We start from the raw sequence: 144,179 nt of genomic DNA, 5'->3' as shown, positions 1-144,179 counted from the left end.
TTTTATTGACCTCAATATAAGAAGTAGGAAGACATTAGATGTTGGCCAAAAGATAAGTTTCATATTGTAATATGAGTGAGCGTGACAACTAAGGGTCCCAAAACACAGTAAACCTCCAATTTGTAGGAATCTCAAATGCATCCAATGGAAAGACTTGTTATTTTTGTCTAGTTTCAATAGCTTCTCAACAGTGTTGTATGATAGACCACCCGTTACTAAGAGATATTGCAAGCGAGGGAGAAGGTCCAAAGGTGTGACTAAAGGCCATGAGAATTAGTTGGGATATAAGGTACACATGTCTTGGTTTGATAGGATAGTTTTAGGGGAATCAAGTGTGCATATAAAAAGGGGGGTTACGCTTGTGAAAGGGCAGATTGTATTTTTGAAAAGGAATCTTGTGGGAGATGGCTAGCTCCTCGAAATTGTTAGCAACTCTATTTCTTAATTCTGTTCTTCAATTCTTCATTATGTGTTTTTCATTTTTATTACCATAAATCAATACAGTTCTTAATTGATTGTTTCTTATTAGTTCTGTGTGTTGAGATTGCTGGTTTGTTTGAATTTGCGTTGCTCATTACGTGTTTTTCATTTTTATTACCATAAAACAATATAGTTCTTAATTGATTGTTTCTTATGTTGAGATTGCTGGTTTGTTTGAATTTGCGTTGCTGGAATTGCTACTTATGTTGAGGTCTGTGATGCGTTGATATTACAACATGCAGTGTGTAGCAATGTGTAGCAAGTGTATTAGTCGCAAAAAGTAATAAAGTGATAAGTAGAGTATCGTTCCCACGAGGATTGCTTGTTAAGCACTGATTTTCCTGATTGTTTATCAAGTTGAAGAAACTGAAAGATGTTTGGATTTCGGGAGAAAATCAAGCTAAAGTTAAAACAAAATTTACTACGCACTTTAAAATCTAAATAATGCAAACAATATTAATTCAAGAAAAATATCAATTAAGACAAAGCGGTTAGGGTTTTGATTTCACTAGGATTTTATGAATTAATCTACGAATTCTGTTACTTCTACACTCACATGCACGGATTATAAATCGGACACCCTAATGTGTAAAACATACCTTCTCAGGCTGTGTTTCCCTACTTATCTCTATTAAGCTTCCGCACCCAACAAATTGAAGGTTAATGGTTCCAAGTCTGTTAATCTAAATGAAATCCTAATTTGATTTCATTGATTCTCAAACCTATCTCTAGCATTCAATAAAACAATGACAATTACCCTAAGAAGCTAATACATGATTTACTTCTCAGTCTGATCATGCTCAACAAATAATTTCAATAAAAACAAGAGTAATTACACAATCCATGCAATAAAATGTAAAAGCAACATCAATCTATTGATTAAACATTAAAACCCCAATTACATCAAAACCCTAACCCAAAAGTGAGTTAATTTATAATAAAATTAAAACAAATCAAAATAAAAGTTGTAAGCAAGGGATTCAACATGTTGGAATAATGAAAAGAGAGTGAATCTTCCCTATTTGATGACCCCAAAGAGTTTCAATCTCCAATCTTCTCTTTTTCTCCTCAAAAACAAAGTCAAACCCTTTCTAAAATGACTAAATCCCCTTTATATAGTTGGTCCAAAAAAAACCTAAGACTCTCGCATAAAATTAAAACACATAGTTTTAATAACTGAAATTTGCAGACTTCGCCATGACATCGTGTTGGCTTATAATTCTTTATCTGACCCGAGCGTTTATCACCGCGGCGAAGAAAGAACTTTGCCGTGGCAAACTTTTCTAAACTATTCTAAATTTACAAAATTGCCCTCCGCTTGCTTCCTTGCTTGAATCTTCAATCTTTATTGATCTCCAATAGGAACGAGCTTCATAATGCTTCAAATCCGCTTCAGAACTTCCCTAAATCGTGAGATTCGCTTGCTTCTGGGTCCAGAAACTCAATTCCGCTCAGTATTTGCTCTAACTGCACATTTTTGCCTGAAACATAAAATATATGAAATTAAGTTGCAATTCAGGCACAAACGAAAGAAGAAGTATCCAAAATCCGGCAAAAAAGCCTAGATAAAACAGTTTAATCCTAGGATTATCAAATACCCCCAAACTTAAGACATACTCGTCCCCGAGCATCATGTACAAAATTCAACTAAAAGAGAACAACCAACAAGCAGAAAAAGACAACAAAATTGAAAATGAAATGAGATAAATTAAAATCAAAATCAAATACCAAGAACTACCTAGAATTTATACAAGTCTCAAAAATTGTTGAAACATTATTACTGGAAAGTGCTTAACACTCCAAGAAGTTATAAGTTGATTGACTATTTTTCTCTATCGGTCTCCTGAGTAGGTGATCCCTACTTCAGTCCACCTTCTGACTTCCCAGACTAGTTTATGCAGAAATGTAAAGTTTATCCAATGGTGGTAGACTCCATAAGCCTAAGTATCAAACTACTCTCCACTAATGCGGACTAGACATCACTAAGGATCAAAAGGTCTTTACAGGCTTGTAGCGCTAGGCCCAGTTAGTGGGCTTCAAAGAAAAGGATAAGATAAACAAAGTAAGAGAACTTGGTTTTCTTCGTGCAAACACTAAGAGCTACATCAATCTCCCCTTTCTTTCTCAACCACCAATCAAGGTGTCAACCCTTTTACAATCCTCAACAAGTGTAATTCTTATTTTTTATTCTGAAATGAAACTCTCAAATTTCTATTTCTTTTTATCTATATTTCCTTTTTTTTTTTTTTTTAAACAACATCAATTTATTGAGGTCAATTACCCCTTCTTCTTGCCTTTTTTTTTTTTGCGACCCCCAAACTTATTATTTTGGTTCGCCAAAATCTCACACAACTCTCCAAGCTCTTTTGTGTTTGCATTAGGTTCAGAATTCTCTTAAAGGTTGTGAAACGTGTTTAGGGTGAAATGTTTGGGCATTTTTGGTTGCACAGGAAGAATAGGACAGTGATAATCTCATAAGGCTCAAACAGGTGACTAGGGAAAAATTTATTCGTGGTCGGTTGGAAAGGCTCAACGTTCCGAAAAATTGCCTAAATCATTTCCTTAATAATGTCNATCCTAGGATTATCAAATACCCCAAACTTAAGACATGCTCGTCCCCGAGCATCAGGTACAAAATACGACTAAAAGAAAACAACTAACAAACAGAAAAAGACAACAAAATTGAAAATGAACTGAGATAAATTAGAATCAAAATCAAACACAAAGAACTACCTAGAATTTATACAAGTCTAAAAAAATGTTGAAAAATTATTACTGGAAAATGCTTAACACTCCAAGAAGTTATAAGTTGATTGACTATTTTTCTCTATCGGCCTCCTGAGTAGGTAATCCCTACTTCAGTCCACCTTTCGACTTCCAGGATTATTTTATGCAAAAATGTAAAGTTTATCAAATGGTGGTCGACTCCATAAGCCTAAGTATCGAACTACTCTCCACTAATGAGGACTAGCCATCACTAAGGATCAAAAGGTCTTTACAGGCTTGTAACATTAGGCTTGGTTAGTGGGCTCCAAAGAAAAGGATAAGATAGACAAAGTAAGAGAACTCGGTTTCCTTTAAGCAAACACTAAGAACTACATCAATCTCCGCTTTCTTTCTCAACCACCGATCAAGGTGTCAACCATTTTATAAACCTCAAACATGTGCAATTCTTATTTTTTATTCTGAGATGAAATTCTCAAATTTCTATTTTTTTATCCTTATTTCGTTGTTTTTTTTTTTTTTTCTTATCATCAATTTATTGAGGTTAATTACCCATTCTTCTTGCCTTTCTTGCGACCCCCAAACTTATTATTTTGGTTTGTCAAAATCTCACACAACTCTCCAAACTCTTTTGTGTCTGCATTAGGTTCGAATTCTCTTAAAGGTTGTGACACGTGTTTAGGGTGAAATGTTTGGGAATTTTTAGTTGCACAGGAAGAATAGAACAGTTATGATTTCATAAGATCAAGTGGGTGACTAGGGAAAAATTTTCATGGTTGGCTGGAAAGGCTCAAACGTTCCGAAAAACTGCCTAAATCACTTCCTCAATAATGTCTATTCCTAGAATTTCGCCTAAAGCACTTCTGAACTAGGTTCTAGAGTCCACCAACATTATCAAGATTTCACCTAACAACATAAAATGTTTCTAAGCATGCCGAAATAATGAAAATGGTGGTTGAACCACTCAACAAACTTCTAGAAAGGAAAAATTCATCAACCAACCTAAACTTGAAGCAATGCTTAACATTTTCCATATATAAAATCCCAACAATCCTATTCTCATGATAGACTTATGCAATTCATCATTGGCACAACAATACAAAACATAAAACAACTAAACACAAAACAAAATTTCAAATTTTCCTACCCCCAAACTAAAAATGACATTGTCCTCAATGTCACATCATGCATATTCCAAGAATAGAAAAACAGAGTTAAAAAGGCACGAGATAGTTCCCTGATTAATCTGTGAAGTCTAATTTTCTTTCAACAACATGGACACCCATTCCTTGGCTTCCTCATCATCATCATCATCTGTAAAACAAATGAAATTCTATTGTGTCCACTGTGTTAGAAAATTTCACTGAATAATATGAAAATATTACAACCTAATCTCGCCCTTACAAACTAAACTAGAAAATTCAAACAACAATTAACAATTTAAACAGAAAAGAAACTTAGTTCCAATGTACAAAACAGAAACAAGAAAAACTGAAAACAGAAAATACAAAAACAAATGTTTCATGCCTCATTCTTCGTCTTCCTCTTCTCCTTCGGTGTCATCATCTTCTTCCATAGGATCATCTTCTTCCTCTTCTTGCCAGTCTTGCATTGGAAGTTTGAAACATCAATGCCTAGATTGGTGCAGCAACTGTGTTGCATCACGTACAATGTTCGGGTCTGCCTTGCCATCCAATCTTGGCGTCGTTCCATCCTGTTCACCTTGTCCAAAATTTGCAGCAGCAGCTCCCTTGTCGAGGATGTTGAACTGGATGTTGTGGCAGCTGTTGTGGTTCTTTGTCATTTCGTTCCGGAGCTAGGTCCAGTAGCTTTTGATAATAATTTGTGTCGAGGGGTGGGGCAAGATGAATAAGTGGTTCATCATCTGCCTTCTTGACTCCTGCTCAAGTGCATAGCTCAGTGATGAGATGTGGGAAGGCGAAGCTCCCTTGATCTGGTTTGGCTGCATGTCATATACTCTCCACGATTATATTCCCCATATCCATTTTCTTTCCAGTGGCAATGGAATAAAGTAACACTGCTCGCTAAAAAACCACTGTACTATAGTGCGTCTTCGGGACCATCCTCGCACAAACAAAATACTGCCACAATCTAGCATAGGAATCAAATTCGTTCCTTTAATACTTCTTCTCCCCTTCTTCAAAATATCCCAAAAGGTACCCGGCTTTGCTATAACTTTAAGAATCTTTTCCTCCTTAATCTACTTCTTCTTAAATTCCTGGTTCTCATCATGGTCAATTGGATCAAGTTTGTAGAAATCATTGATAATCTTCTCATCGATTGGCACAGTTGATACCTCTCACATAAACATGCCCAGGATCACACTCAGGAAAGTTGGCATAAAATTCTCTTACTATTGGCTCTATGGCTAGTGCTCCGGTTCACTCATGAAGATATCCCATTCCTCACTCGATTCCAATCTTCTTTATGGACTGTTGATGCGTGTTTCCTATAACATCAATATGTAGCAAGTATACTAATCGTACAATAATAAAATGATGAGTAAGTATCGTTCCCACGAATTGTTAGCTAAGCACTAATCTACTAAGTATCAAGTTGAAGCAAACGACCTCTTTGGATTGAGGAGCTAATTGCAATTAACTTAACAAATTTTAAACTAAAATTTAACTAAGAGTGCAATATTAAACACGGATAATCAATTCAAGTAATAGGTAGGGTTTTGACTTCATTTGGATTTTATGGGTTAAACCTTAAAATTACACTACATCACATTCATCCCAATGGTTTAAATCGAACTCACTAAGATGTTAAACATACCCTCTCGGGCTATGTTTTCCTATTCATCCTTATTAACCTTCCACACCTAACAATTTGAAGATTAACAATTCCGAACTATTAAGCAAAGAATCCTACAATGATTTCATTAATTCTTGATCTATCTCTAGCATCCATATTATAATGGTGATTACCCAAGAAGCATAACATGACTCATTTCTCAATCTCATCATGTTCATCACAATATCCATTAAAACTCAGAGTAAACCACAACCAAAGCATACTCATATGAAAGTAAAACAATCAAACACTTAACCCATTAAAATCCAACTACAATCAAAACCCTAACCACAAAATGGTTAGTTCTAGCTAAATTAACAATACAAAAACGAAAAACAGAAACAATCACGTTCAACATAATGAAACTAAGATAAAAGAATAGAAAATCTCCCCAAAAATGAATCCCTTAGTTAGAATCGATCTTTACCCTTGTTATAATACAAATCGCATCAAAAACTCATCCAAAGAATATGTAAAGCTGTTAACAACCTAAAAACGAAGACCCTTGGACAAAAGGTTAGTTTTCCTTTTATACCTTGCCCAAAAACACCACAAAGTGAACTGTGCGTTTACAAAACTGCAAATAATGACCGTCGCCGTGGCGAAAAAAGAACACATCTGGAGGCACTGCGTACTTCGCCGCGGCGAAGGACAAATCTTCGCTGGGGCAAACCTATTTGACGAGTTCTAAAATTACATAATTGCCACTCTGCTTGCTTCTTCGATTCCTTCTTCGATTCTCGATGCTCTCCCTTTGGAACAAGCCTCATCATGCTTTATCCTGCTTCAGAACTCTCCTAACTTCTGAGATCTGCTAACTTTTGAGTCAAAAACTTCCAATTTTGTCCTTATTTGGTTAAATTGTCCATTTTAACCTGAAACACAAAATGTAAAGAATTAAACAACAATTCAGGTCAAAATGCACCACAAAGTACTTGAAATTCGAATAAAAAGACTAAAGAAAACTGTATAATCCACGGATTATCAACTGTGGTCAATCCTCTCTTAGCAATAGACCCTTTGTCTTTTTGTTTAATTACACCTTCATAACGCTGCCTAGCCTTTGCATTTACAAACATATTGTTGACTTGTTTTCCTTTACCCCTGGGAACCATTTTGAGCGGCATTTTAGTTTCAACAGTGATCACTCAAATCTACCCCCAAACTAAGTGATTCAACTCGACAATTCAACGCTAAAGTACCCTTTCTACAAACCATAATCAATCCTAATTTCACACCAAGGTTTCAAAAATTGTACTTACACTCCCAAATCACCACTCTTCCAAACTCAATCAAACCACTTCAAAATCGAAAACCCAACTTCCTCAACAACAAACAAATCAAATTCAACAGTTCTTAAGTCAAAATCAATCCACAAATTGCATCAAAATCCACAACTCAACAGATTCAATCAAATTCTCACACTCAAAGCATTAACAAGCGCAATTGATCAAATTTAAGGCTAGAGAACTTGAAATCCTACCACTCCCACGATGAATGCACCACCAATCTCATCGATTTCTGCCCAGATTGCAAGATCCCCAAAGTTTGGAAAACCTAGGGTTCCAAACCTTTCTTCAATATTTTGCAAAAATCCTTAACAAAGTGAGGTGATTTAGTGTTTATGAGGATTAAGGAGTGGAGTAGAAGGAAGAAAATTAACTGGAACTCTTTGGATTGAAGGTGGAAGTCTTTGGCTCTTAGAGGTTCTCGGAGGTTTTTCACGAAAACGAAAAGTCATTGCGACTTTTTATAGAAAACAGACTTTTCCGCGGCAAAGTTCTTAATCCAATTACGCAACACAGTCGATGCCGCGACAAAGAAAATTTCTCGCCGCAGCGAAAAATTCCGGTGAATACAACATCGCGGCGAAAAATTATCTTCGCCGCGGTGAAATCTGGAATTCCATTAATCCACTTTTGGGCAGTGTGTACAACGCCGTGGCGAAATCTGGAGAATTCCAAATTTTCCACTTTTCGATCATTCACCTGAAACACCAAAAACAAACGAAATTAAACAATTCCTAAGTCATAAAACAACTAGACAAATTCAAAGCAACAAACAAAAATTGAAAACACTTGGGTTGCCTCCCAAGAAGCATTTGTTTATAGTCAGAAGCTCAACTTTCTCAAGTCTTTCGTCAATCCGGACTATCCAGATACATCTCTTCCCGAACATTTTCCGTGTATTAAGGCTTCAATTGTTGCTGATTCTTGTCACATCGGGTCTTTGTTGAGAGGTTAACCACCCATTTCCATCCCTTGGTCATTCCTTTTAGGGTTTGAGCATTCTCACCGAAAACTTTCTGATTTTTTAACTTTCCATCAGTATTCTTGAACTGAGAAATTCGTCCCTTGTGAAGACAAGTGCTCGATTGTGGCCCATCTTAGGATGTTGTGTAAACTTCTGGTTTATGGTCTTCATCTTCGAATTGCCTTGACTTGATCATGCATCCCTTAATTGGCGATTTAGGATCATCAATCTTGGAAGCTTTAATTACTGACTGATCCACCAAGTCAATTTTGAAACATGAATCTCGCTTCGATGGAACTTTCAGAGTCTCAAGGACATTGAATGTCACTTCTTCCTCTTGCACCCTCATGATCAACTTCCCCTCTTGTACATCAATTAAGGCTCTTCCGGTAGCAAGAAATGGTCGTCCCAAGATGAGAGGAATCTCCTTGTCTTCTTCCATATCCAACACAAAAAAATTTGCCGGAAAAATAAACTAATCCACCTTAACCAGTACATCTTCAATAATTCCCCTCGGATGCTTAATGGATCTATCTGCAAGCTGTAAGGATGTGGTCGTCAGCTCCACTTCACCAATCCCTAGTTTCTTGAAAACAAAAAGAGGCATTAGATTTATACTTGCACCCAAATCACACAAAACTCTATCAAATGTAATATCTCCTATAACACAAGGGATAGTGAAACTCCCTGGATCCTTGAGTTTCGGTGGTAGCTTCTTCTGTAGAATGGCACTACATTCCTTCATAAGTATCACTGTTTCCTCCTCTTCCAACTTCCTTTTATTTGACAGAATTTCCTTGAGGAATTTTGCGTAGCTCGGCATCTGCAAAAGGAATGTTAATATGCAGTTTTTTAAATACATCAAGAAATTTCGTGAACTGCTTATCCTGATTTTCCTTTCTGAGCCTATGAGGAAAAGGCACCGGAGGGGTGTGATGTGCCAACTTCGGTGGTATCTCAAGGAATGGCAATTTTTCTTTCTTTTACCTTGGCCTCTCTTCCCTCTTCGGTTTTTCTTCTCTAGAACTTGTTGGCTTCTCTTCAACTATGATTTCTTCATTAGATTCTTCATTCGCTTTACTTGGTGGGTTCTCATCCTTCCCTTTTTTCTCAACCTTTTCCAAGACTATTCCACTTTTAAAGTTATTGCATTCACTTGTTCTCGTGGATTTGTCACTGTATTGCTTGGTAGGGAACCTTGTGGTCGCTCATTCAGTTTTTTTGCTATTTGCCCCTCCTGTACCTCCAAGTTTCGAATGGACGCCCCTTGGTTTCTAAAATTTACCCTCGTCTCACTCATGAAACCTGTAGTCTCTTGCATGAATTTCCCGAACATATCCTCCAATTTTGACAATCTTTGATCCCCTGGTTGATTATTCACCCCCATTTGATTGTTTGGCACTGTTCTTTGAGTCTATTGTTATTTTGCTGATTCTGATTGCCCCAAGACAAGTTTAGATGATTTCTCCAACCAGGATTGTACGTGTTGGAGAAATGGTTGTTTTGTTGTCTCTGATTCCCTGCCAAATGGTTGACTTGTTCCGATGATGATGAAGCTGAAGCTGAAGCTGAAGCAAAGGTGTTCCCTACTTGACATTCATTGCTCGCATGGTTGCCTGCATACCTCCTAATTGCTTCTGAAATGCTATAAGTTGGGTTGAAATGGCCGTGTAAGCATTAACTTCATGAATCCTCATAGACTTCTTCGACTGCATTCTCTCATTGGGTCTCTGATAGTTGTTACTTGCTAGGACTTCAAGCAACTCATAAGCTTCTTCAAGTGTCTTGTTTTGCAATGCTCCTTCAGATGCTGCATCCACCATCATTTGCACATTAACCATCAACCCATTATAGAACGTTTGGACTTGCATCCAAACTGGCAAACCATGGTGTGGACACTTTCTCAGCAGTTCCTTATAGCTTTCCCAAGCTTCATACAGTGATTCAGTCTCTTCCTATAGAAATGATGTGATATCATTTCTCATCTTTGCAGCTTTCGCTGGAGGGAAGTATTTAGTAAGGAATTTATGTGCCAATTCATTCCAGGTTGTGATTATTCCTGGTGGTAGTGCCATTAACCATCCCTTTGCTTTATCCCTTAATGAAAAAGGAAACAATCTTAATCTGATGGCATCATCTAACACTCCATTTGATTTGAAGGTATAGCAAATCTCCAAGAAGTTTACAATGTGTGAATTTGGATCTTCCTTCAGATCTCCCTTAAATTGTACCGACTGTTGGATCATCTGGATGATTGCTAGCTTTATTTCGAAGTTGTTGGCTTGCACTGGTGGCCTAGTTATACTTGGACCACTACCATCAACCGTAGGTACTGAAAATTCCCTCAATGTTCTGTTTTCCACCATCTCAATGACTATAGCCTCTCGTTCTCTTCTTTCTCTATTAAGTCTTCTTGCGGTTCTTTCAATCTCGGGATCAATAGGAACCACTGGATGATGTCTAGCTCTTCGCATAAACTACACAGAAAGAAAGAAAGTGTGAGATCACAAGCTAACAGAAAAGAACAACACAATTAAACTAAAAAAAATTAAAATTAAACTCCAATCTAGCTAACACAAAAATCAATCACCGACAACGGCACCAAAAACTTGATGCGTTGAAATTACAACATGCAATGTGTATAGCAAGTGCACTAGTCGCAAAAATTAATAAAGTGATAAGTAGAGTATCGTTCCCACGAGGATTGCTTGTTAAGCACTGATTTTCCTAGTTGCTTATCAAGTTGGAGAAAGTGAAAGATGTTGGATTTGCGGGAGAAATTTAAGCTAAAGTGAAAACTAAATTTACTACATACTTTAAAAACTAATTAATAACAGCAAGGTTAATTCAAGAGAAATATCAATTAAAACAAACGGTTAGGGTTTTGACTTCACTAGGATTTTATGAATTAATCTACGAATTATGCTACTTCTACACTCACATGCACGGATTATAAATCAGACTCCCTAATGTGTAAAACATACATTCTCAGGCTATGTTTTCCTACTTTTCCCTATTAAGCTTCCGCACCCAACAAATTGAAGGTTAATAGTTCCAAGTTCGTTAAGCTAAATGGAATCCTAAATTGATTTCATTGATTCTCAAACCTATCTCTAGCGTTCAATACAACAATGGCAATTACCCTAAGAAGCTAATACATGATTCACTTCTCAGTCTCATCATGTTCAACAAGTAATTTCAATAAAAACAAGAGCAATCACACAATCCATGCAATAGAATGTAAAAGCAACATCAATTTATTGATTAAACATAAAAATCTCAATTACATCAAAACCCTAACCAAAAAGTGAGTTAGTTCAAGCTAAAATTAACACAAATCGAAATAAAAACAGTAAACAATGCATTCAACATGTTGGAATAAAGAAAAGAGAACAAAATCTTCCTTATTTGATGAATCCAAAAAGTTCAATCTCCAATCTTCTCTTCTTCTCTCCCAAATGTCGAACTACCTAATAAAATGACTAAGTCTTCTTTATATAGTCAGTCCAAAACAAACCTAAAACTTTTGCCTAAATTAAAACGCACAGTTTTGAAAAACTGAAACTTGCAGACTTCGCCGCAGCGAAGAATAAACTTCGCTGTGGCAACGAGTTGGTTTAAAATTCTTAATCTGTCCCAAGAGTTTATCGCCGCGACGAAGAAAGAACTTCCCCACGGAAAAATTTTCTGAATAATTCTGAAATTACGGAACTGCTGTAAAACCCCTCCCTAGTCAGGTACCCTCTGAATATCCCTTAATGAGAATCCAGAGAACTCATGTTTGGGGAACGAGTTGTATTTAGAAAACCTATGCAAGGATAATGATAATGTCCAAAACATTACTATAAGATGTACCGCAGGATCAAAATTTGTACCTTCCAAAATAAAAATAAAACTTGAATTCATTTGGGCATCAATCAATCAAAACGTATTAATGTCATTTTCATTCATATGGTGGAAGCTTTAAAAAGGTGTTTCAAAAACACTTGTCATTTACATTATTTACATCAAGAGAATACGTCAGGATGTCAATAAATTATCTCCCCTCACACATAGCCTTGCTATCTCCAGCATCCTTCGCTTTTGGATTACCTGTAAAACATTCAACCATGAAAGGGTGAGCACTAATCGCTTAGTAAGGAATGATCCATTTAACACTAAGTATGTTATTTGACATTCATTCAAACACATTCATTCACATACCACACCTTTTTTGCATCTAAGTATGGTTCCTTTTCTTTACGAACTCATACACTTTTCATCATCTTCCCCGTGGTCATAAAAACATCAAGTGTACGCATACAAATAAGTATGTAAACATAGTGCACACACATCACATGTCATGACATAACATCTAAATATCACCTAACATGAGTACAAATCATCTCATGATGTAAATAACATCATAACTCATGTAATGCAACTAAATGCATATGAATCATTTAACGTCTAGCCAATCGGACTTTTCTTAGCCTCTTAAGCACTTCATATCATCTAGCCTCAAATTCATCTAGAGCTCATATCATCGGGAGGCATGCTTATGTGTTATTTAACATCTAAGGCATATATTTATCTTTTCTCTCATTTAGCCTCAAATTCATCTAGAGCTCATATCATCGGGAGGCATGCTTATGCGTTATTTAGCATTTAAAGCATATATTCATCTTTCCTTTCATCTAGAGCTTATATCATCGGGAGGTGTGCTTATGCGTTATTTAGCATCTAAAACATATATTCATCTTTCCTCAACCAGAATATGAGGATATGCTTACGCGTTAATTAGCATCTAAAACATGTATTCATCTTTCCTCTCATCTAGCCTCAAATTCATCTAGAGCTCATATCATTGAAAGGTGTGCTTATGTGTTATTTAGTATCTAAAGCATAGATTCATCTTTCCTTTCATCTAGCCTCAAATTCATCTAGAGCTCATATCATCAGGAGGCATGCTTACGTGTTATTTAGCATCTAAAGCATATATTCATCTTTCCTCAACCGGTATACGAGGATATGCTTATACGTTTTCCATCCTATCTATATGCATCTCTAACATTTTATGGCATGTAAATACATGTTTTAGTGAGCTTAATACTTTTGATTCATCTATGGATTATCAATCCATTTACATTACCTCTTGCTCACATTCATCATCATCTTGAAACATATATTACATTGCATCTTCATGCCATTTCATAACATTAATCATGCATTCTCATCCATGACCATGTATATCCTTCAAAGATCATCTAACTAATGGGTAAACAAACAATACATTAATTAATAATCAATTCATAATCATAAGAATTGATCATGTTAAATCTTAAACTTTAATAACCAGAAGTTTATACTTCAGGCCATTTTCCATCCATTTCTCAAACGAATTGGCTCTTGGCATAAACATAAAAGTTATAAGGCTATGTCTTAAATTTCTAATGCTTCAAGAATCATCTCATTTAGATTTTTATAAGTCAAGTTATGGTCGAAATACTGAAGCATGTTTAACATAACCCCTAAAATTGCCAAATTCGAATTTTTCATATTAGACCATGCCATAACAACTTCTATTGACAATTAACAAATATGTCAACTTATGGATCAATTGAACCTCCCCTTAATAGTTTTTAACATTTAAAGGAAGGGTAAAACCTCACTCCCATGATCATCCATCATTGCTATAACATTGTAAGTTAATGCAAACAACACATCAACACTTCTAATAGCAACCATTCAACACCATGTGGCCTCAAATACTACAAGTTTTGCCACAATCAACATCAATACTTTATTTCTTCAATTAAAACATAACAACTCATAAAACATAAATGGCAATAACTTCATGTATAATTAATTCAAGGCAATAACTAACATTAATGAGGTCAACTACACTTGCCATCAACTAATTCTATGCCTTAAAGCCTTAATTTAAGGTTTCACTAAAATCTACAAACCGTAGCATAATTCCTAAAGTCATGGGAGGTTCTTCCTTACCTTTTTAAGGAATTCCTCCAACAAATCATTTGCCTTTGTCTTCTTTTACACCTTAATCCTACATATATAACATTATACCTCAACATCTACTTCAAATCTTCAAATCACATCAAAACTAGGGTTTTTAATCCTTACCTTAAACCCTTCAACTTGAAGATCCAAGGCTCCTATGTTGTTCTCCTTGAAAAATTATGCAAAACTCCTTTAAAACTTAGAGAGAGAAAGCTTGTTTCATGGAAGACTTGAGAGAAAATGGAAGAAATGGTCTCTCCCTTGGCTTGAACGAATTTCCACTCATTTATAAGAAAATATTTCATTAATTTTCCAAAATTATGCTATTGGCCCAATTATTTTAATTGTATAACTCATAAGTCCTTAATTCTTCATATAAGGGCATTTTGGTCATTTCGCACTAAACATAATTATTACTTAATTAATGCCATTAAATGCAATTAAGCCTACTCATCCTTGACTCTTTCAATGCTTATCCATAGGCAAAATGACTATTTTGAGTTGGGAACATTCATTTGACATCTTGGGTATTACAACTGCCTTTTGATGCGTTGTTACTACAACATGCAATATAGCAAGTGCACTAGTCGCACAAAGTAATAAAGTGATGAGTGAGTATCATTCCCACGAGGATTGGTTGCTAAGCACTAAGTTTTCTACTGTTTTCAAGTTGGAGCAATCAAATTTGTTTGGATTAATGGGAGAAAATTAAACTCAAAACTAAAACAAAAATTGCTAAATGCTCAAAGCTAAATTATGAAAGCAAGTTTAAAAACAAGGTAATATCAATTTAAACAAACGGGTAGGGTTTTGACTTCATTCGGACTCTATGGATTAAATCTATAGATTATGCTATTTCCATATTCATATGCATTGATTGTAAATCGATTCTCTAAACTGTAAAGCATACCTTCTCAGGCTATGTTTTCCTACCTTTCCCTATTAAACTTCCGCACCAAACAATTTGAAGATTAATAGTTCTAAGCTCATTAAGCACATGGAATCCTAGATTGATTTCATTGATTCTTAAATCTATCTCTAGCATTTAATACTATAATGGTGATTACCCAAGAAGCTTAACATGACTCATTTCTCAATCTTATCATGTTCATCAATTAAAAGCAATAAATTCAGAATAACCACACAATCCATGCAATAGCATATGAAAATAATAAAAATCAATTGCTCAATCCATGAGAATCCAAACTACATCAAAAACCTAACCCAAAATGGGTTAGTTCATAGCTAAATCAATACAATAAGCAAGAAAATCAATAAACACAAAGTTCAACATATTAAAATGAGAGAAAAGATAAGAGATCTCCCCTAGTTGAAGAATCCACCAGATTCAATCCCAAATCTTCTCACTTTTCAACTCAAATTCGACAAATCTAATCTAAGGAAGATGAAAAAGCTGCTTTAGACTAAGAAGAACACGACCCTCCTCTAAAATGGCAAAGTTTTGCTTTTATACCTCGCCTAAAAACCTTAGATTTTGCCTCAAAATGACTTCGCCGCAACGACGAAGTAAAAGTAACTCTTGTGCATGACTTATTAGTAAACGATCCCATATACGTAGCGGAAACCAAACAAATATAATATAGAGATCGTTTACATGAGCCAAGATCAAGGGTATAATTTTACAATTCATATTAAATAAAATCTGCAAGAAAAATAAATATGAGTTTAAAGAAAACAAACGCACGTTGGAGGCTCCTCCAAATTTGTCGACGAATGTTTTGCTACCGATCCAAGTGTAGGATCGAACCTGCGTAGTTCACACGAAGACAATCTCAAAAGAACCAAAGAGGGATTTGCTAGATCCTCTTTGGCTTCAAGATTAAGAAGAAAGCAAATCAATTAAATTGATTTTAGGCCAAGAATGTTGCTGCAGTGGGAGTGTATTGGAGAGGCTGCTGTGTGTTTTAATTTCAAGAAGAAATCAATTAATTAATCAATTAACACACACACTTTTCTTTTTATAGTTAATCAATTTGCCCTAATCCCATACGGAATAGGCTTGGGCTCCAACCCAAACGCCCCATGTTGCCAAACACTCCCAATTTAATATTTTATATTTCCATCATTATCTCAATTAAAATCAATTAATATATATTTAAATATATATTAATATTTAACAATAATGATAATATATTTAAATATGTGCGAACACACATTTAAACGTAATTTCACTTATTTAATTTTTCTAACAAATTAAATAAAGGCTACGACCTCAGCAAATTTAATTGCACTGTGAAATTACCAAAATACCCTTTCGCCTTAAAAGACGAAAACGCCCTTCTTTCTTCTTGCATCTTAAATTGTCTTCTATGTGTGTGACCCTTAGGCTCCTCATCATATCGGCAGTGTATAGTATTGCGATTAACACCAATTAATCGTCTCACTAATACACAGACCAAGATTGGCCCCTAGCAAGGCATCATGGCCACCCGATAGATTCGGATTCAGCAAAGTAGCTACCTGTCAACGATATGGTTACCGTGCAATTCGATCCTTTCATCATACGTTATCTCGACGAGACGAAGGCATAGAAATAGTGTCAACCTTCGGTTACTCTCGATATTATTTATTCAGTTTCTGGACCAATGACCCGTATTATAAACTGGATAGAGCAACAACTCAATCCCACTGTGGCCACAGTTTTAGTGTCATTGCCATATACTGAATTGCGCCGTGAGATAACTTTCTCCCGTACCCGGGAGTGATGAATCCTCTGTCAATCCACCATAGTCTTGATACACTCCTTGATGCAGCCAATCACCACCGTATTGACAGCTCTGAAAAGAACTGCGTTAGGCTAGTGTCAAACTACACCAATCGGTGCACAAGGCGCTCCGGTGATCTCAAGTCTAAGGATCACATGCACCACCATTCGTTAGAGGATTTGTTCCATAGACACTGGGGTTACCATCCATATGGAATCCTCTGGTGGGTCAGTCCAGTGAACTTGCTGTGGTGTAATCGCCTACAACAAACACCCATGTGTTGCACCAGGTTGTCACCAAACAACCTTGACAAGTGAGATCAGTCACTGCCTTTCGACAGGGTCGTTCAACACTATGATAGCCTTACCGTATTATCTGTGCCCTTAGTTCAGAATAATACTGGGGCTACGGACGTTTCTAGAATGGCCACCATATGTGCTCATAGGGTTCTCACTATCAAGATTTGAAACACTTGATACCCTCGTCACGGTTCTACCATTCTAAGGACATATATCAATACATATTGCAATAATAATGATTTACGCGATATAGAATAAAATGCCTTTTATTGATTAATAAACATTATTACAAAGAGTCAATTCTACAATAATTGATTGGCTCTAGGGCATCTATTCTAACATGACTCATTTTGCCGTGTCGAAGGACAAACTTCACCGCGGCGAATCTTCATGAAGAATTATGAAATTACAGAATTGCCCTCCGCTTGCTTCTTTGCTTGAATCTTCAATCTTCGATGCTCTCCCATTGAAACAAGCTTCATAGTGCTTTACTCTGCTTCAGAACTTTCCTAACTTCTGAGATCCGCTTACTTCTGAGTCCAGAAACTCCAATTCGCTCATTATTTGCTAAAAAATGTCCATGTTGGCCTGAAACACAAAATGTAAAGAATTAAGTAGCAATTCAGGCATAAATGAACTAAGAACTATCTAAAATTCGGCCTAAAAGCCTAAATAAAATAGTATAATCCTCGGATTATCACCCTTCGCTTGCTTCCTTGCTTGAATCTTCAATCTTTGGTGCTCTCTAATAGGAACAAGTTTCATAGTGCCTCAAATCCGCTTAAGAACTTCCCCGAATCCTAAGATTCGCTTGATTCTGGGTCTAGAAACTCAATTCCGCTCATTATTTGCTCTAACTGCACGTTTTGGCCTGAAACATAAAATATATGCAATTAAGTTGTAATTCAGGCACAAACAAAATAAGAAGTATCTAAAATTCGACCAAAAAGCTTCGATAAACAGTATAATCCTAGGATTATCATAGCCCCAGTATTATTCTGACTAAGGACCCAGATAATACGGTATGGCTATCCTAGTGTTGAACTACCCTATCAAAAGGCAGTGACTGATCTCACTTATCAAGGTTGTTTGTTGACAACCTGGTGCAACACATGGATGCTTGTTGTAGGCATGTTCAATGGACTAACCTACTAGAGGATTCCAAATAGATGGTAACCCCAGTGTCTATGGAATAAATCCTTTAATGAATGGTGGTGCATCTGATCCTTAGACTTGAGATCATCGGAGCGCCTTGTGCACCGATTGGTGTAGTTTGACATTAGCCTAACATAGTTATATTCAGAGTTATCAATACGGTAATGATTGGTTGCATCGAGGAGTGTATCAAGACTATGGTGGATCGACAGAGGATTTGTCACTCTCGGTACAGGAAGAAGTTATCTCACGACGCGATTCAGTACATGGCAATGACACTAAAGCTGTGGCCATAGTGGGATTGAGTTGTTGCCCAATCCAATTTATTGTTCAGATCATTGGTCCAGCAACTGAATACAAAGGTATCGAGGATAATTGAGGTTGACACTATTTCTGTACCTCAATCTCGATGAGATAACAGATGATGAAAGGATTTGATTGCACGGTAGCCACATCATTGATTGGTAGTAGTTTCGCTGAATCTGAATCTATCGGGTGGCCATGATGCCTTGCTAGGGGCCAATCTTGGTCTGTGTGTAGTGACACGATTGATTGGTGTCAATCGCAATACTACTCACTGCCGATATGATGAGGAGCTTACGGGTCACACTCTTAGGAGATAGTTTAAGGATGGTAAATCTTGGAAAGGCATATTTTTCTTGTAGATAAAAGGGCATATTGGTAACTTTGCTGTGTAATTACATTTACTGAGGTTGTAGCTTGTGTCCAATTTTATTATTGGAGTAATTAAGAAAAAATATAAATTTAATTATTAGAGTTAATATTAATATTTAACTAAAAAATTAAATAGGGACCTACATACAATTCCACCTAAGTTGGGTTGTTGCTAAACTTTGGGGGTGGAATGGATATTTGCATCATTATTTAAATGAAGCAAAAGTTAGGTTTTTATTCACAATTTCATTTGTGTGGCCGTGGGTGAATTATGAGAGAAATATTTTCTGTCTTATTCTGTTCTCTACACCCATCCTTCCAAATACTTGATTCCTTAAAGCCAAGAATTGATTCTAGCAAAATCAATTCTTGGTCTCTGATGTACTGTCTCTGTGTGGATGACGTGAGTTCGATTCCATTCTCGAATTGGTAGCGAAATCGCGTTCAGAGGTAATGACGGAGCCTCCAAACACTGGTATAATCTAATCCTTGTATGGATCTTTACTGTTTCAATTTAAGTATGAAATATATATATATATATATATATATATATATCATACCCTGATCTTGACGAAATCAGAGTAATCGATGGGCAATAATTTTTGTTTATCCGCTGCCTTTGCTCTTCGATTTACTAACAATGGTATTAGAGCCTAGGGCCTTGATTGTATATATTTTAACTATATTTTTTATTGATTAACTGAATTAATTGCTGGAAATTGCATGTTTAGTTTTTTCATCTGTTGAAATTGCTTAAATTGATTAATATGTTGACTGGATTTGTTGAGGAATTCGGCTTGGATCATTTTTGTAATACACGCATGAATAGTATTCTAGAAACTGTGATTTGTAGCATAGAGTTTCGTAAGCCTAGAATACATAAGTGCACCCGGCGAAATAAAACTTCGCCACGACATAATTATGGGAAAACATTGAGCGACTGTGAATGCACATTTGGGCCACAGCGAAATAAAACTTCGCCTTGACGTGATTACATAACATGATTGCTTAATCGCACAATGTGAGCTGTGGTGAAATAAAACTTCACCATAGCGTGAAAGCATCGTAAAATGCACAACACGCATTTATGCCGCGGTGTAATAAAACTACGCTGTGGCGTGAAAATGAAGAAGTAGAGCGCCAAATTGTAAAATTGCGTGATTGCGCCGTGGTGTAATGAAACTATGCCACGGCGCGAATGCGTCGTCAGAGTGCAGGTTGTTGGTTTTGCGCCATGGCAAAAAAAAACTTTGCCTTTGCGCAAATTTGTTCCTACTATGCCAGCGGCATAATAAAACTATGTTGCGGCATGAATGTTGCTGTAGCATTTTTAATGCTGGATCAATGTATAATTCTACAATTTCAAGAGGGTAATTTTTATTAATCAACCCACCCAATTCAAAATTGATTGTTTTGAATGTATGCAATAATTCTTGTTGGAAAAATTGCATGGTGCCCAGTACATGAGCCTTAGGCCTATGGTGAATGTTTTTAAAGTATTTTTGGGTATGTATGATTGTAATTTTTAAATAGGGTAGGCGTGCCCTATCTTTCTCTTTCCTTCTTGATGTACATTCTCTTCTCATCTCATTCCCCTCGAATGTAACTCGATGTTTCTAAGTTTATTGATGTAAAATTAGTGTAAAGTTAATTTCACTCTAAATTCAGTATGATGTATTTTGTAATGTACTTAAAGATGGAGCAAGGACAAAGCGATCATACTTGAAGACTCCAGATATTTATTACAGGATCCCTAGGGGACCCACCGATTCCTCTAGGCTCGAGAAAACTGATTTTAGTTAGGGCCATGTACTAGCACGTTTATATTTTGGTTAGAATGGATGCTAAGGTTGAAGGTTTAATAACATGCCAAATGATGTCATTCTAACAAGATAATAAAACTGGTGAGACGTAAAATAAAACTCTCAAATAAGGTATATGAAGTCATGTGTAAGCCTTCCATCACCATGGGTTTAATCAAACCACTGGGAACCTTGTTCGCTGGCGTGCTGTCGTAGGCACCCAGAATTAAAACCTTCCGAACCTAACTACTGAACTGTAAATAGGGTAAGCAAGGGTCGATCCCACGAAGAGTGTCTAGCCGAATTTTCTTTGATGTGAAAAAGGCTGGGGGGTTTGTGTAAAAATAGAAAATAATCTCAGCAAAAACAAAAACAATTTAATTCGAATTCAATCAAAATGACGAACTTGGTCTCTGTCAACATCCACCATCGGAATCTTACAACTGATCATTGATGCAAAGATAATCAATTCACACACTGAATATTCACCGTTGGAACTAATTTCCTATCTCTCCTTAATTGTAATTAATCAGGAAACAAGCGATCCTAATTAATCTTACCCCTAAACAATCCTAGACAAGCGCTCAAGATTTAATCTAGTGGCAGCCTTAAGAATTAGAGAGATCGATGAAGCTAAACAACACAAACACAAGCGGTTGTATTTAATTTAGTTGAATGTTCTTCGTAAGGTTACTAATTCCTGACGCAGCAAATTACTAACCCTAATTGCTTCACAAGTTGGAGGGATCAAACAATTACGGATTTGATATCAAACTTAGCAGTAGATTTCAACAAATAATACACTAGTAGGCCTCCTAGTAATTAAATGCATCAATCATGAAAATATGCACAGAATAACATTCAATACTCAAACACGAAAATTGAACACTAAAATAACATAGATTAGATCTCACAGTTGGTTGATTCCGAGGTCTCCGTTTCCGACGACCAAGTTACAAAAGTTTTTAGCCGCTCATGGCCATCAACCAAAAACTCCAAAAAGAAAGAAAAATTCCAGAGAAGAGAAGAGAGAGGCGTGGTCCCCCCAAACCTAATCTGATCTCCCTTTTAAAATCCAATTTTAGAATTCGAATCCCACTCAATCTCCTAAAAGAAATATTCTCCTATCCTAAAATAACATTAATCCTAATTTAATTCTAATTGGAAATAAAATAAAATAGAGTCCTAATAAAATAGGAAAGTGGTGTTTCCAGCTGTAATTTTCGTGCAGCATGTATGTCTTCAAAACGTGCAATAATAGACTGACTTGCATAACAAGTCAGAACGCTCCAGGACGTCGGCAATGCAGGTGCGTCAACTTCAAGCTCGATTACAACCTTTATTCAGCCAGTATCTCTAAAAACTCAAAACATGAAAGTTGTAGATCTCTTTCTTAGCGTTCCACAGCATTTTGAATCATCTCAATCGGAGCTCGGATGAGAGAATTATGCCCAGAATACGAAGCAGTGGCGAAACTGTCCGAATTCCCCTAATTAATTCCGTTTTTCAATTAACACCTCCATTTGCTTCCTAAACCAAAATAAAGTAATAATGAGTACAATTAGGAAACAAATACGTATAAAAGACTAAACATTAAGGGGGTTAAATATGATATTTTGCATTCCCATCATTCGCCAAAGAGAAGGGTACACTTCTACCAATGGGAGGTTAAATTTCATTGGAGTTTTCCTTAATGGTGATGGGTCGATTTAAAATGACAAGTTTTACTTGTTCGCCAAAGCGAAGGTTGATAAGCTCGTCATAGGCATAGTAGAGAAGTACACTTGTTGTGTGTACATGGCGACATGTAGTGTCCACTCTACTGATACTGAGAATCACACTTGAGCATGATGGCTAGGCCATTGAATTATGTGATGGGCTTGTTGGCTTGTTTCACATTTGAGGTTGGTAATGGGAGCTATCAACTGGTGTGGATTAAGTTTATTGGCCTACCTAATCAACCAATTTTGGCTTGTTCGCCAAAGCGAAGGTTTGAAATGGGCTAGATGGGATCTCAGTCCACTGGGAAAGCCAATAGGTTTTCCTAAGTTAATAGTGAGGGCTATTGGCTTGAGGAAAATAGTGGGAGCATTATTTAATAAAAGGCCTCATTAAATAATAATAAACATTATAATAACGTTTACTTATTCTGAACTTGTAGATTCACTTAAAAATTGAGCAATGTGATCCTATCATCACTGCGACAAATCATCGAACTGGGAAACAAATGGAATGGTGAGAATTTCGTTCACTGGTATGGAAGTATAAAGATATACTTCAGTCAAGCGATAAATTATACACCATTGAGTAGGCCTTGTCACCAGAGCCTGCTGATAGTTCTATCCATGAGACTAGGTATGTATATATGAAGCATACATATGATGCAAAAGCAAAAATGACTAGATACATTATGCTTGCATCAATGACACCATTACTGCGACAACAGTGCCAGAGAATGGACTTGGCTTCTATTCTTCATTTTCTTTAAAGAAATGAGAAGCATACGGTGTCTCGGTTATTATTCAGATGTAGGATGCAAGAGGGTACCAAAATTGGTGATCATATACTCAAGCTGACCAAGTATATGAACTGGCTTGAGATTTTGGGATGCAGACCTAATGAAGGTTTAGCCATAGACCTAATATTATAGTCTTTGCCAGATTCTTACTCTCAATTTGTCTATGACTTCAATGAGGATGATAAGAAGAATACCTTTTCTGAGCTTTTGGATATGTTGAATGCTACTAAGCCAGGCATGAGAATGTTAGAACATTGATGTTGGTTGAAGCCAACTCAAGTGAGTAGGTAAGGGCTCAAAAGTCGTTGGAAGGAACTTCTATAGATAGAAAGGGCGTTTGTCCTCACTGTGGGAATCCCAGCCACTAGAGGAAACATTGCAAGGCATTTCTAGCAAAAAGAAAGATGAATGTTACTTCTTCGTCAAGTATGTTCTTGATTGAGATTAACTTCTCCCGTCAACATCTTGGGTCATTGACATAGGATGTGGTACTCACATTTGTTCTAATGTGTAGGGACTACGGCAAAGTAGATTGCTCGCCGAGGGAGAGGTGGACCTACCAGTTGGAGATGGAGCACATGATGCTACATTAGTTGTAGGATCTTATTGTCTGATTTTGCCTACGGGCTTGTTACTTGGAACTTGTGGATTGTTATGATATTCATTCAGTTTCTAGAAATAATTTTTCTGTGTCTACTTTGGACAAGTAAGAATGTTGCTTTACTAATGGATTGTTGTCTTTTAGTATAAATAATATTCTATGGAACTATTTCATAATAATATGTTTTCAAAATAGACAATATGAATATTCTCAAATTCACAACTATGCCGAATGTGGCAAGTTAAGTTAAGCATACCTGAAGGAATGTGGGATTAGGTCCATGATGAGTTTTTTTGTGATCTACCCACATAATTATGGGGTTATGCCCCAAAGACTACGACTCACGCACTAGACCGTGCACCGCCAAGGTCTGTAGATAAGACTCCATATGAACAATGTAGTGGGCGAAAGCCCAACTTTTCTTATCTAAGGATTTGGGGTTGCGTAGCTTATGTCAAGAAATTGACTTCAAACAAGCTGGGCTCAAAATCCTGTGTATTTGTTGGGTATCCTGAGGAGACCAAATGATACTATTTCTACCATCCAAAAGAGCACAAAACCTTTTGTTGCTCATACTGGTGTCTTCCTAGAAAAGTGTTGAAATGTAAAATAGGAAATAAAATTATTCTCTTTGTAATATAGGAAATAGAATTATTCTCTTTGTAATATAGGAAATAGAATTATTCTCTTTGTAATATAGGAAATAGAATTATTCTCATTGTAATATAGGAAATAGAATTATAATAGGAATAGGAAATAGAATTATAATAGGAATGTAACAATTTACTTCCTAGATTACTTCCTAGATTAGTTTTTTGTTTTTGCTATAAATTCATTGTACATCTCATTATGAAATACAAGAAAAATATTTCTCCACAAAAAAGAATTTTTTTTCTAAGAAGTACTAGTGGGAGAAAAGTACGTCATGAGCCCAAGAGATATGGTTTTCTCGTGACTCAACATGGTGATGTACTGGTCTACCAAGACAATGAACCCAAAACCTATGAAGACGGTATATCAGATCTAGATTTTGTTAAATGGAAGTCATGAAATTGGAGATGAACTCCATGTACCAAAACTGTAATGACTCTCTCTCTAGCTAGTATACTCGTAAAATAAACAGTAAAACTCACTAAATATAAATATTACGAAAATATACATGTAGATGAGTATAAAATAATGGGCCCATTTTTTCTATATATATACAAAACTATACATAGTGTAAATAAATTTCTCAAGAAGCTCGACAGTGTTGCCCAACCCTTCCGCATCTTGACATTCCAAGCGACCGCATCTCATCTACTACCTGCAAAAACATTGAAAACAACGGGGTGAGCAGTAATTGCTTAGCAAATAAACCTGCTATGCTACACTTCTATCTCTGTTGCTCATATTCTGAATTCTTTCCTTACATCACACTTCTCTCTTCTTCTCTGTTCTTTTCTATTCTTTCTCTCTGTTCTTTCTCTATTCTTTTTCTGTTCTTTCTCCATTCTTGTTTCTCACTTACTAACATGTAAGCACAATTGGAGAAACTAATTTTTAATAATATGAATGCCATGATGCATGTGTATAAATGCATAAAGAATGCAATTTCTTTTCTGTTTTCTGTTTCTCTTCCTTCTTTCTATTATGTTCTTTCTTTCTGTGTTCTATTCTTTCTTTCTTTCTTTTTGTTCTATTCTTTCTTTCTTTCTTTTTGTTCTGTTCTTTCTTTCTTTCTATTCTTTCTTTCTTTCTGTTCTGTTCTTTCTTTCTGTGTCCTATTCTTTCATTTTTTTCTGTTCTTTCTTTTTATTCTTTCTGTTCTTTCTGTTCTTTCTATTCTGTTCTTTCTTTCTGTGTTCTATTCTTTCTTTCTTTCTGTTCTTTCTTTTTATTATTTCTTTCTTTCTTTCTATTCTTTCTTTCTATGTCGATCGGACTCGGTTGAGGCATGGATTCGGAACTCTGGCCATGTGAGTGGGTACAGTCCTCATCTACATGCACTTCTATCAGACTGTACAACTCTTCTTTCTAATTCTGAGGCCGCTCACTAAAGGCGGCGTGTGTAACGCCCCACTTGAGGTACGTAGTTAATGCTTCTTCTTTTGCTCTTTTTGAGTTGATTCATTATTGTTTGGTTGGCCTTTGAGTGATATGTTGAACACTTGCCTTGATATTGGTTGAAAATAGAAGTTTAGTGTTTCAGGCTTCGCCGGGGCGAAGAATAATCTTTGCCGCGGTGAAGAGGTGTTGTAGCCACGGGGCGACGTGCCAACCAAAATGTTTGTTAATTTTTAGATATTTTCTTCTCTAAGGGCAATTTGACCATTCTACCCCTAATTAGTAGGAAAAGTGGGGAGTAAATTGAAAGGATTTTACATGGAGAATATGTTGTTGTAGGGGTGTTTTTGTAATTAATCAAAGGATATAGATGGAGTTCCTAAGGAAGAGTAAGGGCAAAATGGGAATGCTTGTGTATAAATTGTTTAAAGAGGAATTAAGTCATTGCAAACCCTTCATTCTTCTTCTCCACCGCCACTCTCCTTTCTCACTTCCTTTCAAATTCTCTTTCTTTTGTTCAAGGAGTTTTAGAGGCTTTTGGAGTGATTTGGGGTAGGAAATCAACCTAAGCATCCTAAGGTAAGTATTCTTGCTTTAAATGTGAAGTTTTGTGTATATTTGAATATTGAGGTCTTTTGGTTGAATTGTTTAATTGTTTTAAGGGTAGAGAAAATTCAAGCAAACCAAGAGAAATGAAGTGTTAGTGAGATCTCTCCATCACAAGATAAGTAAATCCCAACCCAAATGGAGATTTGAGAATTTTCTTGATTAGGGTATTAATAGCAATTATGTATGTATATTGTATACATGTTATATGCTATGTTATTAAGTCTCAAATGGAGATTATTATTGCTTTGTGATTGTTCATACATTTACATTCTGAGAAATGAGATGTGGGTTGGAAAGGTAGTTTGAGATGGAATTGAAGGATATTGAGAAATCCTTTTTGGAAGTGTTATTCTTTGGCAGGAATTATGGCTATGTGAGGGAGTTTTCTCCCATTTTGGATGGTTAGAGAAAGACATAGAATCATTGTTATAGTAGAGTTTTATTATGCACTTGAGTTGTTTGATGAAATGCCTAATAGAGGTTTGANCCTCAAGCACTTCTCAACTAGGTTCTAGAGTCCACCCACATTATCAAGACTTCACCTAACCACATAAAATGTTTCTAAGCATGCCGAAAAAAATGAAAATGGTGGTTGAACCACTCAACAAACCTCTAGAAAAGAAAAAATAATCAACCAACCTAAGCTTGAAGCAATGCTTAACATTTTCCATAAATAAAATCTCAACAATCATATTCTCATCATAGACTTATGCAATTCATCATTGGCAACAACAATACAAAACATAAAAACAAACTAAACACAAAACAAAATTTCAAAATTTGTTACCCCCAAACTTAAAATGACATTGTCCCCAATGTCACATCATGCACATTTTAGGAATAGAAAAACATAATTAAAAGGGTACGAGATAGTTCCTTGATTAATTTGTGAAGGCTGATTTTCGTTCAACATCATGCATACCCATTCTTTGGCTTCCTCATCATCATTATATGTAAAACAAATGAAATTCTATGGTGCCTACTGTGTTAGAAATTTCCACGGAATAATATGAAAAGATTACAACCTAATCTCTCCCTTACAAACTAACTAGAAAATTCAAACAACAATTAACAATCTAACAAATGAAAATTGGTTCCACTTTATAAAACAAAAACAAATGAAAACAGAAAATACAAAAACAAGTGTTTCAGGCTTCATTCGTCGTCTTCCTCTTCTCCTTCGACATCATCATCTTCTTCTTTTTCTTGCCAATCTTACCATTAGAAGTTTGAAACATCAATGCCTAGATTGGTGCAGCAGTTGTATTGCATCTCGTATAGCATTCGGGTTTGCTCTGCCATCCAATCTTGATGTCGTTCTGTCCTGTTCATCTTGTCCAAAATTTGTTGCAACAGCTCCCTTGTCATGGACGTTGAACTAGATGTTGTGGCCGTTATTGTGGTTCTTTGTCTTTTCGATCCGGAGCTGGGTCCTTCACTGGGAGGATGCTCTAGGAGCTTGCAATAATAGTTGTTATCGAGGGGTGGGTCAAGATGAAGAAGTGGTTCATCTTCTACCTTTTTGACTCCTACTCGAGTGCAAAGCTTAGTGATGAGATGTGGGAAGGCAAAACTCCCTCGCCTTGGTTTGGCTGCATGCCGTATACTCTCCATTATTATATTCCCCACATCCATTTTCTTTCCAGTGGCAATGACATAAAGTAACACTACTCGCTCAAAAACCATTGTACTGTAATGCGTTTCTAGGACCATCCGTGCACAGACAAATTACTGCCACAATCTAGCTATGGGAGTCAAATTAGTTCCTTTTATGCTTATTCTCCCTTTCTTCGAAATTTCCCAAGATGTACCCAACTTTGCTATGACCTTAAGAATCTCCTCCTCGTTAATCTCTTTCTTTTTGAATTCCAAATACTCATCACGGTCAATTGGATCAATCCTGTAGAAATCATTGATAATCTTCGCACTAATTTGCACTTTAATACCCCTCATATAAACCTATTTGGGCTCACACTTGGGGAAGTTGGCATAAAATTCTCTTACAATTGGCTCTATGGCTAAGTGTTCCGGTTCAAGCATAAAGATATCCCAACCTCTCCCTCGAATCCAATCTTCTCTTTGGACGGTGGACAATCCTCTATTGGCAATAAACCCTTTGCCTTTTCTTTTAATTGCACCTTCGTATAGAATTCTCATTAACAAATCTATTGTTGACTTGTTTTCCTTTACCCTTGGGAACCGTTTTGAGCGGCATTTCGGTTTTCAATAGTGATCACCCAAATCTACCCCCGAACATAGTGATTCAACTCAACAATTCAACACTAAAACACACTTTCTACAAACCACAATCACTCCTCAATTCACACAAGGTTTCAAAAATTACACTACACCCTAAAATCACCACTCTTCTAAACTCAATCAAACCACTTCAAAATAAAAAACCCAACTTCCTGAACACAAAACAAATCAAACTCAACACTTCTTAAATCAAAATCACTCCACAGTTCAACTCAAAATCCACAACTCAATAGATTCAATCAATTTCTCAAACTTAAAGCATTAACAATCGCAATTGATCAAATTTAAGGCTAGAAGACTTGAAATCTTATCACACCACGACGAATTCACCGCCAATTTCACCAATTTCTGCCCAAATTGCAAGACCTCCAAATTTTGGAAAACCTAGGGTTTCCAAAATTTACTTCAAAACTTTGCAAAATCCTTGAAAAAATAAGGTGATTTAGTGTTTATGAAGGTTAAGGAATGGAGTAGTGGGAAGAAAATTCACTGGAAACTCTCTGGATTGAAGGTGGAAGTGTTTGGTTCTTGGAGGTTCTTGGAAGTTTTCGCAAAAAAATGAAGAGTCATCGCAAATATATATAGAAAGAAGACTTCACCGCGGCAAAGTTCTTGATTCATTTGGGCGATACACTAGAGGCCGCAGTGAAGAAAATTTCTCGCTGCGGCTAACTTTGGCAGTGAGTACAACGCTGCGACGAAGAATTTTCTTCACCTGGCGAAAACTGGAATTCCATTAAGTCCAATTTTGGGTAGTGTGTACAACGCCGCGGTGAAGAATAAACTTCGCCGCGGCGAAATCTGGAGAATTCCAAATTTTTCCACATTTTTGATCATTCAACTGAAACACCAAAAACAAATGATATTAAACTATTTCCTAAGTCATAAAACATATAACCAAATTTAAAACAACTAAAAAAAATGAGAACACTTGGGTTGCCTCCCAAGAAGTGCTTGTTTATAGTCGGAAGCTCGACTTTCTCAAGTTCTTCCTCAATCTGGACTATCCAGATACATCTCTTCCCGAACATTTTCCTTACACTAAGGCCTCAATTCTTGATGATTCTTGTCACATCGAGTCTTTGTTGAGAGCTTAACCACCCATTTCCATCCCTTGGTCGTTCCTTTTAGGGTTCGAGCGTTCTCATTGACAACTTCCGGATTTTTTAACTTTCCATCAACATTCTTGAACTGAGAAGTTCGTCCCTTGTGAAGACAAGTGCTCAATTGTGGCCCATCTCGGAATGTTGTGTAAACTTCTGGTTTATGTTCTTCATTATCGATTTGCCTTGACTTGACCATGCATCCCTTAATTGGTGATTTAGGATCATCACTCTTGGAAGTTTTAATTGCTGACTAATCCACCGAGTCAATTTTGAAACATGAATCTCGCTTCAATGGAACTTTCAGAGTCTCAAGGACATTGAATGTCACTTCTTCCTCTTGCACCCTTATGATCAACTTCCCCTCTTGTACATCAATTAGGGATTTTTCGGTAGTAAGAAATGGTCGTCCCAAGATGAGAGGAATCTCCTTGTCTTCTTCCATATCCAACACAAAAAAATTTGCCAGAACAATGAATTTATCCACCTTAATTAGTACATCTTCAATAATGCCCATTGGATGCTTAATGGATCTATCTGCAAGCTGCAAGGATATGGTCGTAGGCTTCACTTCACCAATCCCTAATTTCCTGAAAACGAAAAAAGGCATTAGATTTATACTTGCACTTAGATCACACAAAACTCTATCAAATGTAATATCTCCTATAACACAAGGGATAGTGAAACTCCCTGGATCCTTGAGTTTCGGTGGCAGCTTCTTCTGTAGAATGGCGTTGCATTCCTCCGTAAGCATCACTGTTTCCTCCTCTTCCAACTTTCTTTTATTTGACAGAATTTCCTTAAGGAATTTTGCGTAGCTCGGCATCTGCTGCAAAGCATCTGCAAAAGGAATGTTAATATGCAGTTTTTTAAATACATCAAGAAATTTCGTGAACTGCTTATCCTGATTTTCCTTTCTGAGCCTCTGAGGAAAAGGCACAGGAGGGGTGTGATGTGCCAACTCTGGTGGTATCTCAGGAAATGACAATTTTTCTTTCTTTTGCCTTGGCCTCTCTTCCCTCTTCGATTCTTCTTCTCTGGAACTTATTGGCTTCTCTTCAACCATGATTTCTTCATCGATTTCTTCATCAGATTCTTCCTTCACTTTACTTGGTGGGTTCTCATCCTCCCCTTTTTGCTCAACCTCTTCCAAGACTATTCCACTTCTTAAAGTTATTGTATTCACTTGTTCACGTGGATTTGTCACCGTGTTGCTTAGTAGGGAATCTTGTGGTCGCTCATTCAGCTTTTTGGCTATTTGCCCCACTTGTACCTCCATAGACGCCCCTTGGTTTATGAAATTTTCCCTCGTCTCACTCATGAAATCTGTGGTCTCTTGCATGAATTTCCTGAACATATCCTCCAATTTTGACAATTTTGATCCGCTGGTTGATTATTCACCCCCACTTGATTATTTGGCACTGTTCTTTGACTCCATTGGTTATTCTGCTGATTCTTATTGCCCTAAGATAGGTTTGGATGATTTCTCCAACCAGGATTATACATGTTGGAGAAAGGATAGTTCTGTTGTCTCTGATTTCCTGCCAAATAGTTGACTTGTTCCGATGATGATGAAGCTGAAGCTGAAGCAAAAGTGTTCCCCACTTGACATTCATTGCTAGCATGGTTACTTGCACAAAAATCACATGTCATTTGAGGTGTTTGAATAGAATTCACTTGCATACCTCCTAATTGCTTCTGAAGTGCTGTATGTTGGGCTTAAATGGCCGTGTAAGCGTCAATTTCATGAATACCCATAGATTTCTTCGATTGCATTCTCTCATTGGGTCTTTGATAGTTGTTACTTGCCAGGACTTCAAGTAACTCATAAGCTTCTTCAAGTGTCTTGTTTTGCAATGCTGCTCCAGATTCTGCATCCACCATCATTTGTAAATTTATCATCAGCCCATTATAGAACGTTTGGACTTGCATCCAAATTGGCAAACCATGGTGTGGACACTTTCTCAGCAGTTTCTTATATCTTTCCCAAGCTTCATAAAGTGATTCAGTCTCTTCTTGTAGAAATGATGTGATATCATTTCTCATCTTTGTAGATTTTGCTGAAAGGAAGTATTTTGTCAGGAACTTCTGTGCCAATTCATTCTAAGTTATGATTGTTCCTATTGTTAGTGCCATTAACCATCCCTTTGCTTTATCCCTTAATGAAAAAGGAAATAATCTTAATCTGATGGCGTCACCTAACACTCCATTTGACTTGAAGGTATCGCAAATCTGCAAGAAGTTTGCAATGTGTGAATTTGGATCTTTCCTCAGATCTCCCTTAAATTGTACTGACTGTTGGATCATCTGGATAATTGCCGGTTTTATTTCAAATTTTTTGGCTTGCACTGGTGGCCTAGTTATACTTGGACCACTACCATCAACCGAGGGTACTGAAAATTCCCTCAACATTCTGTTTTTCACCATCTCAATGACTATCGCCTCTCGTTCTCTTCTTTCTCTGTTAAGTCTTCTTGCGGTTCTTTCATTCTTTAGATCAATAGGAACCACTGGATGATGTCTAGCTCTTCGCATAAACTACACAGAAAGAAAGAAAGCATGAGATCACAAACTAACAGAAAAGAACAACAAAATTAAACTAGAAAACAATTAAAACTAAAATTAAACTCCAATCTAGCTAAAACCAGAAAAATTCAATATTAACACAAAATCAATCCCCGGTAACGGCGCCAAAAACTTGATGCGTTGATATTACAACATGTAATGTGTTGCAAGTGCACTAGTCGCAAAAAGTAATAAAGTGATAAGTAGAGTATCGTTCCTACGAGGATTGCTTATTAAGCACTGATTTTCCTAGTTGTTTATCAAGTTGGAGAAACCAAAAGATGTTTGGATTTCGGGGGAAAATCAAGCTAAAGTTAAAACAAAATTTACTATGCACTTTAAAATCTAAATAATGCAAACAATATTAATTCAAGAAAAATATCAATTAAGACAAAGCGGTTAGGGTTTTGACTTCACTAGGATTTTATGAATTAATCTAAGAATTCTGTTACTTCTACACTCACATGCACGGATTATAAATCGGACACCCTAATGTGTAAAACATACCTTCTAAAGAAATATTTCCCTACTTATCTATATTAAGCTTCAGCACCCAACAAATTGAAGGTTAATAGTTCCAAGTATGTTAATCTAAATGAAATCCTAATTTGATTTCATTAATTCTCAAACCTATCTATAGCATTAAATAAAACAATGGCAATTACCCTAAGAAGCTAATACATGATTTACTTCTCTGTCTGATCATGCTCAACAAATAATTTCAATAAAAACAAGAGTAATTACACAATCCATGCAATAGAATGTAAAAGCAACATCAATCTATTGATTAAACATTAAAACCCCAATTACATCAAAACCCTAACTCAAAAGTGAGTTAATTCATACTAAAATTAAAACTAATCAAAATAAAAGTTGTAAGCAAGGAATTCAACATGTTGGAATAATGAAAAGAGAGTGAATCTTCCCTATTTGATGACCCCAAAGAGTTTCAATCTCCAATCTTCTCTTCTTCTCCCCAAAAACAAAGTCAAACCCTTTCTAAAATGACTAAACCCCCTTTATATAGTTGGTCCAAAGAAAACCTAAGACTCTCGCATAAAATTAAAATACACAGTTTTAATAACTGAAATTTGCAGACTTCGCCGCGACATCGTGTTGGCTTATAATTCTTTATCTGACCTGAGAGTTTATCGCCGCGGCGAACTTTTCTGAACTATTCTAAATTTATGAAATTGCCCTCCGCTTGATTCCTTGCTTGAATCTTCAATCTTTATTGATCTCCAATAGGAACAACCTTCATAGTGCTTCAAATCTGCTTCAGAACTTCCCTGAATCCTGAGATTCGCTTGCTTCTGGGTCCAGAAACTCAATTCTACTCAGTATTTGCTCTAACTGCACGTTTTCGCCTGAAACATAAAATATATGAAATTAAGTTGCAATTCAGGCACAAAGAAAAGAAGAAGTATCCAAAATCCGCCAAAAAAGCCTAGATAAAACAGTATAATCCTAGGATTATCAATCTGTATCAAATTAGTATCAGAGCATGATCTTGCACCTACGTGGCAATGCATGCGTGATAGGCTGACCCATGGCAAGTTGACTTTGGGCCCGGGCTGCTACCCTAAGAAAGGGCATGGAGGCCTAAGGGAAAGGGGATCTGTGTAGTCACCCAAGGGGTAAAGAGGCCGATACGGGTAAAGAAGCCGACGTGGATGTTGGTTATGGAAGCATGGTGGAATGTTAGGATCTTACATTGGAAGGGAAAATGGTGGGCATGTGGGTTACAAAGGCTTGGGCACTCTCCCTTGGCAAGCTGGTTTTCCAAGGAGAGTTCTACCTAAGTCCATGAAAGACCCATGACCCAACCCAATTGTTTGAGTTGTTGGGGTGGGTTCCTATCAATTGGTATCAGAGTCAGTGTTTAGGGTATGGTTAAGTCAATAATGGAAAATAGAATGGAAAGAATGGAGAAGGAAATGGGGACGGTGAGAGAAGATCTGGGAAGCTTGAACAAGAACATGGGTAATCTTAAGGACTATCTTCTAGAACTTAGGGAATGGATGAGGCTAAAAGATGAAATGGATGCTAGCCATAGTAGTGAGAAGAGTAAGTGACGAGAATAGAAAACTTAAATAGTGAAAGTAATGGAGGACAAGAACGTTCAGAGGGAGGAGAAAATAACAGAGAAGAAAGGAGAATTAAGAAGTTGGACTTACCAGTGTTTAATGGAGAAGATCCATAAGGTTGGACCTTTAGGGCTGATCGGTATTTTGCTATTAATCGATATGATGAAGTGGAGAAGGTGGAGGCTGCTATCATGTAATAACTGCTTTATACGAAAATACTTATAGAAATACATATAATAAAAGACATGTACATATTCTTTACAAGATAAAGTATCATATACAAAAGTTATCAAAAATGTGGTGGACAGTATAGCTATTGCTCCTCGCTTACTAACGTCCATCCTACCGCGTCCTCACCTAGATCCTGCAAAATACATAGAAAACAACGGGGTGAGCACAAAAGGGCTCAGTAAGTAAATCCTCTACTCGTCTATCCCTGTAACTCTTTCTCTTAATTCTTTCTTTACGTTACTCTCTCATTTTTCTGTTTGTTTCTCTTCTCACATTTCTTTTCTACTAACTCTCTCGGTGAATGTCACAACCCCATCTTACCGGAGGCACGACCGGGAACTTATCCCACTCTTCGCGACTTTTACTTATTCTCTGTCGATTGGACTTGGTTATGCATGGATTCGGAACCATTGGCCATGTGAGTACATATTCTCTCTCTCTCTTGAATGTCACGACCTCGTTTTACTGGAGGCATGGCCAGAACCTCATGTTCCACTCTTTGTGACTTTTACTTCTCAGTCACAGGTTCCCCATCGCACAACCCACTCTATTCTCTTCTTTAGCACTACTCTCTTTTTGTGCTCTAGTGCTCATTCTCTCTTTCTCTTTACTCTTAAATAGCTTATACTCAAAATTCTCTACTCTTTCTCAAGCTACTTCTCAAATGCACAATTAATGCATATGTTATGCTCATGCTCATTAATGCACTCATGAAATGCCATTATGTAATGTTGCAAGAATTAAGGTTCTCTACTCATGCTTATACTTCTCTTAGGCATTTCATCAAACAATTAATGGGCACACAAAAACTCTACTTTATCTATAGTTCTATTTCTTTCTTGAATCATCCATATTTGGAGTAAAACTCCTCTACAATAATTCTAAACCTGTCAAGGAAAGACACTTCAAAAGTTTTACCCAACTTCTTCTCAAATTCGGCCAAACTTCATTTGGCCATCCTAACCTTGACTCTACTTCTCTTGGCTCAAAGAACCATTTATCAACCCATCAACTCATCAACAATTACAATCTCAGTAATCAATGTCACAATTATAAGTATATAAATACATATCAAATCATTTAATTGCTTAAATCTTAACTTGGGTTGTATTTACTTACCTTGTGGTGGAGTGATTCCACTAGCACTTCTCTTTTCCTTTGGTAGATGGTCTTTTCTCTACAACTTCAAACAACATACTATAAGACTTCAACACATATAGATAAATTTCACATCTAAAGCAAGAATCCTTACCTTAGGATGCTTTAGATTAATTCTCTACCAAAACTACTCAAAAAGCCCTCTAAAATCCTTGAAAGATTTAAGGAAGAGTTGAGAGAAAATGTTGAATGAGAATGGCGGTGGAAGTGGTGAAATGAAGGGTTTACCAAGCTTAATCCCTTTTTAGCTCATAATTTACACATGCATTCCCATTTTGCCCTTGCTCTTACTTGGTAATTCTATCTTTGTCCTTTAATTCGTTGCACTCACACCCCCAACTCTAACACATTCTCTATGAAATTTTCTTGTATTTCACTCCCCACTTTTCCTACTAATTAGGGGTAGAATGGTCATTTTGCTCCTATGGAAAATTCTCTAGAAACTTCACCAAATTTTTCAGCCGGCCCGTCGCTGCTGTGAAGGTTTTCTGTCGCCCTAGCGAAAAAATACAGAGCCTACGTTGCTGCGGTGAAGACTATTCCTTGCCCCAGCGAAGACTGTAATTCCAGAATTCGCCAAGTCTTAACCAATTTCAGGGCAAACACTTAACCAAACCAACACATAATTTCAACCAAGGGCCAACCAACCAAAAATAACGATATACAAACTCAATTGAGGGTAAAACAATAAACATTCAAACAATGCAACTTAAATTAGCTATGTACCTCAAGTGGGGCATTACATGTCATATGTGTGGAGGGTCGAGCGTTGAATTGGTACTAGTGGGTGGATTTTCGAATGCCGATAAGAACCTGGGCAACCTTCAAATCTACCTTGATCGATTGGTTTTGACCAACATCCAAGGGATTCATTAATGAGGCTTTGATTGCACTAAAACAGGAAGGCACCCTGACTGAATATCGTGAGCAATTCGAAGCTCATGCAGCGCCACTTATAGAGGTAAGGGAAGAAGTGCTAATGGCAGCTTTGCAAATGGGCTTAAGGAGGAAATCAAGGCTGAGTTATGTCCGAGTAAGCCCAAAACACTATATGAAGTAATGGATCTAGCTCATGGAGTGGAGGAAAAAAATTGGGTCATGGAGAAGGCCCGGGGAAAAGTTAGCAAAAATCAGTTTGTAAGGCTGGACACTTATTCTCAGGTTAGCCTAGGCCCAAATGTCACCCATAACAATTCTTGGACCAAATTGGCCTGGGGAACCAACCCAAATCAACCACCAGACTTAGGGCATAACTCAAACAATTGCAATTTTGATCGAAGGGAGAGATCAACAGAATCATTGGTGACCAGCTTTCGTGGGGACAATTTCTAGCGATTGACAGAGGTGGAGATACAATTCAAGAGGGAGAGAGGGTTGTGTTTTAGGTGCAATGAAAAATTTGGCCCAAATCATCGGTGCAAAAAGCAAGTCTCTACAGATTTTGCTTGCATAAGAGGATGACGTGATTGACAAAAGAGAACTCACATCTGTTACCGAAGAAGAACCCAACATGGAAGGTAACCCTTTAGCTCTCTTAATGAATTCTATTGTTAGTATTAGTTCAGATAAGACTTTGAAAATTAGAGGTCATATGGGAAAGGAAGAGATAATTGTGTTGGTTAATAACAAGGCATCGCATAATTTTATCTCACATGAGCTGGTGCGCAAATTAGGGATACCAGTGGAAAGAGGGAAAACTTTCGGAGTGATGGTGGGTAACGGGGTTACAGTGAGAGAGGAAGGGATATGTAGAGGAGTGCATATGTAGATACATGGAGTGAGGGTCGAACAAGACTATTTTCCTTTTGATTTAGATGGAGTTGCTATGGTGTTAGGGGTATCTTGGTTGAGTTCTCTGGCTAATGTGTGTGCGAATTGGAGAAACCTAACCATGGCTTTTGAGATAAATAGGAAATTAGTGTTATTGCAAAGAGACCCATCTCTGGTAAAAACTGTAGTCTTTTTTAAGGCCATGCTTCGATTGGTGCAAACAATAGGGACTGGGTATTTTGTGGAGTTCTGCTTGATTGAAAAGAAGCCAGAATTAGGGGAGGAACCACTAGAGCTTAAGGTAGCTAGGGTATTGGAGGAGTTTAAATGCTTGTTTGATCAACCAACTAGGTTACCTCCTAAAAGGGAAAATGACCATGCCATAGTGCTCAAGGAAGGATCTCAACCCCTTAAAATTAGACCCTATAGGTACCTTTACTTTCAAAAGAATAAGATTAAGAGGTTGGTAAGAGAAATGTTAGCAGCTGGAATCATCCAACCCAACACTAGCCCTTTTGCTAGTCCGGTGTTATTGGTTAAGAAGAAAGATGGAAGCTGGAGGTTTTGTGTCGACTATAAAACCTTTAATAGCATCACCATACCCGAAAAATTCCCTATCCCCACCATCGATGAGCTATTAGATGAGTTAACAGGAGCAACTATTTTCTCTAAACTTGACTTAAAGTTTAGATTCCACCAAATTAGAGTCAAGGGTGAAGATGTGCCAAAAAAAACCTTTAGGACACATGAGGGCAGCTATGAATTTTAGTAATGCCTTTTGGTCTAACCAATGCCCCATCCACCTTCCAAGTCCTTATGAACACCATATTCAAACCTTTCCTCAGAAAATTTGCCCTAGTCTTCTTTGATGACATCCTAATTTATAGTCTAGACTTGAACACCCATATACTTATTCTGTAGGATCATGAGTTGGTGGTTAATCACAAGAAATGCCTTTTTGGTCAAGAGAAACTGGAATATTTGGGTCACTTAGTGTTTGCCAAAGTAGTGGAGGCTGACCCCTAAAAGAATAAGGCAATGGTAGCTTGGCTAGTTCTGACTAGTGTGAAAAGTCTGAGGGGATTTTTGGGTCTCACTAGGTACTACAGGAGGTTTGTAAAAAGGTATGAGACCATCTCACAACCATTAACTCAACTTCTCAAAAAGGACTCTTTTAGTTGGAATGAAGAGGCCCAGCAAGCCTTCAAGTAGCTAAAAACAGCCATGACTACTATCATAGTTTTGGCAACACCTAATTTCGGTAATCCATTTGAAGTTCAAACAGATGTATCAGGACAAGGACTTGAGGCAGTTCTGATTCGACAATCTCGGCCAATTGCATACTTGAGCAAAGCTTTTTCTCCCAAATCCAAGCAAAAATCAGTTTATGAGAGGGAGCTCATGGCCATAGTCTTTGCAGTCCAAAAGTGGAGCCATTACCTTTTGGGCAACAAGTTCATAATTAAAACTGACTAAAAGAGCCTCTAGTTCTTACTTGACCAGTGTATGAAAACTTTAGAAAAGCAAAAATGGATCTCCAAACTCATGGGATTTACCTTTGAGATCCAATACTACCCGGGAAACACTAATAGGGTGGCTGATGCCTTGTCTCGCAGGGAACAAGAGGTGGAATGTAAAGCCATCATAATGATACAGTTCATAGATTATGATGATCTTACCATCGAGGCACAACATGATCCAAAGTTACAAACCATCATCCAAGACTTGTTATTTGATCTAGGTAGTAGGCCACTTTATCAACTCCGCAAAGGCTGCTTGTTGTACAAAACAGGTTAGTCTTGCCCAAAACTTCAAACTTTATTCCCAAATTGCTAGAAGAGTTTCATTCCAGCCCTAGTGGTGGCCATTTGGGTTCTTTAGGACCTATAAAAATGTGGTTGGTATTGCTTATTGGGAAGGAATAAAAAAAGATATCCAGAATTTTGTCAAATCCTACCCTATTTGCCAAACAAACAAACACTCATCCTTGAAACCTAGAGGTTTGCTACAACCTTTACCTATTCCCAATCAGGTCTTTGAAGACATCACCATGGATTTCATTGGGGGATTGCCAAGATCTAAGGGTTTTGACACCAGTTTAGTCGTAGTCGACATGCTAACTAAATATGGCCATTTCATTTTGCTGTCTCATCCCAACAATGTTAAAGAAGTGGCTGAAATTTTTGTGAAGGAGGTATTAAAGCTACATGGTTTCCCACAATCAACAATTTTAGATCGTGACATTTTGTTTATGAGTCAATTTTGGCAAGAATTATTCAGGGCAGTCTGAAGTTCAGTTCAGCATACCATCCTCAAATGGATGGGAAAACCGAGGTGGTCAACCACTATATCGAAACTTATCTAAGGTGTTTTTACAATTCATAGTCTCGGCAATGGCCTAAATGGTTACCTTCTGCTGAATTTTGGTACAACACTATGTACCATAGCTTAACTAAGATGACTCCCTTCAAAGCTCTCTATGGCAAGGACCATCCCATCCTACTGAAATATACTAACAACCCTTCTTTGGTGGAAGGTGTTAACAGGCAACTGTTGGAGAGAAATGCCATCCTTAATGAACTCTAGGGTTAATCTGTTGGTAGCCCAAGGACACATGGAGGCTATTGATGTTCATAGAGGGACCTTACATTCCAGACAAGAGACTTTGTGTATTTAAAGTTACAGCCATACAAGTTTGGGTCATTGGCTAAGAAGCTTAAATGAGAAACCGAGTCATAGGTTTTATGGTCCCTTTGAGGTGGTGGAAAAGGTTGGCCAAGTGGCCTACATATTGGCCCTACCTGCTACAGCTCGAATCCACCCAGTTTTCCATGTTTCCTAACTCAAAAGAAGTCTCCACAGTTCAGTCCCCACTTAACCTTTACCTCATTTTCTCACCAATGGAAGGGGAGGGGTGGGGGGGGTGGTGTGGGGGGGGGGGGGGCGGGGGGGGGGGGGGGGGGGGTGGGGATGTATTGATGACAACCCTTACTAAGAGATATTGCAAGCAAGGGAGAAGGTCCAGGGGCATGACTAAAGGCCATCAGAATTTGTTAGGGTATAGGGTACACGTGTCTTGGTTTGACAGTGTGCATATGAAAAGGGGGTTACGCTCGTGAAAGGGCAGATTGTATTTTTGATAAGGAATCTTGTGGGAGGTTGCTAACTCCTCGAATTGTTAGCAACTCTGTTTTCTTAATTATGTTCTTCAATTTTTCATTACTTGTTCTTCAATTTTATTATGATAAATCAATACAGTTCTTAATTGATTGTTTCTTATTAATTTTGTGTGTTGAGATTGCTAGTTTGTCTGAATTTGCATTGCTAGAATTGCTACTTTTGTTGAGTTCTGTATCATCATGTAATACCAATTGGCCTTACATGTCTAACTTGTCGCTGGCAGATTTTTTCATTGGTGTTCATTTCTATGCTAATATTCCTTATAACTCTTGCTTTATATAATGGTATATATTAAAACAAGATCTCTTCATCAATTCTTTTATTATTCCAACAACAATGTAGTTTTGTCTTTAATTGTTTCTGTGATCTTGTTCCATATAAACTTTGGGGCTCCTCTACCTATAAGTACAACTATTCCCAACAAGCAATTCCCTTTCTCACTATTCCCTTTTTCTCATAGTGCAAACATCTCTCTCTTTCTCTCCACAGTTATACACTAAAATATATTTCGATGGTGGTTTGCATCAAAGTAGAAGATGTTGATAGTGATGCAACTGCAAGTTGCCCCACCAGAAAATCAGCAAATACAAATGCTACATTGATTGAAATTTTGGTGACAAGAGGGTCACCCGGCTGCCTGAGATCTGATAGGCATCTTGTAGTCATGATGGACACATTGAAGCATGTTTATTTATGGATGTAAACTTAAATGTTTGGAACTTAAAGTGCTATCATCAAAACCACCACTGGATGGGTTGATGGTAAAAGAGCAAAATGAGGTTCCATGAGCTCCTGAGTTCGAGTCCCCCGAGATATTGATCAGGGTGGCCACTAGGGCTCTTAGCCGGCCGATAGTTCGAAGACTACAGAGATTAGATGAGGTGTGTGCAAGTTGGTCTGGACACCCCTCATGATAAAAAAAAAGTGCTATCATCAACAACCTTGTGGCCACTAGGGCTCTTACTCGGCCAGCAGTTCCAAGGTCTTGAGAGATTATTTGAGGTGCGCGTAATCTAGTTTAGACACCTCCGGTGATAAAAAACAAATGTGCTGTCATCAACAACCTTTATTAAATAAGTAGTTCATTTATGCTATAAATGAATGTGATCAACCTTTTTTTTTTTTTTAATTCTTTTTTAATGAACTTGTGTTAGAATGAATGATGTGCTAATTAAACATGAGTTCATTACTATAAGCTAATTAATGACTTAGTTTGGCCACAGTTTTTCCTTTTTCAGAATAATCAAAATTGAGGCTTCAAAACACATCTTTAGATTATAAAACCCTGAAGGACCTTAAATTTTATGAACACTAATGGTACATCTGATCACATTGAGGAGAAGGAGAAAATTATATTGAATTTAGTTAGCCCCACTCCATTCATGTTGGTCACATGGCCCTTTAAAGCCAGTTTTAATCAGTAATCCTTTTGTGTATAAGCATTCAAGAAATGTTCATAAAAATAAATCTGCCACGCCAATAGAAGTGAGAACTGGAATTAAAGCTAAAATTGTTCAATACGACACTTATGATGAAAATGACTCATAGCAAGCTCAAACCCTATTGATTGGTTTGTTTGATAAAAATATAATTTCTTTGTATAGCACGTGAAATACTTAGTTAATTTGAGCTTGAATTTTAAAAAAATATATATGTTTTCTTGAAGGGTCTTTTTTAGTCATGTTTTATGATGGCCATTTGGCTACGGTTAGGCATCTGTCTTGGATAATGCAAATACATCCGGCCATTCCTTATTTTTTCTTCTTGCTAGCACAGTCTTGTGTCATTTTAAATTTATTTATTTATTATTTTTTTTTTATGATCAGGGTGTCAGGGTTAGTTTATGCATACTTCAATTAATCTTTCGGGACCCTGAAATTATACTAGCCAAATAACAGCTCCAGTGGCTAGTGGCCACCCCTAAATTGATTTTTCATTATATCTGAAAGCTTAATTTCTCTTTTTTTTTTAAAAAAAAAGAAAGAAAGAGAAAAAAAGTATTCAGATTGTATTTCTTAAACAAATTCTTAGTTTTCTTTCTAGATTTGAAATAGAAACATGTATTGAAAATACATGTTCAAAGCCTAGCTGGCAAAAACCTGATTTTAATAAAGAAAATAACAACTTTTTTTTTTTTTTGATTTGATAAAGAAAAAACTATTATTCATTAGATTTTCTATTTATTTAAATATTCTACACTGAATTTTAATTAGTTTGAGCAGCCTGCGGCTTATATGCAAGGCCAAAAAAATCCATTATTAATGGAGATAATTTATTTTAAGAGGTTAAGTAGAGTTGTCTACTCGTTCTTAGAATATGCGCTTTTCCCTTTGAAGGAATCAATTATTATCTAATATGCTTTCGCTTTTGATTGATTTTTAATTCATTCATTAATGCTTTAATGACTAGTGATCCTATGCAAATTAAAACATGTGTTCAAATTGTATAAGGGGTTTATTTATACTCCATATTTAGGTGGAAACTAAAATAGTCTATCACAACCAGCCCCTGGGTGGTTGAGTGATTTGATAGAGACTCTTGGATGTATTACTTAAAAGATCATAAGTTCAAGTTATTTCTCAATTACTAATAGAGGTGACTATTGGAGCTCTTACTTGGCTGATAGTTCCAAGGTTCCGAGGGATTAGTTGAGGTGCACATAAGCTTGACCAGACATCTCCAGTCATAACAAAAAAAATATAAATATATCTATCAACATCAATTTACTTGATATAGAAGATGACTGAGTGTCACAATTCATATCATTATCTTCATGTTCTTCATATTATTTATAGGGTTGTTGAAGAGTGGTTTTGTAGAAGATTAAAATAGTAATTCTTGAACTTTATAATATGAGTAATGTAAACTACCATATAGCCTTGAAGCATTCATATATATATAGTTAATTATTTGCATTTTTGGTCCAAGGATTAATGCGTATATACAAATACAAGCTCTACCTATTTGCCAGCTCTACTTGATTGTTCTACAATAGATAAAATGGAGTGGACACTGCAAAAGAAAATTGTTTGTGTAGAATATTTTTGTCAAACTTATACTTTACGTGTGCACAATAGTTGTGTGTGCACACAGGTTGCCAATCTTATGCTTTTGATTTATTTTGTATCGAGTGTGTGCACAATAGTTTGTGCTTGCACACTCGCTTTAGATATTTGCAACCTTGCACGAGTTGTATTTTTGTATAAAGTAGCAAAGATATTTGTTTATCCTTTTGCTAGCTTTTTAGGATCTTTTACAAGTGTCAAAACATCCATTTGTGGTCCAAGGAATAAAATTGCTTTTTCCCGATTTGTTTGTGGTCCAAACCAAAAGAAGGAATTTTTTCCTTATTTGGACAAACATGAGTCAGCCCTTGTTGGCTGACTTGGCACAAATTGTTGAGCAAGAAACCTTCTCTTTATAGTATCTTCTTTTGTGTTATTTGAATCTAATCTTTTGACATTTTATTCTTCTTTGTACTATGAAATTCTTTTAATATTTTCTTAAAAGGTACAAAGATTCATTGTTCTTGTGCCAAACCCTTACCTTATCTCTTACTTGTTTGAATGGATGTTGAAAAGTGGTTCCTTTGCTGATGCTAATGCATGGTGTCGGTGAGTGAAGCTTGGGTGGTTCTCAAGCTCTGTTCAAGTGTGTTCTCGGTGTGAAGAAGATCCAAGGAGCAACAACACATTAAAGATTCAGAGTGTGGTGCTAAGTGTAACTAGAAGATAGAGTTCTTTTGCTATAACTTTGATCAACTTTGAAATATATCTTGTAATATGTTTTGACTTAGTGGATTAGCTTTGATCTGGATAAGGTCTCATGGATGTAGGCTAAAAGTGGATTTTAGCCAAACCATGTATATGGTTGTGTTCTTTAATTACCGCATTTGTAGTTGATGTGTTTAAACTTGAAATCTCTTAATCAACTTGGTAAATCTTTTTCGCTGCACTTAAAAATGGGCACGTAAATGTTTAATAGAGTTCACCAACTCTAATAGTTTGCATAGCAAATTGTAGCCGTAGGCCATGTGGTGAATAATTCTCTCAAGATAAAAAAAATAAAAAATAATTAATCTTATCTCCATTAATGTACTAAAGTACTCATTCTCTCTTTCGTTATGACAGCCCCTGTATGGGCCAAAAATTGTCGTGGGCCTTATTAGCCCAAACAGGTAATTTCTACTATGTAAGCCCAATGTCGTGGCCCAATTCCGGTTAGGCCTACATCAGAATTCATGTTATTGTTGATATTTTTTTCAAACTTATGTTATGGTGGAAAATGAATTGTTGAGCAAATATGTGCACACACCATTCTTCCGTGCAAGCATTTGTTGTCTGACACATTTTGCCAAGTGGCATTTTCTCTTGGTTGTCTTGCCCATCAAACTAATTTTGGCCATCAAGCTAATTTTAATTCATGATATATTTGTGTGACGTAACTTTATAGGTGTCACAATTTCCTAATGTGGTCCTAGAAGGTTGCAAGACTTTGTCTGTGGTCCTGCAAGAAAGAGAAAAGATATGTTTGTGGTCCAACAAAAAGTTTAAATTCCTTTTGTCCTCCAAGTGTTCAGCTATGTCAGGCTTATGCCTTTTGGATTTTCATTTCATGTGTGTTCACAGTGGATGTGTGCTTGTGCACATACGTCAGACATATGCATGTTGCATTTCATTTTGCATTTTACTTTGTGTGTGCACACACTTTTCTGTTGTGCTTAAATCGCATGTCTGATTCATTTTTCACAAGTTGCATTTTTATCTTTATCAGCTGAGATATTTTTCCCCATCTATCGTGTTGTCATAAGGACCACCTATAGGTGTCCCAATATCCTCTTGTGATCTAGGAAAATAAACCTTTTCCCTTTTTCATTGTGGTCCCAAAAGATAGATGGAATCTTTTCCATTTTTTGACCAACATATGTCAGCCTTTGTTTGCTGACTTGGCATAACTTGTTGAGCATGAAATTTGTCTATATCATCTTCATTTTTGTTCATTTGTCAACAAACCTTTTGATATTTTGTTTTGCTTGTGCTTTGAAAATTTTAGAGAGTTTTTCTTGAAAGGTTCAACTTTGTTTATGTGCCAAACATTCACCATATCTCATATACTTGATTGAATGGCTATTGGAACTTGGCTCCATTATTGATGCTGGAGCATGGCTTTGGTGATTGAAGCTTGGGTAGTTCTCAAGTTGTGTTCGGGTGTGTTCCTGGTGTGAAAAAGATCCAAGGAGTAACAACACGTTAAAGATTAGGAGTGTGGTGCTAAGTGTAAAGTTGAACAGGGAGTTCTTTCACTGTAACTTAAATCAACTTTGAACATTGTCTTGTAATGTGTTTTTGACTTAGTGGATTGCTTCGATCTGGACAAGGTCCCATGGATGTAGGCTAAAAGTGGATTTTAGCTGAACCATGTATATGGCTATGTTCTTTATTTTTCACACTTGTGTTTGATTTGTTTTAATCGGAAATCTCTTAATCGACTTGGTAAAACTATTCCGCTGCACTTATAAAATGGGTAACCAAACACCAAAGTGAGTTAACCTACTCTAAAACATGTCATGGGCCAAACACAAAACCAACTTCTCTCCAAATTGGGCATTGCCATTAGTCCACCTAGGGCCAGACCCATTGGTCCATGATGGCCTCTAAGGGGTTAGAATCTCCCTAAAAGCCTAGATACACCTGTTTCCTATTTGGGTTTTATCCTAATTTTCCCAAGATTTTGTATCTTATGTGAATTGAGACTCTTAATCCTACTGAGGCAAGTAAATTAGGATCTTTCCTATTCACTAAACCTCCACCATTATGGACTCAAAGTCCTACTAGGATACGAAGATCCTACGACTACTATATAAACAGAGGTCACGCCTCTCATTAGGTATTCAATCTCAATACCACCTACTTGCTCCCAAGCTCTTACTCCTAAGAGTTATACACCTATGCCGTAGTTCTATTCTTCAACTAAACTTCTAGTAACCTTTCCTTCCCTTAGCCCTCACTAAATTGCCTCATTCAGCCTTATTGACTTAGGCGTCGGAGTGCCTATGGTAGACACCACACCGGTGTTTACGTAAGCTTCACACTTATTTTCTTTCTGTGCAAGTTCAGTGGATTGTCAATGCTCTCAACCTCATAGGATCAGAGCTTCTTTCCGTAACCATAGATTTTAGCATCTATAGTTTGCCGCCCAACATAAGGCCTTTGACAATCAACTTCCGCTCATATCCTGCTCAATAGGGAACCACGTCGTGGCTGAAATCACAAACACTGCCTCAGCAGACCTCGCGGCTAAGGTCGAGGCTCTCTCGGTACTAATGCAGTAACACAACAACAAGGTCACAACATTGGAAGCCAAGAACTCCACCATCTTGGTTGAGAATCAAAACTTATAGGAAAAGGTAACTCAATTTTATTCTCTTGATTTCCTATTCAACTAGATACTAGAGAACCGCTTCCTCATCTTGGTGAATGCCAAGCAACCACTCATGACCCCAGACCCCAGATCGTCAGCCTCAAACCCTCAGTCCTCCTAACTCTAGTCATCCATAATGGATGGCCTTGCACCCACCATTATAGATACAACTAACCTAGCCATGCAAACAATACCCCTATCAGTTGACCCCTCAATCACCCGTGACCAACTCACTCAAGCTATCCCCAGCTAGTAGCAACCAAATATCACTAACATTGACCATCCCATCAGTATGAATGATGCATACTACATCCAAGATCCTCCTAGCTCGGCTCTTCCTCATGGGTCGAGTAGTTATCCATACCAAATACCGCTTGGCTCGACTCACCCTCGTGGGTCGAGTGGCTCCTAAGTCACACCCTTAATTATCCATGTCGACAGAAGCACCCAAATCGTTACGCTTGGGGTAACTCATCCTGAAGGAATGAATGGAGCCCCTAGCACCCAAACAACCAACCACCAAGCTACACCCAATGACTCTGCTTGCCCTACCAGACTGAGTGAGAAAACACCCATCACCAAACCATCAATCCAGACTTACTGCCTATCGCTAGTCCCCTTGAACAAATATTAGCAAAGAAGTTGGCCAATATGGAAGCTATGATGAGGCATATACCCAGAGTCCCCACCCCAGCCAAGAAAACCTTCCCTATAGTTATGCCGACTCACTCTTCGTTGACTCCATAGCTGATAATCCGAGAATTATACTATTTTATTTAAGCTTTTTGGCCAGATTTTAGATACTTCTTAGATCGTTTATGCCTGAATTGCTACTTAATTCTATATATTTTGTGTTTCAGGCCTAAACGTGCATTTTTAGCAAATAATAAGCGAATTGGAGTTTCTGGACTCAGAAGTAAGCAGATATCAGAATTGGGGAAAGTTCCAAAGCAGAGTGAAGCACTATGAAGCTTGTTTCCATGAGAAAGCATCGAAGATAGAAGATTCAAGGAGAAAGCAAGCAGAGGGCAATCCTGTAATTCCAGAATTTTCCAAGAAGGTTCGCTGCGGTGAAAGTAGCTAAGAACGAGATTCAACTTTAGTTCGTTGCCACGGCGAAATTCTTTCTTCGCCGCGGCGAAGTTTGTGAATTTTAGTTTTCTCCAAAACGCACAGTTTTAATTTAGGAAAGTTTTAGGTCTTTTGGGCGAGCTATTTAAGAAAAACCTTACCATTTTGAGAGGGGTTCGTCTAAGTTCGCCTGGTTTTCATTTTCCTTAGAATAGATTTGACATTTTTGTTGAGAAAGTAAGAAGATTTGAGATTCAACCTTGTGGATTCTTCAACTTGGGGAGATATCTTTTTCTTTTCTCTTATTTCAATATGTTGACTGCTATGTTTAATGTTTTTCTTGCTGTTTGTGTTGATTTAGTTATGAACTAACCCATTTTGGGTTAGGGTTTTGATGTAACTCGGATTTCTATGGGTTAATCAATTGATTATTGTTATTTTTACATTCTATTGCACAGATTGTGTAGTTATTCCGTTTTTATTGATTTTATTTGATGAATATGATGAGATTGAGAAATGAATCATGTTGAGCTTCTTGGGTAATCACCATTGTAGTATTGAATGCTAGAGATAGATTTGAGAATCAATGAAATCAATCTAGGATTCTATTTGCTTAATGAACTTGGATATATTACTCTTCATTTTTTTGGGTGCAGAAGTTTAATAGGGAAAAGTAGGAATTCATAGCCTGAGAAGGTATGTTTGACAACTTAGAGAATTCGATTTACAATCCGTGCATATGAGTGTGGAAATAGCATAATCTGTAGAATTCATCCATAGAGTCCGAATGAAGTCAAAACCCTAACCATTTGTTTAAATTGATATTACTCTTGCCTTCATTAATTATTTTTTACTACTTAGTAAGTTTTGTTTTGGTTTTAGTTTTAATCTCTCCCATTAATCCAAACAAATTCGGTTCCTCCAACTTGAAAACAGTTAGGAAATTTAGTGCTTTTAACAATCAATCCTCGTGGGAACGATACTCACTCATCATTTTATTACTTTGTGCGACTAGTGCACTTGCTATCATTGCATGTTGTAGTAACATCGCATCAATAGCCCTAGCCGAGATGCCTCACAAGTTTTCTATCCCAAACCTATGATGGTACAACTGACCCGGATGATCACATTGTCTCCTACAAACAGAGGATGTTTACCGTCTCCATACCACAGGATCTCAGGGAAGCATCATGTGTAAAAGCGTTGGTTCTAGCCTCTCAGGACCAACTCTTCAATGGCATACAAACCTCCCTAACAACTACATAAGCTCATTCACCCAGCTCACTGACACATTCGTTGAGCAGTTTGCTAGCAGCAAGAATATTGAGAAGCTATTAGCAGACCTATACAAGATCTACAGAAGAGAGGAAAGCCGCTGCAAGAATACGTCAATCGATTCAATAAGGAGAAGATATCTATCCCATCTTCCAATCCTAAAATAGTAGTGGACACTTTTAGGAAGGGCCTCCTCCCTGATGGGGAACTTTACAAAGATCTCACCAAATTGGTCTGCAATACCATGGAGGACATTCTGGCCTATGCAATCATCTAAGTAAGGTGGGATGAAGATGAGGTAAACCTAGGATATATACACCTTACAATGATCGTCAACAACACTGAAGCAACAGAAGCCTTAAAGCTCGACAGTATGAAACAAACAACCCACCTCCATTACCCAACGTCAACAAAAGCAATTGGAGATCGTATGACCACCCACTAGCCCAATCTTCATACAAACCTTCCAATTCTACTCCGTTCGTTGTCCTTGAGTACAACCTAAATGTTGAGTTGGCCCAAGTGGTAGCAATAATGAAGGGGACGGGTCCGCAAGTCAAATGGCCAACCAAGTTAAGACCTGACGTTAAAAGGGACATGACCAAGTGGTGTGAATTCCACCATGACCATGGGCACACTACCTCTAATTGCATCACTCTAAGGTTAGAGGTTGCAACTTTACTTATGAAAGGACACCTTCGAGACCTGCTAATAGACAAGAGCAAGAGCACTATGAACAATAGAGGTAAGAAAAACCGATCCTCCCCTCCCCCAAATCTAAACCTAGAAGGCTTCTGCCACATGATATCTGGCAGTTCAGAGATCTATGGAGTGAGTTACTCCTCGGCCAAGAGGCATGCCCGAGCTAGCCATCACCCAAAGCCCACTCTTCCTATCCACCCACATAGAAACCAACTAAACATATCATCCAGTTCGAAGATGATGAGTTAGTCGCCCTGATTGACCCACATCATGATACTCTAGTAATCACCCTACAGATAGCAAACATCGTAGTCAAGATAATATTATGGATGGAGGCTCATCAGCCAACATCCTCTTCCTAGAAGCTGTAAAAATAATGGGCTTGGATGAGTTGGACATCAGCATGTGCCCCACCATTTTAGTCAGTTTCAAAATAGAGTAGAAGTACACCATTGGGGAGATAGCCTTTCCTGTCTTTACCAGCGAAGTAAACCGATAAACCATTTTCCTTGTGCTAGACTACCCTTCATCGTACAATGTCTTCCTGGACCGACCTTAGATCCATGACATAAGGGCCATCCCATCAACCTTCCACCAGACAATCAGGTTCCCCACCACATGAGGAGTAAGAGAGATTAAGGGCGACCCTAAGGCCTCAAAGGACTGTTACAAGAATGCCTTCAAAGGCAAGTCTCACGCCTTATAGGACCTACAATCCAATCCAACTCGTCTAACTGAGCCAAATCAACCATCAATGGAAGAGTTGGATGAGGTCCAAATTCACGGAAGACTCGGATTGGATCTTGATTGAGTCTTGAAATAAGAGAGCAACTAATCAACTTCTTGAAGCAGAATCATGACTGCTTCATGTGGTTCCATGCAGATATGACAGGGATTAACCCCGACACAATTGTGCACCACCTTCAGGTTGACCTTGACTGCCACCTGGTAAGACAAAAGAGAAGAAAGTTTGCTCCAAAGCGAAACCGAGTCATCAATAAAGGGGTAGAAAAACTGATAAGTAATGGGCTCGTTCGGGAGGTTCACTACCCTGGCTGGCCCGCTGATGTAGTGGTGGTTCGAAAGAAGAATGGGAAATGGCAAGTCTACATAGATTTCACGGACCTGAAGAAGGCATGCCCTAAGGACTCCTTCCCACTCCCACACATCGACATGTTGGTCAATACTATAGTTTGTCATAAGTTGCTCAACTTCATGAATGCCTTCTCTGGTTACAATAAGATACTCATGCATTTGGGTGACTAAGAGAAGACTACTTTCATCATAGAAAGTGGCACTTATTGTTACAAAGTAATTCCATGCAGTCTCAAGAATGTTAAGGCCACCTATCAATGCTTTTCAACAAGATGTTTGCAGAACACTTAGGGAACACTATGGAAGTATACATTGATGACATGCTCGTCAAGTCTCTCATAATCGAACAGCACCTGGACCACCTCAGTCAGGCTTTCGCAGTCTTGAGGAAGTATAATATGAAGCTCAATCCAATTAAATGCTCATTCGAGGTCTCCTTTGGTAAGTTTTTGGGATACATGGTGACTTAGAGCAAGAAAGAGGCTAACATTGATTAGATCCGAGTCATCATGAACAGTCCCTCACCCACATGCATTGAAGACATCCAACATCTCTTTGGAAGAGTGGCAGCCCTTAGCCAGTTCATCTCTTGGTCAGCTGACAATTGCCATCACTTCTTCATAGCCTTTTGAAAGTCAAAGCAGTTTGAATGAACCCTAGCCTATGAAGAAGCCCTACAATAGCCACAAAGGTACTTGACTTTTCCTCCTTTACTTTCCAAGCCATTAACCGGGGAAAAATTGTACACATACTTGGTAGTCTTGGAATCAGCTATATCAACTGTCCTGATTATAGAGGACAATGGATAACAACTGTCAGTCTACTATGTAAGCAAGTCACTATTTGACATCAAGACCCAGTACAGTTAGTTAGAAAATCTGGCACTTGCTCTTATCCACACATCCAAAAAGCTCCGACCCTACTTCCAGTGTCACTCCATTGTTGTCCTCACCACCTCTCACTTAAGAAAATCCTGCACAAACCCGAGCTCTCGAGACGACTCACCTAGTGGACAATCGAGCTGAGTGAGTTCGATATCTCCTTCTAGTCATGCACTGCCATCAAGTCTCAAGTGTTAGTAGATTTGATAGCAGACTTTACTCCTAACACTTCTATTCAGGTGGAGAGAAAGCTACTATGCTTGACAAGCAAGACACCTTTGAAGTGGACTCTCTTGGTTAATGAAACAAGCAATGTAAATGGAAGAGGGTTGGGCATAGTATTGGTTACACCAGATGGAGGAGTCATCAAATGAGCCATCCAATGTGGCTTCAAGTGTACAAATAACGAGGTCGAGTATCAAGCATTGATAGCTAGTCTCTAACTCTCGAAGGAGATAAGGGTGACAAGGTTGGAAGTCAATTCTGATTCCCAGCTCATAGTCAATCAACTGCAAGGCACCTACCGGGCTCAAAACTTGAAGATGACAACATACCTGAACATGGTTAAAGAGCACTAGCTGTCTTTCAAAGAGTTCACCATCTGCCAAGTCCCAAGAACTGAGAACACCTATGCTGACGCAATTACCAACCTCAACTTAGCCCTTCAAGGTACTTTCAAATCATCCATCCCATTACTTTTTCTCCAATGGCCGATCGACTAGAAAGAGCCCCAGTCTGAGACAGGCTGATCCCCAAAGAACCCTATGAGGTTATAGATATTGAGCCAACTGACTCATGGATGACCTCCATCCTCAAATACTTAGAAAAGGATGAGCTCCCAACCAATAAGAATGAAGCATGCCGACTGAGAGCCAAGGTAGCCAGATTCACCATCTACGAGGGTTAGCTCCTTAAAAAATCATTTTTTGGTCCTACCTCAAGTGCATCACCCTAGAAGAAGCCCAATACATACTCGTAAAACTCAATGAGGGTGAGTACAGGAACTATGCTGGAGGGCATAGCTTGACACACCAAGTGATCATCTCCGGATTTTATTGGCTTACTATATGCTCGGACTCAGCCTCAGCCTCATATGTTAAGAAGTGTGACAGTTGCCAATGATCTGTGCATGTGTCACACCTCCTTCTTGAATGACTCAACTCTATCCTCACCCCTTGGCCATTTATGAAGTGGGGGATGGATATTGTTAGCAAGCTTCCAACCGCACCCGGACAACGAGTGTACATGCTTCCAGTTATCGACTATTTCACAAAGTGGATCGAGGCAGAGGCATTCGCCCAAGTTCGAGACCAGGATGTAAAAGGCTTCATCTAGAAGAATGTCATATGTCGGTTTGGGATTCCAAATGAGATAGTCACCAACAATGAGTCCCATTTCATCAGCTTTGGCTTTAAGGACTTCTCTGAAATATGGGGAGTCAAACTCAGCTTCTCAACACCTCATAACCCTCAGTCGAATGGCCAGGCTGAGTCATCTAACAAGACCATAATGCAAACATTGAAGAAGTGCCTTCAGAAAGCGAAGGGCCCATGGACAGATGAACTACTAGAGGTCCTATGGTCTTACAAAAACAATGCAAGCTTGTCCACTATTAAGACACTTTCTCCCTTGTATACAGCTCAGAAGCAATCATCTAATTGAGGTGTCGGTCTCATCGCCTAGACTCTAATAGATGAGTGAGGAGTCAAACAGCTAGAACTTGTGCCACAACTTAGACACCGTCGATGAGCTCAAGGAATAAGCCTAGATTAGAAATGTCATCTACTAGCAGTGGGTCGCTTGGCATTACAACCGCAAAGTCTGAGTGAGAACTTTCAAAGGTGGCGACTAGGTCCTTCGCAAAGTATTCCAAAACACAAGGGAGATTAATGCTGGCAAACTCGGTCCTACTTAAGAGGGACCATATAAGATCACCAAGTCAGTCGGCAAGGGCACCTACAAACTCTAGTCTCCCGAAGGCAAAGACATTAGCAATAGTTGGAACTCCATCCATCTCAAGCACTTATCACTCATGATAGACTGTAGCTTAACTTTCTTTTATTTTTTCAGATAAAAAGGAAGAGTGGGCTTGTCCACCTCTTTCACCGCCAATCGGCCTCGAATCAATAAAAGTACTATTTAGCGAAAAATTATGTTCACCTTCAATCAATTCATGCCGACTCAGCCACAAGGCCTAATGCCTTGACTTTCACCTAGAAGTCGATCATGCTGACTCGACACACAAGGCCTAATGCCTTGAACTTTTCACCTACAAGTCGGTCACGCTGACTCGGCCATAAGGCCTAATGCCTAGACGCTCACCTACAAATCAGTCACGTCGACTCGGCCACAAGGCCTAATGCCTTGATTTTCACCTACAAGTCGACCATGCCGACTCAGTTGGAAGGCCTAATGCCTTGAAACACCTTCAAGTCGCTCACGTCGACTCCGCATAAAGGCCAAATGCCTTAAAACTTCACCTTCAGTCAGTTATATCGACTCAGCCTATGTGGGACTGTCATTATTTACAAGTAATTACGACATCAGTCGGTCATACCAACATGGCCTCAGGGCATCAATATGTGCTAAAGTTCTAAGTTAACAATAATTCAATGATAATCGGTCATATCGACATGGCCTCAAGGCATCAGTTTGTGCAATGATCCTACGTCAATAATGACTCAAAGCTAGTTGGTCATGCCGACTCAAGCTCAGAACACTACTCAACGTTTACACCAACTGAGTTAATCAGACAACATAGACTTGGACTCAGACAAGTCAATACATCTACAAGTAAAATTGACAAGTATGAATGAACATTAACAAAATATCTGATTTATATAAAGCCTCATAAAGCTGAGTTAATTACAAGGCAATGGGTGTTCAACACCCCAAAACATGAGTTTGATAGACAAAAAATGAAATACATCAAGGAGCACCATGCTCCAGATCTTCATCCTGAGTTGATTGCCCCACAGATGGCTTGACTTATTTCCCCTTGCCAGTAGATGCCATCACAATCAACTTGTCCTGAGAAGCAAACTTAGTCAACCTTTAGAGTGCCTTCCAAGTCCTCAGTGAATTACTCCATCAAGTCTTTGGGCTTTGGCTCGGCTCGGCTCAATCTTCCTCTACTTCACCGTCCTGGTCGGCTGACTCAACCTCGATCTCCTTCTAGAATTTGATGTCTTCATCAGGATTCCAATAAGAAGTGTTCTCGGCCTTGTGCTCCCTCATCAGTTCGGTGTGGGCTTTAATCATGGCGTCTATGGTGATAGACTTGCATTGCTCCCTAAGGGCGACCCAACTCCTCTTCTTTCTTGGCCAACGTTTTTTCGCCTCGGCCAACTACGACTCAACTTGTCGCAACTTGGTGGTGCTCTCCTTCTCCAGTTTCAACGTTGAAGCCTCCCAGGTGTAGAGATCGGTGTTAGACTTGGTGAGTTCTTGGAGTTTTACATTTTGGGTGACTGCGACCTTCTTTAGGTAGAGGCTCCCACACAAAGCCTACAAAAGAACATACAGTTAGGAGTAATAACTTGAACAAAAGAATTCAGAGCAAAGGTATGCCTAGAATTGACGAGACACCGCCCACTCGACTGTAGCCATCATGCCTATCTGAATTAGTTGACTCTCGTGCATTGGAAGCAGAAAAGAGTCAACCAACTTTCCCATCCTGGCTGTGTCAGAATAGACAGAGGCCGTCATCTAAAGGGTGATTGTCAACTTCTTGTTCTTCTCATCAATTTGGATACTCTTCGACGACTTAACTTCAACCAATGATTGCCTAGCTGGTGGAGTTGACTTGGTTTGCTCCACTTGAATATTCTCTCTCAATGCCGACTCCTTCTTTCTTTTGGCTTGACACTGTGCACTGCTTCACTCGCACTCTAGATGTCCATATTGATGTTCCTTATTAGCCTTTATGCAAGGGCTCTCTCTAAGTGTTAGAGGGTGAAGAGACGAATACCGATATAGGATGTGGTTGTAGTAGCGAATCTGTTAGACTAGGTGCCCTAGAGCCAATCAATTATTGTAAAATTGACTTTGTAATAAATGTTTATTTATCAATAAAAGACATATTCTTCTATATCATGTATGTAATGATATATGTCATTATGATGATAGAACCATGACGAGGGTATCAAGTGTTTTAAATCTTGATAGTGAGAACCCTATGATCACATATGGTGGCCATTCTAGAAACATCTGTAGCCCTAGTATTATTCTGACCAAGGACACAAATAATACGGTAAGGCTATCATAGTGTTGAACGACCCTGTTGAAAGGCAGTGACTGATCTCACTTGTCAAGGTTGTTTGCTGACAACCTGGTGCAACGCATGGGTGCTTGCTAGAGGCAAGTTCACTGGATAGAGCAACCAGAGGATTCCATATGGATGGTTACCCTAGTGTCTATGGAATAAATCCTCTAATGGATGGTGGTGCATGTGATCCTTAGACTTGAGATCACTGGAGCGTCTTGTGCATCGATTGGTGTAGTTTGGCACTAGCCCAACGTAGTTATATTCAAAGCTATCAATATGGTAGTGATTGGCTACATTGAGAAGTGTATCGAGACTTTGATGGATCGACAAAGGATTCATCACTCTTTGGTATGGGAGACGTTATCTCACTGGGCAATTCAGTAAATGGCAATGACAGTAAATCTGTGTCCACAATGGGATTAAGTTGATGCTCAATCCAATTTAATATTCCTGTCATTGGTCTAGTAACTGAATACAAACATGTCGAGGATATCTGAGGTTGACACTTTTTTTGTACCTCAATCTCGATGAGATAACAGTTGATGAAAGGATTTGATTGCACGGTAACCAAACCGTTGACAGGCTACGGTTTCATTGAATCCGAATCTATTGGGTGGCCATAATGCCTTGCTAGGGGTCAATCTTGGTCTGTGAGTAGTGAGATGATTAATTGGTGTTAATTGCGATACTACACATTGCCGATATGATGAGGAGCCTATGGGTCACACACTTAGGAAATAAGCTATTCAGTTAGATCCTAACCCTTGAACAACCTAGAATAAGCTCTCTAAGTTTAATTCAATGGCAGCCTTAAGAATTAGGAAAATAGATCAATCCAAGCAACAATCACGCAACTTCAGATTATTTAACTTGGTTATGTTAATCAAGGTGACAAACTGAAAACTTGTCCATAGTCATCTATCACCATGTGTTACTCATTGAATAGAAATAGGACAATTACGTATCACAATTCCTAATTCTAACAGATAAAATTACGATTAAACAATTCAGTAGGCCATTACTAAATCACTCAAACAGAAAATTATAAACAATTAAAATAGAATAACATAAACAATTCCAATAAAAACAACATTGAGAACAATGTTACTGAAGTTAAGTTACACCAATGACATGAATTCAGGCTTCAAAATCCCCCTGAACTGAAGAAGAAAGATCAGCCACACATCTTGACGTAGCAAGTAAAAGAAAATAAAAAAAACCTAAAAACTACCGCTATTCTCTTCTCTCCCGTTTTTTAACCTAACAACTCATCAATAAATAACATGTGTTTTCCTTAATTCTACCCCAGGAATCACAGAAATTACTTTCCTATATCTTTGCTAAAAGATAGACTTCCAAAATTGTCAAAATCTTATCAGATATGGAAAACAAAATTCGTCTCCAGCTTGCACCAGGATTATCGCAATGAAAAAGAATTTATCTGGGCTTAGTCACTTCATAAAAGTTGTAGTCCTGATGTGTAGATGAATCTGGGCTTTTGAATCACCTGATTTCGATTTCTAAAGCTCCAGTTAGGCCCATTCGAAGACTCAATACTCAACTAGGAATCCTTCTGCCAGTAGGATTCCAAGTCCGGTTTTGCAACAACTAATGATGGCCCAAACGAACTCGGATTCTGGCCCATAATATCTTCCTGGAAAGCTTGATTCGTTTAATTTATTTTTCTGAAGAACACTTTTGCAATCAAGAAATCCAACTCCTTGAAAAACCTGAAAAACGCAGCACTGGTCAGAATAACAAAAAATCTGGAATTTCCTAATCTTTTCTCAATTATTTCATAAAGTCTATCTAAATATGCCAAACTTACAAAATAAACTCTAATCAACTCAACTAGGCATAAAACATAACAAAAAACATAATATGGAAGGAAAAAAAAAAAATATAAATTACACTCTTATCGGTTTTGCTAGAACAAGTGAAGGCTTCGAGAATAAAATAAAAAAAATCAAAGAATAAAATTCTTTGATTTTCTCTATGGAAAAAGATGAGAGAGAGAGAGAGAGAGAGAGAGAGAGAGAGAGAGAGAGAAGGTGGCAAGGGTTTTCTTTTATTCAATGAATGAATAAAAATTGTATGTTATGTTATAATTAAGTTTCACTTATATAGTGCGACTTAATTAAAACCCTAATCCCAATAGGAATAGCCATGGATTCTCAAGTTGCTCCATCCTTGCAACTAAACACACCCTTTATGGTATTTTAATTTTAATTAATTATTATTATAATTAAAATCCATTATTATATATAAAATATATTAACATTTAATTAATAATAATCCATTTAAATATATGTGCACATATATTTAAATATAATCTCATTGATTTTAATTTTAATATTAAAATTAAATACAGGCAACAACCTTAGCAAATTTAATTGCACTGTGAGATTACCAAAATACTCTTTCTTTTTAAAAGATGAAAATACCCCTTTCACAAACTATTTCTTAAATTATCTTCAAAATATGTGACTCGTAGGCTCCTTATCATATCGGCAGTGAGTAGTATCGCGATTAACACCAATTAATCGTCTCACTACTCACAGACCAAGATTGACCCCTAGCAAGGTATCATGACCACCCGATAAATTCAAATTCAATGAAATAGATACCTATCAATGATATGGTTACTGTGAAATCAAATCATTTCATCATCTATTATCTCATCGAGACTAAGGTACAAAAATAGTGTCAACCTTAGTTATCCTTGATATCTTTGTATTCAGTTACTGGACAATGACCGAATAAATAAATTGGATTGAGCAACAACTCAATCCCACTGTGGCCACATATTTAGTGTCATTGCCATTTACTGAATTGTATAGTGAGATAACTTCTCTTGTACCCGGGAGTGATGAATCCTTGGTTGATCCACCATAGTCTTGATACACTCCTCGATGTAGCCAATCACTACCATATTGATAGCTCTGAATAGAACTACGTTGGGCTAGCATCAAATGACATCAATCGGTGCACAAGACGCTCTGGTGATCTCAAGTCTAAGGATCACATGCACCACCATTCGTTAAAGGATTTATTCCATAGACACTAAGGTTACCATCCATATGGAATCCTCTGGTGGGTCTGTCCAGTGAACTTGCCTCCAGCAAGCACTTATGCGTTGCTAGGAAGTGATCCATTTACGTAGCAGAGAACAAAAATAATAATAACAAGGATCGTTCCATAGAACCAAGATCAGAGTACAAATTTATAGTTTATATCAAAAATAAGAATCTACAGAAATTAGTTTAGAGTTTTAAGAAATCATACGCACGTTTGGAGGCTCCTCTAACTTTGTCTCTAAACGTATTTTGCTACCGACCCAAGTGTAGGATCGAACCGACGTAGTCCACACGAAGATAATCACAAGGAACTAAAGAGGGATTTGCTAGATCCTCCTTAGTCTTAAGAACAAAGAGGAAATGAAATGTATTTGATTTTCAATCAAACATAAATTCTGGCTTGAGAGAGAGTTTTGGGGCTGTGGGTTTTCTATTTTTAATGAAAAGAATGAACGAAAGAGAATCACACATTTTTCAATTAAACCTTTTCTTTAATAGTGTAATTTTAATTGCCCTATTCCCTTATGGAATAGGCTTAGGCTTCAACCCAAACACCCCTTGTATCCAAACACTCTCATTTAGATATTTTAATTTTGTTTATCATTATCTCAATTAAAATCAATTAATATATACATTTAATATATTAACATTTAATCAATAATGATAATTTATTTAAATATATGTGAACACATATTTAAACGTAATCTCACTTATTTAATTTTTCTAACAAATTAAATAAAGGCTACGACCTCAGCAAATTTAATTGCACTGTAAAATTTCAAAAATACCGTTTCGCCTAAAAAGATGAAAATGCCTTTCTTTCTTCCTGGCTCTTAAATTATCTTCTATGTGTGTGACCCATAGGCTCCTCATCATACCGGTAATGTGTAGTATTGTGATTAACACCAATTAATCATCTCACTATACACAGACCAAGATTGGCCCCTAGTAAGGCATCATGGCCACCCGATAGATTTGGATTTAGCAAAGTAGCTACCTATCAATGATATGGTTTACCATACAATTCGATCCTTTCATCATCCGTTATCTCCACGAGACCGGGGCATAGAAATAGTGTCAACCTTCGGTTACTCTCGATATTATGTATTCAGTTACTGGACCAATGACCTGTATTATAATCTGGATAGAGCAACAACTCAATCCCACCGTGGCCACAGTTTTAGTGTCATTGCCATTTACTGAATTGCGCAGTGAGATAACTTCTCCCGTACCCAAGAGTGATGAATCCTTTGTCTATCCACCATAGTCTTGATACACTATTTGATGCAGCCAATCACTACCATATTGACAGCTCTGAATAGAACTGCGTTAGGCTAGTGTCAAACTGCACCAATCGGTGCACAAGGCGCTCCGGTGATCTCAAGTCTAAGGATCACATGCACCACCATTCGTTAGAGGATTTGTTCCATTGACACTGAGGTTACCATCCATATGGAATCCTTTGGTGGGTCAGTTCAGTGAACTTGCTGCTGTGTATTCGCCTACAATAAGCACCCATGTGTTGCACTAGGTTGTCACCAAACAACTTTGACAAGTGAGATCAGTCACTGCCTTTCTATAGGGTCGTTCAACACTATGATAGCCTTACCGTATTATCTGTACCCTTACTTCAGAATAATATTGAGGCTACAGACGTTTCTAGAATGGCCACCATATGTGATCATAGGGTTCTCACTATCAAATTTGAAACACTTGATAACCTTGTCACGGTTCTACCATCCTAAGGACATATATCATTACATATAACTATGATTTACGCGATATAGAAGAATATGCCTTTTATTGATAAATAAACATTATTACAAAGGGTCAATTTTACAATAATTGATTGGCTCTAGGGCACCTACTCTAACAATCTCCCACTTGCACTATAGCCAATCATTCGTGTATTTAATATCGAATGACCTTAAGTGTTTTTCATGCCTTTGCTAGGATAGAGGCTTTGTTAGTGGATCGACGAGATTGTCATCAGTATGCACTTTACTAATCTGTACATCTTTTCTCTCAAGCATTTCTCTGATGAGATGAAACCGTTTGAGTATGTGTCTGGACTTCTGGTGAGATTGTGGTTCCTTTGCTTGAGCTATTTCTCCATTGTTGTCGCAATAGACATCTATCGAATCAACAATCATGGAGACCACACCAAGTTTGGTGATGAACTTCTTAATCCAGACCGCCTCTTTAGTTACATCGGATAATGCGATATACTCAACCTCTATTGTAGAGTTAGCTACAGTGCTTTGCTTGGAGCTCTTCCAGCTCACCGCACCCCCATTGAGATAAAATACAAACTGAGATTGTGAATGATAATCATCTTTTTTTGTTTGGAAACTGGCATCACTGTATCCTTTTACAGTGAGCTCATCTTTCCCTCCATAAACCAAGAACATGTCTTTAGTCCTTTTTAGGTACTTAAGGATGTTCTTGACAGCTATCCAATGATGCTCACCTGAATCTGATTGATTTCTACTACAAGTGCTTAATGCACATGAGACATTAATTTGAGTACACAACATGACATATATGATGGATCCAATTGCTGATGCATATGGGATCCTCTTCACTCTATCTCTTTCATCGTGTGTTTTAGGACACTTATCCTTAGAGAGATAGACACCATGTGACATCGGAAGAAATCCCTTTTTGGATTCTTTTATACTGAATCTCTTCAGTACCTTGTCAATGTATGTACTCTGACTTAGGCCAAGCAACCTACGTGATCTTTATTCCGAGGATGTAGGCTGCTTCTCCTAAGTCCTTCATGAAGAAGCACTTGGATAACCAAGTCTTTACCGATTGCAAGTACGGTATATCATTTCCGATCAGAAGTCTATCATTGACATACAACACCAGGAATGCCACTGCACTCTGGCTTACCTTTTAGTAAACATAGGGCTCATCTTCGTTCTTGATAAAATCGAATTCTTTTACGACTTCATCAAAACGAATGTTCCAGCTCCTTAAAGCTTGCTTGAGTCCATAAATGGACCTCTGCAACTTGCATACCTTATCAGCTTGTCCATCAATAACAAAACCATCGGGTTGTGTAATATACACATCCTCTTTAAGGTTTCCATTCAAGAAAGCTGTTTTGAAATTCATTTGTCAAATTTCATAGTCATGATATGCAACAATCGCAAGCATAATCCGGATGGACTTAATCATGACAACTGGCAAAAAGGTTTCTTCATAGTCAATATGTAATACCCAAGATGTCAAAGGTATGTTTCCAACTCAAAATAGTCTTTAGATGTTAATTTTATGTTACAAAGTATAAAATCTAACTAAGGGCAAAATAGTCAATTAATTTGGAGCGGTATGAATCAATTATCCATAAAAGGGTATTAGCGGCAAAATAGTCATTTTTCCTATGGATAAGCACTGCAAAAGTCAAGGATGAGTAGGCTTAACTGCATTTAATGGCATTAATTAAGGAATAATTATGTTTAGTGCCAAATGACCAAAATGCCCTTATATGAAGAATTAATGACTTATGAGTTATACAATTAAAATAATTGGGCCAATAGCATAATCTTAGAAAATTAATGAAATATTTTCCTATAAATGAGAGGAAATTCGTTCACCCCAAGAGAGATATCATTTCTTCAACCTTTCTTCCATTTTCTCTCAAATCTTCCATGAAACTAGCTTCCTCTCTCTAAGTTTTAAAGGAGTTTTGCATAATTTTTCAAGGAGAACAAGATAGGAGCCTTGGATCTTCAAATTGAAGGGTTTAAGGTAAGGATTAAAAACCTTAGTTTTGATGTGATTTGAAGATTTGAGATAGATGTTGAGGTATAATGTTATATATGTAGGATTAAGGTGTAAAAGAAGATAAAGGCAAAGGATTTGGTGGGGGAATTCTTTAAAAAGGTAAGGAAGAACCTCCCATGACTTTAGGGATTATGCTAGGGTTTGTAGATTTTAATGAAACCTTAAATTAAGGCTTTAAGACATAGAATTAGTTGATGGCAAGTGTAGTTGAACTCATTAATTTTATTTATTAGCTTGAATTCATTATACATGAAGTTATTGTCATTTATGTTTTATGAGTTGTTATGTTTAATTGAAGAAAATGAAGTATTGATGTTGATTGTGGCAAAACTTGTAGTATTGGAGGCCATATGGTGCTGAATGGTTGCTATTAGAAGTGTTGATGTGTTGTTTGCAATGTTATAGCAATAATGGATGATTATGGGAATGAGGTTTTACACTTCCTTTAAGATGTTAAAGACTATTAAGGGGAGGTTTATTTGATCCATAAGTTGACCTATTGGTTAATTGTCAATAGGAATTGACGTGGCATAGTTTAATATGAAAAATTCGGATTTTGTAAGTTTAGAGGTTATGTTAAACATGCTTCAGTATTTCAACCATAACTTGAGTTATAGAAATCTAAATGAGATGATTTTTGAAGCACTAGAAATTTAAGACATAGCCCTACAACTTTTATGTTTAGGCCAAGAGCAAATTCGTTTAGGAAATGGATGGCAAATGGCCTGAAGGATAAGCTTCTCGTTGTTAAAGTTAAAGATTTGACATAATTAATTCTTATGATTATGAATTGATTATATATTAATGTGATTAAGCCATGTACTGATGTTTACCCATTAGTTAGATGATCTTCAAAAGATATACATGGTCTTGATATCAATGCATGATTAATGTTATGAAATGGCATGAAGATGCAATGTACTACATGTTTTAAGATGATGAATGTGAGCAAGAGGTAAGGTAAATGGATTGATAATCCATAGATGAATCAAAAGTATTAAGCTTACTAAAATATTTATTTACATGCTATAAGATGTTAGAGATGCATATAGACATGATGGAAAACGCGTAAGCATATCCTCGTATACCAGTTAAGGAAAGATGAATATATGCTTTAGATGCTAAATAACGAGTAAGCACGCCTCCCGATGATATGAGCTCTAGATGAATTTGAGGCTAGATGATATGAAGTGCTTAAGACACTAAGAAAAGTGCGATCGGCTAGACGTTAAATGGTTCATATGCATTTAGTTGCATTACATGAGTTATGATGTCGTTTACATGATGAGATGATTTATACTCATGTTAGATTATTTATATGTTATATCATGACATGTGATGTGTGTGTACTATGTTTACGTACTTATTTGTATGTGTACACATTGATGTTTATATAGTCATCAGGTAAAATGATGATAAGCATATGAATTAGTAAGAAAAAGGAAGCATACCTAGATGTAAAAGATAAGTGGTGTGTTAATAAATATGTTTAAATGAAGGTCAAATAGCACATTTAGAATGAATGGATCATTTCTTACTTAGTGATTAGCATTCACCCTTTCATTGTTGATTGCCTTGTAGGTAGACGAGAAGCAAAGGATGCTAGAGACAGTGGGGCTATACATGAGGGGAGATGATTTATTGTCATCTTGATGTAAATAATGTAAATGATAAATGTTTGTGAAATACCTTTGGAAACTTCCACCCTATAAATATATTTTGATTGTGTAATTTCCAAATAAATTCTTGAAGTTTTTGAAATTATAAGTTTGGATCCTGTGTGACATCTTATATAAATGTTTTGGATATTATTATTATTATTATTATTATCCTTATACAGGTTTTTATAAATACAACTCGTTCTCCAGACATGTATCCTCCAAATTCTCATTGAGGGATATTCAGAGGATACCTGACTGGAGAGGGGTTTTACACAATACCATGAATTTGTTTGAAACATTTGGCAACCAGTATTCACCTTACCATCCATATCAGTTTTCTTCTTGAAGACCCATTTAAACCCTATGGGTTTTACCCTTTTAGGTGGATCCACCAGAGACCATACTTAGTTCTAGTACATGGAGTCCATCTTAGATTTCATAGCTTCAAGCCATTTAATGGAATCTGGATCTGATATAGCATCTTCGCAGGTTATGGGTTCATTGTCTTGGTAGACCAGTACGTCATCGTGTTGAGTCACGAGAAAACCATATCTCTCGAGCTCATGACATACTCTCATAGACCTGTATAGCTCCTGTGCTACTTGAGGTGGTTCACTTTATCCACAGATTGTGGAGTGACCACCTCATGGTGTTCAACCACTTCCTATGGCACATCTTCCCGTCCTTCGTCTAATGTATCTTATGATTCTAGAACTTCATCGAGTTCTACTTTTCTTCCACTAGTACTTCTTAGGAAAAATTCATTTTCTAAAAAGACGCCAGTACGAGCGACAAAAATTTTATGCTCTTCTGGATGGTAGAAATAGTAACTTTTGGTTTCCCTAGGATACCCCACAAAAATGCATTTGTTAGATTTCAGGCCCAGCTTGTTTGAAGTTAATTTCTTGACATAAGCTTCACAACCTCAAATCCTTAGATAAGACAAGTTGTGCTTTTGCCCACTCTATAGTTCATATGGAGTCTTATCTACAATCTTTGACAGTATACGGTTTAGTACGTGAGTTGCAATCTCTAGGGCATAACCCCAGAATAATGCAGGTAGATCACTAAAACTCATCATGGACCTAACCATGTCAAGTAAAGTCCTGTTCCTCCCCTTAGACACTCCATTGTGTTGGGGTGTATACGAAACGGTGAGTTGTGATACTCTTCCATATTCCTTCAGGTATTTAGAAAACCCTGAGCTTAAGTATTCACCTCCTCGATCCGACCAAAGAGCCTTGATACTTTTGCCCAACATATTCTGTACTTCATTCCTAAATTTCTTGAATTTATCAAAGGCTTCAGATTTATGTCTCATAAGGTAGACATAACCATATCAACTGAAATAATTAGTAAATGTGATGAAGTATGAATATCCACCTTTAGCGTTAGTGGACCGCATACATCACTATGGATGATGCCTAGCAGTTCAGTAGCTCTTTCACTTTGTCCTGTGAAAGTCGACTTTGTCATCTTGCCTAAAAGGCATGACTCGCATACCTCAAATGACTGAAAGTAAAAGGGTCCAAAACTCCATCCCTTTGAAGTTTTGCAATGCGGGTCTGATTAACATGACCCAATCTACAATGCTAGAGGTATGTTTGGTTTTGATTGCTATGTTTAGCTTTCTTAGTTTCAACATTGAGAATATTCTTATTGTATTAATCAAGAACGTATAATCTGTTATATAACCTTGCAATTCCAAATAGAATACTATTCAAACTAAAGGACAACAATCCATTAGAAATCTCAAAACGATATCCTATATTATCCAAAGCAGATATTGAAATAATGTCTAGAAATCGCAGGTACAAAATAACAATCTTTGAGTTCTAATATTAAGCCCATAGGCAAATATAAACAATAAGTCCCTACAGCTAATATAGCCACATGTGCTCCATTTCCAACTCGTAGGTCCACTTCTCTTTTGGCAAGCAATCTACTCTGCCTTAGTCCGTGCACATCAGTACAAATGTGAGTACCACACCCTGTGTCAATGACCTAATATGTTAAAGGAGTGAAGTTAATCTCAATCATGTACATACCTGAGGTCGAAGTGTCTGACTTCTTTTTGTTTGCGAGGAAAGCCTTACAATGTTCCCTCAAGTGGCCAGGCTTGCCACAATAGAAGCAGACAACCTTCCCATCTTTCCTAATGCCACCCTCAGGCTTGAGAGCATCCTATCCTTTAGGCTTGGGCTTGGGCTTGGGCTTGGGCTTGGGCTTAGGCTTGGGCTTAGGCTTGGGATTGGCCTTGGCCTTTCCCTTGCCTTTACTAGTAGCAATTAGTGAAACAGGCTTGGACTTTTTCATGTTCTGCTTTGCAGTCCTCATCATGTTCAGACGCTCTGACAGGGATTTCACCATCGTGTTCATATTGAAGTTCATTATGAACGATGAAAAAGAATCAGGTAGTGACTGCAAAATTAAATCCACTTGTAAGTCTGCATCGATACCAAACCCAAAGTCTCAAGCCTTTCTATGTATCCAATCATCTTGAGCACATGAGGACCAACTTGGGCTCCCTCAGCCATACGACTTGTAAACAATGCACTCGACATCTTATACCTCTCATGTCGAGCGTTTCCTTCGAAAAGCTCATTGAGGTGCAAAATTATGGCAGCAACGTCCATATTCTCATGCTACCTTTGCAACTCAAGTGTCATCGATGCTAACATAAGGCATTGAATAGTATCAGCATCGTTAAGGAGCCTTTGGTAAGTATCCTTTACTTCTTGAGTGACATCAAGATCAGGCTTAGCCATATAAGGCTTGTCAAGAATATATAATTTCCTTTCGGACTTCAGTACAATCCAAAGATTTTAATACCAATCTGAGAAATTAGACCCATCCAACCTATTTTCTTTCTTGATTATCGATCGCAGGTTGATATTGCTCATTTTTAAGTGAATCTACATATGTAGAAAAGTAAAAGTCAATCTAATGTTTATTATTATTTAATATGGCCTTTTATTAAAAATGCTCCCACTATTTTCCTCAAGCCAATAGCCCTCACTATTAACTCGAGAAAGCCCGTTGGCTTTTCTAGTGGACTGAGATCCCATCTAGCCCATTTCAAACCTTCGCTTTGGCGAACGAGCCAAAATGGGATGATTAGGTAGGCCAACAAACTTAATCCACACCAGTTGATAGCTCCCACTACCAACCTAAAATGTGGAGTAAGCCAACAAGCCAATTACATAATACGATGACTGAAGCCATTGTCCTCAAGTGTGATTTTTAGTATTAGTAGAGTGGACACTACATGTCACCATGTACACACAACGAGTGTACTTCTCTACTATGCCTATGACGTGTTTATCAACCTTTGCTTTGGCGAAAAGCAAAACACGTCATTTTAAGTCAACCCATCACCATTAAGGAAAACTCCAATGAGCTTTAACCTCCCACTAGTGGAAGTGTACCATTCGCTTTGGAGAACAAGGTTCCAACGAACAATGGTTTGATTAAAGTCATGGTGATGGAAGGCATTTCAAGTGACTTAATATACTTTATTACATCTCACCAATTTATTATCTTTGTTAGAATGTCATTTGATCGACATGTTATTAAACATTCAACCTTAACATGCATTCTAAACAAAAAATTAAATGTGTCGGTACATGGCCCACTAAAACCGATTTCCTTGAGCCTAGAGAAATCGGTAGGTCAACCTAGGGTTTAAAAGCAAAACTTGGGTCTTCAAGTAATTCCTCTTCATTGCTCCTTTCGTTTCTTCATCACGATCATTACAAATATTTTTGTAATAAAAAAAATCCTATTCTAATTTACATCAATAAAATAGAAAACTCACGTTACATACGAAGGCAGTGAGATGAGAAGAAGAAATACATGGAGATATAAGAGAAAGGCAAGACACACATGTCCTATTTGTTTATAAAATTACAAACAAACCTAAAATTAAAAATAAACAAAAGGTCTAAGGCTCATGTACCGGGCACCATGTAACTTTCAAACAAGAACATTGCATACATTCAAAACAATCAATTTTGAATTGGGTGGGTGAAATTATTGAATTACTCTCTTAAATGTGTAGAATAATTATTGGCTTTAAAGGTTTTAAAAATTGTAGTTTGGTCCCTATGCAAAAAACACAAAATGGTATAACAGCTTTCTTGCCGCGACGAGATCCACTTTTTCATGTCTCACCGTGGTGAAGGGTTATTTCGCCGTGGTGAATGTTGCAGATCAATTAATCATATAGTTCACGTTTTGCAGTTTTTCATGTATTTGAATCGGATCAAATGCAACAGCATACGATCAGGACATCAGCCAACCATAAATTGTTCAATCAACACATTATTAATCAATTGATATATCAAATCATGCATTTAAATAGATTTTACAGATTTAAAAATAATTAATATATGCAATAACATGTTATCAAACAAATATACATGTTATCAATCCACATTTAAACATTATAAGCTGGTACCCAAGACTCTGATACCACCGTTAGAAAGTGAAATGATATACGCAGCGGAAAAATCAGATTCAAAAAGAAAAATCCGATCAAATGCTTAATCCCAAAATTTGGGTATAGATTATAATGTTTACTTGTTTATAAAAATCTGTATTAAAATCAATATAATAGCGAATCCATACAGGATCAAATTTACCTACGTACGTTTGGAGGCTCCTTCAAGCATCTCTGATTCGATTTTGCTTCTCGATTCAAAGTAGAATTGCACGAACGATGATCCACACGAACATAATTGGCGTGCTGTCATAGACACCCAGAATTAAAACCTTCCAAACCTAACTACTGAACTGTAAATAGGGTAAGCAAGGGTCGATCCCACGAAGAGTGTCTAGCCGAATTTTCTTTGATGTGAGAAAGGCTGGGGGGTTTGTGTAAAAACAGAAAACAATCTCAGCAAAAACAAAAACAATTTAATTCGAATTCAATCAAAATGACGAACTTGGTCTCTGTCAACATCCACCATCGGAATCTTACAACTGATCATTGATGCAAAGATAATCAATTCACACATTGAATATTCACCGTTGGAACTAATTTCCTATCTCTCCTTAATTGTAATTAATCAGGAAACAAGCGATCCTAATTAATCTTACCCCTAAACAACCCTAGACAAGCGCTCAAGATTTAATCTAGTGGCAGCCTTAAGAATTAGAGAGATCGATGAAGCTAAACAACACAAACACAAGCGGTTGTATTTAATTTAGTTGAATGTTCTTCGTAAGGTTACTAATTCCTAATGCAGCAAATTACTAACCCTAATTGCTTCACAAGTTGGAGGGATCAAACAATTACAGATTTGATATCAAACTTAGCAGTAGATTTCAACAAATAATACACTAGTAGACCTCCTAGTAATTAAATGCATCAATCATGAAAATATGCACAGAATAACATTCAATACTCAAACATGAATTACACTAAAAACAGAAAGATCTCACAGTTTATTTGATTCCGAGGTTTCCGTTTCCTTCGACCAAGTTACAAAAGTTCTAGCTGCTCATGGCCATAACAAAAACTCAAGAGAAAGAAAAATTCCAGAGCAGAGAAGAAAGAGACGTGGTCCCCCTCCAAAACCCTAATCTGATCCCTTTAGCAAAAATCCAGATTCAAGTGTTTGAATCCCACTCAATCTCCTAAAAGAAATATTCTAATATCCTAAATTAATCCTAAGTTGATTCTAATTAATTAAAAAAATAAAGATAAAGTCCTAAAATAAAATAGGAAAGTGGTGATTCTGAGCTGTAACTTGTGTGCCACATGTCCTCAAATCTTCCAATAATAACCTGCCCAATTGATTTGCATGACAAGGCAGAATGCTCCAGGACGTCCAGTGCAGATGCGTCAACTTCAAGCGCGATTAAAACCTTGATTCAGTGAGCATATCTCAAAACTCAAAAAATTAAAGTTGTAGATATATTTCTTAGTGTTACACAGAATTTTGAATCATCTCAATCGGAGCTCGGATGAGAGAGTTATGCCCAGATTACGAAACAACGTCGAAACTGTCCGAATTCCCTTAATTAGTTCCGTTTTGCAATCAATGCCTCTATTTGCATCCTAAATCAAAATAGAATAATAATGAGTACATTTAGGCAACAAATACGTATAAAAGACTAAACATTAAGGGGGGTAAATATGACATTTTGCATTCCCATCAATAATCTAGAGAACTAACAAGTGTTTTACTAGAACAAGTGAAGGCTTCAAGAATCAAATAAAAAATCAAAGAATAAAATTCTTTGATTTTCCCTATGGAAAAACGTGAGAGAGAGAGAGAGAGAGAGAGAGTGAAGGTGGCTAGGGTTTTCTTTTATTCAATGAATGAATAAAAATTATATATTATGTTTTAATTAAATTTCACTTATATAGTGTGACTTAATTAAAACCTTAATCCCAATAGGAATAGTCATGGATTCTCAAGTTAATCCATACTTGCAACCAAACACACCCTTTATGGTATTTTAATTTTTAATTAATTATTATTATAATTAAAATCAATTAATATATAAAAAATATATTAACATTTAATTAATAATAATAATCCATTTAAATAAATGTGCACATATATTTAAATATAATCTCATTGATTTTAATTTTAATATTAAAATTAAATACAGGCAACAACCTTAGCAAATTTAATTGCACTGTGAGATTACCAAAATACCATTTCATCCTAAAAGATGAAAATTACCCATTTCACAAACTGATTCTTAAATTATCTTCAAGTGTGTGACCCGTAGGCTCCTTATTATATCGGTAGTGAGTAGTATTACGATTAACACCAATTAATTGTCTCACTACTCACAAACCAAGATTGGCCCCTAGCAAGGCATCATGGCCACTTGATAGATTCCAATTCAGCGAAATATATACCTATCAATGATATGGTTACCGTGCAATCAAATCCTTTCATCATCAGTTATCTCATCGAGACTAAGCGTAGAAATAGTGTCAACCTCAGTTATCCTCGATATCTTTGTACTCAGTTATTGGACAATGACCGAATAAATAAATTGGATTGACAATAACTCAATCCCACTATGGCCACAGATTTAGTGTCATTGCCATTTACTAAATTGTGCAGTGAGATAACTTTTCCCATACCCGGGAGTGATGAATCCTTTGTCGATCCACCATAGTCTTGATACACTCCTCGATGTAGCCAATCACTATCGTATTGATATCTCTGAATAGAACTACGTTGGGCTAGTGTCAAACTACACCAATTGGTGCACAAGGTACTCTAGTGATCTCAATTCTAAGGATCACATGCACCACCATTCGTTAGAGGATTTATTCCATAGACACTAGGGTTACCATCCATATGGAATCCTCTGGTGGGTCTGTCCTGTGAACTTGCCTCCAGCAAGCACTTATGCATTACACCAGGTTGTCAGCAAACAACCTTGACAAGTGAGATCAGTCACCGCCTTTCGATAGGGTCGTTTAATACTATGATAGCCTTATCGTATTATATATGTCCTTGGTTAGAATTATATTGGGGCTGTGGACATTTCTAGAATGGCCACCATGTGTGATCATAAGGTTCTCACTATCAAGATTTGAAACACTTGATACTGTTGTCATGGTTGTACCATCCTAAGGACATATATCATTACATATAATTATAATTTACATGATATAGAAGAATATGCCTTTTATTGATAAATAAACATTATTACAAAGAGTCAATTTTATAATAATTGATTGGCTCTAGGGCACCTACTCTAACATACCTAAAGGGATGTAAAGGAATGTGGGATAGTATCATAACTCATCCCTCCATATACACCCCAACACAATGGAGTGTTTGAGAGGAGGAATATGACCTTACTTGACACGGTTAGGTCCATGATGAGTTTTAGTGATCTACCTACATCATTATGAGGTTATGCCCTAGAGGCTACGACTCATGTACTGAACCGTATGCCATCAAAGTCCGTAGATAAGACTCTATATGAACTATGGAGTGGGCAAAAGCCCAACTTATCTTATCTAAGATTTGGGGTTGTGAAGCTTATGTCAAGAAATTGCCTTCGAACAAGCTGGGCCCAAAATCTAACAAATGTATAGTTGTAGGATATCTTAAAGAGACCAAAGAATACTATTTCTACCACCCAGAAGAGCGCAAAATTTTTGTCGCTCGTACTGGTGTCTTCTTAGAAAATGATTTTTTTCCCAAAGAAGTACTAGTGGGAGAAAAGTAGAACAATGAAGTTCTAGAACCACAAAATACATTAGACGAAGGATGGAAAGATGTGCCATAGGAAGTGGTTGAACATTGTGAGGAGTTTACTCCATAATCTATGGATCAAAGTGAACCACCTCAAGTAGCGTAGGAGCTAGTAGGTCTAGAAGAGTACACCATAAGCCCGAGAGATATGATTTTCTTGTGACTCAACATGGTGACGTACTGGTCTACCAAGATAATGAACCCAGAACCTACGAAGACTCTATATTGGATCTAGATTCCGTTAAATGGCTTGAAGTCATGAAATCTGAGATGGACTCCATGTACCGAAACCAGGTATGGTCTCTGGTGGATCCACCTAAAGAGGTAAAACCCATAGGGTGTAAATGGCTCTTCAAGAAGAAGACTAACATGGACGGCAAGGTGCACACTTATAAAGCACGACTAGTTGCCAAAGGTTTCAAACAAATTCATGGTATTGACTATGAGGAAACCTTTTCGCCAATTGCCATGATTAAATCCATCCAAATTATGCTTGCGATTGCTACATATCATGACTATGAGATTTGACAAATGAATGTCAAAACAGCTTTCCTGAACGGAAAACTTGAAGAGGATAAGTGATAGAGTGGAATTTATATTTTTTTTATTCCTTCCATATTATGTTTTTTTTGCTATGTTTTATGCCTAGTTGAGTTGATTAGAGTTTATTTTAGAAGTTTGGCATATTTGGATAGACTTTAGGAAATAATTGAGAAAAGATTAGGAAATTCCAGATTTTTGTTATTCTGACCAATGCTACGTTTTTCAGGTTTTTCATGGAGTCAGATTTCTCGATTGCAAAAGTGTTCTTCAAAAAAACATAAAGTAGACGAATCAAGCTTTCAAGAAAGGTATTATGGGTGAGAATCTGAGTTCGTTTGGTTCCTCATTAGTTGTTGCAAAACCGAACCTGGAATCCTAGTCGTGGAAGGATTTCCTGGCTGAGTATTGAATCTTCGAACGGGCCTAACTGGAGGGTCAGATATCGAAAGCAGGTGATTCAAAAGCCCAGATTCATCTAAACATCCGGGAATAAAATTTTTATGAAGTGAATGAGCCCAGGAAAGATCTCTTACATTACCAGAATCCTAGTGCAAGCTGAAGACAAATTTTATTTTCCATATCTGATAAGATTTTAACAAATCTGGAAGTCTAACTTTTAGGAAACGTCTAGGAAAGATTTTCCATTATTCCTAGGGTAGAATTAAGAGAAAAAACATGTTATTTATTGAGGAGTGTTAGGTTAACTAGAGAGAGAGGGCAGTGGAGTTTTGTTTTTCAGTTTTTTTACTTTCTAGGTCGAGATGTGCGGTTGATCTTTCTTCTTTAGTTCAAGGGGATTTGAAGCCTAAATTCATGTCATTGGTGTAACTTAACTTCAGTAACATGTTCTTAATCTTGTTTTTATTGGAATTGTTTATGTTATTCTGTTGTTTATAATTTTCTGTTTGAGTGATTTAGTAATGGCTTGTTGAATTGTTTAATTGAAATTTTATTTGTTAGAATTAGGAATTGTGATACGTAATTGTCCTATTTCTATTCAATGAGTAAGACATGATGATAGATGATTATGGACAAGTTTTCAATCTATCATCTTGAATAACATAACCTAAGTTAAATAATCCGAGCTTGCGAGATTGTTGCTTAGATTGATCTATTTTCCTAATTCTTAAGGCTACCATTGAATTAAACTTAGAGAGCTTATTCTAGGTTGTTCAAGGGTTGGGATCTACTTCAAGAGCTTATTTCAGTAGTGACAATTAAGGGAAAATTCAGGTAACAGAGCTTGTTGTTTCCTAGGGTCAGTAGTTCCATAATAACGAGATAGAATAGTGTTACGATTAGTTTATGTCCAATGCATGTTTAGGTGGATCTTGAACCAAGAACTGGTTGTTTTTAACCTAATATTTTCTACCATTAGAGATTTCTTTGTTTTACTTTAGTTTGCCTTGACTACAACCGCCTTTCATTACTATTGTCATGTTTACTGTTTAGGGTTTATTTTATTTTTCTGTTGTTTTCATTGTTTTAGAATATAGAAATTAATCGAATCATTCCCTGTGGGATCGACCCTTGCTTACCCTATATATAATTCAGTAGTTAGGTTAGGAAGGTTATTAATTTGGAGCATTTGGCATGCTACCAATATGTATATGACACAACTCGATGGTTTCGTTCTTGATGGACAAGCTAATAAGATATGCAAGTTGTAGAGGTCCATTTATGGACGCAAGTAAGCTTCAAGGAGCTGGAACATTCGTTTTGGTGAAGCCATAAAAAAATTGGGTTTTATCAAGAATGAAGATGAGCCCTAAGTTTACAAGAAATTAAGTGAGAGCACAATGACATTCTTGGTATTGTATGTTGACGACATACTTCTGATCGGGAATGATATACAGAACTTACAGTTGATAAAGACTTGGTTATCCAAGTGCTTCTCCATGAAGAACTTAGGAGAAGCAGCCTACATCCTTAGAATAAAGATTTACCGAGATAGAGCGGGGACATATACAAAGTACTAAAGAAATTCAGTATGGAAGAATCCAAGAAAGGATTTCTTCCGATGTCACATGGTGTCTATCTCTTTAAGGATATATGTCCTAAAACACAAGATGAAAGAGATAGAATGAAGAGGATCCCATATACTTTAGCAATTGGATCCATCATGTATGTCATGTTGTGTACTTGGATTGATGTCTCATGTGCGTTGAGCACCTTTAGTAGATATCAATCGGATCTAGGTGAGCGTCACTGGATAGCTGTTAAGAACATTCTTAAGTACCTGAAAAAGACTAAGGATATGTTCTTGGCTTACTGCAAGGGGATACAGTGATGCTAGCTAATTTCCAAATGGATAGAGATAATTATCATTCACAATTTGGGTTTGTATTTTGTCTGAATGGGGATACGGTGAGCTGGAAGAATCTAAGCAAAGCACTATAGAAGACTCTACAATGGAGCTTAAGTATATCACATTATTTGATGTGGCCAAGAAGGCAGTTTGGATTAACAAGTTTGTCACCGAACTTGGTGTGGTCTCCACAATTGTTGATCCAATAGATGTTTATTACGACAACAATGGAGTAATATCTCAAACAAAGGAGCCACAGTCTCACCAAAAGTCCAGACACATACTCAGATGATTTCATCTCATTAGGGAAATGGTTGAGAGGAAAGATGTGTAGATTAGTAAAGTGCATATAGATGACAATCTTGCCGATCCACTGACGAAGCCTTTGTCGCTGTAAAAGCATGAAACGCATTTAAGGTCATTTGGTATTAAATACATGAATGATTGGCTATAGTGCAAGTGGGAGATTGTTAGAGTAGGTGCCTTAGAGCCAATCGATGATTGTAAAATTGACTCTTTGTAATAATGTTTATTAATCAATAAAAAACATCTGTAAATCATAATTGTGTGTATTGATAAATGTCCTTTGGATGACAGAACCGTGACAAGGGTATCAAGTGTTTGAAATCTTGATGGTGAGAACCCTATGATCACATATGGTGGCCATTCTATAAATGTCCATAGCCCCAGTACTATTCTGACCAAGGACACAAATAATATGGTAAGACTATCATAGTGTTGAACGACCCTGTCGAAAGGTAGTGACTGATCTCACTTGTCCAGGTTGTTTACCAACAACCTGGTGCAACACGTGGGTGCTAGCTACAGGCAAGTTCAATGGACAGACCCATTAGAGGATTCCATATGGATGGTAACCCTAATGTCTATGTAATATATCATCTAATGAATGGTGGTGCATGTGATCCTTAGACTTGAGATCACTGGAGCGCCTTGGGCACCGATTGGTGTAGTCTGACATTAGCCTAATGTAGTTCTATTCAAAGCTATCAATACGACAGTGATTAGCTACATCGAGGAGTGTATCAAGACTATGGTGGATCGACAAAGGATTCATGACTCTCAAGTACGGTAGAAGTTATCTCACGACGCAATTCAGTGAATGACAGTGACACTAAAGCTATGGCCACAGTGGGATTGAGTTGTTGCTCAATCTAGAGCTGGTCAAGGACCAGTCCCATTTAGGATCAATCGCCGATCCCAGGCCCATGAGCAATTTCAAGACTCGGACTGGTCCCTAGGATCGATCTTGGGCCCATAGGACCGGACCGGTCCTATGGGCATGCAAACTTTTATTTTCCCCCCATCTTTTTTTATATTTTAGGGGTGAAATGAAATTCTGTAGGGGGGTTGAGTATCAGGGGTAGATTAGTAAGTTTTTAAAAGTTTAATTAATTTTAAAAAATAATAAAATAATAAATAAAATAATGGTTAATGTTAACATAAATGTAATATTCACACAATCAAACATTCACGCTTCATAAATAAACAATCAAATAATTTTTTATTAAATTATTCATCTTCATTGTCAACAATATTTAAATCATTAAAATATGTGTTCCTAAAGAATTCGAGTAGTTCGGGATCTTCTGTTGTAGTCTTCGCTCTGCATGAAACCAATTCCGTAAACAGGTTATCACTTTAATCATCTCATCAATTAAAGAGCATCTTTTGTTTTCAACAATCTAGCCACTCGTTGAAAATGCTGACTTGGATGTAATTGTAGAAACCAACACAGATAAAATGTCACATGCCATTTGGGCTACAATGGGGAATCGACTTTGATGTTGGTTCCACCATTGAAGCAAATCCATCTCACATTTCTCCTTCTTTGTCATGTAGGACAGGTCCATTTGTAGGCAGAGATTCAGCTCATTTGGTCCATGTATGTACGAGCTGGAGCTGCTACTTCCGTCATGTTCCATATACGTCCACATGCTCGATCCTTGATGTAGGTCTTCATCAGGGTCCTGATTGTCTCTCTTGGACGTTCCACTTCCACTTCCATTGTACCTGTTCTGATATAAAGAAAAAAGGCTTTCCAATTTTTGCTTAAAGTCAGTCAAATAAGACATATAATCATGTCCTAAATGTTGGCCTATCTCAATAATTATACAGTTAACTACGTGTAATTTAAACCTAGGATCTACAACAAGGCCTAATCCATATAAGAATGGAATATCTAACCAATATTTCTTGTATTTTTCTTCCATCTTTAAAACAATTTCCATTGAAACGTCATTATATCTATATTTAGCAAAAGCTTTAGAAATTTGAAGTAAAATATCTAATGCTAAATTAGTAGTCAGATAATAAATACCACTTAATGTATTAGTGGAATCATAAAAAGATTTAAGAAATGAATAAAAAAGTTCACAAATCACCCAGTCATCATAGCTGACAACTTTCTCTGGATGGTTCTTTCGGTTAACGAAATCTGTAATTTGTCTTGCGGTTGGCAAATCTTTTTCCAACATCAAGTAGATGGAGTTCCAACAGATAGGCATGTCCGTACATAACTTCAAAGGTCGAACCGATGGGTCCTCTTGCCTACAATATTTGACGTACTCCTGCCATCTTTTATTGCTACCGCGGACGATAAATACAATAGCCGCGCGCACTCTCTCCATCTTCGAATGTATAGCATCTAAACCTACTTTAACAGTCAAATTGATGATGTGGCAAGCACATCTCTTGTGAAAAAAATTGCCTTCACCACACGGATCCAATCTCTTTTCAAATAAAGAGATTGTCGCGGTGTTAGTAGCTGAATTATCAAGTGTTAGCGCTACAACTCTATTAGTTAATACATATTCTTGTAAAACTTCAAGAATTGTAAAATAAATAGTGTCAGCACTATGTTTTTCATATAATGGTTTAAAACCCATCAATTTTTGTCGTAAACCCCAACTATGATCTAAGAAATGTATTGTGACAGTTAAAAAATCTGTTTTTGATCTACAAGCCCATATGTTTGATGTAAGTGCAATAGATATATTCCTAAAATTTTGAAATTTGTTTTTAAGTTTATTATTTATTTTGTTATAAAGTTTTAGTATATCTCTTCTACTTGTACTTCTACTAACAGGGTTATATGCTGGACAAAATGCAGTTTTAATCATGTTAATAAAATAAGGATTTTCAAATAAACAAATGGGAGAGTCCGTAGCAACTATGAATCTTGCTATTTCTTCTCGTGCAACATGTGCATTGTATTGTCACGTTGAGAGTGTTGAGGATTGTGGATTAAAATTAACTTGAGTTTGAATTTGCCTACCTGATCTAATTGAAAATGTACTAGATAGCGACATTATTTGAGGGTGCTTCTTCTCTAAGTGTCATCGCATCGTCAAAGTCCCATTCTCAACGCTAATAATGGTTCCACAGAAATTACATACCCCACATGATCTTCCCCCTCCCTATTTGTCTTTGGCCGTTTTGATTTGGTGAAGTGTCGCCATACATCGGACATGCCCCTCTTTGATAGTCGGGGGGGTTGGGCCATGCCCGTGCCCGTTGTGTCGCATCTCGCTTTTGTTTGACTGCACCTCGTCTTGGCCGAATGTGGTTGTTGAATTGCAGTTGCTGCCTCTAGAGGAAAGGGTGAAAATGGGTTGAACACTTCCATTTCTTCAGTGGATGGAACGTAAAACTCATTCGGGGATGATCCTTCGAATGCATCATTTTGGGAATCCATTATGAATTTATGATAAAATAATAAATAATTAAAATGGAAAAATTAAATAATAATAATATGAATAAGAGATGATATTGAAAAATAGAAAAATGTAAATAAATAAATAATAATATGGATAAATAATAAATATAAATATAAATTGAATGCGAATTTGATTGGAGATTTGGAGTAGAGAGTAGAGAGTAGAGAGATTGAGTGGTGTGGAAAAAATAAGAAATTTAGGGGATATTTATAATGTAGCATTGGGGGGGGGGGAGGGGTGTAAAATTTTATTTTAACCCTTATAATTTCTGTTTATTTCAAAATTTATAGGGGGTTTTATGTAATTGTCAAGAGGGCTAAAAAAATAAACCAAAAGGGTTTGGGCTCGGGCCTGGAACTAGAGGAGGGCCCAATGGAGGGACTGAGCCTTCCTCATTAGGCCTGGTCCGGTTTTGGGAGCATGCCTGCTAGGATTGGTCCTCTAAAGGACTGGTCCTAGGCTCCTAGCACAGGGTTTTTGGACCTGGTCCCAAATGCCCAGCTCTAGCTTAATCCAATTTATTATTGCAGTCATTGGTCTAGTAATTGAATACAAACATATCAAGGATAACTGCGGTTGACACTATTTCTTTACCTCAGCCTCGATGAGATAACGTGTGATGAAAGGATTTGATTGCACGGTAGCCATATCGTTGATATGTAACTATTTCATTGAATTCGAATCTATCGAGTGGTCATGATGCCTAGCTAGGGGTCAATCTTGGTCTATGTGTAGTAAGATGATTGATTGGTGTCAATCGCGATACTACTTACTACCGATATTATAAGGAGCCTATGGGTCACACATTTAGAAGACAATTTAAGGATGGTGACTTTTTGGAAGGGTATATTTGTCTTTTAGATGAATGGCCATATTGGTAATTTTGCTGTGTAATTAAATTTATTGAGGTTGTAGCCTATGTCCAATTTTATTATTGGAGAAATTAAGAAAAATTATAAATTTAATTATTAGAGTTAATATTAATATTTAAACTAAATAATTAAGTTGGGTTTATATGCAATTCTACCTAAGTTGGGTTGTTGCTAAACTTGAGGGGTGGAAGGGATATTTGCCTCATTATATAAATGAAGCAAAATTAGGTTTATTGAACCTAATTCATTCCCTGGCTGTGCATTGAAATTGAGAGAAGAATTTTTGGTCTCTTCTCTATTCACTCTCTTCCATTACTTGACTCTTTAAAGCCTAGAATTAATTCTACCAAAATTAATTCTTGGTTATTGGTGTACTGTCTTCATGTGGACGACGTGAGTTCAATTCCATTCTCGAATCGATAGCGAATCACATTTAGAGACATTGATGGAGCCTCCAATTGCAGGTATAATCTAGTCCTTGTACGAATTTTCTTTATTTCTATTTAAGCATGTAAAATATATACACATTAGACCCTAATCTTGGCAAAATCAGAGTAATCGATAAGCGAAATTTTTTTGTTTTTCCATTGCCATCGTTCGTCGATTACTAACAACCAGGTGGAGTCGGTCATGCTTCAGGGTAACGGTATACTTGCCCCTGTCCTTGTCGTGCTCCTTCAGGTAGTAGGAGTAAAGGAGCTCGTGTGATCGAAACCTCACTCAGTTCATGGTGCAAAGGAGCTCCAATGACATCAACAACCTCCATCCATTTGGCATGATTTGAGTCGGCACAATCATGAAGTGATTCAAAACCTCCCAAATCAACTGGGGAATCGACAACCTCTGCCCATCATAGAAGTAGATGTCGTACATGCCGATCCATCTTGGCACATCCAGTCGACTCTTTCATAGTGCTTCGGCAACCTTATCTCTACCGAGTTTGGTATGTGGTATATGGTTCTTATTCTCCACTTGTCATCTTGCGTGAGCTCGGGGGGATAATCCAATGGTAAGATACCATCGCCTGGTCAGCTTGGCTCATCCCTAAAACTCCCACTTGTCGAGGGCTTGTCCTCGGGATTGTTGCTTGGCTCTCCATCACTCTCTTCCCCACTTTCCCCTTCCCCATCAGAGTCATCATCACTCGACACAATAGGAGTTGGCTCGGCCATAGCTACACTTAGCCTTTTGGGAATTCCCACTGGCACATCACCTTCTTCTCCAGTACCACCATAGTGGGAGCATTCTCATACTCACCTCCCATTTTCATCTCTCTCTGACTCTCCTCACTCGACTCGATATGCGACGACATCGGAGTAGTAGTTTTTACCACTTCAAATTCCCTCACTACACTCGACTCAGTCTAGTTGACCGACCGGATGACCAAGTCGACCTTAACCTCAACCGGCTCCAAAACTACGCTAATCCTAGGAGTTATCGCTCGACTTAGTTAAGCGCACTGGGCAAGCCGAATGGAGACACAAGGTAACTTAATCCTTTTTTCTTTCTTCTAGAAAACCTACTACTCCCAGAATTCCCAGATTCGTTTTAGCCTTCCTTTCGTTTTAAAGAGAACTCTTTAAAAATGCCTCAAAATTCCTAGAATCCAAACAAAATTACCCCAATAACCTAGTCCTTACCCCAAAATAAAACCAAACCCAGAAAAATTCACTCAAACTTCCAGAAACTTCAAACAAAACCAAAGAAACCGGAAAAACACCAAATCACTTGAGAAAACTTGTCTAAACTTGCCCAAACTGCCTCAAAAATGCAAAGAGAATGAAAGCAAAGAGAAAAGAAGTCGATTTCTGTAAAGAAGTAGAATTTTACCATGAACAATGGCTATAATCGTCGAGAAGTGCTATTGCAAAAAAGAAGACTTTGAGGGAAAGTGAAACGGTAGCAAATGTAGATGTATAGTCACCCAACCGCGTTCCCCTATTTTCTAAGTGTCCAACCTATCAGAGGTCACACGCGGCAACATCCGATTGGTTGTGACTTTTCAAATTCCCGCTCAACAGGAAGATGAAATCCCTACCATACACATGTCGCGTGATAGGCTCACCTTGGGATTTGCAATCTTCCATTTCCCTCTCAAAGTCTACGAAACCCTACATTACACACGTCTCATTCTCTTGGCACCACCAAATCGCACTCAGACAAAACTTACCTCGCTTGGACAAGTTGACTCGAGCTCTAGTCCTTGAAGTGTTAAAATCTTTCATACAAAAGTTCATAAGCAGACGACACTCGCATTCAGCTTGGTAGGTCGAGTAAGGACATCTACAAAGGATATACCTTGCAACATCTCACTTGGCACGGTTAGTCGAATGAGGACATCTACAAAGGATGCATTGGCATCCTACCACTCGGCTCGGTTAGCTGAGTGGGGACATCTACAAAGGTGCATTTCGCATCCTACCACTCAGCTTGTTCAGCCGAGTAGGGACATCTAAAAAGGACCACCTTCATTCCTCAAGATAGAACACCTTCACTCAGTCGAGGGCACCGACCTCTATTTAGAACACCGTCTCCGGCCTAATTGACCTCTATTTAGACTGATTACTCTCGAAGCTAAGTACTCCTTAGCTTAGAGAGTGGGGGGCTAAATGTATGGGCCAAAAATCATCTTGGGCCTGATAAACAGGTAATTTCTACTATGTAAGTCCAAGGTCGTGGCCCAATTCTGATTGGGCCTATGTCAGAATTCATGTCATGGGCCAAACACAAGGCCTAAACCCAACTTCTCTTCAGATTGGGTATCGCCATTAGCCTACCTAGAGCTAGGCCCATTGGTCCATGATGGCCTCTGAAGGGTCAAAATCTCACTAAAAGCCCTAATACACCTGTTTCCTATTTGGGTTTTATCCTAATTCGCCCAAGATTCTGTATCTTATGTGAATTAGGACTTTTAATCCTATTGAGGCAAGTAAATCAGGATCTTTCCTATTCACTAAATCTCTACCATTATGGACTCAAAGTCCTACTAGGATACGAAGATCCTACGACTACTATATAAATAGAGGTCACGCCTCCCATTAGGCATTCAGTTTCAATACCACTTACTTTCTCCCAAGCTTTTACTCCTAAGAGTTATACACCTACGTCGTAGTTTTAGTCTTCGACTAAACTTTCAATAACCCTTCCTTCCTTTAGCTCTCACTAAATTGCCTTATTCAGCCTTATTGACTTGAGCGTTAGAGTGCCTACGACAGACACCACATGTATTGGTATTCACATAAGCTTCACGGTTGTTTGCTTTGTGTGTAGGTTCAGTGGATTGTCAGTGGCCTCAACCTCACAGGATTAGACTTTCTTTCCATAACCGTAAATTTTAGCATCTACAGTCCCTATCTAACTCCACTGGTGGTAGAACTCACCATTTAATAATGCATCAAATTGTAGACAACACAAATATATATATATATATATAGATAATAGATTCACTCATTCATCTCCAAGGGTGGAGGTAAATTAAGTTTCTCAAACTCAAGTTCTAGTGTTTTAAGGTCATTATGGCCGCAGCTGGCTCTCAGGTATCGCTTCCTGGTTCATTTTAGGTCTGTTAATCACATGGGGGGTGTTGCTTCTCGAGCTGAGGCAAGGGCGTTCTTCGTGTCGGTGATTCGCTTGTCGATAATGGCAACAATAACTAACTCGCCACTACTGCACGAGCTGATTCATACCCGTATGGCATTGACTATCCTAATCATCGACCAACTGGTCGTTTCTCCAATGGATTAACATTCCCGATCTTATCGTAAGTTTATCATAAGAGAAAGACTTGGCCGGAGACAGATTATATAGTGTTTATTATAGTAGTATGTGATAGTTATATTATGTTGACATGTTTTATCATGATCAGGTGAGCAAATTGGCATGGACCCCCATTGCCATACTTGAGCCCAGCACTCACTGGAGAGAGGCTTCTCGTCGGTGCAAACTTTGCTTCTGCAGGGATCGGAATTCTCCATGACACTGGAATCCAATTTGTAAATGAAACTTATTCATTCACTTTAGTTTTCCCCTACAAGAACATTCAGTTATAAACAATTCATTTGACTTTGCAGCTGAATATTATCCGAATCACCAGGCAGTTGCAGTATTTTGAGCAATACCAGCAGCGAGTCAGTGCACTTATTGGAGCTGAGCAGACTCAACGACTGGTAAACGAAGCCCTTGTCCTCATCACACTTGGCGGCAATGACTTCGTCAACAACTACTATTTGGGCCCTTTCTGACGATCCCGCCAGTTTTCTCTACCGATTACGTTGTGTATCTTATTTCTGAGTACCGCAAAATCTTACAGGTATTTTAATTTACTATCCTTGGTACAAACAACACTCAAGCTACTACCATGTTTGTACGTTATGTATTTTATTTTTGGGTTCTTTTTATATAATTAAGTAATTATCATCGGAGTTTTTTCATTTAATGGTCACGAAACAGAAGAAAATAAACATTATAATAATGATGTGGGGACGTATTTATGATGGATTGATAAGATTTGCTTTCTAGTTTGTGATGATAGAGTGAGTTATTACAGGATTTGCTTGGTTGGTGAGGCCAACAGGGACTTTGCTGTTTCGTTCAGAAGCCATTTATAACTTCACGAATCAGAATTTCCTTATTAAAAAGCCTTAATCAATGAGATCCACATCAATTCTAATTACTTAAAAATAGCCTCAAAAACATTCAACATCATATATATAGATATATATACTAATTAAGAAAACAACTATTACAATCTTAATTACTTTATATTAAACTGCTACTTCTGACAATGCAGAGGCTGTATGAATTAGGAGCACGTCGGGTTTTGGTCACGGGAACTGGGCCATTGGGTTGTGTCCCTGCGGAGCTGGCTATGCATAGCAGAAATGGTGAATGTTCAGTGGAATTGGAACGAGCAGCTGGCTTGTTTAACCCACAACTTGTCCAACTGATAAACAATCTCAACAGCGAAATCGGATCAGATATTTTCGTTGCTGCAAATGCTTTTGATATGCACATGGACTTCATCAGTAACCCTCAAGCATATGGTAAGTCAATCAGTCATATCTTCACATGAGTTAATAGATGCAACTACCCGATTGACAATAACATGACAGAATGATGAAAACAGATATATTGAGTAAATGCCCTTTATTGATGTCTCGTCATTGGTCCTCTGGCATTTATTGATGCTAGATTTGGACCCAGAATTGTCTAATTAGGATTAGGAAGATTGATTAGCTGAAGTGAGATGCATGTTAATTTTGAAATATGGTAAATTTTTCACAGGGTTTGTGACATCAAAGATAGCGTGTTGCGGACAAGGACCCTACAATGGCATTGGCCTCTGCACAATCGCCTCAAACTTGTGCCCCAACAGAGATTTGTATGCATTTTGGGATCCATTTCATCCATCAGAGAAGGGCAACAGAATTATCGTACAGCAGATCATGACTGGATCCACCCAGTATATGCATCCGATGAATCTCAGCACCATTATGGCTTTGGATTCCAGGGTTTAAGAGATTATATTATATGGTTACGATATTGTCTTCTATAAATATGGTAGTGTTGCTGCTTATTCTTCATTGCTGTGTCTTAGTTTGGTTTGTTTGTGGTGAAATGTTTAATTAGTTTTGATGTGGCTTGAATTTGTCTGCAGTATTAGCAAGCATTTGTGGGATTCTTCAATCAAATAATATAGCTTGACATTTGTAATGGTCATCAAGTGGGCAGATTGTTGTTCATCTTTACGTTTGTAATCTAAGCGTTATGAGTTTAATTTCATTTTCCCTTTGGCCATTCCTGTGTTCCACTTCTATTCTTTTATATTTGTTATCTTCTAATATTATGTGAAGAATTTATCAAGATTCAGATTCAAGATTTCAAAAGTTTGACATGTTTTTTAAGATGTTTATACAACAGAGCTTTTATCCTAATATGATAAAATTTATTATCACCTTATTAAAAAATAGCCATGAAAATTCTTCGAAATCAATGACTTGAGATAGATGAAGATATCTCTCCTATGGCGAGATGACAAACCCTTTAACTACTAGGTTAGTTATATCTAAAGGGTTTTGTGTTTGAGTTATAAGAGAGGTATTCAACACATCTGTGTTATTACTTTGGTCCATTAAGCTTAGGGTGTTCCATGACTATGAGAATTAGACAGACTCTAATGTAGGCCTAGATACTCCAGTTACCTTGAAAAAAAAAAAAAAAAAAATGGATGGAGATATGAATTCTACATATATTTTGCTTTAAGTTTTCTTACAAAAACACAAACTTAGATGGGCCAAACTTCAGCACCTGAAAAGCAGAGGTCCATATCGTTAGCTAGATTTGAGAACTTCATCGATGGGCTATATATTGTTACCCAATTTTTTATTGAGCTCAGTATAAGAAGTATGAAGACATGGGTGTTGGCAAAAAAAAGCAAGAAGTAGTATAAGTGAGCGTGACAATTAAGAGTCCCAAAACACCTTAAGCCTCCAATTTGTAGGAATCTCAAACGCATCCAATGGAGAGACTTGTTATTTCCGTCTAGTTTCAATAGCTTCTCAACAGTGTCGTATAATACTGATTGGCCTTACACGTCTCTCTTGTCGCCGGCAGATATTTTCATTGGTATTCATTTCTATGCTAATATTCCTTGTAACTCTTGCTTTATATAATGCGATATATTAAAACAAGATCTCTTCATCAATTCTTTTATTATTCCAACAACAATGCAGTTTTGTTTTTTAATTGTTTCTGTGGTCTTGTTCCATATCAACTTTGGGGCTCCCCTACATATAAATACAACTATTCCCAACAAGCAATTCCCTTTCTCACTATTCCCTTTTTTTTTCACAGTGCAAACATCTCTCTCTTTTACTCCGCGGTTATACAGTAAAATATATTTCGATGGCGGTTTGCATCAAAGCAGAAGATGTTGACAGTGATGCAACACCAGAACGCCCCACCACAAAACCAGCAAATACAAACGCTACATTGGCTGAAATTTTGGTGCCAAGAGGGTCACCCGGCTGCCTGAGTTCTGATAGGCATGTTGTAATCGTGATGGACGCATTGAAGCAATTCTCTTGGGGGCCTCTCCAATGGACACTCGACCATGTCATTCCATCTAATTGCACCGTTACTCTCCTCGGTGTCATGCCTTGGATTCCCCTCGCATGTAGGAATCTTAATTTTTCTTGCTAGTTTTATAGAGAAGTTTGCAGATTAACACATATTTTCGTCGTTTTCATGCTGAGTTTTGATGCTTTCTTTTTTTATTTTTTTATTTTGAGAAAGTGTCATGCAAGACAAGGATTTGGACGTATGACTTTGGCAATTTGTTAGCATTCAAATCTAGAAGCGAATGGAATAACGAAGAGACTCGTGGGATAATTGAGCTGTGTGAACAAAAAGGGGTTCGTATTCTTTTTTCCGAGCAATCTCTGTGGAAAATTAACGTTCATGGAGGAAAGATTATTCATTTCCGGTATATTATTTATTTTATGTATAACTTTATATGAATATCATTCCCATCCCATCCCATGCAGGTGGTTCCCTTTATGCAATTGGCCATGGGACATCCGTTGAAGCTTGTTGTTCTTGAGAAAACTACAAACCTTCATGCTAACCTAGTGGTTCTCGATAGGTACATGTCCTTGTGAACACTAGCTACTTAAAATTTCAAATTAATGGATGCCATATATATAGAATAATTTTTTAATTAGGACATTTTTATCTGTAAAATACATTCTGAAAAAGAAAAAGTGGACATTCTTTAGAGAAAAGAACTACATATAGCATGAACATCCTTGGCTTTAAAAACCAATATCACATTAGTTGGTGTTATTTAACTGTTTAGAAAACAATTTTGACTAAATTTCTTGCTTGCTTTGAACAAAATCAACTTGAAGGTTTGTTCAATAATAAAGGAAGAATTGAAACATATTGTCAAGGAACTAAGGTGAGTACTGAGAAAATGTGTAAATGTTTCGACAGACACATGAGAAAGAACAAAGGATTCTATGCGGAAAGGTTGCCGAGCAGCGTAGTGGTGATGAATAACGATGGAGGGGTTGATATTATAAGAATCCAGTCCACCATATATACCTGTGATTCATCTCCTGAACAAGAATCTCCATCTCCGGCCACTCCACCACCAACTAAGCTTATTCTCTCAGAAGCATTGTCTGAACTTCTCCAACACAAAGACATCGACCCTCAAAAACCTGTTAATAAGTGTTGGAAAAATGGCTCATTTAGCAAAATCCCTCATGGGGTAGAAGTAAAAATAGAGAAAGGTTTAGGGACTTATATAAAATAGGCCAAAAGTTAGTATGTCCCATATTGCTTAGAAATGAAAGTAGAGGAACTTTTGGGGCCTATATATAAAGACTCAAGACATAGTAATAAGCATAACAAATTGTATTTACATTACACCCCTCTTGTTAGGGTTCTTTCATTAAAGACCCTTTAGTTGAAAAGTTTTGTTGTATCTCCTCTTTGTTTTCGGTAATTGTTTTAATGCCCATATAGTTTGGGTATTTGTAGTACTGCCCAAAAAGTTGTAATATTATTTGGAGATAGTGGAGTTTTCTTTTGTAGCGCCCGAAGACGTAGGTTATAATACCGAACCTCGTTAATTCTTGGTATTCTTTATTTTTACATTTAATTTTCTCCATTTATTTCTGCTTTAGTAGTTGTTATTATTATATTTAAATAGCTAGCATTAAGTTTATGTTTCCAATGCATAACAATAAGAACTTATGGACTGCTGATAGTCTCTTTGCTAGAACAAGAAAAGAAATAGGGCTCTTTTTTGGGGAGGCCATGCAAAACACACTCAAAATATTGCCGTAAAATTAATGTAGAAATGTATGTATAATTTGTTTGCTATTATATAATTAATGTATATATATATTGCTCACAATGTATTCTGAGGATCGATGTCTTTATATATAAAATATATCAATAAGCTCGAGATCTAGGAATTAATGCGCTCTTTACACACACACACACACACACACACACACACACACACACACATATATATATTTGGTGTGTGATTTTTCTATTAAGTTCGGAGAAGTCAAAATTCCGCGAGGTTATAGTTCGACCCAGAATAAGTTCGGTTTAACACTTGTCCAACCTAGCATAAGCTTGTCAAGATATAGCTCGACCCAGCATAATCTAGTTGCGACCAATCTCAACAATTGTTCAAGCAAGTCACAGATGAGCACAAATCCCAAATATTTTGGAAGAGATCAGATCAACAATAATGATAGCGCGATCTTAGCTCTCAGTCGCGAGAATATCAGAATTGCATTTCAATCTTAATTGTAAATCCTTTAATTTCGCTCTTTCCTTTCTAAAAAACTTGTATATAAACCCCTTCCAACGATGGAACAAGGGTTAGCAAATTGTAATAGGCATTATACTATTTCCTTGTAAGCTGTCAAAGCAAATAAGAAAAACAGTGGACGTAGGCTCAAGTTCTAACTTGCCGAACCATTAAAAAAATTATTCATTGTTCTTTACTTTTCTGCATTCAAATTCATCACATTGCTGGTTATTTTTAATCACGCACACATCGGTTTCGATTCCATCAAGATCAATTGGATCACTCTAGTTGATGTAAATCTTGTATCAACATTTTGGCGCTAGAAGGAAGGTCTCCACCTACTTTCAAAATTTTCGGCAAGTAATTTCAGTGACCCAATCACCTGAAGTGTCAAATGGCCCGTACTAGATCAAAAACCACCACTAGAAACCACGACAACGTGGAAATCGCTAATTAGGAGGTGCAGCAAACTGCTCCTTTAGGTCGACCGCTAGGGCAACAAGCCGCAAATCACCAAGGAGTAAGGACTTCAAATCCTGAAAAATGGCTAGCTGATGGAGATGATAAGGACGATGGTTGCGTAGGCGATGTAACAGAATGTGGTTAAGTTGAGAAATCAATAACTGGCCCAGCAGGACCTTGATCAGCTACGCTTCATGGAGGTTACTTCAATGGGTCACAATGGCTCGATCGATGACCAATTTGCTCATCGACACCAAGGAGCGACCGTAACCCTCAACACTGCAGGGAGCATTCCGCTCATGAGCACGAATCCCGCGGGCAAATTAACCTCGAGAGGCCACTAGGCAAAAAGCCTGTGGGGGAGAATGAAAACCATGGTCGACAAAAGGATGCTCGCCCAACTCGGCGACACACCTACGCCAAAGGTGGGCTCAAGCCCGTAAGCTTGCGAGATGAGCCTCGTGTGCCAATCTGGCAATGACTGACGTTTTGGTTTTAACCAATGTCACGAGTAGCGCACAAATGAGCATGATAGTACTTATCGACCAAGCTATCGTGAGTCCACCTCGTGCACTAATGCACATGATAGAACATGATCATAAGCAGCTGATCTCTAGACTTACCTGCTTAAGGTAAGGCTGAATAGAGCTCGCAACCAAAATACTACTCATAATAAGGACTTAATCGGGTATAGAGAATGTTCGACGATCTAAGAGTCCATTAGAATAATTCGGCGGAAGAGATAGTGAGTTCTTCGTTCACGGAGGAAGTTTGTCAGGCCCCACTTCCCTAGGGATTCAGGACACCAGAGAGTAAGTTCGACGGGAAAGGGGATCCTAGAGATCACCTTGATTCTTTCAACGACCTGATGAAGCTACATCAGGTCTTCGACTTGGCAAAGTGCCACTGTTTCATAGTCACTTTAGTAGGGGATGCCAAGAGGTGGTACAAAAGGCTCAAGGCGAACATAATACACTCTTGGCAACAATTCTTCTCATTGTACTTGCAACAATTCCAAGTGAGAAGATGGTTCACAATGACGCTCAGCTATCTAAGTAACATTCATCAAGAAAGAGATGAAACTCTGACCTTGTACTTAACGAGGTTCCAGAATGAGCAAGCAAAGGTCACAGATGCACATGAGGAATCAATACAGACTTTGCTAATAGCAGGAATAAGGCGGCAAACGGAGCTATGGAAAGAGCTTCAAAATGAAGACCATGTGAGCCTGGCTAAGTTCTATCAAATGGCCGCCAAACATCAGCGGGTAGAAAGCTCGTTGGCGACCTTTAGCCAGGAACTCACCTAGAAGAGCAATTGAAAGGCGATAAGATAACCCGACAGACAAATGGAGGGGCCAAGATCGTAGTGATAGAGACTAGAATAGGTTCCAAAAAAGACAGAAAACAGATAATCAGGGGAAAAAGAAACCTTTTCCATGATATGTGGAGTACACTCTCTTGACACAAGATGTAGCTCACATCTATGAAGTCTCCTGTGAGGCTGGAAGACTGCCCGCACCGTAAAGAATGAGGGGGGCACCAGGAAGATGGGATCACCAAAAATACTGTTGGTACCTTTGAGACATCAAGCATAATACTAATGAATGTTGGGCTATGAAAGACGCCATCGAGGATCTGATAAAAAGGGGCCACTTGAAAGAGCTTGTCAAGGAGGAGCCAGCTTGCGAAAATCCAAGCCAGTAGAGTAATTAGATCTATCAAACCCAACCAAACAATGATGTACTAGTGGGTATGATCTACAGGGGACCCAACATTGCAGGGAGCTCCAAGCACTCTTGTGAGCAATATGCGTGGGAGGCCAGGACAAACTCAGTTCCTTGGGTACTGAGCTGTGAGAAAAAGCCACTGAACGGCCCAGGCAAGAAAGCAAGGTGATAGGATTCACTAAAGAAGAGTGTGATTAGTCTCCTCGCCACAACCATGATGTGATCATAATCGCAGCAAGTATCAACAATGCCTGAGTACATAGGGTAATGGTCAATAATGGCAGCACAACAAACATTATCTTTTTGGGAGCATCACGAGAAATGGGGTTCACGGAACGAGACCAAAGGGAATGTCCGTTGCCACTATACAGATTCACTGGGGATAGCTTGGTCCCTAAGGTAACAATTGAGGTGCCTGTGACTCTTGGAAAAGAGTCTTAGATAAGGACAGTGTAATGTCATTGTGGGGAGGCTGATCCTGGATGACCAAAGCATAATTACCTTAATGCGCTGCCAAACAATGAGATTCCCAACCCCATGCAGGGTCACAACAATTAGGAGTTGTAGGAAAGATTCTCGGGAATGTTATAATTGGGCCATTCGTGTTGCACAAAAGTGGCCACTCTCGAGGACCATGGGCATTGTTAAGTCCAAGCCTTGGAGGACACCATAGATCCTCGCATCTACAAAGAAGAGTCTGTAACAGGGTCTACAGAAGAGTTGTGAGAAGTACCTGTTAGCAAGAAAGACCTAACTCGCGTGCTAAAAATTGGGAGCAATTTGAGTGACAGGCTGGCAAACAGTTTAGTGGGGTTCCTAAAGAAAAACCTCGACGTGTCCGCTTGGGTACATACGGACATGATGGGTAAGACTGCTCAATAAGGCAAGCTGCTCGCGAGTTAGCTCGACTCGAGTAAGGCTCGTTAATGGCTCACCTCATCTAGAATCAAGCCGGCTCAACTCGATTCGTGAGAGAGACAAGCCAAGTTCGAGCCTCCCTTGGTTCGACTTGTTAGGCTCGCGAGCCGAGCTAGACTCAAATTATTAGGTTTGTTTTAGGGGTTTTATAAAGTATGGGGGATTAAACTAAAATTATCAAAACAAAAGTTTGTAAAAATGACAAAGTACCCCCCCGATGTTAAAATCCCTAAAAATGCTACTAAAACCCTTTGCTGTAAAACCAAACCAAATCAAACTATTTGAGAAACAGGAGCTATTAGAGAGAGAAAAGAAGAGAAAACAAAGGAGTAATAAGTAACAAAAAGAGAAGAAGAAGATGGGTTAAAAAGAAAAGAAAAGAAAAAGGTTAGGGGAAAGTTAAAAGAAAATAAGTCGAATTTTCTTTTCAATTTGGAACATGGGTTTTGTTACCAAAAGAGAGATTAGAAAGCAAAAGAAAATCTAAAACCCTAGAACAAAAGGGTAATGAGAATAGCTTCAGAGTTGGTGGAGAGAGCCAGAGAAACAAGGAGAAAGAAAGAAAGAGAAAATAAAAGAAATGGAGAAAAGAAGAGACAGCAAAGGAGTAATTTAGTTAGAGATAGAAAAGAAGAGATAATAGCATTAAATGAGAGAGAGAGAAAAGAAGAGAAAGAAAGGAGTAATAAATTAGAGGGAGAGAAAAGAAGAGAAAGCAGTAATAAATGAGAAAGAGAAAAGAAGTAATAAATTAGAGAGAGAAGAATCTGCTTTGATTTTTTTTTTTTTTTTAAAATAGCATTTTTTTACTATTGGCTCGCGAGCCAACTCTAATTCAGCTCGTTAAGCTGGCTCGCGAGCTAGGCTCGAAATCCTCTTCTCTTTTTACGAGCCGAGCTAAGCCAAGAATCATCGGCTTGGCTCAACTTAACTTGAATTTTCCTCCTTTTTCACGAGCTGAGCTCATTAAGCCAAAAACTCAACTCGGCTTGGCTCGAAAATAGCCTTAATGGTGGGGATTAGCCCTAAGGTAATGTACCACAAACTGAACGTCGACTTAGGGGCTTGAGCCATAAGACAAAAGAGAAGATCTGTGGACTTTGAGCGATCTAGAGCACTCAAGGATGAAGTTGATAAGCTTTTAAACATCAAATTCATCTAAGAAGTAAAGTACCCAGACTAGCTCACCAACTCGGTCTTGGTGAAGAAGTCCAATGGCAAGTGGCAGACTCACATCAACTTTACTGATCTAAACAAGGCCTATCCCAAAGATAGCTTTTCGCTACCCCGAATCAATCAAATAGTAGATGCGACAACTGAGAACGTACTACTAAGCTTCATGGATGCATACTCAGGATATAACCAAATCCTGATGCATCAGCCTGATGAAGAACACACATTCTTTATTATTGACCGAGGTATTTATTATTACAGGGTTATGCCATTTGGCCTGAAGAACACTAGAGCGACCTATCAACGTTTGGTGAATCAAATGTTTGCCGAGCAATTGGCAAAATAATGAAGGTGTACATTGAGGATGTGCTCGTCAAATCTAAGGTCATCGAAAGCCACATCGAGCACATGGGGAAAATGTTCGATATCCTCATAAATACCAAATGAGATTGAACCCTTTGAAGTGCGCTTTCGGAGTAAGCTTGGGAAAGTTCTTGGGTTTCCTTGTGAATCAACAAGGTGTTGAAGCCAACCTAGACAAGATTCAAGCTCTCATGAACATGAAGAGCCCAACTAGTATACAGTAGGTTCAAAGTTTGACAGTATGAGTGGGTGAACTGAGCAGGTTCGCTTTCTGAGCTACTGGTAGGTGCCTACCTTTCTTTGAAACCCTAAAAGGAAATAAGTGTTTCAAGTGGACAAAGGAGTGCAAGAAAGCATTCCTGGAGTTGAAGAGGCATTTGGGGCAACCTCATTTGTTGTAAAGCCCATCTTGGGCAAGCCCCTACTGTTATACTTATTGGTATCTAAGTTCGCGATCATTGCAACTTTGGTATGCAAAGAAGGGGGAATACAGTGGCCAGTGTACTATGTAAGCAAGCGGTTACTCGATGTCGAGACAAGGTATCCCAAAATGGAGAAGCTCTCCTATGAACTCATCATAGCTGCTTGAAAGTTGTGGCCCTATTTTCAGGCACACTCTATACATGTCCTGACAAATTTTTCGTTGATAAAGATAATGTAGAAGCCTGAGGCATCAGGTAGATTAATTTAGTGGACTATGGAGATGAGTCAACATGACATCAAGTACATCCCAAGAATCGCAATTAAGGGACAAGCTTTACCTGATTTTATCTCAGAGTTCTCATACCAGCCCGAGGGAGAAATAAGTTCACCAGAAGTGAGAACCTTATAAGAAAACAAGCCAGTAGAGCCAAAGCTTGATAGTTTATGGCAGTGGACCTTGTACGTGGATGGGTCCTCGAATGAGAAGAGAGCAGGAGCCGGGCTTCTACTCAAAAGTCTTAAGGGGAACCCAATTCGAGCAACAGTTAGATTTGGGTTTGCCACCTCGAACAATGAGGCAGAGTATGAAACTATGCTTGTGGGGATCCGTCTCGCCAAAGAAGGGGAGGGGGGGGGGGGTAGGGTCAATTAAAATTTTTAGCGACTCTTAGCTCATAGGCCACCAAATTTTCGAAGAGTATCATGTAAAAGAGGACAGAATGTCATCCTATCTCTGGAAGGTAAAATATGAACTCGAGCAATTCAAGACTTATGCAGTTTTATAGATCCCCAAGGAGAAGAATTCAGTGGCTGATGCTTTAGCTCACCTGGGTTCAGCGATGAGCGAAGAAGCGACTGATTCCATTCCCGTCAAATTTCTTCCAAGTCCCAACATCCTCACATCACAAGAATCGGTCTTGGTGACAGGGCAAATGTACAGTTGGATGGATGCAATAACTGCGTACCTAAGAGATGGGACAGTTCTCGGGGAAGAAACAAAGCCAAAACCCTTCGAGCAAAATTAGCTTGATATACGCTTATCAACGACAAGTTGTATAAGCGAGGCTACAATTGCCTACTATTGAGATGTGTCGATCACGAAGATGCGGAGTATGTCTTGAAGGAAATCTATAAAAGTATTTGTAGGAATCATGTCGGGGGAAAATCTTTGGCATACAAAGTACTCCACTAGGGGTATTATTGACCAACAATCTTCGACGATACGGTAGACTTCGTATGCAAATACTATAAATGTCAAAGATTTGCAGATATTCTGCAAGCTTCACCCCAAGATTTGACCACATTGACAAGTCCATGGCCATTCGCGATCTGGGGGATCGATCTGATAGACCCTTTGCCTCAAGGAACATGAGGTGTCAAGTTCGCAGTGGTTACGGTTGATTACTTCACTCAGTGGGTAGAAGCCGAGCCTTTAGCCTCCATCACTTTAAGCAAGTTAAAGGATTTCATCTATAAGAACATCATTTGTAGATTTAGAATCCTCCATACCATCATAACTAACAATGGGAAACAGTTCGATTACGAATATTTCCAATCGTTCTATGAAAGGCTCGAAATCAAGAAAAGCTTCCCTGTCTTCTACCGGCCCTAGACCAACGGTCAAGTAGAAGCTATAAACAAAGTAATCAAGCACACTATAAAAAAGAAGCTCAACTCTCTCAAAGGAAGATGGGTAGACGAACTACCCGAAGCCTTATAGTCATATAGAACAATTGCCAAAAGCTCAATGGGAGAGACACCGCTCTCACTTTCCTATGAATGAAAGGCAATGACCCCGGTAGAAATGGGGATTAGTTTGTTTCGGAGAGAGGTCTTTGATGAAGAAACAAATGAGGACCTACTCCGTCTAAGGCTAGATCTAATTGAAGAGCATAGGGCCAAATCTTAGTTGAGGCATGCTTCCTATCAATAGGGTGCAAAAAGATACTTCAACTCTAATGTCAAGAACTAAGACTTCGGGTTGGGTGACCTAGTTCTCAGAAAGGTTGTCCCGAGTATGCAAAACTCAAACTTGGGGGCACTTGGGCCCAAATGGGGAGGTCCTTTTAGGATCTTTGAAAAAATCGTACCAGGAACTTTCCACTTGGAATACCTTTATGGCGAAACTGTATTGTGAGTATGGAATGCCGAGCATTTGCAAAGGTACTACCAATAAGCAGCTCAGGTTTCAACTTTGTTATATCTCATTTCTCTTAGAAAATGTAAGTTCTCTTACGACCAAACTTCATTAATCAATAAAGAGGTATTATTGATAACCTTTGTTTTTGTTTATTGTTGTTTCAAAATTGCGACCTAAGCGATCACATCCAAAAACTGAGTCAAGAGTTCGGAAAAAGGTAGGTTAGCTTTATAAGCCACGCCAAAATTCAACTCATCAAGGGAGGAATTCCCCGAATCGACGAAGTTAAAACTCGGGAAACACTCAAGTAAAATACGTCAAAAGGAAGTCAACCATAGATCGGCAACCAAAACTCAAGGTAGATAATTAGTCTAAACTCGACGTTGTCGCACAAAAGATTTTTCTATTTATTCGAAAAAGTTCCTAAAGAAGCGAGATACGCATAACTTGGAACAAATTCGAATATTTTATGCTAAGTTCGATCAGAACAATTAAAATAACTCTGCAGAAATGAAAATATTGCTCAACAAAAATGGGAAAACCAAATTTCCATTAAGTAAGATAGTTTAGTTACAACCTAAACTATAAAAAAAAAAAAAAAAAAAAAAAAAAAAAAAAAAAAAAAAAAAAAAAAAAAAAAAAAAAAAAAAAAAAAAAAAAAAAAAAAAAAAAACACACACACAAAAGAAGAAAGAGAAGAGAAAAAGTCTAAACAGCAGGGGCAAGAGCATCGTCGACAGTAGGAGTCTGAGTAACATCCTCGAGAGCAGGAGCTAGGGCATCTTTTGGAGGCTCGATCGAGGGAAGTCGATGACAATAGCTGGGAGTGAGGCCAAAAGGGTCGGGTCTTTAATCTTTTGTTTGACATCGATTTCCTCCTCCTCTTCCTCGATCTCTTCCTCATCCTCGCTATCAGACTCGGAGTTGTTAGAATAAACATACTCCAAGCCTTGTGCCTCAGTTTTCATCCAATTGATCTCCTTCTGGTAGACACATGAAGGAAGGAGAAATTGAGCGAGGGATGGGCTTCCCACAACTGCTGAACAAGGTAGACTGAGGTGTCCCAAGCGTGGCTCTTGACCTTCAACCTCAGCTCTTTAACATTGATCTTAAGCTGGACAGCCTCTGACTCAGTTTCTTTATGATCTTCTTTCTCTTGGAAGAGATCACCTGAAGCCTCCACATATTTGACCTCCCATTCCGAGGTAGCCTTCTAAGCCGTGGCGAGCTCAAAATTCAACTTGTTATTGGCACCCTGCTGTTGTGCCAAACTCTTCTCAGCCTCAGTCAAGCTCACCTCAGCCTTTGCTTAAGCGGCCTTGCTCACCTTGATTTTGTTAAGAAACACTCTCTCTAACTTCGAAGGCCTCAGCCTCTTTCTTTAGTCGCTCAAGCTCGGCCCACAGCAACCCCTTTCCTTTTCTGCTGAGTTGGCCTTCACCAAGGCGTCCTCCTTGAGCTTCTCCGCTTCTTGCCACCCCATATGAGTACCCTCTAATGTGGGATAGCTCTCATCGAGGAGGATTTTGGTCACCACACAAGCCTGAAAAAGAAGAAGCAATTAGCTGAAAATGAAGGAAAAAACCTCTGAATAAAGAAAGAAAGGTGGACTATCAATACCTTGGTAACATAGTTGCAGGCATGAGCTAGCAGCTCGTGAAGAGAGGCGTTCTTGGGCATTTCGTAGGTTTGTTGTGAAATGACCTCCCTAGCCGTTGAGGCTCCAACACCAACATGCTTTAGGAACCCATCAATCATTGCGTTGTGCGAGGCACAAGTCGCCTTATTTGCATTCCTTCTGCCTCATTGCAAAGGCGAGCTTGACCTACTTCCCACGGGGATGACGACCTCATTCGTTGGGATGGACTTTTTCTTGGTCGTACCATTGGCCAAGGTATCATTCGGGCCACCAGCTTGCCCAGAAATTTTCTAACCTGAGCCTCCCTACTGTTCGATGACCTTTTGTTTTCCTGAGCCTCCTTATTGCTAAGTCAACTTTTTGTTGCCTGACCCATCCTACAGATAGGGCATCTTCTTCTTCCCCGAGCCTCCAACATGCTCAGGGGTTTTCTTTGCCAACCCTTTGGGGCTTGGGGGCACCCTTCTCCTTGACTGTCTTAGAGGCAATTGTGGGCTTCTTGGCACTTGCGCCTTCCCCAAGTTCACCAATGTCGCACTTGAAAGCCGGGTGTGAGGTATCTTGTTCTACCGCCTTGGTAGTGCCCGTGGGCTGTTTCTTTATCGGGACAATCGACAGCTTCTTAGTAGCCCTACGGGTTGGTGCTTTCTTCTTCAAGCCTTTAGTTTTTTTGGCCCACATGTCTACAAAGAAGAAGCAAGCCGGTGGCGACCTAAGAAAACAAGATCATAAACAACGAGCTATTCGACACTTACCATTTTCAAAAATGGTGCAAAACTTGGCTTTTCTGGTGCAGTAACGATACGCTTTCAACCGAGAGTGTGTGATGAGCTTGGTAATGTCATGTTCATTATTAGGGAGATTGCTAAATCGTTGAAGTCTCTCTAAGCTCGCTTCAGGGAGGAAATTTTGCTCAACGTTTACTGCAAAACAAAGAGAATATAAAGTTAGTTCGCTTACTGAAATAGGAAATATTCTTTAGTTGCACGAGGATCGAAGTCTTACTAGTTTTTGAGGCGAAAGTATCGGTCACCCTGGACTTGTAGAAAAAATATTGAGAGTCCTAGTGTGGAATCTTCTTTGGGACTTCGACCAAACCATTAAAATGTAACTTTCTCACCTTTGAGAGGTAGTGCGTTTGGTCCTGACTCTTTTTCAACCCATACAAATGGACAAGCTCTTCTACAGATAGCTTGCCTAGGTAAGTTATCAAATACGTTATATACATACCTACAATGATTATATAAGAGTACCCCGTCAATTGAAGGGGAGCAATGCCAAACCTATTCAGGATGTTGGTAATGAAAAAATGAAGGGGAACAAACATCCCATACCTCAAGAGGGTATCTAAAATCGTCGCCCAACCTTTGGGGGGATTTTTCTGGGAGAAGTCTCCTGGAGCCCTCAAAGGAAGTTGAGTCGCATTAACGTTTATTATGCGCTCAATATCCTTGGCCCCAATTGAGGAACTCAGTTCCTTCTGGGGCCTATGAATTGGAGACATCCTTGGTGGAGGATTCCCTGCATAAGCATGGTCGGAGGTGCCGCAACATCGGGGTCCAAGCTCTTTACGACAAGGTCCTCTAAAACCTCTAGGACAACTTCTCGTGAACAACCAAGGTCACCAGGGAATCAAACATTCAGCCTATGTTGTGGCTATTAGACAAAGACATGGTGGAAGCTCGCCTTCGGATACCTGAAACAGAAGCGACCAAATGTCAGAGCTCAAAAATTCAGCGACCTATCCACACTTTGGTTTTAGTTTAGGCACCTAGGGTAGCTCACGTCGATCAATAGACACAAGCGAGCTACCAGGATTCCAACGGACACCTCTTTAAACCCGTCAAAAACCAAACCAGTGGGTATACTTAAGAAACCCTAAAAAAGGCTAATGTGGCCATGGCAATGGCCACCCTTAGTAGCAAATAATGTGTAAAATGAGTAAGAAGGAAGAAAAGAGCCTTACTAGAGCGTAAAGGTGGTAGGAGTTTGCTAGAAAATCGTCGTGAAGTTGAGATAATAATGACAGAGTGAAAGCAAGTAAAATCTGAGTATTTTTGCAAGTGTGTAAATCTGATGAAGTTTGCCTGCTTTTATATTAGTGAGCATGGGAGACAAAGAGGCGAGACTTGACCCCAATTGTTGATCTACAACAAATCTCAACCCTTCATTTGATGAGCAATCTTGATCGCTTGACGTGGCCACGTGTCAATCATCAACAAAGCACGATCAACTATTAGACTTCTGCAATCATAACTGTTACCGCACGTCACCTTGACTTCGCGCGTGGGCAACTGTAGCTGCCTAAGCGAGACGAAAAGTAACTAAAAAAGCCAACTACATTTAATGTGACACGACTCTGTGGAAATTACTCGGATGCCCCTTGTTTCAAATTCCTGCTTTATTGTGAATATCATAATAGAGAAAACGCTAAGTCTTGTTCACGTTGACTGAGATTAAGTCCAACTCATGAAGCTCGACCAAGCCTGCATTTAACATACAACTTATAAAGCTCGAGCTTAATTACATATCAAGCAATTAGTCTTCGAAGCTTGAAATGAGCACCGAATGCTAGGGGGTAAATGATGTGTGTGATTTTTCCATTAAGCTCTGAGAAGTCAGAAGTCCGCAAGGTTATAGTTCGACCTAGAATTAGTTCGGTTTAACACTTGTTCGACCCAGCATAAGCTCGTCGAGATATAGCATGACCCAACATAAGCTAGTTGTGACCAATCTCGATAGTTGTTCAAGCAAGTCACAGATAAGCTCAAATCCTAGATATTTCGAAAGAGATCAGATCAACAGCAATAATAGCATGATCTTAGCACTTAGTCGTGAGAATATCAGAGTTGCATTTCAATCTTAATTGTAATTCCTTTAATTTCTCTCTTTCCTTTAAAAAAAACTTGTATATAAACCCTTTCCAACGATGGAATAGTGGTTAGCAAATTGTAATAGACATTATACTATTTCCTTGAAAGCTCTCAAAGCAAATAAGAAAAATAGTGGACATAGGCTCAAGTTCTAACTTGTCGAACCAGTTAAAAAATTGTTCATTGTTCTTTACTTTTCTGCATTCAAATTCATCACATTGCTGGTTATCTTTAATCACGCACACATCGGTTCCGATTCCATCAAGGTCAATTGGATCACTTTAGTTGGTGTAAATCTTGCATCAATAGTATATATACACGATTTTGACAAATTAATAATCAGCTGACTCTAGGTTATAGTTATATATATATATATAGACACACGATTTTGACGAATCAATAATCAGTTGACTCTAAGTTTAATACTAATTTTCATTTCAAATCAATTTTTTTTGCATAAAATTCTAAATGAGAAATAATGTCATATTTGAGACAAACTCTTTAAGATGAACAAAATAAATGGTAATTTGAGATAATTTTATAGGTCGTGTAGGTAATAGATTTCGTATTTTTAATTTTCTTTAGTGTTTTTAGAAAAAAAAACATGTCTGTTGATGCAAAATTTACACCAACTGAAGGATTTGATTGACCTTGGTGGAATCAAAACTGTTGTGTACGTGATTAAAGATAACCAACAATTGTATATGAAAAAGCGCGTAAACATAAAGAAACCAATCAATTTTTAAAGTGGTTTGACAAGTTAGAACTTAAGCGTACGTCCACTGTTTTTCTTATTTGCTTTAGAGAGGTTACAAGAAATATATAATGCTAACCCCTCTCTCATCATTGGAGGGGGTTTATATACACCTTTGTAAACAAGGAAATAGAGAAATTATCGGGATTGCAATCACGTTCGAGTTGCAATTCCGATATTTTTGTGATTGTGTGCTAAGATCGTGACATCATTACTGTTGATCTGATCTCTTCCAAAATATCCAAGATCTGAGCTTATTTGTGATTTGTCAAACAAATGCCAGAGTTGGTCACGACTAGCTTATGTTGGGTCAAGCTATATCTCAACGAGCTTATGTTGGGATAGACAAGTTTTGAGCTGAACTGATTTTAGGTCAAACTACATCCTCGTGGGATTCTGACTTCTCCGAGCTTAATGGAAAAATTACACACAACATCTATCGCCTAGTGTTTGGTGCTTGTTTTGAGCTTCGAAACTAACTGCTCGATTTGACATTTAGCTTGAACTTCACAAGTTGCATGCTGACTGTAGAATTGGTTGAGCTTCATGAGTCAACCTTAGTTTTAGTGGACGTGAACAAGACTTAGCTTTTCACTGAGATATTCTTGATAAAATTGGAATTTGAAACGAGGGGCATGCAGGTAATTTCCATGCGATCGTCGCATTAAATGCAACCAACTTTTGCAATCACTTTTCTTCGTACGTGAGCGACTACAACTGTCCATGTGCAAAGTCGAGGCGATGTACGATGATGGTTATGATTACAAAATTCTGACGGTTGATCACCCTTTGTAAATGATTGATACGTGGACATGTCGAACAGTCAAGATTGCTCGACGAATGAAGGGTTGAGATTCATCGTAAATAAAAGGTCGAGGTCGAATCCCGCCCTTTCGTCTCCCACGCTTACCACTATAAAAATAGGCATTTTCATCAGAATTGTACAGTTGCAAATATTTTCATACCTCAATGTTGGTTGCCTTCTATTCTCTATCGTCACTTCTTTAGACCTACGACGATCTTTTGGCGATTTCTCATCTTTTTTCTCACTCCGGTAAGGCTCTTGTTCTCATTCTTCTTTATTTTAAGCTTTCTTTATCGTTGAGGGTGGACATTGCCATGGCCACACTAGCTTTTTTAGGTTTTTTGAGTAAACCCACTGGTTTGGGTTTTATGAGGGTTTAGGGAGGAAGCCACCAGAATCTTGGTAGTTCGATTGTACCTCTTGGCCGATGTGAGCTATCCTGAATTCCTAAACTAAAAGCAAGTGTGGATAGGCCGCTGATATTTTAAGCTCTAACACTTGTTTACTTCTATTTTAGGTATCCAGAGGCATGCTACCACCATGTCTTCGTCCAATAGTCATAACATAAATTGAGTTTTTGACTCCCCAGCAACCTCAGTAGTTCGTGGGGGAGGAATCCTAGATGAGGTGTCTAAGGATATCACCGTGAAGAGCTTGGACAGTGATGCGATGAGTTCTTCGGACAATGCCTCTATTGAGCTTCCCCTACCAAGGGGCTCACTAGCCCCTAGATTTAGGAAAAAGCCAAGTTCCTGGATTGGAGTCAAGGATCTTGAGCGCAAAAAGGATATTTATGCGACTCAACTCCTATTGAGGGCTCCAGGAGATATCTCCCGAAGATCCCATTAGAGGTTGGGCGGCGATCTTTGACATTCTTTTGAGGTATGGGATGTCCATCCCACCTCATTACTTTATTGCCAACGTGCTAAAAAGGTTCAGCATTGCTCCCTTTTAATTCACGAGGAACTCGTACATAATAATTGTAGGAATGTACATAGCATACTAGATAGCCAAATTAGGCGAGCTATCGGTGGACGAGCTTGTCAACCTGTATAGGTTAAAAAAGAGCCAAGACTAGACGTATTACCTCTCTAAAGTGAGGAAAGTACGTCTTAATGGTTTGGTCGGAGTCCCAAAGAAGGTTGGAAATTGGTGTTGGAGTAGGTGCCCTAGAGCCAATCAATTATTGTGGAATTGACTCTTTGTAATAATGTTTATTAATCAATAAGAGGCATTATCTACTATATCATGTAAATCATAGTTGTATGTATTGATATATATCCTTAGGATTGTAGAACCATGACGTGGGTATCAAGTGTTTCAAATCTTGATAGTGAGAACCATATGAGCACATACGGTGGTCATTCTAGAAATGTCCATAGCCCCAGTATTATTTTGACCAAGGACATAGATAATACGGTAAGGCTATCATAGTTGAATGGTCCTATCAAAAGGCAGTGACTGATTTCACTTGTCAAGGTTGTTTGCCGAAAACTTGGTGCAACACGTGGGTGCTTGCTGTAGGCAAGTTCACTGGACTGACCCACCAGAGGATTCCATATAGATGGTAACCCTAGTGTCTATGGAACAAATCCTCTAACGAATGGTGGTGCATGTGATCCTTAGACTTGAGATCACTGGAGTGCCTTGTGCACCAATTTGTGTAGTTTGACACTAGCCCAATGTAGTTCTATTCAGAGCTATCAATATGGTAGTGATTAGCTGCATCGAGGAGTGTATCAAGCCATGATGGATCGACAGAGGATTCATCACTCCCGGGTATGGGAGAAGTTATCTCACAGCGCAATTTAGTTAATGACAATGACACTAAATTTGTGATCACAATGGGATTGAGTTGTTGCTCAGTCCAATTTATTATTCCAATCATTGGTCCGGTAACTGAATACAAATATATTGAGATTAACTAAGGCTGACACTATTTCTATGCCTTAGTCTCGATGAGATAACAAATGATTAAAGGATTTGATTGTACGGTAACCATATCGTTGATAGGTAGCTTTTTTGCTGAAGCCGAATCTATCGGGTGGCCATGATGCCTTGCTAGGGGCCAATCTTGGTCTGTGTGTAGTGAGACAATTAATTGGTATCAATCGTGATACTACTCACTGCCGGTATGATGAGAGCCTACGGGTCACACACATAGAAGATAATTTAAGAATCAGTTTGTACAAGGGGCATTTTTGTCTTTTAGGACGAAAATGTATTTTGGTAATATCACAATGCAATTAAATTTGCTGAAGTTGTTGCCTATATTTAATTTAATGTTAAAATTAAATAAGTGAGATTATATTTAAATATATGTATGCATATATTTAAATGAATTAATATTGTTAATTAAATGTTAATATATTTAATAAATATATTAATTGACTTTAATTATAATAATAATTAATTTAAAATGAAAATACCACAAGGGGTTGTTTGAATACAAAGGTTGGAGCCATGCCTATTCCTCATTGGAATAGGGTTTTGACACATGCACTATATAAGTGCATGCGTTATGTTAAAGAAAATTATTCATCTCATTTTCATTGATTGAAAGGAAAAAGGGGTAGCCCCCTTTTTCTCTAATCCCTTCTCACGTTTCACTTGGCCACTTGAATCAAAGTTTCCTTTGATTTTTCTTTGATTCTTGAAGCCAAAAAGAATGTAGCAAATCCCTCTTTGGTTCTTCGGATTGTCTTCGTGTGGATCACCGTTCGTTCGATCTTATTCTTGGATCGGTAGTGAAGTAGATTCAGAGACATTTGAAGGAGTCTCCAAACGTGCGTATGATTTCTGATCCTCGTCTGGATTATTTTTATATTTGTTCTTTTTAATTTAAGCATGTAAAATATATACATATCAGACCCTGATTTTGGATTATTCAGAGTAATCGATGGGAAATATTTTTGTTTTTTGCTATGTTTACCCACCGATTTACTTACAATTGGGACTCCCAATATTTCTTTTATGAAGTTGGGGAGATCGGCACTTTTGCCTTAGAGGCTAGTAAGTGTTATGATCTTTGTGTGAAACAAGAGGGTTCTCTAGTCAGGCAAGCAAACTAATCCTATACTTCTTTCATTTTGCAGTAAACGTCTAGCAAAACTTTCTCTCTATAGCGAGCCAATAGCAACTTCAACGTTTTAGCGGGCTTCCCAACAATGAGTGCGACGTTACCCAGCTCATCATGCTCTCTCACCTGATAGCGTACAGTTTTTGCGACAGTGCTATAAAATTCTACACAATCTTTGAGAAAGGTAAAGTGTTTGATAACTCGCTCTCTACATCTCCTCTTTGATAGGTCGTTAACAATTTTGCTCTCTTTGTAGATATGTGGGTCGATAAATTGAAGAACTTGAAGAGGAAGATGGTAGCTTGCGGGGCTACTAAGAACCAGCCGATCATCTCGGTGAAAAAAGAAGCCCACGGGTTTTTGCCGAGGTGACTAGGGCAGGTTCCTTGTGGCTGGCCCTCAAACGAATTGATGGAGAGCTTGGGGAAGGCCTAAGTGCTAAAAAGCCCGTAATTGCTTCCAAAGTAGTTGCGTAAAAAGAAACTCTCGAGCTCCATAAGGGTTCGATGAAGAAACACTCTGAGTTGATGAAGGTTCGGGGAAGAAGAAGGTGACCGAGTAGTAGGAAGGCTCGAAAAAAAAGAAATTGACTGAGCTATATAAGGGCTCAGGGAAAAAGAAATCGACCAAGTAGTTGGAAGGCTCAGGAAAGAAAATTGTCGAGCTTGCTATTGGCTCGAAGAAGGTCTTGGTTAAGAGCATGGCCAAGAAGAAGTTCACACGGGCGGCTAGGGCCGCCATTTAGATTGAAAGTAGAGAAAGCTCGTGTTAGTAACTGACTAGATTCGCGCAATGGAAAAACATAGTATTTAAAATGAATTGATTAATTACACGAACCAAGATCCGAGTACAGATTATAAAGTTTTCATGCATAAACTGAAACATAAAATAAAACTATATTAAAAACGAATCCATACAAGGATTTAGTTCATATCGATGTTTGGAGACTCCTCTGAATATCTCTGATTTTGGACATGAACACTATTCACCTATTACTATTCAATGGTTACTGTTTACCGGTTACTGCTCACTGTCTACTGTTCACGTGATTATTTGGTAATCGATCCAATGTAGGATCACACTCACGGAAGTCCACACGAAGATAATCTGAAGAATCAATAATTGTTTTGCTAGAACAATTGCCAGCATCAAGAATCAAGAACAATCAAAATTGAAAAATTTTCTTCTTCACTTGAAGAAGAAAACGTGAGAGAGAGAGAACCTTTTGGGTGGCTAGGGTTTTAATTGAATGGATCTTTCACTTTGTTTTAATTTTAAGTTGCACTTATATAGTGCAACAATTAAAACCCTATTCCACTTAGAAATAGCCATGGGCTCCAACCCTAGTTCACCCTTGCAACCAAACACACCTTTTATGGTATTTTAATTAATTAATTATTATTATAATTAAAATCAATTAATATATATAATAATATATTAACATTTAATTAATGATAATAATTCATTTAAATATAAACATAGATATATTTAAATATAATCTCACTAATTTAATTTTAATATTAAAATTAAATACAGGCAACAACCTCAGCAAATTTAATTGCACTGTCAGATTACTAAAATACCATTTTGTCCTGAAAGACGAAAGTACCCTTCTTACAAATTGATTCTTAAATTATCTTCTAAGTGTGTGACCCGTAGGCTCCTCATCATATCGATAGTGTGTAGTATCGCGATTAACACCAATTAATCGTCTCACTACACACAAACCAAGATTGGCCCCTAGCAAGGCATCATGGCCACTTGATAGATTTGGATTCAGTGAAACCGCAACATGTCAACGATATGGTTACAATGCAATCAAATCCTTTTATCAACTATTATCTCATCGAGACTTGGGTACAAAAATAGTGTCAACCTCATATATCCTCGACATGTTTGTATTCAGTTACTAGACCAATGATAGGAATATTAAATTGGATTAAGCATCAACTCAATCCCACTGTGGCCACAGATTTAGTGTCATTGCCATTTACTGAATTACCCAGTGAGATAACTTCTCCCGTAGCCAGGAGTGATGAATCTTTTGAAAGATTCAGCATGCATGAAGAGTGGTGGAGATGGAGAATGAAAGCATGAAAGCATGGATTAAAAAAACGGTTTACATGCAAAGCTTGGATATGAGATTATACCTACTCCTTTGCTTTGGATTGATGAAGATTAGCTTCAAAAGGATGANTTGCCTTGTCCTTTGCTCCGTCTTTAAGTACATTACAATAAGAATAATTATATAAAATTCTTTACATCAATAAATTTAGAAACCTCGATTTACATTCGAGGGGAATGAGATGAGAAGAGAATGTACATTGAGAAGAGGAGAAAGGCAGGACACGCATGCCCTATTTAATAAATTACAACCATACATACCCAAAAATTTTAAAACATTCACCATAGGTCTAAGGCTCATGTATCGGGCACCATGCAATATACAAACAAGTACATAGCATACATTTCAAAAACAATCAATTTTTATAATTGGTGGGTTAATTATTAATTATCCCTTGATAATTTACAGATCTTCAATTTGGTCTAAAGGTTTTAAAACTTTACAATCTGGCCCCTATGCACTCAGAAGTGCGCTCGCTGCGGCGATGAGTTAGATTGCCACAGCATGCGCTGGTTAACTTGATGTTCACGCTTAACGTGTGATCGCCATAGTGATGGGTTATATCACCGCGGCGAGCGCTGATTTCATACAACGCTCGTCCTAAGGATGATCGTCGCGGCGAGCGCTGATTTTGCAATCAGCGTGAACACCAAACACGCACTCCACAACGAGCGTGCACTGATCTGTAGCTCCAGATTAGTTAAAACAGTAACCAAAAACACACCAAACGGATTTTGCAATCAATCATGCACACTGATTTCAACAAAAATCCATCACCCAATATACCAAACTTGTAAATCATCAACAAATTAAAATTAATTGATTAATTCATTTCTTAAAACATGCTTTTAAGGCAGATTTCATGTAGATTCTTTAAGGCAACTTATTATCAATCAAATACATTTAATCAACCATCCACATAAAACTATAAAATCTGGTACCCTAGGCTCTGATACCACTGCTAAGAAACGATCCATTGAGGCAGCGGAAAACAAAAATTAATAACAACACGGATCGTTCCATAGAACCAAGATCAAGGCACAAATCTACAGTTTATATCAAAATAAGAATCTGCAGAAAATTAATCTAGAGTTTAAGAAATCTACGCACATTTGGAGGCTCCTCCAACTTTGTCTCTGAATGTATTTTGCTACCGACCCAAGTATAGGATCGAACCGACGTAGTCCACACGAAGACACTCGCAAGGAACTAAGGAGGGATTTGCTAGATCCCTCTTTAGCCTTAAGAAAAAAGAAGAAATGAAAGAGTAATTTATTTTAGGCAAAAACCCAAATCTGGCGTGAGAGTGTTTAGGGGCTATAGCTCTTTCTCTTTTCAATGAATAATCAAATGAGTGAATCACTCCCCTTTTACAATTAAAACTTTTCCTTTATAGTAATATTTTAATTGCCCTATTCCCATATGGAATAGGCTCGGGCTCCAACCCAAACACCCCTTATTTCCAAACACTCCCAATTGGATATTTATTTTAATTCATCATTATCTCAATTAAAATCAATTAATATATATTTAATATATATATATATGCGAACACATATTTAAACGTAATTTCAATTATTTAATTTTTCTAACAAATTAAATAAAGGCTATGACCTCAGCAAATTTAATTGCAATGTGAAATTACCAAAATACCCTTACACCTAAAAATACGAAAACACCCTTCTTACTTCCTGAGTCTTAAATTATCTTCTATGTATGTGACCCATAGGCTCCTCATCATACCGACAGTGTATGGTATCGTGATTAACACCAATTAATCGTCTCACTAAACACAGACCAAGATTGGCCCCTAGCAAGGCATCATGGCCACCCGATAGATTCAGATTCAGCAAATTAGCTACCTATCAACGATATGGTTACTGTACAATTCGATCGTTTCATCATACGTTATCTCGACAAGACCAAGCCATAGAAATAGTGTCAACCTTCGGTTACTCTCGATATGATATTAAGTTACTAGACCAATGACTTGTATTATAATTTAGATAGAGCAACAACTCAATCCCACTGTGGCCACAATTTTAGTATCATTGCCATATACTGAATTACACCGTGAGATAACTTCTCCCACACCCGGTGTTGGTAAACAGTCCCATATACGCAGTGGAAACAAAAAAAATATAATATAAGGGTCATTTACATGAGCCAAGATCAAGGGTATAATTTTACAATTTATGTTAAAGTAGAATATGCACAAAAGGTTAATCATGAGTTAAGAGAATCATATGCACGTTTGGAGGCTCCACCACGTTTGTCTTTGAGCTTTTTTGCTACCAACCCAAGCGTAGGATCGAACCGACGTAGTCCACCCAAAGACAATCACAAAGAACCAAAAAGGGATTTGCTAGATCCTCTTTGGCTTTAAGATTAAAGAAGGAAATCAAATTTAATTGATTTGGGGCAAAAATGTTTCTGCCATGGGAGAGTCAAGGGGTTGCTGTGTTTGTGTTTTTCAAGAGAATGAAATAATGAAAAGTCTTATCCTTTTTAACAAAGAAACATTTTTCTTTTATAGTAAAAAATTTAGTTACCCTATTCCACTATGGAATAGGCTTGAGCTCTAACCCAAACACCCCATGTTACCAAACACTCCCAATTAGATATTTAATTTTTATTTTATCATTATCTTAATTAAAATTGATTAATATATATTTAATCTATATATTAACATTTAACAATAATGATGATTTAATTAAATATATGTGAACACATATTTAAACGTAATTTCACTTAATTAATTTTTCTAATTAAATAAAGGCTACGACCTTCAGCAAATTTAATTGCACTGTGAAATTACCAAAATACCCTTTCGCCTTAAAAATATGAAAACGCCCTTCCTTCTTCCTGGATCATAATGTTTGACCCATAGGCTCCTCATCATACCAGTAGTGTATAGCATCGCGATTAACACCAATTAATTGTCTCACTGTACACAGACCAAGATTGGCCCCTAGCAAGGCATCATGGCCACCCAATAGATTCGGATTTAGCAAAGTAGCTACCTGTCAACGATATGGTTACCGTACAATTCGATCCTTTCATCATTCGTTATCTCGATAAGACGAAGGCATAGAAATAGTGTCAACCTTCGATTACTCTCGATATTATGTATTCAGTTTCTGGACCAATGACCTGTATTATAATCCGAATAGAGCAACAACTCAATCCCACTGTGGCCACAATTTTAGTGTCATTGCCATATACTGAATTGTGCCGTGACATAACTTCTCCTGTACCCGAGAGTGATGAATCCTCTGTCAATCCACCATAGTCTTGATACACTCCTTGATGTAGGCAATCACCACTATATTGATAGCTCTGAATAGAACTGCGTTAAGCTAGTGTCAAACTGCAACAATCGGTGCACAAGGTGCTCTGGCTATCTCAAGTCTAAGGATCACATGCACCACCATTCGTTAGAGGATTTGTTCCATAGACACTGGGGTTACCATCCATATGGAATCCTCTGGTGGGTCATTCCAATGAACTTGCTGTGGTATATCTGCGTACAACAAGCACCCATGTGTTGCACCAGGTTGTCACCAAACAACATTGACAAGTGAGATCAGTCATTGCCTTTCGACAAGGTCGTTCAACACTATGATAGCCTTATCGTATTATCTGTGCCCTTACTTTAGAGTAATACTAGGGCTATAGATGTTTCTAGAATGGCCACCATATGTGCTCATAGGATTCTCACTATCAAGATTTGAAACACTTGATACCCTCGTCACGGTTCTGCTATTCTAAGGACATATATCAATACATATTGCAATAATAATGATTTACACGATATAGAATAAAATGTCTTTTATTGATTAATGAACATTATTACAAAGAGTCAATTCTACAATAATTGATTGGTTCTAGGGCATCTACTCTAACACCCGGGAGTGATGAATCCTCTGTCAATCCACCATAGTCTTGATACACTCCTTGATGCAGCCAATCACCACTATATTGATAGCTCTGAACAGAACTGCGTTAGGCTAGTGTCAAATTGTACCAATCGGTGCACAAGGTGCTCTGATGATCTCAAGTCTAAGGATCACATGCACCACCATTCATTAGAGGATTTGTTCCATAGACACTGGGGTTATCATCCATATGGAATCCTCTGGTGGGTCATTCCAATGAACTTGTTGCGGTATATCTGCCTACAGCAAGCACCCATGTGTTGCACCAGGTTGTCACCAAAAACCTTGACAAGCGAGATCAGTCACTGCCTTTTGACAGGGTCGTTCAACACTATGATAGCCTTACCGTATTATCTGTGCCCTTACTTCAGAATAATACTGGGGCTATGGACATTTCTAGAATGGCCACCATATGTGCTCATAGGGTTCTCACTATCAAGATTTGAAACACTTGATACTCTCGTCACGGTTCTACCATTCTAAGGACATATATCAATACATATTGCAATAATAATGATTTACGCGATATAGAATAAAATGTCTTTTATTGATTAATGAACATTATTACAATGAGTCAATTCTATAATAATTGATTGGCTCTAGGGCATCTACTCTAACATATCTTTAGCCCCTTTTTAGGTATTTAAGGATGTCCATTGACACTTATCCAGTGTTACTCACTTGGATCTGATCGATATCTTCTACAAGTGCTGATTGCACATAAGACATCAATCTGAGTACATAACACATTGCACACTAAGATCCTTTTAATATCTTCTGCAAGTGCTTAATCCATATAAGATATCAATTCGAGCATGCAATCACAGCATCGCTCACTTGGATCCAATTGATATCCCCTATAAGTGTTTGATGCACATGAGACATTAATCTGAGCATACAAGATGGATCCACTTGCTGAAGCATATGGGATCCTCTTCATTCTATCTCCCTCAATGTGTGCTTTAGGACACATATCCTCAGAGAGATAGACAACTATATGCCACCGGAAGAGATCCCTTCTTGGATTCTTCCACACTGAATCTCTTCAGTACCTTGTCTATGTACTCTAACTTGGGCTAAGCAAACTTTCTAATCTATTATGATAGATCTTCATTTTGAGAATTTAAGCTACTTCTCCTAAGTCTTTTATGGAGAATCACTTGGATAACCAAGTGTTTACCGACTACAACCCCAAATCCTTAGATAAGACAAGTTGGGCTTTTGTCCACTCCCTTGTTTATATGGAGCCTTATCTATAGACCCTGGTAGTACACGGTCTAGTGTGTGAGTCACAGTCTCTAGGGCATAACCTTAGAATTATGTGGGTACATCACAAAAACCTCATTATGGGCCTAACTCCCACATTCCCTCAGGTATGTTTAACTCAACTTGCCACATTCGGCGTAGGTGTGACTTTGAGAATATTCTTATTGTCTATTTTTTGAAAACATATTATTATGAAACAGTTCCATAGAATATTATTTATACTAAAAGACAACAATCCATTAATAAAGCAATATTCTTACTTGTCCAAAGTAGACACAGAAAAATTATTTCTAGAAACTGAATGAACATCATAACAATCCACAAGTTCCAAGTAACAAGTCCGTAGGAAAAATCAGACAATAAGATCCTACAGCTAATGCAACATCATGTGCTCCATCTCCAACTGGTAGGTCCACCTCTCCCTCGTCAACCAATCTACTATGCCGTAGTCCCTGACGAAGAAGTAACATTCTTCTTCCTTTTTGCTAGAAAGGCCTTGCAATGTTTCCTCCAGTGGCTGGGATTCCCATAGTGAGGACAAACACCCTTTCTATCTTTAGCAGTTCCTTCCAACGACTTCTGAGCCCTTACCTTCTCACTTGAGTTGGCTTCAACCAACGTCAATGTTTCTGACATTTTCATGCCTGACTCAGTAGCATTTAACATATCCAGAAGCTCGGAAAGGGTATTCTTCTTATCATCTTCAATGAAGTCATAGATGAATTGAGAGTAAGAATCTGGCAAAGACTGTGATATTAGGTCTATTGCTAAACCTTCATTAAGTCTGCATCCCAAAATCTCAAGCCTGTTCATATACTCGGCCAACTTAAGTATGTGATCGCCAATTTTGATACCCTCTTCCATCCTATATTTGAATAATGACTGAGACACGATATGTTTCTCATTTCTTTGAAGAAAATGAAGAATAGAAGCCAAGTCCATTTTTTGGCATTGCTATAGCAATAATGGTGTCATTGATGCAAGCACAATGTATCTAGTCATTTCTGCTTCTGCATCATGTGTATGCTTCACATATACATACCTAGCCTCATGGATAGAACCATCAGCAGGCTCTGGTGACAAAGCCCGCTCAATGGTGTATAATCTATCGCTTGACTAAAGTATATCATTTATACTTCTAAACCAGTCAACGAAATTCTCACCATTCCATTTCTCTCCCAGTACAATGATTTGTTGTAGTGATGTTGGGATCATTTTGCTCAATTAAAGTGAAACTACAAGTGCAGAATAAAGCAAAATTATTATCATGTTTATTTTCATTATTTAATAGGGCCTTTTATTTAATAAACGCTTCCACTATTTTCCTCAAGCCAATAGCCCTCACTATTAACTCAGGAAAGCCCGTTGGCTTTCCTAGTGGACTGAGATCCCATCTAGCCCATTTCAAACCTTCGCTTTGGGGAACAAGCCAAAATGGGTTGATTAGGTAGGCCAACAAACTTAATCCACATTAGTTGATAGCTCCCACTACCAACCTCAAATGTGAAGCAAGCCAACAAGCCAATCACACAATCCAACGGCCTAGCCGTCGTCCTCAAGTGTGATTCCCAGTATCAGTAGAGTGGACACTACATGTCGCCACGTACACATAACGAGTGTACTTCTCTACTATGCCTATGACGTGTTTATCAACCTTCGCTTTGGCGAACAAGCAAAACTATCATTTTAAGTCGACCCATCACCATTAAGGAAAACTCCAATGAATTTTAACCTCCCACTGGTAGAAGTGTACCCTTCGCTTTGGCAAACAAGGTTCCGACGAACAGTGGTTTGATTAAAACCATGGTGATGGAAGGCATACGTGACTTAATATACTTAAGTTGAGGGTTTTTATTTAATGTCTCACCAGATTATTATCTTTGTTAGAATGTCATTGTTTGGCATGTTATTGAACATTCAACCTTAGCATGCATTCTAAACAAAATAAAACATGCCGGTACATGGCCCACTAAAACCGATTTCCTTGAGCCTAGAGGAATTAGTAGGTCAACCCAGGGGTTTAAAAATAAATCTTGGGTCTTCAAGTTATTCCTCTTCATAGCTTCTTCATTTCTTCTTCATGATCATTACAAAGTATTTTGTAATAAAAATCCTATTCTAATTTACATCGATAAAATAGAAACCTCGCATTACATACGAGGGGAGTGAGATAAGAAGGAGAAATACATGGAGATATAAGAGAGAGAGGCAGGACACGCAGGTCCTATTTCTTTATAAAATTACAAAAACATACCAAAGGTCTAAGGCTCATGTACCAGGCACCATGCAATTTCAAACAAGAAAATTGCATACATTCAAAAATTAACATTTTGAATTTAGGTGGGTGGAGTTATTAAATCACCCTTTTTATATGTGCAGAATTATTATTGGCTTTATAGGTTCAAAAACTACAATTTGGCCCTTGTGTGAAAAATAGAAAAGTAAAACGGAATAGTAGCTTTCTTGCCGCGGCAAAGTTCATACACACATGGTTGCTGCGGCGAAGTTTTATTTCGCCACAGAAAATACCATAAACTTCCAAAAAACACAAAACGGTCAAGAGACTTTGATGCGGTGACAAAGTTTTATTTCGCCGTGGCCAGATCTACTTTTCCGGCAGGTCGCCACGGTGAAGGTTTATTTCGCCGTGACCAGATTCTATTTTGCGTCTATCTCGCTGCAAAACAGTGAATCGCATAGTAACCCTTTTTGTAGTTTTTCACATAACAATATGGATCCTAATCGAATCGAATGCATAAGCATTTGACTAAGACATCAACCAACCAATAAGTCACTCATCAACACATCATTAGTCAATTGATCAAGTAAATAAAATTTTATAGATTTAAAAACAATCAATTTATGCATCAACATGTTATCAATCAACGATTAAACATTATAATCTGGTACCCGTGGCTCTGATACCACTGTTAGTAGCTGACAGGATTCACGCAGTGGAAAAACATAATATTTAAAACGAATCGATCAATTACACGAGCCAAGATCCGAGTACAGATTATAACGTTTTCATGCATAAACTGAAATGTAAAATAAAATTGTATAAAAACAAATCCATACAAGGATTTAGTTCATACCGACTTTTGGAGACTCCTCCAAATATCTTTGATTACACTCACGAATATTGTTCACTGCACCATTTACCATACTATTCATAGACACTGTTCATCAACGCTGTTTACCAAACGCTGTTCACCATACTATTCATTGCTACTGTTCATTGAACACTATTCACAGCCACTGTTCATTGAACACTATCTACAGCCATTGTTCATTGAACACGATTCACAGCCACTGTTCATTGGCATTGTTCATGTGATTCGTCGCTAATCTATCCAAAGTAGGATCGCACTCACGGTAATCCACACGAAGACAATCCGCAGAACCCTTGATTATTTTGCTAGAACAATCAAGGGCTTCAAGAATCAAGAAAGAAGAACAAGAAAAATATTCTTTTTCACTCAAGAATGTAACGTGAGAGAGAGAGAGAGAGAGAGAGAGAGAGAGGGTGGCTAGGGTTTTGATTATTGAATAATTCTCCTTTGTTTTAATTTTAAGTTGCACTTATATGGTGCAACAATTAAAACCCTATTCCGCTTAAGAATAAACACGGGCTCCAACCCTAATTCACCCTTGCAACCAAACACACCCTTTATGGTATTTTAATTAATTAATTATTATTATAATTAAAATCAATTAATATATAATAATATATTAACATTTAATTAATAATAATAATTCATTCAAATATATACATAGACATATTTAAATATAATCTCACTAATTTAATTTTACTATTAAAATTAAATATAGGCAACAACCTCAGCAAATTTAATTGCACTGTGAGATTACCAAAATACCCTTTTGTCCTAGAAGACGAAAATACCCTTCTCATAAATTGATTCTTAAATTATCTTCTAAGTGTGTGACTCATAAGATCCTCATCATATCGGCAGTGTGTAGTATCGCGATTAACACCAATTAATTGTCTTACTACACACATACCAAGATTGGCCCCTAGCAAGGCATCATGGCCACCCGATAGATTCGGATTCAGTGAAACCGCAACCTGTCAACGATATGGTTAGCGTACAATCAAATCCTTTCATCAACTGTTATCTCATTGAGACTGAGGTACATAAATAGTATCAACCTTAGCTATCCTCCACATGTTTGTATTCAGTTACCAGACCAATGACAGGAATATTAAATTGGATTGACCATCAACTCAATCCCACTGTGGCCACAGATTTAGTATCATTGCCATTTCCTAAATTACCTAGTGAGATAACTTCTCTCGTACCCAGGAGTGATGAATCCTTTGTCGATCCACCATAGTCTCGATACACTTCTCAATGTAGCCAATCACTACCGTATTGATAGCTCTGAATAGAACTACATTGGGTTAGTGTCGAACTACACCAATTAGTGCACAAGGCGCTCTGATGATCTCAAGTCTAAGGATCACATGCACTACCATCTGTTAGAGGATTTATTCCATAGACATTGAGGTTACCATCCATATGGAATCCTCTGGTGGGTCTATCTAGTGAACTTGCCCACAGCAAACATCCATGTGTTGCACCAGGTAGTCGGCAAACAACCTTGACAAGTGATGCATTATTAATACAACATGCATAAATAGCAAGTGCACTAGTCGCAAAAAGTAATAAAGTGATGATTGAGTATCGTTCCCATGAGGATTGGTTGCTCAGCACTAAGTTTTCTACTGTTTTCAAGTTGGAGCAATCGAGTTGTTTGGATTAATGGGAGAAAATTAAACTTAAAACTAAAACAAAATTTCTAAAGATTCAAAGCTAAATTATGAAAGCAAGATTAAAAACAAGGTAATATCAATTTAAAACAACGGGTAGGGTTTTGATTTCATTCGGACTTTATGGATTAAACCTACAGATTATGCTATTTCCATATTCACATGCATTGATTGTAAATCTAATTCTCTAAATTGTAAACATACCTTCTCAGGCTATGTTTTCCTACTTTTCCCTATTAAACTTCCGCACCCAACAAATTGAAGATTAATAGTTCCAAGCTCATTAAGCACCTAGAATCCTAGATTGATTTCATTAATTCTTAAATCTATCTCTAGCATTTAATACTACAATGGTGATTACCCAAGAAGCTTAACATGACTCATTTCTCAATCTCATCATATTCATCCATTAATAGCATTAAAAATAGAATAACCCCACAATCATTGCAATAGCATATGAAAATAATAAAAATCAATTGCTTAATCCATGAGAATCCGAACTACATCAAAACCCCAACCCAAAATGGGTTAGTTCATAGCTAAATCAATACAATAAGCAAGAAAAACGATAAACACAAAGTTCAACATGATAAAATGAGAGAAAAGACATGAGATCTCCCCTAGTTGCAGAATCCACCGGAGTTAATCCCAATTCTTCTCACTTTTTCAACACAAATTCGTCAAATCTAAAACTAAGAAGATGAAAAAGCTGTTCTAAACTAAGGAAAACGCGACTCCACCTCAAAATGGTAAAGTTTCGCTTTTATACCTCGCCCAAAAACCTAAAACTTTGCCTAAAAATGAAACTGTGTGTTTTAACAAAACTGAAAATTGCAGACTTCGCCGCGACGACGAAGTAAATGTAACTGTCGATCGTGACTCATTTCGCCACGGCGAAGTTTGTTCGTCGCCGCGGCAAACCTCCATGAAGAATTATGAAATTACAAAATTGCCCTCCGCTTGCTTCTTTGCTTGAATCTTCGATCTTCGGTGTTCTCCCATGGGAACCAGCTTCACAGTGCTTTACTCTGTTTCAAAACTCTCCCAAATTCTGAGATCCGCTTACTTCTGAGTCCAGAAACTCCAATTCGCTCATTATTTGGTCAAAATGTCCATTTTAGCCTGAAACACGAAATGTAAAGAAATCAATAGCAATTCAGGCATAAATGAACTAAGAAGTATCTAAAATCCAGCCTAAAAGCCTAATAGAAACAGTATAATTCTTGGATTATCAGATACCCCAAACTAAAGACATGTTCGTCATCGAGCATCAGGTACAAAACTCAAAGAAAGAAAACAATAAAACTAAAACATGACACAATAAAACTAGAAATGAACAACAAGAATTAGACTCAACTCAACATACGAATTGCCTAGAATTCATACAAGTCTCAAAGATTGTTGAAAAATTATTACTAGAAAAATGTTCAACACTCCAAGAAGTTATAAGTTCTATCGACTATCTTTCTCTATTGGTCCCCCGAGTAGGTGATCCCTACTTCAATCCACCTTCTGACTTCCCGAGTTATTTTATGCAGAAATGTAAAGTTTATCAAATGGCGGCAGATTCCATAAGCCTAAATATCGAACTACTCTCCACTAATGAGGGTTAGACATCGCTAAGAATCAAAAGGTCTTTGTAGGCTTATAATGTTAGGCTCGGGTAGTGGGCTCCAAAGGAAAGGAAAGGGTAAACAAATAAAAGAATTTGGTTTCCTTAAAGCAAACACTAAGACTTAATCCAACTCCCACTTCTTTTCCCAACCATCACTCAAAATGTCCACCATTTAACAACCTTCAACCATGAACAATTCTTATTGTTGCTATTGTAATGCAATTCTCAAACTAATATTATTTTTGTTTTTTTTTTACACAATTGAGGTTAATTACCTCTCTTATTCTTCTTGCCTTTCTCACAACCCCCAAACTATTCTTTTAGTTCATTCACACTACTCTTCAGGTTCCTTGTGTTTGCATTAAGTCCAAAATTCTCCTAAAGGGTATGATTATGTGTTTAGGGTAATTGGATTGGACAAATTTTGGTTTGACAGAAAATAAAAAGCAATGAAAAATCTCTTAAAGGTTCAAATGGGTGACTAAGGAACAAAATTCATTTGTGGGTTGGCTGGAAAGGCTCAAACGTTCCGAAAAATGGCTAAATCATTTCCTCACCAATGTCTATTCCTAGAATTTTGCCTTAAGCATTTCTCCACTAGGTAGAATCCACCAACATTATCAAACTTTACCTAACCACATAAAATGAATCTAAGCATGCCGAAATAGATGAAAATGGTGGTTGAACCACCCAACAAACCTCAATCAAAATTAAGTCAATAAACATAAACTTGAAGCAATGCTTAACATCTTTCAACAATAAAATCCCAACAACCCTAATCTCATCATTGATTTAAACAATTCATCATTGGCATACACAACAAAACATAGAAATAAAATAAAATAAAAAGTTTAAAAATTCTCAAATTTTTCCTACCCCCAAACTAAAGATGACATTGTCCCCAATGTCACATTATGCACAAATTAGGAATACAAAAACAAAATCTGTAAAAATACAAGATAGTTCCCTGATTAATCCATGAAGTTGAAGTGTCACTCAACAGTGTGCACACTTGGTCCTTGACTTTTCCATCACGAAAATCTGTAAAAACAATTGAAAACTGTGGTGTCCACTGTGTTAGAAAAATTCACGAACTACTATGGAAATATCACAACCCTAATCTCGTCTTTGCAACTAAAAAGTTCAACAAAAAAAAATTAAACTAAACGAAGAACAATCTAAAAACAAACCACAAACAAATAAAAAATCAGTTCAAAGTTCCACAATACCCAACAATAAACCAAAATAAAAACAAACAAAAACAAAATAGGTGTTTCAGCTCATTCGTCGGCCTCCTCATCTCCCTTGGTGTCGTCCTCTTCTGACTCGAAGCCCATCCACTCATCTGAATCCCAATCTTCCCATTGGAATGCTAAAGTATCAATATCCAGCTTCTGGTAGCAGCTCTATCGCAAATTATAGATCATTCAGGTCTGTTCTGCTAGCCATTCCTGACGTTTTGACATACGTCTCATCTAACCTATCATCTACTGCATCATTTCCTTCATAGTAGCTATGGAACTAGATGATGTGGCAGCTCCCTGTATGGTTCTCTGTTGTTTTGTCCCGACGCTAGGTTGCTCATTGTCTAGACATTCAAGGTGCTTGTGATAATAGTCTGAGTCGAGGATTAAGGCAGCATGGATCAGTGGTTCATCATCAGTCTTCTAGACTCATGCTTTGAGGCATAATGCTATAATGAGCTGTGGGAATGGGAAACTGCCTCGCCCTGGTTGAGCTGCATTCTTGATACTATTCAGAATGATGTTCCCCACATCAATTTTTTTCCCTGTGGCAATGGAATAGAGAAGCAATGTCTTTTCATAAGTTACTGTGCTATAATGTGTCTCCGGAATCATCCTCGCACTCACAAAATATTGCCACAACCGAGCAATTGGAGTCATATTTGTTCCCTTGATAGACCTCTTTCCTTTCTTCGAAACCTCCCAAGTGGTACCCGGTTTTGTTAAGACCAGAAGTATTACATCATCATCAAATCGTTTCGACTTCCACTCCGTATGCTCATCATGGGAGATTTTAGGTAATTCAAAGAATTTATTGATCTCCTTAACATCAAAAGGTACACCAGTCCCCCTCACATAGAAAACCCCCTCATTACACTCAAGGAGGTTGGCATATAACTATCTCATAATCGGTTCTACAGCCGCATGCTCGGGTTGACTCATAAACAACCCCCAAAGTCTCCCTTGACTCCATTCGTCAGCGTGGACAATGATTAATCCACGCTCGGCAATGAATCCTTTATCCCTTCTTTGGGCTGCTCCTTCGTACTATTGCCAAGCGCTGTCACTTATAAACCGATTGTCCACTTTCTTCCCCTTTCCTTTACCTTTGGATGGTACTTTGACCGGCATTTTTCCCACACAAATTAAACTCACAAATTCAATTCTAAACACCATACAAACAACCACACTCAATCCTGCACAAGCACCACAACTTCTAAAAACTGCAAAATGACCCCAAAACTATGATTTTTCCGTAATCAACTAAATACTCCAAAAATCAAAATCCACACTCCTCAATATCACACAATGCAAAATCAACACTTCCTCCAACACAAAATTAACACAGAAAATCACCAAAATTCACAACTCAACCACAATCAATATTTTCAGCTCCACAAATCTAAACGCAAAAATTTCGATTAAAAGCTGAGGGAACTTGAAATCTTACCAAAATAATGGAGTATTCGCCACCAATTTAGCCAAAAATCACCTATGTTGCAAAACCCCCAATTTCTTGAACCCAAAATTTCCTTCAATTTTTCACAAAGATCTTGGTTAGATCGAGTTGTGTTTGTGTTTGGGATGGTTTAGGAGTTAGAAGAAGTGATGGAAATTCACTGGAAAGGATCAAGATTGAAAGTGAAAATTTTTTCCCTCAAATGTGTTTGAAGGGTGGCGTGAAAAATGAAGGAAAAAAAGTGGGTATTTATATAAAGCAGACTTCCCCGTGGCAAAGTTCATCAGGTCTAATCTAGGGTTTTTTAAATACCCAGTCGATGCCGCGGCGAAGACAAATTCTTCTCTACGATGAAAAATTATAGTAGCGACTCGCCCCAACGAAGAACTTTCTTCGCCGCAGCAAAATTTCCCTTTGTAAATTTTGCTCAACTTTCTTCGTCACGGTGAAACAAAATTCTTTGCCATAGCGAACAATTACAGAGACGCACCGCCTTGACGAAAAAGATACTTTGCTGCGGCAAAGTCTGGGACTTTTCGAATTCCAATTTTTCACAAATGTGTTTCGTGGACAATTCCATTTTCCCCCTTGATTCGATAACTCACCTAAAACACCCAAAAACACATAAATTAGACTTCATCTAAAATTATAGGAAAACTAAACAATTAGAAATAACAACAACTAAAAACACTTGGGTTGCCTCCTAAGGAGCGCTTGTTTATAGTCTGAAAGATTGACTCTTTTAAGTTCTCATGTTGGAATGTCAAGCCGGAGAGGAATTGACTTGGAACTCATCACTCCGTCGATGTATGGCTTCAACCTCTGGCCATTGACCTTAAATGTGCCTTTTTCTTCATCTGACACCTCCACCACTCTGAATGGGTAGACTCTTGTAACTATGAAGGGTCTGGACCATCTTGACCTAAGTTTTCTTGGAAAAAGCCTAAGTCTAGAGTTGAACAACAACACTTTTAGACCCACTTTAAAGTTCTTCTTCCGGATATGCTTATCATGCCACTTCTTGGTCTTTTCCTTGTACATCCTAGCATTCTCATAAGCTTCTTGATGGAACTTATCGAGTTCATTCAAAGTCAGCATCCTTTCTTCTCCAGTAGCTCGTAAATCCATGTCGAGCTGCTTTACTGCCCAATAGGCCTTATGCTCAAGTTCTACCGGCAAGTGACATGCCTTCCCATAAACCATCCTGAATGGAGACATACCAATCGTAGTCTTAAATGCAGTTTGATATGCCCATAATGCATCATCCAATTTTCGTGACCAATCTTTCCCAGATGCATTAACTGTATTTTCTAAAATTCCCTTCAGTTCTCTGTTCGACAGTTCCACTTGCCCGCTAGTCTGTGGATGGTAAGGTGTTGCAACTCTATATTTTACCCCATACTTTCCCAATAGGGCATCAAATTGCCTATTGCAAAAGTGCGATCCTCTATCACTAATGATTGCCCTTGGTACTCCAAATCTTGAGAAAATATTCTTTCTCACAAAATTAATCACTACCCTGGCATCATTGGACGACAATGCCACTGCTTCCACCCACTTTGATACGTAATCCACTATACCAAAATGTATGTGTTCCCAAAAGAATTTGGGAAGGGCCCTATGAAATCAAGTCCCCACACATCAAACAGCTCAACTACAAGGATGTTGTTCAACGACATCTCATCCCTCTTTGAAATATTACCACTCCGTTGACATTGGTCGCATTCTTGAACCATCCGAAAAGAATCCTTAAAAAGGGTTGGCCAGTAAAACCCAGATTGAAGAAATTTTGGCTGCTGTCCTAGCTCCTCCAAAATGGCAACCTACTTCCCTCTCATGACAATGCCTTAGAATACTTTCCATTTCCTCTTTTGGCACACACCTACGTATCATCTGATCAGCGCAGTGTCTATAAAGGAATGGTTCTTCCCAGAATTAGTATTTCAAATCTGAGAAAAACTTCCTCTTTTGTTGGAAGGTCATGCCAATGGGGAGCACTCTCGCTGACAAGTAGTTTGCAAAATCTGCAAACCACGGTGCTTCCTCCACTCTCATCAATTTCTCATCCGGGAAAGTTTCTCTGATTTGGGTTTCTTCTTCGTTTCCCTGAATTGGTTGTTCAATCCTTGACAAATGGTCCGCTACCACATTTTCTGACCCATTCTTATCTCGTATATCCAACTCAAACTCTTGTAGCAATAGGATCCATCTTATCAGCTGAGGTTTCGCTTCTTGCTTTGCCAACAGGTGCTTGAGTACTGAATGGTCTGTGTAGACTATCACCTTGGCACCTAACAAATATGAACGAAATTTATCAAAAGCAAAAACCATAGCCAACAATTCCTTTTCAGTGGTGGTGTAATTCAATTGTGCATCAGTGAGTGTTTTGCTAGCATATTAAATTACATGCAACACTTTGTTTTTCCGCTGTCCTAACACTACTCCTAAAGCAAAATCAATAGCATCACACATCAATTCAAATGGTAGTCCCCAAACGGGGACTGCAATAATAGGTGTAGGTACTAATAACTTTTTTAGAGTTTGATAGGCATGCATGCATTCATCATTAAAATCAAAAGTAACATCTTTAATCAATAAATTGCAAAGGGGTTTAGAAATCTTAGAAAAATCCTTGATGAACCGTCTATAGAACCCTGCATGCCCCAAGAAACTTTGAACTGCTTTAACATTAGAGGGTGGTGGCAGCTTCTCAATCACGTCCGTCTTTGCTCGATCCACTTCTATTCCGTCTTTAGAGATTCTATGACTAAGCACTATCCCTTCCTAGACCATGAAGTGGCACTTTTCCCAATTGAGCACCAAGTTCGTCTCCTGACATCGTTGCAAAACAAATGAAAGATTAGATAAACAATGATCAAAGGATGAACCAAAAACATAGAAGTCATCCATGAAGACTTCTATAAACCTCTCCACCATATCACCAAAAATCGACATCATGCATCTCTAAAATGTGGCTGGTGCATTGCATAACCCAAAGGGCATCCTTCGGTAAGCAAAGGTGCCATATGGACAAGTGAAGGTCGTCTTCTCTTGATCCTCAAGAGCAATGGCAACCTAATTGTACCCTGAATAAACATCTAGGAAACAGTAGTAAGCATGCCCGGCTAATCTCTCTAACATTTGATCAATGAAAGGAAGAGGAAAATGATCCTTCCTTTTAGCTTCATTTAATTTCCGGTAGTCAATGTACACTCTCCAGCCTATGACCGTCCTAGTTGGTATCAGTTCATTGCTCTCATTCTTTACCACTGTGATACCTCCCTTCTTCGGAACCACTTGCACCGGACTCACCCATGGACTATCAGAAATGGGATAAATTATTGCCGCATCTAGAAGTTTCACCACCTTCTTTCTCACTACTTCCTTCATCGAAGGGTTCAATCTTCGTTATGGTTGAACTCTAGGCTTGATATCATCCTCCATGAGTATCTTATGCATGCAAAAAGATGGAGAGATGCCTTTAATATCCGAAATAGTCCATCAAATTGCTAATCGATGTTCTCTCAAAACCCGAATCAATAGCTCTTCTTCCAAGTTGCTCAACTTTGAATTGATGATTATTGGGAATGTTTCCGATTCCCTAAGATACATGTATTTGAGATGAAAATGTAAGGGTTTCAATTCAAGCTGTGGAGGTTCCTTATTTCTTTCCTTTGCCTTCTCTTTCTCAAAATCAAATTCCTCAAATTCAAGATCTTGGTTCGCATCAATCGGCTGTAGCACATTCATTCTTTGCCGATTCCTCTACCTCTACTATTCTTGATTGTGCAATACATGCTTCTAGAGGTAGTTGTGAAGTGTTTTCTTCAATGGTCTCTGCTACTAGTTTATCCACCACATCAACACTAAAGCATGAATCCGTCTCGGATGGAAACTTCATAGCCCAAACACATTGAATGTCCTGAACCCTCAACAGTAACTTTCCTTCTTGCACATCTATGAGTGCTCTTCCTGTGGCCAGAAATGGTCAGCCCAAAATAAGAGGCATTTCCTTATCCTCCTCCATGTCCAATACAACAAAATCTGCTGGAAAGATAATCTTGTCCACCTTCACCAACACATCTTCAACTATACGCCTTGGATGTTTTATGGACCTATCTACAAGTTTCAACGACATGGTCGTTGGCTTCACTTCACCAATTCCCAATCTCCTGAAAACAGAAAAAGGCATTAAATTGATGCCAGCACCTAAATCACATAACACACTATCAAAAGTAAGATATCTTATAATGCAAGGAATAGTAAAACTCCCTGGATCTTTGAGTTTCGGGGGTAGCTTTTTTTGGAGAATGGCGCTGCACTCCTCCGTCAGCATCAATGTTACCTAATCCTCTAACTTTCTTTTGTTTGATAAAATCTCCTTAAGAAATTTCGTGTAACTCGGCATCTGTTGCAATGCATGTGCAAAAGGAATGTTAATATGCAATTTTCTAAATATTTCAATGAATTTGGAAAATTGCTTATCCTGATTCTTTTTCTTCAGTCTTTGAGGAAACAGCACAGGTGGAGTGTGATGTGCCAATTCTGGTGGTAACTCGGGAAATGGCAATTTCTCTTCCCTTTGTCTTTGCCTCACTTCCCATTTTTGTTCTTCTTTCTCCCTTGAAATAGATGGTTTCTCTTCAGCAACTATCTCTTCATCTATTTCCTCATCAGATTCCTCCTTTTCCCTTGGTGGCTTTTCTTCTTCTCTTGATTTTTCCACCTCTTCCAAAACTGTCCCACTCCTCAAAATTATTGCATTTGCTTGCTCATGTGGGTTAGTCACTGTGTTGCTTGGTAAAGACCCCTGTGGTCTCTCATTTAGCTTTTTAGCTAACTACCCCATCTGCACCTCCAAGTTCTGAATGGACGCCCTTTGATTTCTGAAATTTGTTCTCATCTCATTCATAAAACCTTTGGTCTCTTGAATAAACTTCCCAAACATGTCCTCCAATTTTGTCACTCTTGGGTTTCCTTGTTGGTTGTTCACCCTTGTTTGGTTGTTTGGCAATGCCCTTTGATTCCATTGATTGTTTTGCTGATTCTGTTGGTTTTGACTGCCCCAAGATAGGTTCAGGTGATTCCTCCAACCAGGATTATATGTGTTGGAGTACGGATTGTTTGGTTGCCTTTGACTTCAGCCAAGTAGTTAACCTGCTCCGATGATGATGATGCTGAGGCAAACGTGTTCCCCACTTGACAATCACTGCTCACATGATTACCTGCACAAAAATCACAAGTTAGTTAAGGAGCTTGAATGGAATTTACCTGCATACTTCCCAACTGTTTCTGAAGTGCTGTTAGTTGGGCTGAAATGGTTGTATATGTCTCAACTTCACGAAGACCCATGGATTTCTTTGGTTACACCCTCTCATTCGGTCTTTGATGATTATTGCTTGCCAGAACCTCAAGTAACTCGTGAGCTTCTTCCGGAGTCTTATTCTGTAGTGCTCCTCCCGAGGCTGCATCCACTATAGTTTACACATTCACTGTTAATCCATTATAAAATGTTTGGACTTGCATCCAAACTAGCAACCCATGATGTGGACACCTCCTTAATAATTCTTTGTATCTCTCCTAAGCCTCGTACAATGATTCTGACTCTTCTTGAATGAATGATTTGATGTCATTTCTCAACTTTGCCGACTTTGCTGGAGGAAAGAATTTGGTCAGGAACTTCTGTGCTAAATCATTCCATGTGGTGATTGTTCCTGATGGTAGTGCTAGTAGCCATCCCTTAGCTTTATCCTTCAATGAAAATGGGAATAGTCTCAATCTGATTGTATCATCTAACACTCCGTTTGACTTGAACGTATCACAAATCTCTAAAAAATTTGCAATGTGTAGATTTGGATCTTCCTTCAAATCACCCCTGAACTGAACCGACTGCTAGATCATCTGGATGATTGTCGACTTTATCTCAAAGTTGTTGGCTTGCACCGTTGGTCTAGTAATACTCGACCCACTGCCTTCAACTGTGGGAACAAAGAATTCCCTTAGTGTTTTATTCTCTGCCATCTCTACAACTATTACTTCTGGTTCAACTGTAGCTTCTCTTTCTCTTCTTTCTCTGTTCAGTCTGACGTCTTGCTCTTTGCATATACTACACAGAAAAATAGAGAGAGTGAGATCACAAACTAACCTAAAAGAATAACAAAAATTGAACAAACAATGATTAAGCAAAAAATAAAACTCCAATCTAGCTAACATAAGAAAAAAAAAAATTAATGTTAACACAAAACTCAATCCCCGACAACGGCGCCAAAAAACTTGATGCGTTATTACTACAACATGCATAAATAGCAAGTGCACTAGTCACACAAAGTAATAAAGTGATGAGTGAGTATCGTTCCCATAAGGATTGGTTGCTAAGCACTAAGTTTTCTACTATTTTCAAGTTGGAGCAATCGAGTTGTTTGGATTAATGGGAGAAAATTAAACTTAAAACTAAAACAAAATTTCTAAAGATTCAAAGCTAAATTATGAAAGCAAGATTAAAAACAAGGTAATATCAATTTAAAACAACGGGTAGGGTTTTGATTTCATTCGAACTTTATGGATTAAACCTACAGATTATGCTATTTCCATATTCACATGCATTGATTGTAAATCGAATTCTCTAAACTGTAAACATACCTTCTCAGGCTATGTTTTCCTACTTTTCCCTATTAAACTTCCGCACCCAACAAATTGAAGATTAATAGTTCTAAGCTCATTAAGCACCTAGAATCCTAGATTGGTTTCACTGATTCTTAAATCTATCTCTAGCATTTAATACCACAATGGTGATTACCCAAGAAGCTTAACATGACTCATTTCTCAATCTCATCATATTCATCCATCAATAGCATTAAAAACAGAATAACCCCACAATCATTGCAATAGCATATGAAAATAATAAAAATCAATTGCTTAATCCATGAGAATCTGAACTACATCAAAACCCTAACCCAAAATGGGTTAGTTCATAGCTAAATCAATATAATAAGCAAGAAAAATGATAAACACAAAGTTCAACATGATAAAATGAGAGAAAAGACAAGAGATAGCCCCTAGTTGCAGAATCCACCGAAGTTAATCCCAATTCTTCTCACTTTTCAACACAAATTTGTCAAATCTAAAACTAAGAAGATGAAAAAGCTGTTCTAAACTAAGGAAAACGCGACTCCCCCTCAAAATGGTAAAGTTTCACTTTTATACCTCGCGCAAAAACCTAAAACTTTGCCTAAAAATGAAACTGTGCGTTTTAACGAAACTGAAAATTGCAAACTTTGCCGCGGCGACGAAGTAAATGTAACTCTCGATCGTGACTCATTTCGCTGCTGCGAAGAACAAACTTCACCGCGGCGAACCTCCATGAAGAATTCTGAAATTACAGAATTGCCCTCTACTTGCTTCTTTGCTTGAATCTTTGATCTTCGGTGTTCTCCCATGGGAACAAGCTTCATAGTGCTTCACTCTGCTTTAGAACTCTCCCAAATTCTGAGATCCGTTTACTTCTGAGTCCAAAAACTCCAATTCACTCATTATTTGCTAAAATGTCCATTTTAGCATAAAACACGAAATGTAAAGAAATCAGTAGCAATTCAGGCATAAATGAACTAAGAAGTATCTAAAATCTAGCCTAAAAGCCTAATAAAAACAATATAATTCTCGGATTATCAACAAGTGATATCACTCACTGCCTTTCGATAGGGTAATTCAACACTATGATAGCCTTATCGTATTATCTATGTCCTAAGTCAGAATAATAATGGGGCTACAGACATTTCTAGAATGGCCACCATATGTGATCATAGGGTTCTCACTATCAAGATTTGAAACACTTGATACCCTCATCACGGTTCTACCATCCTAAGGACATATATCAATACACATAATATGATTTATGTGATATAGTGGATAATGTCTTTTTATTGCTTAATAAACATTATTTCAAAGAGTCAATTCCATAATAATTGATTGGCTCTAAGGCACCTACTCCAAAAAAGGTTAGTGGCAAAAGGATTTCGGCAGACCCTTGGGGTTGATTACTTGGAAACATTTAGTCTTGTGGTAAAGTCTCCAACCATTAGAGTAATCTTGTGCCTTACAGTTAGCTACGGGTGGGACATCTAACAAGTGGATGTCATTAATACATTTTTTAATGGGGAGCTTACTGAAACGGTTGACATGGTACAACCTAAAGGTTTTGTTAGTACACAACACCCCCATCATGTTTGCAAATTGACCAAAGCTCTTTATGGTCTCAAGTAGGAACCAAGGGCCTAGTTCAATAAACCTAAGCAAGCCTTTCTTTCATGGGGATTTCTACATTCTTTAGCTGATCCTAGTGTCTTTATATATCCACAACAAGAGACTTGAATGTATATTTTGGTGTATGTTGATGACATACTCCTTACTGGCAATGACTCAAGCCTGGTTCACAAAATAGTTGCAAAGATTATCACCCAATTTGCCTTGAAAACCTTAAGTTCATTGAAATATTTTCTCAGGTTTGAGGTTACCAAGAGTCAGTCCAGGCTAAATATGCAAAAGACTTGCTGATCAAAACTGAAATGTTGGATTGTAATCTCTGCACTACTCCCATGGCTATTGGCACTAAATTAGCCCTTGAAAACAGTGAACCATTTGAGAATCCAGCTCTTTATTGAAGTTCTATTGGTGCATTGCAGTATCTGACTTTGTACAAGCCTGATATCTCTTTCTCACTTAATAAATTGAGTCGATTTTTAAAGGCTCCAAAACAATTGCACTGGCAAGCCGCCAAAGGCTTTTTCGCTATATCAAAGGGACCTTAAACTAAGGGCATTTTATTAAAAGGCCAAATCAGGTTCAAATTTAATTAAAAGGCCATGTAGTTTGAAAGTGTTAAGTAAATAGGCTTATTATTGATTAATATTAATTAAACATCATTAGTGGTTAATTAGGATTAATGAAGTATTGTGTAATCTTTTAAAAATTATAATATGTCCCCAAAGAGCCAAAATTCATGCAAACAAACCCAAACACCTTCTTCTTCTTCCTCCCGCCATTAACGCATCCCTCCCATGGTTGTTGTTTCTTCTAAGCTTTGTCTACATCTTCTTCTTCCTCTGCCATTAACACTTTCTTCTTCCTCTACCATTAACACTTTCTTCTTCCTCCGCCATTAACACTTTCTTCTTCCTCCGCCATTAACATCTTCTTAACCATAGATTCGCCTCCTCCTCCTCCTCCCCCTCCTGACATTTTGTCTTGGTATGTGTATCTCCTCTTTGCACTTTATATTTTGATTTACAAAGATTTAATGATGGATTGGGTTTGGGTTATGATTTTGATTTAGTTGTTTACGTTTTGGGTTGTGTTTGAAGTAATGCAAGTTGAAAGGAGTGAAATTTGTTGAATATTTTCTTGCATTGTGGGTAGCTGGGGGTGGTGGCATCGATTGTAAGTGGAGATGACTGAAAATGTGTTCTGGATATGGTGTATCACTTAAGCAATCTGGTATGTCTAGTATAATGTAGCAGATCGTAGATCGCTTAAGCGATCAGGTATATGGCAGAAGATCGTTTAAGCGATCAGGTATATGGCAGAAGATCGCTTAAGCGATTTGCTATAAGTTTGGTATATGGTAGCAGATCACTTAAGCGATCAGGTAATTGGCAAAACATTGCTTAAGCGATTTGCTATAAGTCTGGTATATGGCAACGGATCACTTAAGCAATCAAGTAAATGGCAGAACATTGCTTAAGCGATCAAGCTCATTTATACTAGATCGCTTAAGCGATCCATTATATCGCTTAAGCGATCCAGTAAGCAATATACCAGATCGTTTAAGTGATACAACAGATCGTTCAAGTGACTCTGTAGATGCTTTTTAAAATCTTTCAACCCTTAGTACATCAGTTAATAATATATTTTTTTCTTGCATTATAGGTACTTGGCTATTATTAGACATGGGACAAGTTGTTTTGGGTGTTGAATATTTTGGTGAGTGGGTGGAGGAACAAAGTTGCTGGAAGTGGATTGGGAAGAGCAAAGAAGCTATACCAATTGTTGTGAACACAAAGGTTAGTTTTGATGAGTTGATTGATGAAATAATTAGAAGAGGTGATTTGAGTTGCTCACGTAGTGATATAGTCATGAAGTATGTTTTAAACAGAGTTCTTGAACATTATAAGGTACCTCCTACTATATTAAAGTCGGATGAAGGTGTGAAGTTATATATGATTGATGTAGGCGATAATGGTTCGAGATCGATTTAAGGGTTTCTTTTGTAGATAAACCATTGGAAGTTGGTTCAAAGGAAATGGATAATAAGAAAGTTGGTGGAGAGAATTCTAGTTTTAATTTGAACTATAAGGGCATTGATTTCTTAGTTGAAAAATCAAGAGTAGGCAGTGATTTGGGTGGTGAGGAGGACACTGTAGAAGAGGTTGGTCATGTGCGACTGAATGAAATTGTTGAGGAGGAGGACCATGTACATGTTCCCACAGATGTAGAGATTCCTTTAAATACAGATTATGCAGAAGGTGTAGTTTTTGAGGAAGAGAGCACTATGGTCCTTTATGCAGGTTCAATGGTGGCAATTGCAAGTAGTAGTGAATCAACTCATGTTTTTACTGATGGATCGGACTTGCACATAGGGTATTTATTTGACAACAAAGAGGAAGTGGTGAGGAAGCTAAAACTTGTTGCTTTGAGAGGTAATTTTGAGTTCATCACAAAAAATTCTAATTCATCGGTAGTGATGATTGCATGTTGTGACCAAAAGTGCAAGTGGCGGGTTTATTGTAGAAGGTTGGCGGAGTCCAAAAAATTTATTGTTAGCACATATACCCATGAGCACACATGTGGTTTTGGACATATTTCAGATGAGCATCGACAAGCCTCCGCTGATGTTATTGGACAATTTGTCAAAAGTCAGTTCGTTGAAGGGAAAGGTCCATCTCCTAAGAACATTCAAAGACTTGTGCGCACAGAGTTAGGATGTGTTGTTAGTTACTGGAAATGCTGGAAAGGGAGACAACATGCATAAGATTTTGTGAGGGGTACATCAGAGCACGGCTATGCAGTATTAGAAGCATACCGTTATATGCTTGAGTTAACAAACCAAGGTAAGTGGGACAAGAATATGAGGTTTAAATATTTTTTTGTTGCTTACGTTGCTACTATAAGGGGTTTTGTGAACATGAGAAAGGTGTTGACTGTTGATGGTTGCTTCTTGATGGGAAAGTATGGAGGTACATTGTTGGTGGCCACTGCACAGGACAGCAAGAATCGCATATATTTTGTTGCATGGTGTGTGGTTGACTCTGAGAACAACAAGTCGTGGACTTGGTTTTTTCAGCAATTACGTACGATAGTGCCTGCCAGTGACGAGTTATGCATAATATCTAATAGGCACAACTCTATAAAGAAGGGGATTGCCACTATTTATCCTCAAGCGCATCACGGATTCTATATGAGGCACCTTGGTGAGAACATAAAACAAAAGTTTAAGTGTGCTGGCCTCCTTCAGACATACTACATGGCTGAAAAATCTTATCGAGTTGATGAGTTCGAGGAGCACTTTCAGCAAATCCGAATCAAGGATGATAGAATTGCTAAGTATCTTAAGCATGATGTTCGTTTCAAGTAATGGAGTAGAGCTTAGTTTCATGGAAGAATGTTTGATATCATGACCACGAACATAGCCAAGTCCATAAATTCGAAGTTGTTAATAGAAAGAAAGTTTCTAATAGTTGCCCTTTTTGATGCAATCTAGAGGACATTATCACGGTGGTTCCAAGAGCGTCGTATAGAGTCAGATAATTTTACCATAACCCCTGTTCCGTCAGCTAAAAAATTATTGTGAGAATGTATGGAACTGTCAAATGCACTATTTGTCTATCCTCTTAATGCTCAAGAGTTCACCGTGCGCGGCTATGGTCCAGATGCCCTAGTTAACCTTCTTAGTAAAACTTGTAGCTGTAAAGTGCTCGACATTCAATGTTTACCTTGTCCTTATGCACTAGCAGCATTGAAACACCAATAGAAGCCAAATTTTGGTTCAAGAATTTACATGGAACTTTGCTCCCTCTCTATATGGCAAATCACTACATACTGGCTTATTTGAAAATGATATATCTAGTTCTTCCAGAAGAGCAATGGGGGGTGCTGCCAGAGTTGGTTGACATTATCATCCATCTGCCATCCAAGAAGACAAAAAAGGGGAGAAAAAGAGTTAAGCGTATTCCATCAGCCTGTGAGGTTCCCTAGAGGATGAATAAATGCTCAATTTGCAAGCAACCTGGCCACAAGAGAAGCAATTGCCAGAATCGATTACATGCAAAAAATTAGGTTCAAGAAAAAGGATGAAATTGAGAGAGTTGCCAAGGCCGACTGTTGAAGAGTTCTTTTCAATTTTGTTATGTTTTCAGTTTTATTGTTACCTTGAATAAATCATCCTTTATAACGTATTAAATCAAATTGATTTTTTTTCATTTTCATCAATTTTAAAAAGGGTTAAAGTTAGTAAAATTTTGCATATTACCTATGTACGGCACTGATTGTTGCCCAAAGAAGTAAGACAAGCAAAATAAATATTATCAACATCATTGTCATATCAAGACAATCAATCAATCAATCAATTTACTAAATTAGTCACGAGTGTGGGACATTAGTAGAAACATACCTCATTTCACAAATATGGATCGTTAAGATTGAATATAGAGCTCACCCACAATACGGAATATAATTTCTCACTCACACATGCACAATATCAAAAGATTAGCGAGATAAGAAGCAAAATGTCCTTGGTCGCTTAAGCGACCAAACGTGAAGAATCGCTTAAGTGATCTTGATTCTACCTTGGACATGATTGCTTAAGTGATCATAGATCGCTTAAGCGACTAAGGGTAAAAGTGAAGAATCGCTTAAGTGAGAACTTAAATCGCTTAAGCGATTGTGCACCTGGGGCGACTTGATTCTGCCTTGGACATGATCGCTTAAGCAACCAAGGGTAAAAGTGAAGCATCGCTTAAGTGATCCTGATCCTCGCTTGTACGTGATCGCTTAAGCGACCAACGTTAAATAGACAGGATCGCTCAAGAGAGACCTAGGATTGCTTAAGCGATCCAGTATAGTCAGATCACCTTTATTCTGCCTTTGACAAGATCGCGTAAGTGATTTATTATCTCTTAAGCGACCAAGGCTAAATAGATAGGATCGCTTAAGCGACACCATATATCACTTAAGCGATTAAGGGTAATTTACTTTGGTACTTTAAAAACATTCTATACTTTAATATTTCTTTTCCATGTTTATGTACAGATGTAAAAGAATTAATTTAATTAAAATATAATTTTGAAAAAAAATCGATTAAGTGATATAAATAATAAAATCAATTGACACAAGACAGATCATGGTCCACTGAACGAATCGTATAGTCAAAATTAAAGCTTATTTTAATCTAATCATTCTCAAATACATCATCCATATTTATGAAATCAGGTATGTTTCTACTAACGTGTCATGCTAGTGCGCTATGACATTCATCCATATATCATACGGTTGTAACCTTAATATGTGTTGATGGAATTAGGTTGCAAATAATCCTTCTTAATTGACCTTAATAAGTGTTACTAACTGATGTCACTTAACATTAACGTTAATAATCTTGTGATGTTGTGAACTTCCAAAGTTCACATTAACATCACTTAATATGGGGTTGACAACCTATTCCAAAAATAAAAATAAAAGGAATCGCTTAAGCGATTCAGTGTTTATAAGTTTTCATCGCTTAAGCGATAATGTTAATTGCTTAAGCGATCTTGTGAAAGGCATGATAAAAATAGTCTGAACACACTGGATCACTTAAGAGATTTGATTTCTCGCTTAAGCGATCATGTGTATTTAGCCTTAGTCGCTTAAGTGATCATGTACAAGCAAGAATCAAGATCACTTAAGTGATGCTTCACTTTTACCTTTGCTCACTTAAGCAATCAATGATTGCTTAAGCGATCATGTACAAGGCAGAATCAATATCTGCCCAGATGCATGATCGCTTAAGCGATTTACTCTCTCGCTTAAGCGATTCTTAACTTTTACCCTTGGTTGCTTAAGTGATTTAGGATCACTTAAGCGATCCAGTGCGAGGCAAAATCAAGATCTTCCCAGATGACGATCGCTTAAGCGATTTACATTCTCGTTTAAGCGATTATTCACTTTTACCCTTGGTCGCTTAAGCGATCAAGTCCGAGGCAGAATCAACATCTGCCCAGATGCATGATCGCCTAAGCGATTTATTATCTCACTTAAGCGATTCTTCGATTTTACCCTTGGTCGATTAAGCGATTTTCTATTGCTTAAGCGATCAAGACCATGGCAGAATCAACATCTGTCCAGATGCATGATCGCTTAAGCGATTCTTTACTTTTACCCTTGGTCGCTTAAGCAATTTTGGATCACTTAAGCGATCAAGTCCAAGGAAGAATCAACATCTGTCCAGATACACGATCGCTTAAGCAATTTATTGTCTCACTTAAGCGATTCTTCACTTTTACCCTTAATCGTTTAAGTGATTTTGGATTGTTTAAGCGATCAAGTTCGAGGCAGAATCAACATCTGCCCAGATGCACGATCGCTTAAGCGATTCTTTGCTTTTACCCTTGGTCGCTTAAGCGATTTGGTATCACTTAAGCGATCGAGTCCATGGCAGAATAAAGATCTGCCTAGATGCACGATCGCTTAAGTGATTTATTGTCTCGCTTATGCGATCCTTTATAGAAAACCCTTGGTCGCTTAAGCGATATATGTAGTCACTTATATATCGCTTAAGTGATCATGGGCAATACATATTTTTGCCAACTTTTCTCCTAAATTTTGGCAAACTAAAATCACCAACACATATTAATTTCATATTTTCTCCTTAATTTGACAACCTAATTGCATCAATACATCAATGCCATGTAACAAGAATACTAAATAAACTCAAACTCAAAAGAGGGAAAGAAATACTGAATTGCTTTTGTACAAATCTGAAATGTTTCAATTACATTAAATTACAACATTATATACAACAAATAAATGTCCTACATACACCCAAAACAAAAGCATGGCTGGTAGCCTTCATCCCCCCTCTTCATCATTCTCTTTAGCCACTTCCCCACCCTCCAAAATTATCCAGCACACCTTCAACATCAGCATCAACAGCAGCACCAACAGCAGCACCACAACCCAAGTATCAATAGCCTAACGCCTAACAACACTAGCTGATCCAATTCAAGACAATCCAATTATTCAAGACAACCCAATAAGACAGCATCACATAAACTACAAAATTCTAAGTCCAACTTATATACCTTTTGATGACAATATCAACAATGACTTGGATTGGGTTCTGGTCAATCAAAAGGGATCAATATGCCCATGGAAGCACTCAACAGCCCAACGCTCCTGACAGTTGCTCATTGTTTTGTCATTAAGTCGTCCATCAGGGTGTTAGTCATGTCGAATTCAATAAATTTTAGTGCATATGCCCCACAATTAGCACTACAATAGGAGGAAGAGATTAGCATTAGTGTCACCTTATAGAACAATTGTATTATGGAAGTTTTATACAAAATTTACCTTGAGTCCTTTGTAGGGATAGGAAGGCGCTTGAGTGGCCGCTTTCCCTTCAGTAGCTCATCACCCAAGCGCTGAAACATCCCACTATCACACAACAGTTGCGGGAACAATACACAGTGGCTGCAACTCTATCTCTAACTGCCTCTCTCAATAAATACTTGGGTTGCAGTCAAGGATCTGTAGCAAGCCCTACTCAAGTAGTGCGATGACGGTTATCCAATGCATATCCTTGATGTTCATTATGCAATATACTTTTTTAACGTTTGCCCAACTATTGCCATGTTAGTGAACGACCCAGTTACGCAGCGGAAAACAAAAACATAAACTACATGGATTGGTCCTTAGAACCAAGATTAGGGTACATAAAACACAGTTTATACTAAATAATCAAATCTGTAGAAAAATCAGTTCAAGGTTTAAGGAACATACGCACGTTTGGAGGCTCCTCCAAGTTGTCTCCGAATGTATTTTGCTACCGACCCAAGTGTAGGAGCGAACCCACGTAGTCCACACGAAGACAATCACAAAGAACTAAGGAGGGATTTGCTAGATCATCCATAGCTTTAAGAAATAAGAAGAAAAATCAAAAGAATTTGATTTCCAAGCAAAATAGCAATGTGGCGTGGGAGAGAGTGTTTTTGGGGTTGAGTGTTTTCTTTCTCAATCAAAGAATGAATCATTAATTGAAAAAACACACACACCTTTTTCTTTTATAGTCATATTTTAGTTGCCCTATTCCCTTATGGAATAAGCTTAGGCTCAAACCCAAACACCCCATGTTTCCAAACACTCCCAATTAGATATTTATTTTAATTCATCATTATCTTCAATTAAAATCAATTAATATATATTTAATATATATATTAACATTTAACAATAATGATAATTTATTTAAATATATGCAAACACATATTTAAACGTAATTTCACTTATTTAATTTTTCTAATAAATTAAATAAAGGCTACGACCTCAGCAAATTTAATTGCACTGTGAAATTACCAAAATACCATTTCGCCCAAAAAGAAGAAAACGCCCTTCTTTCTTCCTGGCTCTTAAATTATCTTCTATGTGTGTGACCCATAGGCTCCTCATCATACCGGCAGTGTATACTATCGCGATTAACACCAATTAATCGTCTTATTAAACACAGACCAAGATTGGCCCCTAGCAAGGCATCATGGCCACCCGATAGATTCGAATTCAGCAAAGTAGCTACTTGTTAATGATATGGCTATCGTACAATTCAATCCTTTCATCATCCGTTTTCTCGACGAGACGAAGGCATAGAAATAGTGTCAACCTTCGGTTACTCTCGATATTATGTATTCAGTTTCTGGACCAATGACATGTATTATAATCCGGATAGAGCAACAACTCAATCCCACTGTGGCCACAGTTTTAGTGTCATTTCCATATACTGAATTGCGCAGTGAGATAACTTCTCCCGTACCCGGGAGTGATGAATCCTCTGTCAATCCTCAATAGTCTTGATACACTCCTTGATGCAGCCAATCACAACCATATTGACAGCTCTGAATAGAACTGCGTTAGGCTAGTGTCAAACTGCACCAATTGGTGCACAAGGAGCTCCGATGATCTCAAGTCTAAGGATCACATGCACCACCATTCGTTAGAGGATTTGTTCCATAGACATTAGGGTTACCATCCATATGGAATCCTCTGGTGGGTTAGTCCAATAAACTTGCTGTGGCATATCCACCTATAGCAAGCACCCATGTGTTGCACCAGGTTGTCACCAAACAACCTTGACAAGTGAGATCAGTCACTGCCTTTCGACAGGGTCGTTCAACACTATGATTTGTTTACATGAGGAAAGCGTCGAAGATCGAAGATTCAAGCAAACTTCACAGTGCCCCACTCTGCTTCAGAACTTTCCCAACTTTTGAGATCCGCTCACTTCTAAGTCCAAAAACTCCAATTCGCTCATTATTTGCATAAAATATCCATTTTAGCCTGAAACGATAAATATAAAGAATTAAGTAGCAGTCCAGGCTAAAATGAACTAAAAAGTATCTGAAATCCGACTAAAAAGTCTAATCAAAATAGTATAATCCATAGATTATCAATAGCCTTACCGTATTATTTGCGCCCTTACTTCAGAATAATACTAGGGCTACGGACGTTTCTAGAATGGCCATCATATGTGCTCATAGGGTTCTCACTATCAAGATTTGAAACACTTGATATCCTCATCACAGTTCTACCATTCTAAGGACATATATCAATACATATTGCAATAATAATGATTTACGCGATATAGAATAAAATGTCTTTTATTGATTAATGAACATTATTACAAAGAGTCTGATGAGAATGCAAAATGTCATATTTACCCCCTTAATGTCTAGTCTTTTATACTTATTTGCTGCCTAAATGTAGGGCTGTGCAAAACTGGGTACCCGAACTGGTTTAGACAAAAAACCTAGTACCCGAATATTCGGGTACCCCTAAAAAGGTACCCGCAAACCTAACCGGTTTTTAGAATACCCGGTTTGCGGGTACCCGAATTTGATTAAAATTCATCATGAATTTTAATTTTTTACAAGATACAATTCCATCGGGGGTATTTCATTCAATAATTTTACAATTGAAGAAGCAGCAGCAAAGAAGTATGTGAAAGGAAGTAGACTGAAGCCAAATGTCGAGAATTTTTGCAATACCTTGAAGTCTTAAATAGAAAATTTCAGTGGAGAATTAATTAATTAATTAATTAAGCACCAACACATAAAACAATTCTATGCACTTCACCAACAAGCTAACATATGGGCACAACATGCTGATGTTTCTTTTTTATTTCCATCCTTTAAGAATCTCTTAAAGGTCCAGGATAAGTTTCCTTTTTATTTAGAATTTTTTTTCCCTAATAATAATGATCATGAGGGTTTCATGATCTTCACTTTTGGCACAAAATAATTAAAATAAATTAACTAAAAGAAAGTTAAGCAAAAAAGAGGGTTGGATATAGCATATTGCCTTTAATTTTCCCATAAATTAGTTAATGCTCCAAAAATAAAAACAAAATATGTTGAAAACAAATAAAAAATTGGAAAAAGTTAGGAGCGACACACAGAGGGCAACATTTCCAGACACAAGAAGCAAAAATCAGAGTTAAAACAGAAGGATGAAGGGTTATCTGAAGACAAACTAAAGCAGAATTATTGATAAAAAGAATTTCATGATACTTATTAACTGTAAAGAAAATATGATCTTCAACATCAGTCCACAAACGTACTGGAGAGTGGAGACTAGAGAATTTGAGAGAGATGAGTGCAGATTGCGGGACCTAACGCACTTTACTGGAGAGTGGAACTGGAGACTAGAGAATTTGAGAGAGATGAAAGCAAAGTGCGGGACCTGACGGCTGATGCAGTGATGCTGATGGGCTGAAATTTTAGGGCATATTTGGGGCTTTTGCCCTTTGAAAATTGAAAGTAAAAAAAAAATTTAAAAACTGGTTTTTTTTTTTTTAATAAAACCGGGTACCCGGTTATCTTAAATTAAATAACCGATACCCAAACCGAAAATTCGGGCATCTTATAAAAATCGACCCGAATTTTCGGGTACCCGAAAATTCAGACTCGATTCGATTACCGTGTTCGGTTTGGTTATCGGTTTTTTTTGCACAGTCCTACCTAAATGTACTCATTATTATTCTATTTTGATTTAGGATGCAAATGGAGGCGCTAATTGCAAAACGGAACTAATTAAGTGAATTTGGACAGTTTCTACATTGTTTCGTAATCTGGGCATAACTCTCTCGTTTGAGCTCCGATTGAGATTATTCAAAATTCTGTAGAACGCTAAGAAAGAGATCTACAGCTTTTATGTTTTGATTTTGGAGAGATACTGGCTGAATCAAGGTTGTAATCAAGCTTGAAATTGACGCACCTACACTGCCGACGTTCTGGAACATTCCGCCTTGTCATGCAATTCAAATAGGCAGATTTATTGCAAGAAGTTTTGAAGACCTGTTGCACGCAAATTACAACTGGAAAGACCACTTTCCTATTTTATTTTAGGACTTTATTATTTTATTTCCAATTAATCAGATTAGGATAAATGTTACTTTAGGATATTATTTTATTTCCAATTAATCAGATTAGGATAAATGTTACTTTAGGATATTAGAATATTTTGAGGAGATTAAGTAGAATTAGAATTAGAATTTAGATATTTTTAAAAGAGAGATCAGATTAGGGATTACAACACATATCACACATGCCTCTTTCTCTTCTCTCTTTGGTGGATTTTCATTTTCCTTGGAATATTCGTGATGGCCATGAGTGGCTAATTTTTATAACTTGGTCGAAGGAAACCAAGGCCTCGGAATCAATAAACTGTGAGATCTAATCCATTTTTTTTTTTTTTTTTTTTGTGTTCAATTTTGTGTTTGAGTGTTGGATGTTCTTCTGTGCCTAATTTTATGATTGTTGCATTTAATTACTAGGAGGCCTACTAGTTTATTAATTGTTGCAATCTACTGCTAAGTTAGATATCAAATTGGTAATTGTTTGATTCCTCTAACTTGTGAAGCAATTAGGGTTAATAATTTGCTGCGTCAGGAATTAGTAATCTTAAGAAGAACACTCGACTAAATTAAATACAATCGCTTGAGTTTGTGTTGTTTAGCTTCATCGATTTCTCTAATTCTTAAGGCTGCCACTAGATTAAATCTTTAGCGCTTGTCTAGGGTTGTTTAGTGGTAAGATTAATTAAGATCACTTGTTTCCTAATTAATTAAAATTAAGGAGAGATAGGAAAATAGTTCCAACGGTGAATATTCAAAGTAAGAATTGATTTACTTTTGCATCAATGATCAGTTGTAAGATTCCGATGGTGGATGTTAACGGAGACCAAGTTTCGTTATTTTGATTAATTTAGTTTTGAATTGCTTTTGTTTTTCCTGAGATTATTTCTGTTTTACTAAACACCCCCCCCCCCCTCAGCCTTGTTCACATAACATAAAATACGGCTAGACACTCTCCGTGGGAATGACCCTAACTCACACTACTACATGTGTTTTTAGGTTTTAATTCTGGGTGCCTACAACAGCACGCCAGGGTCAATTCTACAATAATTGATTGGCTCTAGGGCATCTACTCTAACAATCTCCCACTTGCACTATAGCCAATCATTCATATATTTAAGACCAAATGATCTCAAATGCCTTTCATGCTTCTGCTGCGATAGAGGCTTTGTTAGTGGATCTACGAGATTGTCGTCAGTATGCACTTTACTAACCTGCACGTCTTTCCTCTCAACTATCTCTCTGATGAGATGGAATCGTCTCAGTATGTGTTTGGACTTCTGATGAGACCGTGGTTCCCTGGCTTGAGCAATTGCTCCATTGTTGTCACAATAGATATCTATAGGATCAAAAATCATATAAACCACACCAAGTTAAATAAAGAACTTCTTAATCAAGACT

General features: G+C 37.8%; 1 protein-coding gene, 2 non-coding genes and 1 pseudogene across 3 annotated transcripts; all 4 read left to right on the top strand.

The window, feature by feature from the left end:
• Positions 1-10,155: 10,155 nt before the first annotated feature.
• On the top strand, positions 10,156-10,262 carry LOC116146130. The gene has a single exon (XR_004130469.1). It is a non-coding gene; the product is annotated as a small nucleolar RNA R71 (small nucleolar RNA).
• Positions 10,263-32,009: 21,747 nt separating this feature from the next.
• Positions 32,010-32,116, top strand: LOC116146129. The gene has a single exon (XR_004130468.1). It is a non-coding gene; the product is annotated as a small nucleolar RNA R71 (small nucleolar RNA).
• Positions 32,117-37,999: 5,883 nt separating this feature from the next.
• Positions 38,000-86,790, top strand: LOC116146123 (annotated as a pseudogene).
• A 1,115-nt stretch (positions 86,791-87,905) lies between these two features.
• Positions 87,906-89,520, top strand: LOC116146122. The gene is made up of 4 exons (XM_031431534.1): positions 87,906-88,176; positions 88,296-88,414; positions 88,547-88,644; positions 88,995-89,520. Exons 1-4 carry the CDS (start codon positions 87,906-87,908, stop codon positions 89,317-89,319), a joined length of 813 nt encoding a protein of 270 aa, XP_031287394.1. The 3' UTR covers positions 89,320-89,520.
• Positions 89,521-144,179: the final 54,659 nt, after the last annotated feature.

Source organism: Pistacia vera, unplaced genomic scaffold, assembly GCF_008641045.1.
Source record: "Pistacia vera cultivar Batoury unplaced genomic scaffold, PisVer_v2 Contig472, whole genome shotgun sequence".
NCBI classification, from domain to species: Eukaryota; Viridiplantae; Streptophyta; class Magnoliopsida; order Sapindales; family Anacardiaceae; genus Pistacia; species Pistacia vera.
Note: the sequence above shows the minus strand (reverse complement) of the source record. Positions and strands in the feature narration are given on the sequence as shown.

Bases quoted from the DNA above. Each gene is read 5' to 3' on its own strand.
- LOC116146122 (XM_031431534.1), top strand. From the start codon at position 87,906: ATGGCGGTTTGCATCAAAGCAGAAGATGTTGACAGTGATGCAACACCA. The intron at 88,177-88,295 runs GTAGGAATCTTA...ATTTTGAGAAAG, and splicing joins GCCTTGGATTCCCCTCGCAT to TGTCATGCAAGACAAGGATT. The intron at 88,415-88,546 runs GTTCGTATTCTT...CATCCCATGCAG, and splicing joins AGCTGTGTGAACAAAAAGGG to GTGGTTCCCTTTATGCAATT.